We start from the raw sequence: 144179 nt of genomic DNA, 5'->3' as shown, positions 1-144179 counted from the left end.
AATCAACATTACCGACGGATCATCGACGGTCAAAAATTCGTCGGTAAAATGCTTGTCTGTAAAATTTTACCGACGGAAATTATGTTCCGTCGGTAATTACCGACGGAAAAATCCGTCGATAAATCTGTCGGTAATTATCGACGGAAAAATCCGTCGGTAAAATCCGTCGGTAATTACCGACGGAAAATATCCGTCGGTAATTACCGACGAAAAATATCCGTCGGTAATTACCGACCTAGATATCCGTCGGTAATTACCAAAAATCCGTCGGTAAATTAGTTACACTATTCATCTTCTTCCTCCTCCCTCTTTCAATTTTTTTTTTCGTTTTTTTTTCGTGGTCGCCGTCAATGTCGCCGCCGTCGTCGCCGTCGCCGTCGTCGCCGTCGTCGCCGCCGTCGCCGCTACCGCCGCCGTTGTCATCTTCTTCCTCTTTCTTCTTCTTCTTCTCCTTCTTCTCCTTCATCTTCTCCTTCTTCCTCTTCTTCTTCTCCTTCTTCCTCTCTTCTTCTTCTTCTTCTCCTTCTTTTCTTCTCCTTCTTCTTCTCTTTCTCCTTCTTTTTCTTCTTCTTCTCCTTCTTCTCTTCTTCTTCTTCTCTTCTTCTTCTTCTCTTCTTCTTCTTCTCTTCTTCTTCTTCTCCTTCTTCTTCTTATTTTCTTCTTCTCCTCGTCTTCTTATAAGGTGAGATTTGGGTGGGAAAATTCCCGCTTCTTTTACCGACGGATAAATCCGTCGGTAATTCAAATTAGGACAAAAAATTTCTCGCTTTTTTTACCGACGGATTTTTCCGTCGGTAAATCCGTCGGTAATTCAAATTTGGGCAAAAAATTTTCCGCTTCTTTTACCGACGGATTTTTCCGTCGGTAAATCCGTCGGTAATTCAAATTTGGCGGGAAATTTCCCGCTTCTTTTACCGACGAAAAAATCCGTCGGTAAAAAAAATTTGAATTATCGACAGATTTTACCGACAGATTTTTCTGTCGGTAAATGAAATTTTTTTTACCGACGGATTTTTCCGTCGGTAATTAAAATTTGAGAATCCGTCGGTAAAATCCGTCGGTAATTCAAATTTACCGACAGAAATATATCCGTCGGTAAAATTCCGTCGGTAATTTCAATTTTTTTTGTAGTGAAAATTTCAATCACTACTAAAAATTCTCATATTACATGAGAATTTTCTTATAAATTTGTTAAACAAATTTGCAAGAAAATATTTTTTTCCTATTATTTTAATTGACACGTAATTCCTTCGTGAGATTATTTCTTATCAAATTATGAAATTTGCAAGTATTTCTTACAAATTTTTTTACGAAAAGTGTTTTATACAAAATATTTTGCAAAAAAATTAACAACAATTTTCTGCATATTTTTTTTTCATAACAAAATTTATAAGTATTTCCTACGAAAAAAAATTCAAAACAAAATTGATAAGAAATATAATTTTTTTTAGTAATGAATTATTGAAACGTGTAATTATGTATTCATGTACACTACAAATAATATTTGTCAAAGTTTATGCTCTATCAATTTTATAATTTTAATAGAACATGTTTGCTTGATCAAACTAGCATGGATATAGTTTAATAGAACATGTTAATAAAATCAAACAAGTATGGTAATAAATTAAACCTACATACAAATAGTAGTCAAAGAGGGAGAATAACCTTATTGGTATCGATTTCTTTCTTAATTAAATAGTGAGAGTTTACCACCTTTGAACAAGTCATTTAGATTTTTCTTTTACATTTTTTGTGTTTTTACTTATTTTCTAAGTTATAGTATTTTTTTTTTCATAAATTAAAATTAATCTTTTGAAAAGAAAAGCCATGTGGAAAAGTAATGTCATCTAGCTATTTTTCTTTGTCCTCTTTTATTGCTTATTCTTCATTGATCACATATATGTAATGAAAACAGAGATTGCATTTAAAAATAATTTTTTTCATTATTAATTTCAACTAATAATAATGCACTCAAATCACAACCAAATTTGAAATTATCTAGTAAGATTAAAAACAATAATTAATCAGACAATAGTAGTGAAAAGAAAACTTTGATGATTACCAAAATTGCTGAGAGGAAACGAGAATGAGACAAATATTAAAAGATAGAGATGAGGAAAGGAAGAAACCTTCAAGGACAGTGAGAAAATATGGATGGTTCCAAAAATAATAAAAAAAAAAATTGTTTAGAACTTGTAAAAATTACATATTTTTTGGTAAATGAGTTTATGTCTAATTCAGCATTCCAACATTGGTTTATAAGTTGGTGAATGAACATCTTAATTGTGAGACTAAGTATTTGTGGTTGAGCTAACAAGAACTCAAGAGTGGCACAACAACCTCCATAAACTTAATCAAGATGGTTTTTGAATAATTTCTATTATCATTATAGTAGAATTTTTAACTCAATCTTATAAAATCAAATCAACTTGTAAGGTAAATTTTGCATTTTACTGAAATGTTATAATTTAACCATATATTTAATTGATGGGGATTTTCATATATAATTAAAATGAAATAAATTTAATAGTGTATGTATACATGTAATTAGATTTTCATAAAAACTTCTCCCTAAGAATTTCTAGGAAAAAAAAGAAAGAATTTTTTTTTTATTAATTAAAATTAAAGTGCATTTTATCTTATATAGTGAATTTAATTTTTTTAATTTATGGTTAAATTAATTTTAATATATAAAGGAATTTTTTGTTTTATTTTAATTTTTAGTGTTTTTTCTTATTTTATAAAGAAAATGGTCCAAACATATTCTTCTTGATGTATATAGAAAAATCATAAAATATAGTGTTTCAGTCAATTACTCTTGATTATTAATATTTAATATATTCTTCTATAAAAAAATGTTTTTATTATTTTCATAAAATTCTAAAATTATTTTATTCTTTTTTTATTTTTAATATAAGTTAATTCAATTCAACTTTTAACCCCATAGTTACACATTATATTTGTAGATTCTTCTTACTTATATCTTTTTCCATTTATCTATTTTTATTAAATTCAGACTTTTTATTGTAATAACAATTTGTAACAATGATAATATTGTCTATACTTGTGATATATTGGCCATTGTAAAAGTTACTACTTATCGAGTAAGAAATCCAAACCATACCAACAACTACAAATCCTATCTAAAATACAATTTAATTTTCTTATGATATAATTTTATTAAATAAAAATCACTGATTTTATGTGCTATTATCTATATAAAATTTTACACAAATTCCATCATTTTTTTAACTCAAATTCATAGATACGAAATTCAAAATATTAGCTATTTACTTATATAACAAATAATATATCATTGGTTAATATAAAGTGAGGCGACAAAGCAATCATTTAACTTTTAAATTCTTTAATTTTTGATAATTTAATGGCCAAAGTAATATAATTTACTAATTGACACCTAATATCATCGTGAATATATATATATATATATATATATATATATATATATATATATATATATATATATATATATATATATATATATTTGCATGTGGGATAAAGGTTTTCTAGTATCTTTCCTCATTTCACTTTCTTCTATGTTTAAATTTGATTTGTTAAATAGATAAAAAAAAAGTCCACGTTTAGTAGAATAAGAAATTAGTTTTTTTTTTTTTCAGAATTACGAAGTTGGGAAAGTATTAAAAAAATAATATATCCACGAAATCAAATTTTCTGAGAATGATTTTTAACCACATTTTTCTCAAATACATTTTTATAGGAGAGTGAAAATCTAACTTTCTCAAAAACATTTTTATTGAATTATTTATTGTGATAATAAATAAAAAAAATTATTAAATAACATATTTTAGTTATTCCTAAGTCTTAAAAATCATAATTTTTATCTTGGTATGGGTACAAAATAATAACAATCTACTGTGAAAAAAAAAAAACTTTTAAATTGCTTTCGGCCTGAATGATTCTGAACTTATTTTGCATCACGCTCTGTATCTTCTTTATTTGAAGTTCTTATGCTTAGAAAATAAAGTAGAAGAAAAAAAAGAAACATAATATTTTCTTTTGGTTCTCCAAAAGTTAATTGAATTGGAATAGTTGATGTTGTACCAAAAGTTTTGGATTCGTCCATCTACACCATTTTTTTTATCTTTTTGAGTAGTTTCAAAACTGTTATGGGAATATATATTGGTATGGTACAGATTACACAGAATCAGAATATTTGTATCACAATTTTGACCAAGACTCACATATGGATGATATGAAAAGAATAATTTATTCCATATATATAATATTATTTAAGTTTTATATTTCATTACTATTATTAAAATCATAATTTTTTAAATTTGCTCTTACTATTTTAAATAATTTTAATTTAGATTTTCTTTTTAAATAAGTTAATATAATTTATCTCATCAAATATTTGATGTATACTGTTATAGGTGACATTTATTATATGTTTTAAGTTTAACTCATAAAATTTCGGTCTTTATTCATATCATAAATTTGTTAAATTTCAAAATGTTAGCAACTTAACTAAAAAATAGTCATCATAACAATAAATAAAATATTAAAAAATCGCTAATTATCGGAAAACATAATTTATGGATAGTAGAATTTTTTTTAAAGCAATTTAAGTTTACTGATGAATTACAACTAAATATCCATTTGCATAATGTTCATTGTTGCGTTATATTTTTTTTTCATGGGTTATAGTTATAATTATCGAGTAAACCGTAAAACCTAAACCATATATATATATATATATATATATATATATATATATATATATATATATATATATATAAATAAGTATTTGATACCATTTTTAACTCAAAATCTTAAAGTAATGGTATTATGGGTCTTTATTCTTATATAGTATTTAATTTTGTCTATTTTATCTAATGTGAGACTTTTTGATTCACACTTGAACTAATCCCAACATTTATTTATAAATTTTACCAACTATTGTAAAATTTCAATAATTATCGATGATTGTAAATTCATTGATAATTACTTGTAAATTTGCCAGTAAATATTCATAAATAATTATCAATAAATTTTAGTTCTTAAATTTTAATTATTGATAGAATTTGTTAATAAATATTATGATTTAGTTTTTTTTTTCATTACTTTTTTCTTTTCTTCTTCTTTCTCTTCCTCATCTTCTACTCCTCTCCTCCTTTTTTTTTTCACATGGTAGTTGTTGTTACTTCCGACTCTTCCTCTTTCATCCTTTTTCACCTTCTCTTCTTTTCATTTATCTTCATTTACTATATAAAATATCTAAAAAGTCTTGATAGAAAATTTGTTACACATTTTAGTGATAAATTTATAACTAGAAAAAATTATTTATAAAACAAATTTAAATTTATTGACAGATTTTATGAATAAATTCGTATTGACCGATATTTTTATCAGTAAAATTTTTGTTGATAATTACAAAAATTTGTTACGAACTATTAATATTGATAAATATTGACCAATAAATTGGAAGTCAAAATAATATTTCAAATCAAATTTAATAGAGATCATTCTCCATCTACTATGTACGTAGTTTTTATTATTTCAAGTCCTTTACTTTATATGTGATAGAAGGGTGGCCGAAACTATCCCATTCCACATAAACTCCGTTATTGACTATATCCATAATATTAAATATTTTTCTAAGAAAATATTTATTAATCATTTTTAATAGATAAAAATTGTTTTAAACATATTTATTTTCATACTGTAACTTCATTTAAGGAGATTAAATCTGAATAACCACCACGTTGAAAATCTTAAAAAAAAAAGCACATAAAACAAATACAAGTAACATGCACTACCAAAAGAGTGATTGATATTATTATTAATTGGTGATAGTTGAGCGTTACGAACATTGGCAATTTTGATACGTGCCAAACACAGCACTTGCAGATGAGTTGATTGATTAGTTCACTTCATTTCCAAAAATATTCTTCGAATTTTAGGCAAGAAAACTCCATTCCTAGTTCCTCGATGCAAAAGTGCTTGCTTATCCAAAACAAATATAAAAGACAAAAAAAAATGGTACCAAGTTGTGAGTTAAGTAAAACACCAAAAAACTCAAGTCAAGACCATATTTCTTCTCATCAAACTCACTCTTCTTATGCATTATCATCAAAGAGAAAAGTGCACAACTCATTATTAATATTTGTCACTAATTTTAAAAACACAATAATACTGTGAGTTTCACCTTTGTACTTATTTTCTTTATTCTCTAATGTAATTTAGTGGATCATTAATTAATATATCATTATATTTTTCTGTGAAAAAATAATGACTTACTATAAATCATATCATAAAATAAAATATCAGAGTGAAGAAAAAAATAAGAATCATATTAAAAAATTTTCTTTTACAATCTATTGTACGCATACAACACACGATTTTACGTAATCTTTAACAATTAATATTTTAATCAACGGTCATCAAGATTCATGGTACATAATTAATATCATCATTAATGTCAGATTTTTACTTTGTTATTGTTCTGTACATTAAAATGATGCTTCATTTTTTTTCCTTTAAAAGAAAGAATCACTCATAATATCTTTTCTACATAAGCATTTTTTTTTTCAAGATGAAATTAATAGGAATATCTTTGCGTGACATAATATTTAAAAATTACTTAATAATGCTGATTACAATTTTCGTTTGACCACAAGTCTTTGAATAATTATATATCTTTCTCTTTCACCGTCTGTGTAAAGTAAAGGGAATTGACCAAAACACATTGCTTACATGAGTTCCTAAGAGATTAGCTTTGGTTTTTGAATTCAAGTTGAACTGCTTCTGCATAAATTTTAGTCTTTCTTTTCCAAGATCAACTAAATATATATACGCAATTTACGACCAATTTTGAGAGACTATGACCATCGTTTGAAGAAATTGGAATGTACCTTTAGAAATTTCAATACACATTGTCTTACCTGAATATATATATATATATATATATATATATATATATATATATATATATATATATATATATATATATATATATATATATATATAATGAAAAGGAAAAAAAAATCTTGAATAATGTTTTTTCTTTTATTATTTTATGCATAGTAGTTAAAAGATATTTATTGAAATGTGTAAAATGTATTAAAAATTTAATACATCAAATATAAAAAAGAAAGTTAGAAAAACATATTATTGAAAACAACTATTATAAAATAAAAATATATCTTAACTTGTTTATTTACTTACTTTTAATCGATCACTATAGTCATCTGATATTATTATATCAGGTCACTAAAACAATTAAAATAAATAATTAAATAATAATTTAAAATGGATTAAAATATCTTTATTCATAAAACAACTTATATTTTCAGTAATAAAATTCTTTTAATATTATTTCACTCCTAACGAAAAATATAATAATAGATTTGGATGGTGGACAATGTCGTACTTTATAAGGGCAATTACTTGGTGGTTCCATCTAAGCACCAAAAATTTCACTTTATGGTAAATTTTCTAATTTGGTTTAGTAGTTAATGAGTCAGATTTATTTCAAGTGAAAGCTGAGGATTGTGGCCTCTAAAGTCTAAATCATAATAGTGGCATCTAAGATGTACTAATTGACCAAACTCCTCATGAAATACAACCAAATTAAAATGCAACAAATGCATGAAACGGATGATATGTCATTTATTACAAATTTAATGAGTGTGACTGAAAGTTTTCCATAAAGAACCAAAAGGCCTGCCTCAGCTAGATACCTTGAGTCACGCCCAACTAAGCCAAATTAATCTGTCAGCCATGACTAAAATAAGGGATCTGCTTGCTTTTTCTCTTTTCTCAAATCACCTTTACAGATTTCCCAAATATAGCAATCAAAATTTAATGAAAACCAGATTCATTCATTCACTCAATCACCACCACCCTCTTCTTCTAACTTTCTTTCTTATTCACCTACTAATATCATCTTCTTCTTAAGATTTATGTCAAATGCTCAAAACAACATGGAACATCTTAATTGTGTTCATGAGTAAAATAAAGAAAAAGAAAAATGAAGCAAACATATTCCTCTTCCTCAACTGTGCAATGCTGGTGCTCAGAAGTGGAAGTTACTTTTCTATCATTAAAATATGCAGCTTAGCTTCATCAACTCACTGTGTGTGAATCAATGACTTGGTTTTTTTAATATTCACAAGCATTCAAATGAATGCTATATCAGGTTACTTAAGTAGTATTTGTTTGGAAGCTGAAACAGAGCCCACTAAAACACGCATGCTTTCAACTCTTCTGCATAACTCCAGGAAAAAGAAAAAAAGAAAAACTAAAATACCCAACTAAAGTTTGAAGCACAAAAGTTTAAGTGAAGTAGAATAAGCATAAAAAGTTCAGTTCTTTTTCGTTCATAGATGCTCTAACTCTTAACTTGAAAAGTCATATCTTACATAAGGAAGTAAGTAAAGTTGCTCTGAACTGAATTTAAGAAGAATTATGAGATTATTAGATGAATATGAACTACAGGGTAAGTAACCAAGTAAAATTGTAAGCTATAACCCAAATGGCTACACAAATCTAAAATTGCAATTTAATAAGGGAACCAAAATTTTGTACCTTTGGATCAGGGTCTAACTAGTCAAAGGGAAAGAAAATCAGAGAAGTTCAAACTAAGGAAAAAACCTTCTTCACTCTTTGACAAACTCTGCATCAGAAAGAGCAGAGTGATCGAACTGGCTAATGTCTTCTTCATCATCTACCGGAGCAGGGAGATTAAGATCTATCAAACTGTCTCCAACTTTTACAGAAGCAGTTGCAGAAGTTCTTACAGTTGCAGTGGTGTGAGTTGCAGAAGAACCTATAACATGTGTTCTCTTGTGTCCACCAAGTGCTTGACCCGAACCAAAGACTCTAAAGCAAACCGGGCATTCATGGATTTTCTTCTCCGACACAACAACATGCTCTGATTCAAGTTCAGGTTTCTGAAACTCCGTTTCAGAGTTTAACTTCATCTTCTTGTGACTCGCTCTGTGCCCACCAAGTGCTTGGTAAGATCGAAACACCTTGTCACACGTTTCGCATTTGTACCTCCCACGCACCTTGTTACTCCTCTTAACAGATTTCATCTCCTCCAATTCAAAACCATCTTTTTCTTCTTCTTCTTCTTCATCATCCTCTTCTTCATCTTCTTCTTCATCATCATCGTCGTCATCATCATCTTCAACCTCATCATCATACTGCTGTATGTTTTTATGATCATCATATCTCTTCCATCTGTCACGCGACAGCATCATTAGACAAAATGCTACGGCTTCTTCCGCGGTGGTATCGGAAGCAGAACTCGCAGATTCGTTCTTGTTATTGTTCCCACAGAGTTTCATCTTTTTCGGGGGCTCTCCGAGTTGCCACGCCCTCTTGGATCGTTTTCGAGTTGGGTTCTTGGATGACTCCGTCTCGCTCTCTCTATCTTGGAGGATCACGGAACCCGTTTCTGCTGCGAACGAGAATTCAGGATCTGCAAAACGGAAACTTTTCTTGGGATTCTCTCGGAGACCGTAGAAGGAAGAAGAGGACTGAGAAGGAGATGAGTCGGCCTCAAAACTGAGTTGAACCGGGACGAACTCGCTCTCTTTGGGAGGAAGAGGTAGGTTCATCATGTGAGACCGCATGTGACCTCCTAAAGCTCTTCCATTGGCGAAACTCCTCAAGCAAAGCTTGCACCTGTGCTTCTCCATAAAAATAAAAAATAAAAAAAACAGAGCACAAAAACAGAACACACCAAACACACACTTGTGTTGTGTTTAGTTTAACCTCTGTGTGTGTTCTTCTTGCGTTTAAAAGGAGTAGGTGCAGATTACAAAGTGTTGCTCCACCAAGGAAGAGTGTGTTATATGGAGTGGGAATAAATAAATAGATATAATAATAGAAAAAAAAATGTAGATTTTTTTTGTTGATTTATTTTTGTGTACGAATATTTTGATTTTTTGTAAATGAGAGATTTTATTTTATGTTTTCTCCATTTATTTTGATATCTTTATAATGCCCTTGGAGATTGGATGAAAAGAGAAAATATGAGGAAGAATCTGAATTTGGGATTGGATATAAGGAAATTGAATTTAAAACTTTATATCATATTTGGTTAAAGCAATTTCGTTAGGGAAAAAATAGGAAAGGGCAATTGTGGAAATTGGCAGTGGTTCTGGTTGCTTGCTTGTCGAAGTCAAGAAAAGAAAACCGCTGAGGCGTGTTTGTTGTTGTAACGAATAAGGTTTTGTGTGTTATTTTATTTGATTTTTTATACGGTGACAGTAGAAAGAACTGATGGTTAATATCACTTGACTGTGATGTAAAATTCAACAGCGCAGCACAACCATCAAACAATGTGTGACACGTAACTTGCATTACCTACCTGTCTTTTCTATAGGCAACCACTGGGTAATGCCACGATTATTTCAGAAAACGACCCAATAAAAACAAATGCCTGTTAATTTTCCTTTTATGTTTTGATTCTATTCCATAATAATGAATCTGTTACCTCTGGGGCATTGAGGTAAGTTTTGTTATCTGTTATTGTAACAGAAAAATAAGTGAGATTTAATTATATTATTTATTAATTGATATTATAAAGTAGCATTAAAATAAATTATAGAATAGGGAAGTTAAGTAGGGTAGGGTTGAGAATGGAGTATTGTGTGGGATTGAAGAGTAAATGCCGTTTTGTTAGGGTTTGGTAGACCCAGTCCTTGATGCTACTTCTAGTGTTTCCCCACACACATAATCTCTCATTCAGAACACACACATACAAAACAAAAACCTTTGCTTTGTTCCAAAGGACCAATTTCATTTTTTTCCTTCACCCAATTGGGGTTTCTTTTAAAATGCACCTTAATTAGTCATCACTAATGAGTCATCAAGGTAATAAGGGTGCCGTATGTATTGTGTCTAACTTTTTGTCTACTTCAAAGGAAAATACGTAACTCAATAACAATCTTCTTACTAAAATAAACAAACTTCAACTAAAATAAACTAGCTTTAATACTTTCTTTTTTCACAAATTTGTGATATTATTACTGTGTTTTTTTAATATTTTTTCTCTTAATGTATTTTTAATATTTGTTAAAAAGAAGTAAGGTGATCTCTTTCATTACATTAGTGTTTATCTATGCTGAGATAATGTGAAAGTGTAAATGACATGTTATGTAACATTATATGAGTTCGGTCATAGTATCACATTGTTATTTCTATTATTATTTTATCATTTTTTAAATTGTGTCAACACTAATTTAACAAAATCAATTATATAGACAACTTTTGTAACGTTTAATTTAATAGAAAATACTATTATATAAAACATTACATACTTTAATATAAATGAGTAAAACATGAAAAGTATATCAGAAGAACAGTTACACTCATTCCAATAAACAACAAGTTTTTTAGTAGAAATGTTTATATAGATAATTATCTAGAGCATCTACTCTAAGTAGCAGTATCTCTCTCCACCTGATCAGGATCAACAAGAGTTTTTTCATATGCTCACACCAAGTTATGGTTATCATAAAAAAAGAAAAGACAAGCAAGAAACAAAGACACAAAAAGAAGGGTAAGCTAATTAATTTAAAGTGAGCAAATAACAATCAAGTCAAGTCACATGTAGTATTATTAAGTATAAAGAACATTCAAACTCAATTATTCGGATAAATGTAATGAAATCGGATTCACCGAAGGTTTGTACTTGCGGTGGCCTCTACTTCTCTACAGAGTCATTGCTAATGGATTTCGTCCTACCACACACAAGGTCAATCCATGATCGTCTAAGGATATCCTGCCTTACAAGAACCTCCTGCTACTCTCACCACATGAACCATTATACTCTATATAAGTTTGAATGATCATTAGATTGTCAGGATGCAACCTTACTTAAATTCATAAATCAATACATTCATTATATTACAACCAAATATTAGAATACCAACATCATTTATGCATAGCTTCATACATCATAATTTTATAATTAACTTAGTCAATCACAAGTTAAAGTTAAGGAACTAAAACTCTAGAGCATTCTCGCTTGAGCAAGAGATTCTCGTCTGAGCGAGAGATTCTCGCTTGAGCGACAGGGGCTCTCGCTTGAGTGACAAAATTCTCACAATGAGTAAAATTAAATTGAAACAAAAGAGTTTTAGTGGCTTTCTCGCCTGAGCGAGAAGTCTGTCTCTTGAGGATAAGTTCTGTTGCTTGAGCGAGAAGTTTTCGCTTGAGTGACACTTGAAACAGAGAGGAAGGTGGAATTTTGGCTATTTTCACTTGAGCGAATAACATATTTTTACCTATTCTCATCATTCAAAACTAGAAACACAAATCACAACAATTCAAGCAATTTACTCTATCAAAAACATGCAATACAATTTACTTCAATCAAAAGAAATAACTTCCCTCACCTCAAATGTAGAAAAAGATTGAAACAAAAAAACCCCAAGATGGTTTGAGCACCAAAACCCCCCAATTCAACCTAGATAAACCAAAACGAAGGAATCATATAGTAGGATTAGGATTTTGATCATGATCAAATCAGAAATCAACACTCCAAAATGGAAAAAAGGAGACGAAAGTTAGATTTTTAACTTACATTGATGAAGATTTTGTTCGGGTTGATTCGAGGAGAATTCTGCCACGATCTCAAATGTGGCCTTTCATTTAAGAGAAGAAGACGAGAATCAAATGAGAAAGAGGAAAATCAAGGTTGAGTTTAGAGGGATAATGCAATTGAGTTGAGAGAAAGAAAAAGGACATGTGTTTTTAGATATTGAGGTTATGAGATTTATGTTTTAAAGAACAAAGGGTTTTACAATTTTTAACAAAAATAAAGATAACATTAAAAAGGATTAAGATATTATATTGAATAATTTAAAAAAAAAGACTAAAATCCTATTAAACTAATAGTTATTATTTATTAGTGGGAAAGAGAGTGAATTTATTTTCATCATCACAATGTAAGAATAATTGTTGGGAACACTTCCATTTAAGGGCCAAGATTTCATTAGACTATCGACTCATTCAGATAGTTGGTATCTATGAGTATTTGTTACCCGCAAGTAACATGTATTTTAATATCCGTTTATAAACGGGTCGAGTGCGGATCTCATACATCCATCTTGCGAGTATTCATTATCCACAAAAAAATTAAAATTTAATGTATATTTTATTAAGTTAAAATTAATTAAAATTAAAATATAATTTTAATAGGTTAAATTTAATTGAAATTAAAATTTAATTTATATTTTTTTTTTGTAATTTTATTTAAATTATATTTTTTGTGGATTAGATAGCAGGTAGATATTATCCGTGTCTTGGCCGATCCATTGTCATCCCTGACTTGGACCATAAAAAAATTATGTAAAATATAATACAATGTAATTTAATAACTTTTAATGTTATCTTAAAATATTTACTAAATTTAAATTTATATTTATATATGATTTTTTTAATCAACACAATGGTATATCTTTCGTATTGAATAACATAATATATATATATATATATATATATATATATATATATATATATATATATATATATATATATATATATAGAATTATGGAAATTAATAGAAAAAGAGTATTTTCAACACAAGAAGATATAATCATATTTTAAAAACATTTTGACAAGAGTAAGCTGAACATTTATTGTTCTGGTAAAAAAAGGTATATAATAACTTTAGACTAAAGACAAAAAGAAAGAAGAATTTTAACCTTAGGTAATGACTCACTTAGGTTAAAATAATTTTGTCCTTTGACTTTGGAAGCAACATTCTTATTTATAAGCTATTCTAGTACAATTTTTTCATATATACATAATCAAATATCATCAAATAATCACCCTAAAAGATAATCAATAAATAATAACTATAATATCCTCTAAAATAATAATCAAAATATCTTCTAAAATAACAACTAAACTTATCCCCTAACAAAATAATTAATTTCCCATAATCCCACGATTCTCAAACATCCTCTGTCGCATCTCAGCATCATGTAGGGGAGTCGGTCATGGAGCTACATCTTCCTTAAGCGCGTAAGTCTTGAACTATAATGGAGCGACATCTTCCTTAAGTGTGTCAGGTCCTAAGGAGACATCTTTGTAAGTCTTGAACTATCAACCAACTTTCCTTAGGAATGTCGGTCCTAGGGAGACATCCTGATAAGTCTTGAACTATCAACGTCGGTCCTAGGAAGACAAGATATCTTTGTATAATACCTTAACAAACTGTTGACATGCTGGATCTGGAAAGGTAAGTATATATAAAAAGAAGATTCTCTCTTTTATGTTCACAATTATTATTTCTATTTTAACCATTATAATAAATTATTTTTTTAAAAAAATAACAATTATTTTTACATGTTTTCTATAAAACTATTTGTTTCTCTCCATTCATCAACAATTATTTTTTCTTCTATTCTCCATTTCACTTTACTCTCAATAAATATAAACTTATTGCTCTTAATAAATATAAATTTATTTTTTATATTGACTTAATCACATTATGATATTATCATCAACTAATATAATATCATACATATTTATTTTCTATAACTATATATAAAGAGGATTTCCTCTTTTGTATCCACATTTGATAATTTCAATTTTACCTTTTACAATATAATTATTTACTATATTTAAAAAAATTAAGGGTCACATAGTGTTTTTTATAAAACTGTCTATCTTCTCTTTTTCTTTTTTTTTCTATTCATCAGCAGTTATTTTCTCATTTTTTTTATTTATTTCACTCTATTTTAAATATTATGCATATTTAATTTTGCATATATATATATATATATATATATATATATATATATATATATATATATATATATATAAAATTTTAGTATGCACATTTAAAAAATGTGTGTTTACCCTATTTTATATAAAGGATTTAACCTTTTGTGACATGTATGCTTATTATTATTTTTAGTTATAACAATATAAAAAAATATTATTTATTATACACTAATGCATTTTTATTTTTTTATAATAATAAAAAATAATAAAAATAAATTTATATAATTTTTACATTTTAATTTAGATAATTTGTAGGTTTTTTAAATAATTTTTTTATTAAAAATAATTATTTTAGTTTAAGATAATAATTAAATTTGAAAAAAATTAAATTAAAAGTTTTAAAAAATCGTTAGAAAATAAAATTAGTAAAATTATTATTTTAATTTAAAAATACTTAAAAGATAAAATTAAAAATAAAATATGTAAAAAAAGAAGGAAAAATTTCTCTCTATAATAGTATAAATATTTTTATTTAGTTTTAATATTAATTTGAAATGTACAATATAAGATAAACAACAACTTGTTTCTTATATAACTGCCATTTGTTTTGAAAGAATTACGGTCTCTTTTTCACTAATATTTTATACTTTTTTAAATATGATTTCTAATGAGATTATTTTAGGCTTTATTGAAATAAAATAATTTAATTATGCAATAATATTTTTATAAAATGGTTTAAATATCTTTTTGGTCCTCATTTTCGTAGTGTTTGTTGCGGATGGTCCTCATTTTGACAGAATGTTTAAAATGGTCATCATTTTGACCGAATGTTTAAAATGGTCATCATTTTCGCAATTCGTGTTTTATTTGATCCTTTTCTGTAACGCCATTTAAATCATTAACGAAGCATTGTACAGGTGACACGGTTTGTATTAGGGTGTGTTACGTTTACTGTACATGTGTGATAATTAGATATTTGGGGATAAATAAGTGAGCTAGGGTTTTGATAAAGAATGTTTGGACAGTTGGTGAGTTTTGACAATCTTATTCCTCCATTCTCAATTGGTGTTGCTTAAACTATATTTTTTTTATAGAGAGATAACGTCTTTCTAAAAACATTTTTATGTCAAAAAATAAATACAAAATAAACACGTAGTAAATGTAATATATATGGTTAATATGTGATCAGTGTTTTATTAATTGTTTAAAGTCGTAATTAATGTTATTTTAGATTTTTATAGAGAATATATATATATATATATATATATATATATATATATATATATATATATATATATATATATAATCATATATGAAATCACGACACATTTGAACAGTAAGGTATATTATCATATTTTTAAAATATTAAAATAAATCCATTAGTCATGTAAATGAAGTTATTAAGAAAAATCATACTGTATATGCAGTCATTGGATTGAATGTTTGAATTAAGGGATTCATGACTTGTTATATTTAGATTTTAACTGTGTGTATTAATTTGACTTTATTGTTAGTTGTTTGAACTAAATTATTAGTTGGAAGCTCAAAGTGGGGAAAAAATCAATGGCCCACATAAAAATGCACCAGCCCAAGAAAATAGTGTTAATTTCAGAAATCGAAACCCAACAAATTTGGGCATTGCTGATGGACTCATCAATTGCGTTGTGTTGGAGAAGATATATGTCTCATGAATTAAGGTTGGAAATAGTTGTTATTCCCATAATCGTTATTACCATAATCGTTCGGTGGTCTCAAATACTCAATCTCAAGATATCAGACGTAGACAGACTGACCTGAAAAATCAATAATGATGATATATCTATTGTAGATGTAGTTCCTCGTCCCACCAGTGTCAATCCTATGATCTTAATCAACGATTCTGTTATGGATCCAACCTTCTTTATAAAATAGAGGGAGTGTTGGCTAGGTGAAACACGTAGGAAAAATAAGGGGGAGCAATCAAAACGATTAATGAAGGGCGATAAGGCTCAACGGAGAAAAGAAATCAGGTGAGCTATGTACACCTTGAGTAACTCAATTTTTGATTCTGGAATTCTAAAATTGCAATAGGCTTTTTCGGATAAATAATGGCAAATTAGAGACCAATAGATTGTGGAAGATTGCTAAAAGTCTCAGAGTTACGTTTAATGGAAATGAGAATAGTGTATGAGGGATCCTAACAATGTGGCGAAAAAAGTGTTTTAAGTGTCATAGGTTTATTAAAGGCAATGGGTTCCTAGTAGTGTCAGGCACATGGAACAAGGATAATATACCTAGTGTAGTTATGAACATTTACTCACCATGTCTTTTGAGTAAAAAAAAAAGGAAATGTGGAAAGAGATAGATCTTATAAAACAAAAAAATAGTTGCAAGACGTAGTGTTTGTTGGGCGATCTTAACTCTATAAGAAAACTTGAGGAGAGAAAGGTATCAGTATGGGTGTGACCAGTGGGAAAGAGATTCGCGAGTTTAATAATATCATAGATAAGACTAGTGTCAATTACATACCAGTAGTAGGGAGAAAGTACACTTAATACAGACCTAACAGAACTACAAAAAGTCACCTTGATAGAATCTTAGTAACAAATGAGTGGTTAGAACAATGGCCAGGAAATAAACAACACATTTTAGATAGGGTGATATATGACCATTGTGCATTAGTACTTAAACATGAACAAATTGAATGGGGGCCCAAACCTTTTTAGAAGTCTAGACGCGTGGCACAATGTTAGTGACTTTAGAAAGTATGTGGAAACAAAGTGGGGAACCTATAATGTGTATGGTGATGGTTTATCTAAACTAAAAGAGAAATTCAAGAAATTGAAAAGGGATTTCAAGATATGGAATAACGATGTGTTTGGATATGTTAATCTACAAAAGTAAAACATTATCAATAAAATATGAGAGTTGGACAAGTTGGATGATGAGAGCACTTTACAGGATGACCAAAGACTAGAGAGAAGGGAGCTCTTCAGTGAACTCAGTGCAATGAGTCATAGGCAAGAAGCAATCTGGAAACAAGAGTTAAATGGATAGAAAAATACGATACTAATTCTAAGTATTTTCACTCTATAGTGAATTGGAGAAGAAAGAAAAATGAGATCAAAGACGTGGATATCCTAGGGTAATGGTGTGAGAAACCAGACGTGGTGAAAGTGATTGTAAAAGATTACTTTAAACAAAGAGCAGGAAAGCTAACTAGGGTGATTATAGAGGATGAAATTAGAGCAACTATATGGTAATATGATGGCTCTAAGAGTCCTGAACCAGATGGGTTTAATCTTGATTTATTAAAAAGCATTGGAAGTGGGACAATGATAGATAGGAATGTATTTTGTCTTGGATAAAACATTGGTTTGAATGGGAGATACCTCAAATTGAAACATTCTTGGAAGAAATTGATAGAAAAACTCTTGTTACAGGAATAAGTGATATGTGGATGTGGAATAATTGGGAAGATATGATATACACTGTTAAGTCATCATATAAGTTGTTGCAAGGTTCATAACCTTTAGATAAAAAAAAAAGCAATTCTTTAGGGCTTTTGGAGAGTAAAGGTTATACCATCTGCAAAGTTCTTTGTATGGTAGGCTATTCTAAATGGAGTGTCGACAATGATTAACTTAAGACATAGAGGGGTCTTTTTAAACAATGTTAATTGTGTTATGTGCGGTGAACAGGGCGATACCATAAATCATCTTTTGTTTACCTGTAAAGTGGCTACTAAAATATGGAATATGTGTAACAAATGAACTGGTAACTTGGGGGTAAGCTATAACCAAATTCAAGCACATTTTGAGCATTTTCATCTTTTAGAGCTAAACCTCAAAGGTAATATGTTATGGAAGGGGGTGTGGATTGCGATAGTGTGGACTTTATGGAATCATAGGAACAATATTATCTTTAGGAATGGTATACCAGACCCAAAAGAGATTTTTAGTTTGACCCAAGTGAGGGTATGGGAATGGTTGAAAAATAAAATGACAAATATAAATTTTGTAGTAAAAATATGATGAGAACATGAATAGGTAAAGTCCTGGGATGTGTTGAAACATTGCTCTTAAGGATTTATCCGCAATGTATGCACAAACTCTCCATGGTACAACAGGAACATCTCAGATATATCCTAAGGATAATAGAAACTAGCAAGATAAGCTGCTCTTTAAAATATGAATAACCCATGATTAAAGAAGACATTTATGAAGGGAGAAGAGAACAAAAGAAACCAAGAGAGAAAGACAAGTGAATTGAATTGTGTGTTTTTGGAGAGCACCAAACCACCTTTTTATAAGTGTGAAAGAGGGATGGTGATGGGTTAAAATTGTTAAAATTGATGTGTCTAATATAACCCAACCAAGAAGAGGCGCGAATTGGTTATTTAATCTTTCACTAAATTTAAGGGAACCTTGAATACTATCTTTAATCTTTATAACCCCATTAACTAGTTTTCCAATTCTGTATTTAATGGATTAATTCAAACAATTAGGAAAGGCATAAAAGATGAAAGAAGCAAAAGAACACAACAATTTTTATACTAGTTTGATTCAAGATGAATCTACGTCCAGTCTTCTCCTAAGCAACCTGAGCTTAAGAGGATTCCACTAAATCAATAGAGTTACAAGAACTACAAGAACATCTATATAGTTCAAGACCCTAAAGACTAAGGAGCTTGATCTACAAATCAAGAACTCTCCCTATGTCAACACCCAATTTCGTCTGGTTAAATGCATTTGTTTTGTTAAAAAATAATAAAAAATAATAATAAAATAAAATAAAATAAAAAATATGTTTGTATTGATGGTAGGTTTTTCTAACTTTAATTCTTCCATGATAAAAAAAAAGAAACGAAGAAAAAACAAGAGAAGGAAGAATCTAATTTATTTTTAATTATCACACTCTTTTCATGAGTCCAAATGTTTTGTACATATTTTCACCCCATTGTTTGCTATTTACACTCCATACATAACATGTCAGAAAAGGACGTTTTATAATTTCTTTTTTTGGAAAATGGTGTAATATTAGGAGCAATATTTTTTATAATAATTTGAATAAATATCTTGCATTTACACTTATGTGATGTGTCTCTTTGCATTGCCAACCAAGGAAGGTATTATTTTAATTAGAAGCAAATGTGCCCGATAATAATGCTTTTTAGAAAATGGTACGATTTTAATAATTAGAAGAAAATATTCCTGGTAATACTTAGAATCAATTATATGAATAATATGTTATGATTTGATCACGATCTTTATGTGACGGAAAATATGATTCTAGTAATTACATGCAATATTTCGTTAATAATTATAATTAATACTGTGGATATTGTGCAATGATTTAATTGCTATAATATGTTCCATCAGAACCAATTCTTTACTCATATATTTTATTATAATTAAAGACAAGGATTCGATTCAGTGGTACCCCAAGGTTCCTATATAAGCACAAAACTTCTCGAAAAACCCCTATCCTTCTTTATTACCAAAGCATGCGCAAAAGGGGTCACCTTAAGGTAAATTCTCTTTGCTCCTGATGCTATTTATGATTCTCTTATAATATCAAATGTATGATGGTTTGAACTATTGTATGATTAAATGTGTTTGGGGTTCTCATGTTAGATAATTTTGGGTTTGTCATTGATGAGCTTAACCTTTCTCTTTCCCTCTATTCTTATCTTGATAAATAAAAAGGTTTCTTTCGTATGCTTTAATTATCTCTAAAAAAAAGAAATAATAATAAATAAAAAAATATTTTTTTTTCTTTTATATAAGTTTTGAATGTCATGTCAAGTCTCGGACTTGCTGGATAATCAAAACACTCTTTCATAGGCTTTTAATTCTTTTTTTAAAAATTAGTAATAATAAAAAATAAAAATTATAAAATCATCTTAAATATCATGTTAAATCTCAAATTTGCTTGATAATTAAATCTTTATCATGTAGAATCTCGGGTTCTTTTGATATTAATAATATAATATATATATATATATATTAAAATTTAAAATTTAAAATTTAAAGAAATAAAAATAATATAAAAAACAAATATTTTTATAAAGAACTACGATATCCTTGATTTTTCAAATGGAAACGTAGGATCGAGGTACAATCCTCGTCGAGCCAAAAAAAAAAATATTTTTTTTTAATCTTTATTATTTTTGTATGTGTTTTCTATTTTGTTTGATTTTTTGGGGAACAACAAATATTCTAAACATTAAATTTTATCTTGCGCACTTAATTAAAGAAGGAACAGTCTTAAGACGAATGTTGTGGGGTGCTAATACTTTCTCCACACGTAACCGACTCCCGAATCCAAATTTGGTTTCAGAGACCTTTCTTTTTTAAGGTTTTTCTATAGTTTTCCACAATAAACTATGGTGGCGACTCCTCTGTACCTTTTTAAAAAATTTTCGTCGTTCTGTCGCCATCTCGGTTGCGACACCCTAGATGCAATGCCTCCACTCAATTGCACCTAGACCTTGACTCACATAGTGAATCAACAGTGAACAAAAATATAATTCAAAAGAGAACAAGGAACGAATACACCTAATGAATGTGCAGATGTGAAACTCGATCCTAATGCCAAGGTTGACCATCCAAGATTGAATCCATCATCAATCTTCTTGAATATCCAATTGAATGATCTCCCAAGAAAGCAAGAACTCTACGAATCTCAATCTTAGAAAAATCTCTTCTTGATGCAGTGATGCGTGATTTTTAAATTGATTTCAAATCTGTTTTTAAATCAGAGTTTTGCTGCTGAGATTGGTGGATTAGGGAATTTACTTAATCGATTATCGTGGGTGAATTTTCACTACATCAGTGCAGTGTCTTCTGATAATCCATTAGTTAAATATCCAATCCATTAATAAGTTATGCATTTGACATATTCAATAGATTGACAGTTAATCTATACAGTTCAAGCTTGATTTACATGTAATCCTAGATATGCATCACCTATACAAAAGATAAGTTCAAGACTACGTCTAAAACAGTAAAAGAGTGGTACAAGGACTTTGGACATCATCAAAATCAGCTTTGTTGTATTGAGCAGGCTCCCCCTTTCAACAAAAATCCCATGACTTATGATGAATATCTTGTAACAACTCAACAACGATCATGTTTGTTGTAATGACCAAATCAAAATTGTTGTATCAATAATGACCAAAACGAAACTACTCTAGCTATAATGGCCAAATTACAACTGCATATTTTGCAATAAATAGATTTTACATTTTTCATTTTCTGATTGGTGCTTATGTCCCATTTTGTGTTTAAAGTCCATAAAGTTAGAGAAAGTTACGATTTTAATTATTAGAATCAATACCAGAGATATTATGTCAATAATATTATCCCAATATCCCTAATATTATGCCCATGTATTATTTCTCATGTGTGCAACCATCATTATCAATTATTACCTAAATTGTTTATTATATTCAATAATGGCTTTATTATAGAGATTATGATTATACTATATTGTGTTTATATAAACACAATATCTGCAATACAAAAGCACTGCAATATTTCCCCATTTTATCTTTCTTGGTATCAGAGCTCTTAAGCTTGAAAGCTCTTGATCCAATCATGTCTTGTGCAGCCTACACAGATCACAAAAATGACCTACCCACAATTGTTTCTACCAGGTTGGACAAAGATAACTATCTCCTACGGAAGTCACTAGTTCTTCCATTGATAAGTGGTTGCAAACTTTATGGCTACATACTAGGAATAAAAGAATGGCCAGAACCGTTTGTCACTACAGGTGACAAAACTCAGAAAACCAATCCTGACTATGAATAGTGGATAGATATTGGGATAAGAAATTCAATGGCCATTGATATTGCAACACAATTTCTGCACTGTGAAACCTCCATGGAACTTTGGAATGAAGCCCAAAGCCTAGTAGGTGCAAACACAAAATCAAGGACAATCTACCTCAACTCAAAATTTCACAACACTCGCAAAAGAGAAATGAAGATGGATCAATATATTCTCAATATGAAGAACCTTGCTGATAAATTTAAGTTCGCAAAATCACCAATCTTCAACTCAGATTTGAGGATTCAAACACTGAATGGACTGGATGTTGATTACAATCTGGTGGTGGTCAAATTATCTGATTAAATCAACCTTAGTTGGGTTGATCTACAAGCCCAACTATTGGATTTTGAATGTAGAATATAATAGTTGAACATTTTCAATAATTTTTCAATGAATACTTCAACAAACCTTGCAACTAAAATTGATTTCAGAAGCAACAAACCAATGACACAGGGTAATTAGAGGGACTCTAACTTTAGAGGAGGTAGAGGAAGAAGTACATCTAACTTTATCATTATGATAAGTCATACACAGGTTCAAATCATAATGTTGAAAATAGCAAGAGAGAAAATCACAGTGCTTTCATAGCCTCCGCCTACCACAATCAGACCTATGAATGGTACTTTGATAGTGGAGCTAACAATCATGTGACCCATCAAAATGAGAAACTTTAAGATCTCAATGAAAACAATGGTACAACTTCTTCTCTCTTAGTTGGAAATGGTGACAGATTGAAAATATTGGTCTCAGGCACAACCAAATTGAATAACCTCAACTTGCATAATGTTCTATATGTTCCAGAAATAACAAAAAATTTGTTAAGTGTATCTAAGCTAACTGCCGACAATAATGCCCTTGTTGAATTTGATGCAAACTACTGTTATGTGAAGGACAAATTGATAGGGAAAATACTACAAAGAAGGAAACTTAGAGATGGATTATACCAACTTTCAAGTGTCATCTCTCAAGTCAATAAAGATCCATGTGTCTACATGTCGCTAAAGAAGAATTGGCATAGAAAGCTTGGACACCCCAACAATAAAGTCTTAGAAAAGGTGCTGAAGATTTGCAATGTCAAAACATCATCACATGATCAATTTTCATTTTGTGAAACTTGTCAATTTGGAAAACTTCATTTGTTACCATTTAAATCATCTTCCTCTCATGCTAAGGAACCTTTAGAATTGATTCATAGTGATGTATGGGGACCTGCCCCAATTTTATCTCCTCTAATTTTAAGTACTATGTTCTTTTAATTGATGATTACAACAGGTTCACTTGGATTTTTCCTTTGAAACAAAAATAAGAAATAATACATGCTTTCACTCAATTCAAAAGCCTGATTGAAAACCAATTTAATAAGAAGATAAAAGCTCTTCAATGTGAAGGTGGAGGTGAGTTTAAACCTGTCTAAAAAATAGCAATTGAATCGGGAGTTCAATTTCGAATGTCTTGCCTATATACCTCTCAGCAAAATGGTAGAGCTGAAAGGAAACATAGACATATGACTGAACTAAGGCTCACACTTTTGGCACAGGCAAAAATTCCTTTACACTACTGGTGGGAATCTTTCTCTTACTCATTTTATCTCATCAACAGATTGTCTTCATCAGTTAACCCAAATGAAAGTATTTTTTTCATTATTATTTGGAAAGAAACGTGATTATGATGCTCGAAAGTCGTTTGGTTGTGCCTGCTATCCTTGCCTTAAACCATACAATCAACACAAACTTCAATTCCACACTACACAGTGTGTATTCTTGGGATACAACAAATATCACAAGGGTTATAAGTGCCTTAACTCTCATGGCAAAATTTTCATCTTAAGACATGTGGTCTTTAATGAGAATCACTTTCCTTTCCATGATGGCTTTATTGACACAAGAAATTCATTAAAAACACCGATTGAAACAATCCCTATGGTTCTTCCTTCTTGTACTGCAAGTACCACTACAAGCCACACAATTGACTCAACTCACATGGAGGTGAATCATAAAAAAGGTGACTTAGTTTCCAATTAAGAGCAACCAACTCTCGGTGACTTAACTATCAATGATGATCAATCAACGCTCAATGATATCTCTATTCATGTAGATGAGGCAACCTCACATGTAAATGACACAGTAGAAGAAAATAACTAACAGACTCAGCAAGATAACACGCACTAGATGCAAACCAAAAGCAAGACAGGGACCTACAAGCTAAAACTTCCCTATATAGGGCTGTTAGAAATAGACACAAAAGACAAGGAACCAAAAAATGTTAATGAAGCTCTACTCGGTCTAAAATGGAAAGCAGCCATGTGTGCAGAATTTAAAGCTCTAGCATCTAATCATACTTGGACTTTGGTACCATTTCAGGGGCAAAATAACATCATAGACTCCAAGTGGGTCTTTAAAACTAAATACAAGGCAGATGGCTCAATTGAATGAAGGAAAGAAAGATTGGTTGCCAAAGGTTTTCAACAAACTGCGGGTCTCGACTATGATGAAACCTTCAGTCTAGTGGTAGAGTCTAGCACAGTAAGAATTGTCTTATCCATTGCAGTACATTTAAACTGGGATGTTAGGCAATTAGACATAAATAATGCATTATTGAATGGCAATCTCAAAGAAAATGTGTTCATGCATCAACTTGAAGGATATACAGATTCAACCAAGCATGACCACATATGCAAATTAAACAAGGCAATTTATAGACCGAAGCAAGCCCCAAGGGCTTGGTATGACAAGTTGAAAGACACTTTATTAAGATGGAGCTTTCAAAACACCAAAAGTTATTCGTCACTATTTGTTCTTAGAGAAAATGATCATATCATACTCCTTCTCATATATGTTGATGACATAATAATTACAGGGAGCAACAATAAGTCTTTAGAGACTTTCATTAGTCAATTAAACATTGCTTTCTCTCTCAAAGACATTGGCCTTCTACACTACTTCTTGGGAATTGAAGTACATAGAGATGTTGGTGGAATGTACCTTAAACAAACAAAGTACATTAGAGATCTACTCAAGAAGTTTAATATGGAAAAAGCTTCATCTTGCCCTACACCAACGGTAACAGGGAAAACAATTCATTGCTAAAGGAGAATTTATTGTTAACCCTACACTACATAGATAGGCCATAGGTGCATTACAATATCTGGCCAAAACTCGACCAAACATAACATTTTCTATCAACAAACTTAGCCAATATATGAGTTCCCCAACTATAGATCATTGGCAAGGAATAACAAGAATACTAAGATATCTCCATGGCACAACAAATTTTTGTCTTCATATCAAACCCTCAACCGATCTTGATATAGCTAGATTCTCTTATGCAGATTGGGCCACTAGCATAGATGATAGGAAATCCATAATAAGGCAATGTGTTTTCCTTGGAGAGACATTGATCTTGTGGGCCTCAAGAAAACAAAAAAGTGGTGTTACGGTCAAGTACTGAGTCAGAATACATAGCTTTAGCTGACATAGTAGCAAAAGTAACTTGGATCAGATCATTTCTAGATGAGCTGAAATTTCCTATGCCTAGAAAGTTGGTTTTCTGGTGTGATAACTTAAGTGCTAAGGCACTAGCATCCAATCTAGTGATGCATGCTCGGTCTAAACATATTGAGATAGATGTTCATTACATTTGTGATCAAGTGCTTCAGAATCAAATCACAATAGCCTATGTACCCATAACAGATCAAATTGCATATTTTTTAACCAAACCTCTCTCACACACAAGGTTCAACATTTTGAGAGACAAACTTGTGATGACTGAGTCACCTCAGTTTGAGAGAGGGAGTTAGAGAAAGTTATTATTCTAATTATTAGAATCAATACCAGAGATATTATGTCAATAATATTATCCCAATATCCCTTATATTATGCCCGTGTATTATTTCTCATGTGTGCAACCATCATTATCAATTATTACCTATATTGTTTATTATATTCAATGATGGCTATTATAGAGATTATGATTGTAATGTATTGTGTTTATATAAACGCAACATCTACAATACAAAAGCACTACAATATTTCCCCAATTTTATCTTTCTCATAGCTTAGAAACCCTTTATCATTTTTGGTTTACTGTGCTAGGGGCAATAATAGGGTACCTGTATAGGGTTTTCTAACTTATAACCTAGACTTTATTGTATAGAGTGCTTGCTTTTTCCTTGCAGATGTGGTCTTCAGCTCTCTATATATGAATTAATCACTCTATTTTATGTTTTTGATGAGCTCTTTATAGAGTAGGTGTAGAGAGAGGTCTACCTGGGAATTCATTGGAACCACTTTCTTCACTTGCATGTTCAATATGCGAGAGGAGTGGTTGTAACTTGTGACAGGTAGATATTTTATGTTTGAGGGCTGAGTAGAACATAAATGAGTAAAAGAATACCTTTATGTACTCACCTTACCTATATGTATAGGATATATAGTATTCATAACTCTTTGTGAAAATTTACAAGAAGATGAAAATGATCCTTGTAGCTACGACTATATACTTTAGTTGTTGGTTTTATAATTGATAAACTTTTTTTTTTATATAAAAGGGTTAAAGCACTCCAAGTACTTTATTATTAATATATTGTTTATTTGTCTGTAAAAAAAACAATTATAGCTTAAATTTTTATATTGGTGTATTTAGTGATTATTAATTTGATGATTAAAAATTTGTGATATTATTAATTTGATTAATTATACATGCATTGCATTGACTATGAAAAAGAGTTATGAGATTGTTTGGGAAAATACATTGAGATGATGCTTTTGGCGTTCCATGGTTCTTTGTTTTATACATATTTAAATTTCAAATTTTGTTTAAATAAACAGTCAAAAGATTTAAATCCTTTGAACAATGCATAGATATGATACATGTATCAAATACGACACGATATGATATGATACATCAATACGTTTTTTAAAATATTAAGATATGATATGTTATATATACATATTGAAAAATATACAATAATTTTTTAAATCATAATAAAAATATGATTGTTATATATAATTGGTATTGTGTGAATCCAAATTAAAATCATATGTATTAAAATTATTAACTATGTAAACACATACGCTTTCGCACATGTGTGTACGCATCTTTATATATAATCTTTATATATAATAATTAAGTTATAGATGAAATGATTATCTATTTTGTGAATTAAGTATTGAAAAGACAAATCCTTCTACTTTACTCATGATTTAAGTTATATGTACTAAAATATCAATTGGTGAGAATTTTTTATTGTTAAAATAAATTTCTTAATAAAATAATATAGGTTTAATAGTTTTTTTTTCTCAATTTTGTGATATTATTAATGTGTTTTTCTAATTTTTTTATCTTAATTAATGTAACATCCAAAAAAAACTATAATAAAATTCAATACAATAATTTTATTAAAAATGTATTATATTGTAAATATTTTTAAATTATTATTATTAGAAATAATAATGTATTTAATATCATGAATTGTGAATACATAACTCTTATAAATATATATAGAAAATTAAAACTAATTAACTAATAAAAATATAATAATACTACAAATTATATATAGGCTTAACAAAATATATATATATATATATATATATATATATATAAACTGTATAAAATAAAATATATAAAAATATACAAGGAAAACTCTTAAAATAATTGGACTAATATTCCAAAGCAAATGGATAAACATAAAATTAAGTAACAAATATATAACAACGTCAGAAAAATTATTATTATATAAAAAAACAAAAAAAAAACAAGGAAATGAAAAAATAATGTAACATTTAATGGGATTCTATCCTTTCATTGTAAAAAGAAAAATCTATGAACGAGGAATTCTTATCAAACTGAAACAACAAAACTAAAGGAAATTGAATTCAATTTAAACTATGTAATGATTACATTTACAAATGAGTAGGATGAAGTAAATGAAATGGGAAGGAGACGGTGGGAACAAACAAAAAGAAGCAGAAGAGAGTAGTGTGAGTGTGAGAAGTAAGAAATAGGAAAAAAAATTATATATCATTAAAGTTTTAATACAATCTTGGTATAATTTCCACAACAACTAAAGTAGGAGAAGGATACATCTATCATTTTATTTTTTCACTTTTATTACCTTTTATTTCTTCATAATAATTACTTTTATTTCTATTTACCTTAAGTGAGGTGTCCCTAACCTCAGTTTAATTCATATTTAGTATCCGCTCTTATTTGTTTATTTTTATTTATATTTATCTCCAATTGAGCATTGGTCCTATTTATTTAATTTATTTTTACTCTAATTTATTTATTTATAGTTATCTCAAGTCATGTATTGGTCCTGTTTATTTATTATATTTATTTTCGTTATGTATTGATCCTATTTATTTATTTATACAATTATATGATTTAATATCAAAATAAAACTTATGATAAATAAAGATTTGATTTTTTGGTTGGAGGTAAAACCTTGAGGATTTAAATGAGTAGTTAGTACACAATATGAGATGTTTCCGAGTTACTTTGTTGGCCTTGATGAGACTCATATCCTGACTAGTTACTACAAAATTAGTCAAAATCTTTATTAATGAAATAAAGATCCAAGTTTTATGGATTTAAATGAGTTTCATTTCATTTTATTTTATTTTATAAAGACATGTTATATTTTCATTAATATTTGTCTCATTTCCCTATTCTATGATTGTGTATAAAAAAAATTATAATCTTATCATAGATGGTTGTTCCTAACATGTCCAACCTATTCTTTGCCGATATAGTAGCAGTATTTCTGGGAAACGCACAACAAACTAGTGCGGTAATAATTAGGTATAGTTTCAAGAAACTGAAAATTCTACTATTACATTTCTAAATGCTCCAAATGCACCGATTATCTTGGAAGGACATATTGGAATCACTTTTTATTTATCCCCGATAGTCCAAATGAATCATATTCATAACATTTTTCCTCCACATGTTTAAAGGTTAACCTACGAAAGAGAAACTATAAATAAATAATACTCCATCCTCTTCTAGTATAGAAAATATAATATGTATCAAATGATGTAAATTTAAGATAACTGTAAGATATATAAATATATGTAATATTTTAATTATGTTATACGTTATTGTAAAATTTTGTGTTAATTTTTTTTTAAGTATAATCTAGAAAATAATAATTAATTTAAAAATAAATAAATAAATTTGTTCCTCACAATTAACATTATATAAGTCCAGAGCCACCACCATGTAGCAGATCGTCATTTATACTATTATGTTTTAAATGTATCAACACTAACACAAGAAAATAAATTATGATAACTTTTTTAACAAAATTAAGAATAATATTGAAAAATAAAAAGAATTTAGAGACCAATTAAATGATTTCGACAAAAATTAAGATCAAATTACTATTAAATTAATAGTCTACATTTATTCGTGGTGAAGAGAGTGAATTAATAATTATTATTGGAAACATCTCCATGTTATTTAAAACTTCTAATGGATAATTTTATCTTAACATATTTACAAAATTAAATTTTATCTAACTATTTTTACTTTTAATCAACAAAATGAGATATCTTCCTTATTGATAATACGAATAATATATATATATATATATATATATATATATATATATATATATATATATATATAATTATCAAAAGGATTAATAGAATCTCGTTTCTCCTCACATAGTTAAAAAAGAAAAACAGGAGCATCACACAACTTATATTCAGATTATAGGAACATCTTGATTGATAAGAGTAGGTTGTTTATTTATATCTTTATATAAAGGATTTAACTTTCTATGACGTGTAAAATTATTATTTTTAATTATTTTGTATACTAATAAAACACATGTGTGTATAATATATTAATAATTTTATAATAATAAAAAATAAAAAATAAAAAATAATTCTTATAATTATAAATTTAAATTTAAATCATTTTTAGTAGATAATTTTTGGTCTTCTTAATGATCTTTTTAGTATAAATGTTTATTTTAGTTTAAAATAATACATAATAAAATTAGATTTAAAATGCGTAAAAAAAGGAAATAGTCTTTTTTTACACAATATAGATTTATTTTTAATTACATTTTGAAATGTATACTATAACTTATTTGTTTGTTTGAAATTGTGAAATAATATTTTTATAAAATATATTATTTCGGTAAAAATCAGGACATTTATCGGACAAGCTGCACGTGTTTATACTACTCTTGATATTATTGTTTTAACATGAAAAAATTGGGCATAAGTATAATTTATAAAATTTATAACCATTAATTTATTCATAATAATTAATAACATGATAGAAATTTTTAACTACTCTCTGTATCTTTATATTCATGAACAAATATTTAGTTTTTATTATCCAAAATGTTATGCATTAAAATTAAATTTAAAATTAAAATTATTATTTTTTTTTACATTTTTTTTTTCTATTTTATCCTTTATATAATAGTTTTCTAAATTAAATTAATTATTTTATTATTTGACCCTTTACCGTGTACTTTTCCAAAATTGAACTATTTTTTTTTTCTGACTTAGACCTACATTTATATAAGTGTAGCATTATCATAAAAGTAAAAGAATTTTCTCTTAAAAACTGCATCTCAATATCTGATTTTTCGAAAATTTCTCACAAACAAATAAATCTTCACTCAAGCTAAAACAAATATTTTTCTTTTTATCTTTTCATATCTTCGTATCTTCAGTAAATTACATATGGATGTTTATTATAAACATAGAATGAATAATTGAAGTCATCAATATGCAAGGATAACAACTCAATATAGAATGATACGAGAACCATTATTTATTTTATGAATTAAGTATTGACCCTTTTGTAAGACATATATTCTCTTGCTTTAGAGTATAGGGTGATAATTTGAGAAAGAGTTATATAAATGTAAATAAATTTATTATTTATAAATTTGCATGTTTACTTGTAAATTGAAGTATTGTGTATCATGTTAACATCATATACATAACCCGAAGTCCCATAAATGTTAGTTTCAATTTCATTTATTTGATTTATAATAATTAATTTTTAATTATCAAATAAAAATTATAATGTTTGAAGAGTACTCTTGTGTATTGCAAAGTTAATAGTCCATGGGGTATATACTATTAGAAAGGATTCAATCCCATATTTGTTGGATCATCCTTGTGTGTAAAGTGAAGAGGGATTCGATCCCATTTTTATGCAGATTCGATCCTCATTGTTTTAAAACATTATTAAAATATATTATGAAAAAAATATTATTTTATTAATTTTTATAATTAATTTTTTCAATTTTAATAGTAAAAGAAATAACAAAATAATTATAAACTATACAAATATCAATTTATATTACTTATTATATAAAGGACAATATAGTAATTTATCTATTAAAATATTCTTTTTAATTTATCACATCAATCAAATCACTCACAAACAAACTTTAAGAAACTTTACTTCAAAATCTAGTCACTATCACCTCTAAATACCTTAAAAAAACAACCCAAAATTCAATCTCAAATATATTCAAATCCATTCACTCCTTCTCCCTCAAATCCATCTATTTAAGTGAACACAAGTGTTATTAGAATCATCACTTAATATATTTGCAAGAATATATATATATATATATATATATATATATATATATATATTAATTTCATTAATCAAACCCATACATGTTAAACCATTCCATTTAATACTTTAATTTAATAGATAAATTCTATCTTTTGTTTTTGAAAGGCTGCAAAAACTGCTATCATCAACTTATTTTCTTGCAAAGAATAATTTTATATACACCAAATATAAAAACCTAATATGCCAATTTTGATTTAGTTTCTATACATAATAATTTAGTATTAGATTGCTTCCCAGAAGATATAATCTAGTATTAATTTGGTATTTAAACATACAACTTAATAAAATAGTTTCACTTTTATATATTCAATAATTAAATAATAATTTTCGTCATCTTAAACTTAAATTGACACCAATTTATATTTAAGTAACTAAAATGACACCATTCTTCACAATATTTTGGTGATATTAATTTTACTAACTAATTAAGTTATTGAATTCATAATTAATGATATGATGGCATGTTATTAAGTAATACAGTACAACATATTTCCATGTTAATATACATTATTTATATGAATACCATGCTTTGGAACAGAAGTGGACGAATTAATATTACTTTAAGAATTGATTATAATATTAATATTATTAATAGTAAGTATAATTAATGAATAAATTATTCAAAATTTCAAAATACTAAATTAAAATCTCAAATTGAAAATCCAGAAACCCAAATCAAATACCCTTAGTCATATAATTAAAGAATATTTTAAATAATTAAATTTAGTTACGTAAATAATTCAATTTATTTATTTTATTTTATTTATAAATATGTTTTAATATCTTTTTGGATATTTTGATATCTTTTAACATTTTTTATTATTATTATCTTTTATATCTTATATTTTAAAGCCGATAAATATGAAGTTCTACGACACTAAGATTCTACTAAAAGGACCCGAATTACAAACACGTATCTCCATTCTCGCGTTTCTTCTTCTTTACACCTATCCGTGATTTTCTCCGTCGTCGCGTTCTCGCGGTGCCTAGGCGGCCGCCACCGTGCCTCACCTAGCCCTTCCATCTCTGTGCTTCGCCATCGCCCTTGGGTAGCGTTCCATCACCTGGTCTTCCTTCCATTTTTCTTTCGTTTTCAGTAAGATGGGAGAGAGAAAGGTTTTGAACAAATATTACCCACCGGACTTTGATCCCTCCAAGCTTCCTAGAGCAAGAAGGCCTAAGAACCAACAAATCAAGGTTCGCATGATGCTTCCCATGAGTATTCGATGTAATACTTGTGGCAATTACATCTATAAAGGCACCAAGTTCAATTCCAGGAAGGAAGATGTCATTGCCGAGGTTTGATATTTTAAATACAAGTTCCCTAATGTTTTCATTCTTTAGTTTTTTTTTTTTTTGGTACAATTATATGTACATTCAAAAGGAGATTCCGGTGATGTTTATCCTTTTGGATTTTTTATTGGATTCCTTTGATTGTGTGTTGCTGTTTAATAATTTAGTAGGAATCAAAGAGGTTCATATCTGCTTCTTGCCTCATGTGTGATTTAAGCTCAATATGAGGACATTGACATTGGATTTTTTGTGCAGACGTATCTTGGAATTCAAATATTCAGGTTTTATTTTAAATGCACCAAATGCTCAGCTGAAGTTACCATGAAGACGGATCCACAAAATTCAGATTATATTGTTGAATCTGGTGCAACCAGAAATTTTGAACCTTGGCGTGCAGAAGATGAAGAAGCTGATAAAATGAAGCAGAAGAGGGATGCTGAAGAGATGGGAGATGCTATGAAATCATTGGAAAATAGAACCTTAGATTCTAAAAGGGAGATGGACATCCTAGCTGCATTGGATGAGATGAAGTCAATGAAGGTAATCATTGTTGTGACTGAATATATAATGATGAATTAAATTTGAAGCCTCTTCATAAATGATTCAATAGGGATGCATGCATTACAATTGTGGAATGTGCTTCATTTTGCTGTAAAAGAATGACATTTCACACCATTTTTTAATTAATAATTACATTTGTGGTAAGTAATTGCTAACATGACTCTTTCATTCCAGTCTAGGCATGCAACTGTTTCTGTTGATGACATGCTGGAGGCTCTGCAGCGCACAACAGCTGATAAGGTATGAGAAAACTTGTCATTTAATTATTTGCTCTGTAGTTTGTACAAGAAATTTCCTGTTTTTGAAGCAAGAGTTGATTATCATTGTTCACGAAAGGAATATACACAATTTGAAAATTTTAAGCATGGTTTGAAATGTAATTTATTGGTAGCCATCCCTTGATATAATAAAGTATTTGTAAAGGTAGAAAATTTAGGCAGTAAGCTGATTATAAAATGATCACTCTCACCGTAGTCCTCTCCATAGTCCATTTTTTTATTTGTCAGTTATGGTTCTTGAAATGCATAATCATCAAGACAGTCATAAATATCCTTGACTATATGAAATAATAACTGTATATTACTAAATTTCCCTCCATTGAAATACTCAGTATTTTAGTATCCTATTATTTTCTCTTTCACTTGTTAATAACATGTGTAAAATTAAAAAACAAAAATATTATTGCCTCACTATTTTTCTAAAGTGAGATAAAAAATGGAACAAAAATAGTTATGTAAAGTGACAAAAAGAATGAAAGTATATTTGGAGTCTGTCATGAGTTGTGTCATCTTTCTGATTTGATGCTCGCAAAACCAATTTTTTTATTTGCTGTTCGGTATATTCTTGCAATGTTATCACTGCTTTTGGAACCTAAATCCTAGTTCTCTTGCGACAACATTTGTTGCAACGCCAATGGATCCCCTTTAATTGCTTACCTTGAACTTATACTATTGCAAGATAACCCGTCTAAACATTGATTGTCTATTATTTCTAATTCTAATATTTGGCTATGACATAAACATGATACGTAATTTTGAAGCATTCTTTAATTATCACCTTCCTCAATAATTCAAGTTCATTTATAATGATTTCAGGAGAAGAGGCTAGAAGAAGAAGATGAAACAATGATAAAATCAGTTGTCTTCCATGTAAGTATTATATAGAATTGTATATGTTCCGAATGTATTGTGTGTCTAATGCAGACCACATAATATATATTTATACTATTGAATAGAATCAATCATCCTAATTTATGAGATTATATAAAGGTTGATTTCCTAGAAATCTGTAACAAGTGATTATATTCTAACATATTACTATCCTGCAATTCTAGTTCTCCTCCTTCTAGTTACTTTTATTTTCTATTTTTATTAATCCTATATGGTTTTTGCTGTATACTATATTTACCAGAATTCAGGAGGTTATGTCAAAAGAATTCGTGATGAAGATATTGAAGCTGAAGAGCAAATAGATCAGCTTTCACATGGACATGGTGAAACAAGTTATAATATGAAGGTATGTGTGTGCTTGCAGTATTGTATTTTTTTTTGTCTTGTTTTCCGTAGATATTATCATCATCATCATACACCAACTCAATTATGTTTTCATCACACTCTGTTCTTAACTATTGAAATTCAAGACTTAACCTTCAACCTCATATTGCTCTTGAACTATGATTTCTCTCATTTTCAGTAATCACTGTTCTTTCTGAGTCATTTCTCAGTTCACTTTCTCTAGACCAGCTGTCTCTCAGTTTTATTTTACTATTCATTCATAATTTTGTATGACGGGCATTTGTATGACGGGCAGTATCAAATGAAATTTTCTTTTTATGTAAAGCTTTCGATTTTAATAGCAGGGCCGCAAATGACCTGGAGAATGGTAAATGTTGTTGGAAAAAAGAAGCCCTTTTTCTTTATAAGGAAAGAAACAAAAAAATTGTAGCAGTGTCTACAGGATCATAATGGCTGCTTGAATACATTTACTTCTTGGTGTTTTTTAGGCAGTCAGAAAATGAAGTTGCAGTTAAAATACTAGTGAAACACTCCCTTGTGTCTATGTGGGAAAAAAAATGATAATCTAGAATTTGGAATTACATATTTCTAGCTTCTTTGTGGTGTTCTGCTGTTGGTCTTTTTTATCTGAAGGTCATGGGGGTTTCTTAGATTTACAGATAGATATTGGCAGACTTTGTTGCATGTTTCTTGATCTTTGTATTTTTTTTCCTTTTACCATTTAATATTTGTCTCTCTTAAAATAAATTATTGCTCAGAAAAATCAAATTCAAAGGAAGTTTTTTATTTTTATTTTCTTTGAGTGTGGACTTTTTAGACTTGAAATATGGAAGAAATATATTATACGTGTGAAGTTCATAAAATTTTCTGAGAAATTTATAGGTGAAGTTTTTCTAAATTTACAAATTTTATCATCTTTTCCGTATGTGATTTTTTATTCATCAAGCATCAAATCTTGTACAAAACAACTGTTTGAATGTGTGTTCGTGTTGTATGTATATGTGTGCAGAAGCAAAAGATGTCTGAAGATCATCCAAGCAAACTAACTGACTCTCTGACAAAAGCTACTTTGGATGAGTATGGCGAACAAGGTATGTGCTTTTAACGTGTTTATCGACTAGATAGATGCATCGAAATTCACCAATGCAACACTGTTAACCATATGTTGGTTATTTGTAGAAAAATACAATGGTGGGAAACTTAATTCTTTGGTAAGAATTTCTGTCATTCACATCAAGAAATCAGATTTTAAAAGCCATGTAGAACAAAAGGAAGAGAAAGACAATAGAACAAATACTAGTGGACTACAATCTTTGCTTCAAAACTATGGAAGCGACGAAGATTAGACAAACGAAGATTAGGTAATAGAATGACTATCGTGTCACCCAGTTAAATATGGTTAGGATAGGTTAACATAATTTTTATCTTTCTTTCGAAAGCTAAAATGTCATCTTGGTTTAGTCTTTCCATACTCATAGGTTAGGTTTGTATTCTTGATGTACTGACTCTTTAGATGAAGTAACACTTTTACATTAGTAATGCACTGAAATTTTAAAAATAAATAAAATATATTTTTTATACGAATTTATATTTACGAAAATATAATTAAAATTCAATATAGGTATTTTATATTTGTCAAATTGAATAAACAATAGTTTATTACCTTTTAATGAAATGCATTTTCTTTTATAATTGTATCAAACGATATCTAATAACTAAGTCAATCAAAATAAAGAATTAAAATTTAAATGAAGTAACAAATAATAATTTTATATTTTTTTGGACATTTAATTAAATATTCTATTTCGGTAAACAAAAACAAAATAAGTTTTACACAAAAATAATAATAATAAATTAAAAAATCTACATATATATATATATATATATATATATATATATATATATATATATATATATATATATATATAGACACGAGTGTGTTCACGGATGTTGTTTTCGATAGTTATTATATTTTATTTATAAATAAATAAATCTAATAGTCGAATGACTTTAATTATGATTATTTTTAATTTATTAATAAAAAAGAAAATATCAATTCAAATTATAATTGAATGAATTATATAAATATTTTGAAGTTGTTATCGGTATTTACAATTTAAAATGCTCTTCTGCAAGCTTAAATATGAATTTATTGTTAATTACAACTAATCCATAATTATATTTATTATTATATATTTATAATTATATATAAGAGTATTTTTTTATATAATTACTTATTCTTAATTTATCCTTTAAAATTTATTTATATTTTAACTTTTAATTTTTAATTTGTTTAATACATATTTTAGAAATAAAACAAAACATTAATATATATATATATATTTAATTTTTTTTCATATAATATATTAAAAACTAATTAATATTTTAAAATAAATTAAATTAAAAAAATAATTATTTAAATATATATATATATATATATATATATATATATATATATATTCTAGATGTTGAAATTCGATTATGTTATTTTATTTATCTGGTTTCGATATTCGGAACTAAGGATGTCAACGGGGCGGGTAGGGTATAGGTAGTAGTACCCTACATGCTAGATAAATATTCGTCTCGTATCCATATCCATTGGGTATCCGTTATGCGGGTATCTGTCTATTTTTTTCATATCCGCGGGTATCCGCGAATATTTAAAAAAATAAATATTTAATTATAAGTAGTGTTTGGATCAACAAGCTCACTTCCTCTGATTGATTCATGAAAAACAAACAAATAAAAAATCACTAACAATTTATATTGTAGTTTAGTTTTGAATGAAATATTAAAGAAATTACTAACTTCATCAATGTCCACATCTTGCAACATTGTATAAAGTTACATGTTGTCCAATTTTAATCTAAAAGAGTATGAAAACATAATAAGTTCATTAAAAATTTCTAACAATCACTTAGTTAAAATATCTAAGTAAAACTGTTAATTTCATTACCTTCTATATTGGTCCATAACCAGTCTTGGAGACACATCAATGCCTCCATAGTATCTGGAAATAATCTACTCCGATGTGGAGTAAGAATCTGTATACCATTACTTAATGAAGACTCATAATGTTTTTTACTACTATATATATATATACATATATATATATATATATATATATATATATATATATATATATATATGAGATTATTGTGAATTAAAGTTTAGTGGGTACGGATACTATGATACTCGTACATGTCCCGTTAACATGTAGGTATCAAAAATATCCGTATCCACAGATAGCAGATATCTACTTTTAATATTCGTTTCCTAATTATTACGGGTTTTATCCGCGGATACCCGTGAGTTTACATTTTTTTGACATCCTTATTCGAAATCTTCATTTTTAGGGATTCGGGTTAATGAGCGGGTCATAGTGAAAATGGTGTTTTGAAAATTTTTTTAAAATTTGGGGGTGTCGAAAGATTGTTGGAAGTGCATGGAGAAACAGCCTGAAATCAAGTCCAAACCCTTTATTTTTCTCCCATGTTCTGGTTTCTTTTTTTTCAGTTTTTTTTTATCTTCAATATATAATTCTGTTAGTTTATAGTTTAATTCTATTAGTATCTTAACCTTGGTAGGCATCTCAAACGTTGAAAATATGTGCGCTTGTTTGGTTTGTTTTATTTTTATAATTATGGGGTGAAATTTTAATAATAATAATTATATAAGTTTCCTTTTATAATTATATTAAAATCACTTTATACATTTTATGTTAGTTATTTTAAAGACATTTTAATCACTTTAGATGCATTTCTAATTTGTTTATTTTTACTTTTAGATCATTTTAGATGTACTTCTAATTTAGTAATCTTAAATTATTTAAAATTGTTTTATCGGTACTTTTGATAGTGTTATTTTTACTTTTCGACCAATTAGATACATTTCTAATTTGGTTATTTTTATTTTAGACCACTTTATATGCATTTCTAATTTGGTTATTCCTATTTTAATATTCGAGATCACTTTAGATGCACTTCTAGTTTGATTTCCTTAAAATTATTTAAAATTATTTTATTTACACTCTTAAGAAATATTTCATTTATCACTAATATTTTTACCACTTTGGATGCACTTCTAATTCGATTATTTTTATTTTACAACCACTGTGATGCACTTTTAATTTGGTTATTTAAAAATTACGGGAAACCTTTTTTAATTTTTGTGTTACAAAATAAAATATTAAAATTAAAATTTATTATTATTTCTACTCACAAATATTTTCAACAAAAACTATGTAAATTTGATTCTCCATTGTACTCAGAGATACCTAGAAGCGGGGTACCATCCCTGTTGTTAGAGGTATCATATATCTCTTGATTTTAATTCTATTGATGAATATTTTAATTCTATTGATGGAGATATAATATACTTTATTTTATTCTCTTATATTATTATCAAATATTCATGTATTACGATGATGTATTAGGTTTTATTTTTTTCTCTTATATTATGGGATATTATACTCTATATATTGAACAAAAGTTTCCAATAAATCAATATAAAAGCTATATTTTAGTTGTTTTTCATCAAACACATCTTGTGTATATTTTTCCTTCTCATGGCTTATATATATCTAACATGGTATCAAAGCCATTACCTTCTCTTCTCTGATATCTAACATGGTATCAGAGCCATTACTTTCTCTTATCTAATATCTAACATAGTATCAGATGAAAAACGCCTTCTGCCATTACCTTTTATTTGTCATTTCCTTCATGGCGATTTTTACTTCTCCTGACCCTTTATTTCTTCATCTTGGAGAAAACAATCCACTTGTTCTTCTTGTATATCTCTTTCTTGTTGATAACAATTATCAACAATGAAAAAAACAAAATTCTCAAAGTTCTCGGTTTTTTTCTCCAACTTCTTGGCTTTCTCAAGTTCTTAGTTCTCAAGTTCTCAAGTTTTCTCAAGTTCTCGCTTTTCTCAAGTTCTTGCTTTTCTCAAGTTCTGTCTTTTCTTAAGTTATAAGCCATTTCAAGTTCTCGGCTTTCTCAATCTCTTCGCCTTCTCAAGTTCTCAACCTTCTCAAGTTCTTATTGTTCTCAAACCAATCTCTCAAGGTTCTCAGATTCTTCAAGGTTCTCGCGTTCTCAAGGTTCTTGCATTCTCAAGATTCTCTTCATCCGATTGCTTTTCAAAAATTGCTACTTTCAAGTTGGGCCTTCATAAGCTTTATGCCCATCTTGAGAGGAGGTGTTAAAAATATCATATATCTCATGATTTTAATTCTATTGATGGAGATATAATATATTTTATTTTATTCTCTTGTATTATTATCAAAATTTTCATGTATTATGATGATATATTAGGTTTTAATTTTTTCCTTATATTGAACAAAAGTTTCTAATAAATCAATATGAAAGCTATATTTTAGTTGTTTTTCATCAAACACCTGTTATGCATATTTTTTCTTCTCATTACTTATACATATCTAACACCTGTCGAGCTAAATAAATATAAAAATATTTTTATTTTGTCACAATAATAATAGTTTTTTTAAGTAAGATTTTCTTTGAGGGGTGAAATAAAGTTTCTAAGTTAACTAATTTCTTCATTTAGTTAGAGGTAGTCGTTAAAAGGCACTAAATCTTACTGTTATCAAGGACATTATACTTCTATGAAAAAGGTGGCAAGCCTCTTGAGGGTTCGAGAGAGAGAGAGGGTTAGAAGAGACAAAGTTGTGTAGAACTGGTGCAGATAGGTTTCCACAAATGTATATGGTAGAAAAGATGAAGACTTTGTCTGAAGAGAATGATTAGGCCAGTTTTACAAAGATTTTGACATTCATTATCTATGGAATTTGTTCTCTTTCCAAAACTTGATGATTACATAGATTTTGACGCCATTGATGTGTTTTTAACTCTTCGAGTTCAAGGAGAGAATCCTGTGACAATCGTCTTAGCATCTATATATTGTACTCTTAACCATTGTTATGGAAAAGACAAAAAGAAGTTAACATACTTAAACAAATGTAATTCACCTTCTCCCATTACAGATGCTAGATGTAAGACTCGTGAGAATTAATTAATTAAATAATTAATTAATTAATAAAGGCAGGTAGTAGGAGCCTTTATGAGATTAAATATTGTTTGATGTGACGTGGAAAAGTACTAACTTAAATGGTTGAGAGTATTTGGTTGAGTTGAGAGGACTTGGGTTTGAGTCCTATGTATGCATTTTTGTGTTGTTTGATTTTTATTAATTTTTAATAATATGTGTGATCATGTTAAGTGATAACTTAGTTATACAATTATGTGAATTGTCTCATTAAACCATATTCTCGTTTTTTTTTACATTAACCAAGTACTAAGGCCTTTAAAAGGAAAATTTTGAGAGAAGAGGACGGTTTTGAGAGGTTGTTTTCAGAGAGCTTGGTGAGGTACACGAATTCAAGAAAAAATAGAGGGTGAGAGTGAATTACAAGAGGCTAATTGAAGGGGTGATAAGGCAAGCTTTAGTGATCAAAGGAACCTTCCAATTTCAAGGTTTAGCAAGGGGAAATTCTAGGTTAGGGGAGCTGAACCCGAAATTGTATGCTTTTGGTCATATTGCATGAGTGTAATTATTTTTTGTTGGGAATTTCGTGTTGGATATGTGATGAATTTGGGTGGTTTGGTACTATTTCATTGAGGCTCTTACCTAATTGCATGAACATGAATGGTTTCTGCGCTGAGTATGCTACTACTGTGTAAATTTGGGGTTTGGAGGACTATATTGCGTCTAAATCATGCTTGTAATGTTGGAACAATGATGTCTAAATGAATTGGTAAGAATTGGGGTGTCTTTTTGGGTGCGATTGTTGTTGTTGCGTGCGTAAAATAGTGCCAAAGCCTGCAATTCTCCCTCAAGCGAGCCAGACTCGCCTAGGCGAGAGTTGTAAAGATCAATTTCAAGTTCTGCTCAAGCTCCTCGCTCAGGCGGGAGGATCCTAAGCTTGGGTGACAGGTCATCTCGTCTAGGCGAGAGCGCCTCGCCTAAGCGAGAAATCATGAGGGTTTGTGTGGTTCTGCGTTAGTCTCTCGCTCAAGCAGAGAGTTTGGTTTTGAGCGACGAAGTCTCTCGCTCAGGCGAGCCTCACTCGCCTAAGCGAGACATCGTGGTGTGTAGTATGCTTGAATGGATCGTCACTTAGGCATGGTGCGTGGTTTTGGGCGAGGGATGGTCTCGCCCAAGCGAGAAAGAGCTCACTTAGGCGAGACTTCGTGGGCTGCAGCTGTACTAGGGGCTCACTCAGGCTAGTGGTCCTAGCTTAAGCGAGATAGGCTGGACTATTCTAGACAAAGGCTTTTATCCAATGCAACATAGGGTGTTGTAGTGAGTTCAAGGCAAGTGTTACTGCTGTGTTGAATGGGATGAGATGGAATTGTAATATGTGGTCTACTAGGCTTCTAAGATAACTCAACGGTGGGCTTGCTGGTGTTCCTTGGGTTGTGGCCTGAAATGTATCCTTGAGTTGTGGCTTAGGATAGGGGTTAAGCACGTGGCATTCTATGGGTTGTGGCCCAGAATGACTTCCCTTGAGTTGTGGCTCAGGATAGCGGATGAACACGAGGAACTCTTAAGTTGTGGCTCGGGTTGGCGAGTGTTGCCGGTGTGAGTGTGCTGGTTGTGGCCAGTACGGATGGGTCCAGATAGATTACCCTCCTTAGTAGTTGACTAACGAGTTTGGTAGTCTTGGGATGTTACGGACTATGTTCGTATTTGGGAACTCCTCCTGGCATTACGATGTGTGATCCGTAGCATGGTTTCCCGCACATGCTCTATCGGTTGTGACCGATAGGTGTGGCAACAAGACATCTTGAGGTACTCGTTAGAGGATGTAGAACACAGTTAACATGGTTGTGGCCATGTGGAAGGAAATAAATGAGTTTCCTTGGATGTAAATTGACATTACATGGTTGTGGCCATGTGGAAGGAAATTATAAGTCTTCCTTTATGCAAGTTGATCTCAACATGGTTGTGGCCATGGGAAATGAATGGAGGAAATTTCTCGTTGTGTTTATTATATATATATATATATATATATATATATATATATATATATATATATATATATATATATATGATTGATACATATTTATGTGTCATCTTTTTAGCTCGCCCTATCTGCTTGTGTTTGGCGATGATCGTGTACGCGATACACGTGAGCAGAGGATATTGCAGATGGAGCTGGTGAGACTTAGGCTCTGATCGTGGGCTAGCTTGGGAGTTTTTATGATTTGTGTTTTGAAAAGTAAATTGTAAACACTATGGATATTTATTTTGTTTTGCGTTTTATAAATTATGAAATTTTAGACTATTCATAGATTTAATAAAGTTTTAAATTTCCCACATTTTTTGGGAAATGATATTTCATTAAATGCAGTTTAATTATATTTCTTTATTTTATTATTTAAAATCCGTAATATCCTGACGGGATGTTATACTAGATGCTGTTAATTGCCTTTTAGTCGCGTTAAGACAAACAAAATAAAAATCCCCCTAATGAAGTATAGGGAAACCCTAAGTATCAAATCCAAGAAAATGGTGTGTATCAAGCTTAGCTTGCATAATTAAATCTTACGAAAATAAAAGTAAAAGTGCAAATAGAGAAAATAAAAATTAAAAATAAAGAAAAGTGCATAATTAATTAAATTGAAACTAATCTATATGCTTGAATGAAACTAATTAAGAGGTGCAAGTCTAATGCAAAATGCATGATTTGGAACCTAATGGTAATGGTGAAATGACCTTTGAAATAGAATGAGGAACAAAATCTAAGTGCAATAGGAATTCTGATGCATGCACTATGCAAATATGCACAAGTGAGGAATGATTATGGATCATGAATCATGCTAAAACTAAATGCAAAATGAGCTTAACACAAGAACAAGTTGATATGCTTGAATAAGTGGATTCTAGGCTGTCATAGGTGCAAACTGATCACTGAAAGTGGTAAATGGCAGTAGAGTTTTGGAACAACATTCTTAACTATATGAAGAATCAATGCATATTTCACACTAGAAAAATGTTGACACACATGGAAGCATACATGAAACTATATGACTGCAGAACTTTTATACCATGTTTGTAAGTATTTGGCATGATTTATGGACATAGATATGTTTTATACCATGTCTGTAAATATTTGGCATGATTTAAATATATGTATGGATTTTCTTTTGTACACTAGCATACCTTGTGGTGTGTTTTGTGTCTTCTTGTTTGGTTGTCTATTTCTTTTGTAATGATCACTTTTTTTTGTGGAAGTAGATGAAATTGCAAGTTTAGAGCACCTCTGGAGGTTGAGGAGCTATCAGGTAAGGTAGGTAAATGTCTCAAGGAACTTTATTAGTGGTTTATGTATAGGGCTTGTTAGTTTTAGTTGAAGTGTATAAATGATATATTTTTATAATCCCATCTTTTGTAAGACTGTATGAATATATTTTCTACTTTGAATTATCTGTTTTGAACATGATAAAACATCCTATTTTATGAGTTTTAAGATATTATAATTGGGATGTTTAAAAAAAGGTTATCTAATTACTTATCTCATTCAATAAAAATTGTATTTAGTAAATAATATAATTATCTAATTAAAATATAGTATTAAATTATCTAATTAAAATATAGTACTAACAAAAATTATAACGAGGTCTACTTTGTTATATAATAGTGTTTCCAATTGTAATAAATGGATCTTTCTTTCGTACTTATAGTTTTAATCTAAGTTTTTTATCTTTTTAATAAAATAAAAATATCTATAATATATTGAGCATATTATTTTAAGAGATGTAATTCTTAAAAATATAAAATAATGTTGGGACAGGGCATTTGCAGCTAAATCTTTCATTTTCAAATTTCAGATATAAGTTTTAAGACGAGATATTATGGTAAAATTCAAGATGAAATCACTAGTGCAGAATTCCCTTTTTACCTCGTCTTATATGTCTCGGTTGGCCAAGAATCGAAGCATATGATGGCGCGGTGGCATTTTTGCAATTAGAGCCAAGTTTTAGGTCTCGGTTCTCCTAATACCCGAAACCAAAGAGGGCTATAGGCCTCAGTTCGCTCAAAACTGGTGCCAAAGAGTGGTATAGGCCTTGGTCCAGCAAGACCCGAAGCCAAAAAGTGGCTACATTTTTGAAAAAGCCAACAAGCCGTTAGCTGTTTGGCCTCGGTCCAACAAGACCCAGTGCCAAAAGGGGGTCTATGGCTTCGGTTTCCTTAACAACCGAAGCCATAGGGTTTATTTAGGGTTCCAATTTCGCGAACCCTTCTTCTTCCTCGCGCCTCTACAACTCTTTCCCCACTCTCTCTCTTTGCTGCACCCACTGCCACCACACCCTCCAGCCATTGCAACCACCATGCGAACGAGCCCCTTGTGCTGCACCTCCATTTCGTGTCTCTCTCTCTCGCTCTCTCTCTCTCTCTCTCTCTCTCTCTCTCGCTCTCTCGCTCTCGCTCTCTCTCTCTCTCTCGTCCCTCTCCCGTCTCTCCCTTCCTCAACTTCCTCCTTCGGCCACTGTCGCGGCATCGCCTCCGCTGGTGCACTTCCTTCTCAGTTTTTTCCGGCAATTGTAGTACCGCCATTCCTCCAAGGTAAGTTTCTAACTCGTTTTTGTTTCATTTTCCATTTTGTATATATTATTTTTGAATTTCGATTATTGCAAGTATTGATTTTCATTGGAATTGAAATTGTTTGGATTGTTTGTATATACTATGGGTTAGCCTTAGTTTCCCGTTTGAGATTCAATACGAAAATTATGTATTATCCCCAAATTTTCATTTTGACGAAACTACTTATTTTTTAATTAGATAAAAGGGGATACAATACTAATAATTTAAATGTATTGAATCTTGAATTGTCTAATTGGACAGTTTAAGAAGATAAATCATTTTTTAGTAGTTTATTAGTGCATATATATTTTAAAATACATATCTTAAAATTCATGAATATTTGTCAATTGTGGTTTGTATTGATCTTCAGGTGCATATTTGATTGTGGTTTATAATCACTTTCATTTCGTGTATCCTAAAGGCCAATGCGAAATGCTGGCAAAATTTCATGAAATTTAATATATGTATTTTAAAAGTAATATGTATCAATAAAATAAAGAAAGTGAATCTTCTTAAATGAGATAGGGTCACACCTTGATTACGACGTGAGCATTGATTCAAAGATTACTGAAATTGTTCACGCGATTTCAGTATGGATCGAGATTGGATTAATTTACCATGTATCAACGCTGAGTATGAGAATGGAGTAGACGAATTTATAAAATTTGCGCAACGTTATGAGGGGAGAAGTGATGATGAGGTGAAGTTCAGATGTCCTTGTGTCAACTGTTTGAATGGAAGAAAATTGAATGCTACTCAAGTTAGGGAACATCTTATTTGTGATGGTTTCCTTAGAAGTTATACAATATGGACATGGCATGACGAATTAATACACATTCCAACTGTTTCTCGAACTGAATATCTTGCCAATTCCTCCATGAAAGAGCGACGGGAAGAGCGATGTGAAGAGCGAGTAGAAGAAGACAATATGGAGGACATGATATGGGATGTTGGCGTAGAAGCTTTTGCACAAACGCATGTCTATGAGACGATGTTTGCTGATGTGGAAACTCCGTTGTATGTTGGTTCAACTAAGTTCACGCGATTATCAGCGGTTTTAAGACTTATGAATTTGAAAGCGACCAATGGTTGAACAGATAAAAGCTTCACAGAATTGCTCGTGCTCTTGAATGAAATGCTTCCCGAAGGAAATACTCTACCCACTCGAAACTATGACGCCAAGAAAATTCTTTGTCCGATGGGTATGGAGTATAAAAGGATACACGCATGTCCTAATGATTGCATATTATACAGAAAAGAATTTGAAGATTTGAAAAAATGTCCAAAGTGTGGGTCATCACGGTACAAGCAGAAAAGAAACAGTAAAGATAATGGTCAATTAAAGAAGGAAGGATCTGCTTTGAAAGTAGTCTGGTACCTTCCAATCGTGCCCAGACTTAAGCATTTGTTTGCAAATCCTAAAGACGCTAAAAACCTTAGATGGCATGCAACTGAGAGAAGATGTGACAGACTCCTTCGTCATCCAGCTGATTCAATGCAATGGAAAAATATTGATCAGGAATTTCCCAAGTTCGGTGAAGAATGTAGAAATATTCGTTTTGGCTTAGCTACCGATGGAATGAATCCATTTGGTAATTTAAGTACAAACCACAGTTGTTGGCTTGTTATATTATTCATTTACAACTTATCTCATGGACTCTGCATGAAGAGAAAATACATGATGTTGTCTGTGATGATATCTGGTCCAAAGTAGCCTGGAAATGACATAGATGTATATCTCAATCCTCTAGTTGAAGACTTTGCGTTGTTATGGGTTGATGGTGTTGAAGTATTTGATGTTGTTGCTTCTGAAACTTTCATGATGCATGCAATGTTATTTTGCACCATTAATGACTTTCCAGCTTATGGTAATTTGTCAGGGTACAATGTCAAAGGTCATAAAGCATGTCCTATATGTGAAGAAAACATTGCATCTCATCAATTGAAAAACGGAAGGAAAACCGTGTATCTGCGCCATCGAAGGTTTTTACAAGCTAATCATCCTTATCGAAGGTTAAAGAAAGCATTCAATGGACATCAAGAGAATGACAAAGCACCAACTCCACTAACTGGCATTCAAATTCATAAAAAAGTTAATAAAGTACATCATGTATTTGGTAAAACGTCCAAGAAGTCATCTGCATCGAGCCCTTGGAAGAAAAAATCAATATTCTTTGACCTTCCATATTGGTCGAAGTTAGAAGTTAGACATTGCATACATGTCATGCATGTAGAGAAGAATGTGTGTGATAGCTTGATTGGTACACTACTCAACATTCAGGGAAAGACAAAAGATGGAGTAAATGCTCGTTTGGATTTGGTTGAAATGAAGATCCGAGAAGACTTGGCACCAAGGGAGGTTGGTAGGCGCACTTATTTGCCCCCTGCATGTTACACTATGTTCAGACAAGAGAAGATAAGTTTTTGCTTATGTTTAAAGAGTGTCAAGGTACCTCAAGGATACTCTTCAAATATTCAGAGTTTAGTGTCCATGCAAGACTTGAAGCTTGTTGGCCTAAAGTCTCACGATTGTCACATCTTAATGCAACAATTGTTACCTGTAGCTATTCGTGGAATTTTACCCAAAAATGTTAGACAAGCTATAACGCGTTTGTGTGCATTCTTCTCTTCAATTTGTAGCAAAGTCATTGATCCTTTAAAGTTAGATGAACTTCAAGCCGAAATTGTTATCATCTTGTGTCAGCTAGAGATGTTTTTCCCTCCATCATTTTTTGACATCATGGTACATTTACTTGTTCATGTGGTGAGAGAAATCAAGTTTTGTGGACCAATATACTTAAGAAGGATGTATCCCATTGAACGTTACATGAAGATTTTGAAAGGGTATGTGAAAAATCAATATCATCTAGAAGCCTCAATGATCGAAAGATATATTGCTGAAGAAAGTGTCGAGTTTTGTTCAGATTACATGGCAAAAGCAAAACCTATAGGAGTTTCTCACAGATCATGGTTGAACAGGTGTTCTATAAGTAACAACATTCAAGGTGTGAGTGTGGTTACCAAAGATCGCGAAGAGTTGATGCAAGCACACCTATACATATTGAACAACACAAATGAGCTAATGCCTTACTTATCTGCACACAAAGTCATTGTGAAAGAGAACAATCTAAGACAATCAGAGAAATGACATTTGATGGAGCATAATAGAACATTCATGCCTTGGTTTAAATCTGAGGTTTTGAAAGATTCGCAATGCTCTGAGACTTTGATGTGGTTAGCAAATGGGTTGAAATTTGATGTCATCTGTTGTACAAGTTATGAAATCAATAATTGCACATTCTATACAAAGTCTCTTGATGATAAAAGCACAGTACAAAATAGTGGAGCCAGTCTTGAAGTTGAGTCGCTACAATTTTCTACATCTAAAGATCAAAATCCTGTAGTAGGATCAATGACATACTATGGTGTAATACTATTCCACTGTTCAAATGTAAGTGGATTGACAATAAGAGTGGTGTCAAAATAGATGAATCAGGAATGACTCTAGTGGATTTTCGAAAGGTGGGTTATCGAGACGAGCCATTTATCATGGCACAACAAGCATCTCAGGTTTTCTATGTTAAAGATCCTGCAACTGAACATTGGTTTGTCGCTCTTCATGGAAAAAAACAGATTGATCCTAATGAAGAGAATATGAGTGATCTTAATATTGTTGTCGCCCACCCATTTAGAAGAACGACAACCGTTGATGAAATCCATCTAGTTGATGATGTACATGCAATTCGAGAAGATCATGATGAAGAAATATACATATGACCAATCAATAACTTTATGTACGAATTTCATGTTCTTGTTAAAATTTAGGTGTTTTGTTAAATAATGTTTTATATATTATTTTATATGTTGCTTATTAATGTTTTTTTATGTTTTCATTTTACAGATACATGGTTGAACATTATACTTCATCAAAGGATGAAGCACCTGCTAAGAGACCCACCAGAGGAGCCACTAGGTTGAGAGAGCTCTTAATTAGAAGAGCTAAAGGTCAGAAAAGACATGTTGATATTAACGTCGACACTGGTGAGCCTAGTGGTCGTTCTGGGGACGTCTTCAAAAGTTATTTAGGAATGTTGGCACGAGAGAGAATATCAATCCTTACGCCATCTTTTGATCATGTCATTGAAGTTGATCGGGAAATGATATGGCAAGATATATTGGTAACTAATATTAATGTTATTAACGTTATACTTTGATTTTGTTGATAATATGATAAATATTGTTGATGACATTTTTTATATTGCAGCTAACATTTGATATTCCAAATGTGGCGACGCTTAAACAAAAATGTTTATCATCGGTGGCTGAGAAATTTTGTGGTTTTAAGACCAAGTTGACGTCTAGGTATGTCTTTGGACATAAAAAGAATGAAAATCCATTGTTGAAATACACTTGGATTGATGAAGACACATGACGTCAATTTCTTGAGCTTCGGACATCTGAGGGGTGGCAGGTATGTTTATTTGAAATCATCAATAGCACAATTGATAATTATGCAAAATTTTAACTAATTCATAAAGTGAGTTTTATATGTTACAGGTAAAGAGAAAAAAGGCTCAAAGCATAAGTGCTCAAAATAAAAACCTGCACATATTATCCCGTGGTGGGTAAAGAAAACTTGAAGAGAAGATATTGACAGAAAAGAAAAAATCTAGGCCCCCACCTTCTGAGGGTGAAGATACTGAGCCTCCTTCACCACCATCATGTCATCAAAAGTGGAAGTTAGCCCGTTTACGCTCATCGGGCAACTACACTTCTGAATCTGCACGAGAAATCTCTGAGAAAATTGTAAGATACAATTCTTATCTAAATAGCTCGTTCATGTTTTATATTGTATTTTTTTTATAAATTTTTTTGTTACATTGTAGGATTCGTTGGTTGAGCAGACCTCCCAAGGAGGATTCATTCCAGAAGGTCGTCATGACATACTTGCTGCTGCAATTGGACGACCTGAGCACCCTGGACGAGTGCGTGGTGCTGGATCAGGAGTCGGCATACGCCAATTTTTTAGTTCCTCCTCTCGTCAGTCTTCATGCAGTCATGGTGCTGATTATGAACAAAGAATGAAGGAAATGATCACGACGCAGGTGAGAGAAGAACTTATGTGCCAATTTGAGCATTATGGCATTCGTTCGCCAGTGGATCCTCCGCCAGAACTACACCCATTTGTGCCTCCCACGGGTAAATTTGTTTTCTATAAGTTATGAATTGAATAAATGATATTTAATAAAGTAATTGAATAACATTAATAAATCGTTGAATCTAACAGGTAGAAGCGAAAAGGGGAGTTGTTTAGCTCCACCCGGGGATGACATGGATGACACTCATCCATGTCAGCTATATATTTAGGATGGTACAGAGAAGACACTAGTGGCTCGTGAAAAAGTATTTGAGGCAATCACAGTTCTTCATGGCATGGAGTTATCAGAGGATGAGGTTAAGGTCACGGTAGAGGAGGTTCTCATGCCGTTTGTTTTAGTTCCTGTGCCAACAGATGAGGTGTATACTGTGGCACAGGCATTCCAATGTTTCCTCGCCTGGTACAGACTCTTAAACCCACAAATATACTACATTTTTAAGTTTACATGTTTATTATATTCACACTTAAATTATATTCCATTTTAACTGAAATTGCATCAATATAGGTAAAACCTCAATCAAAGAAGGTTATTCTCTCTTTGGACGATCCTCTTGGTGCATTGCTCCAACTTGCAGAAATCATAATTGATAACCCAATGCAGGTTCCTTGGGATGCTAACATTTTTGGGAGAGATCTTGACATCCCACTTTACTTGCATTCCCAAGATGTCTTGGAGCTTGCACGGGGACAAGAGGAACTAAATATTACCATTATTCAGTTATGGATGATGTAAGTCTTTCAATCATTATATATAGTTATATGATATATTTATCTATTTACTTATATCAAATCAACTTTATGTTTAGGTATTTGTCTGGTGTCACTGAAACTATGAGACTGAATGATGTATATGGGTTTGTAGACCTCCAACTCACTCATGAAGGCAACAAGTTTGATGATATCCAATCATATGTGACTGGATGCTTTCAACGCAGAAAAGAAATTTATTTTGTCCCTTATATTGTTGGGTAAGTAATTTTTGTTAACTTATGAATATAATCTATCATTTTAATGCATAACAATAAATTTATTTTCTTCTCAGACATCATTGGCAATTACTTGTGGTTTCCTTAAGGGAGAACCTTGCTGTGTGGTTTTGCTCTTTGCATCGCCCTCCCCCCAACCATCTTAGACAAGTGATAGATTGGTAAGAAACCTAATCTCAATCTTATGAAAATGACATGTTATATAAAAGTATCCTAACTTATTCCCTTTATCATAGTTCAATTATTGGACATAACATGTTATCAGGGAGATCAACGGCTAAGGCAAAATGTCTTGCATGATGTTCCCTTCAGGTTTGATATTTCTATCCATATATTTATAATTGTTTGATTTGATTTTCTTCATTAATTGATTTTAATGTTGTTGATATAATGTAGTGTAATAGACAAACCGGCTCATATGAGTGTGATTACTATATAATGCAATGGATGACAACAATTGTGCGTGCTCGTATTACAACTAATTGGGAAACGATAATATATTTTTGAATTAAAACAATTACTTTGCAATATTCTAAAGTTTGGTATACTAAAGTTGTCTTTCTATATACTAACTTAATGTCTTATTTTGCAGACATTCAAAAGTCCTTTGCCAATTCCCACGAAGTCCATAAAGTTTGTTAGGATAGCATGTGCAAAATTCATAATTCAAATGTACAATAGTATTGATTAGGATATATGTATTTGGATTGTGTATATTTCAATTATCTTTTAAATGTTTTTGGATTGTGGATGTTTGAGAAAATATTCTGTTATGGTTGTGCTGCTGTGTGAAAAAAATATGCAGGTTTAAATGTGGGAATCAATATAAAACAGAAAATTTATTTTAAAAAAAGCAGTGGAATATGCCTTGGTTGCTACTAAGACCGAGGCAAAAAGATACCCCTTTTGGCCTCGGTTATCACCCGAAGCCATATACCCCCTTTTCTGCCTCGGTTGTTTAAAAATCGGTGCCATATACCCCATTTTCTGCCTCGGGTCAGATAGGACCGAAGCCATACCTTTTGACCTCGTCTCAATATGTCTTGGTTCCAGACCTGAGACAAAATGCGGAAAATAATCGGGACAGAAAACCCTTACTGCACTGGTGAATAGTTTTTATCCATTTTTTAAAATACTTATATATTTATTTAATGAACCTATAAAATTTTCTTTATAACAAAATATAAAATATGATTTTATATCTGATTAAAAAACATAGTATATCAGATAGATGGATAATAATCTAAATATAAATTGAAAATCTTACATTAAGTATATATAAATATATAAAATTTTACAAACAGTGAGTTTTATGAGATGATTAGTGATATAACTATAAGCTTTGTTTTCGGCTCGTGTAACTACAATCTCAATTCCACAAATAAATACTAGAATTTCATCTTACTCGTGCGTTCTTGTTCTATATCAATAATGATCATGTCATACATTTGTAAGACATATAAATACAGTGAGATTTCCAGAGCCATGAGAAATTTGGTAACTTATGAGGATAAAAACAAACTGACATCGTCATCAAAGACTAGACGGTTACAATCCTCATAAAAAAAGGAAAAAAGTTGCAAAATAGAGATTAATTTTGTTCATTAAAACAAGATAGTCAAAATAGAAAATATTACATGTCATCCATTATTAATGTGTTACATGTCATCCATTATTAATGTGTTCACACACCTTCTATATGCATTATGCATCGTACATCACATGCACATCTCATATGTACATCATACATTGCTTGTTTAAATTAACTTTATAATCAACAATCTCTCATCTCACTCCTCCAATACAAAAATTCATTTTTCATTTTTTTAGTCTATTGTATTCTTTTATTTTGTTTCTTAATTTTCACAAATTTTGATTTACATCATCAAAACGTATTTATCGGGCTTATCCTAATAAAATTAAGTAAAAAAGAGTAATTGTTCCCTTCCCATCAAAAGGAAAAGATTATACTTTGCACAATTATCCGTGTGCAATATTTCTATAGTCATGTTCGCAACATTAGCATGATATGAGAAAGGTGGATAAGGGAGGAAGATAGGAGGAAGATAGCTCTGCACCTACATTGTTTTGTTTTCATTTATGTTTCAGTTCTTCTAGAAAACTTCTCTTCATGTTTAGGGAAAGGAAAGATAATGGAATGAAAAATCCATTGGACTGTGTTTATTTTATTTTTGTGTAAAACATAACTCTTGAATGTCCTGCTATTTGTTTTATCCGCAATTCCTGTTCTGCATAATTCCGAGTTAAATATTATTAGAATAGGTTAACTTATTTTCTATGGAAAGCTAACATGTTGTTTGTATTGGTTTAGTGTTTTCATCATTCTGTTTGTATCCTTAATGCAATGACTCTTGAAATGAACTCAAACTTTTATCACAGTAATGCACTGAAATTTTAAAAATAAATCAAATATCTTTAATATATGAATTTAAATTTACGAAAATATAATTAAAATTCAATATAGGTATTTTACTTTTGTAAAATTGAATAATAATACTTTATTACTTCTTAATGAAATGCATTTTGTTATATAATTGTATCAAACAATATGTAATAACTAAGTCGATCAAAATAAAGAATTAAAATTTAAATGAAGTAAAAAATAACAATTTTATAATTTTTTGGAACATTTAATTAAATATTCTATTTTGGTAAAAACAGAATAAATTTTACATCAAAAAATAGTATATATATATATATATATATATATATATATATATATATATATATATATATATATATATATATATATATATATATCCGACAAGTGTTGTTTTCAATAGTTGTTATTTTTTATTTATAAATAAATGTAATAATTGGACGACTTTAATTATTATCTTTTTAATTATTTTTTAGTATAAAAAGAAAAATTAACTTAAATTATAGTTGAATGAACTATACACATATATTTTGAAATTATTATTGGTATTTATAATTTAAAATACTATTTTTTAACTTAAATATGATTTCACTATTAATTAGAACTAGTTGAAATAATAGAAATACGTTTTTTTATCAAAGATTTTGAAAGAACAACAAAATAATATGGGTTGATACGTACACGAAATAATTTATATATAACAAAAATTTGTTCTTTTTTGTTTTCATTCTAGAAATAACCATGGTTTTCATCATGAGAGTGTATATTAGATGTTAAATATAAAGTCCAATCTTAGAAAGTGAGTAATCTATCATTGCAAAACATAAATATAGGGAGAGTTTGAGATTTGATCAAGATATCAAGAACTAGACGTGATATTTATTAATAGATTAAAATGTTATTATACTTTATTAAAAAAACATCTAACAAGTAAAACATAATTTATTAAAAAAAAAACTTGTAATATTTTCTTTTATATTGTGTCTATCAAGTTAAAACTACATTACATCATATTTTATCTAATGCTATTTTTTCAAAAAGCCTTGAAAATTTCTTAATACATACTTTAATCATATTTTTTTATGTATTTTTGTCAACGTCATTTGCTAAATCATAGTTTAACCACGTTTTATGCATCAAGTAAGCAAAATTTTTTATTACAAGATACTATGCGTAGATAATGTTTCATACATATATTTGTTTAGTTTGTAACTTCATATAATAATATATTATTTTTTAAGTGGACTATTTAGACGAACTATGACTCACTTCTCATTTTTTTTTTCACTTTAAAAAGTGAAATTTAATTTGTAAATTGATAAACTTTTAAAATCAAGAGCAATGCTAATTTTTAATTAACAAATCGGCAGATTTTACAATTCAAAAGATGAACAATTTTAAATTTAAAAAATGAAACAATAAGTAAATTTTAAAATATAAATATTGTACAATGTTAACCTTTATTTAATTTTAAGGCCTTCCAAGCTCATAAATGTTTTTCTTTTATTTAATTTTTAAGGGTTCATCCACCGTATGAACTCAATAACCCTTTCTCTCTTAGTTACATTCACAATCACAAGCGAAACTCTCTGTTCTTCTTACCCTTCAATCCTTCTCTGTTTCGCATATACCCAATTCTACTTTCACTCTTTCATTTTTCGCAAACTGACTCTGTTTTTAATGAATCCTCGTTCATGCACCTTATGAAATCAATGTTGTGATTTCACCAATTTTGTGGTGTGTTAAGCAGAGCAAATTCAGAAGACATGGAAAATTCCCAAGATCAACCACTTCCTCCAGGTGTTCCTTCGTGGCCAAACTATGCCCATGCCGCTCCTTCACCTCAATACCCTTTTCCTCCCAACGCCCCCAACAACCTTCAACAAGAAATTAACCCTTCCAATTCTAATCTTATTGTGAACACTAGAGTGGATGATGCCACAGTAACAGTTTCCAATAACATCGCTTCGAACTACTATGGAGCACAGTTCAACGGGTCGCGCGACATTGATATTGCTGCTCAGGATGCAGTGCTGCGAGAACAAGTTTGTTGCTATCCCTTGTGCAAGTTTTTTTACAGTGCTGTTTTGGGTTCTTTGTGATTTTTTGAGACTGTGGAGAAATGTGGGTGCAATTTTAGTTTTATTGATCTTGTGGACTGTGTTTTAAGTTCTTGCTCTGGTGTTTTTTTTTTTTTTTTATTTGGTTAGTTGTTATTTGACTGTTCTGGTTGTTTTGGATTTGTTTTTGTTGATAGGAAATTGCGATGCAAAATGTCATAAGGAGTCAAAGGTGTGTGTTGATTTTTGTTTTCCTTTGTTCAATTATGTGGAATGCTTTCTTTGTTCAATTAGTGGGATTGTTGAGTTAGATGTTTGTGTTGTGCCATTCCAGAGAGGGAAGAACTGCTGTTGCACCTAATGAGGATAATTTGGATGTATTCTCAGAGCGGCGCGACCCCAACGCTTTGAAGGTGTGTGGCAAAAACGTGATTGGGATTAATTTTATTTCTTTGGAGAGTAGGAGAGTTAGACTGAGCTTGTCTATTTTTTGTTTTTATTTTTTAAAAAAACAGGAGCATTTGTTGAAAATGGCCACAGAGCATAGGGCCGAAATGGCTGTTAAACGTGGGAAAGCTGCACGTGTGGAAGAAGGTCTGTAGTTTACTTAACCGAGTATTCTTATTTCTGTACCATTTTGCTTCCTTTTTCTCCAGTTCAATGATTAAGGGGCATTGGTGACTTGATGTTATTGGTGGACTGATATTACTTTATACTTTTACCTTCATTTATGACTTCATTTTCTTTGTACATTGCACAATCTTCTTCTTCCATTTGGACTTCGGGACGCTCAACTCTTATGGACCTTTCTTTCTCATAATATTTCTTTTCCCATTTTGTTGGCTCTTACATTTAATCGACATCTAACATCTTTATAGAAATGCAGAATAAATCATGCGTCCATCCCCTTCATACAAACATGAGAACCCTTGGTTGTAAAGGATTTTGACAAGAGAAGTAAATAACTGTCTTATTTATGTATAATATTGTGTGTATATATATTAGAGTAGCATTCATACATCTGTAAAGGTATTCCTCAATGGATCTTTAAATAAGGGAGAGCATCAGGTAGTAGAGGATGGGCGGTAAACAAATGGGTAGCATCTGTCAACTGGAAAGAGTATAAATTAATGTTAGAATAATTACATCTATGTATTATCATTAAGTCTAAGTAGGGAATAGTGTGTTGGGAACTCTATCAGCTGTAGCTACTGTGGTCCCTAATTCTGTATCTAGGTGTGCAGTCCCTTAATCTTCCATTCTTGTATCAGTTTTTTCATTATAAATAGAAGATTATAAGACGGGCCCTTCCTCGAAAAATATAATTTCTCTCTATTTTAATCTTAAGTATTATGAAATGCTAAATACAGATCTAAAATTTTGGTTTTAATAATAAAGGACATATTGTAAGGTTGATCATACCACTATATCATGTTGGATTTATAAGGTTTTAAGAAAGGAAAACGGAAAGGCAAGAACGACAGTTAATATGAGCATCCTTGTGGAATTTGGGCTGGCCTTGTTCCTTAACGCAGTAATTCCCCCAAAGGAACAGCTAGAGCACTTTGAATGGATTAACCATAGGAAATATTCAGGCAAACTCTGGGGGTTCTTTGAATGGAATTAGATATTACTTTACAAGTTTACCCTAATGTAGGGTCTGTTAGGGACGGTAAGCAGCTTATTTAAGTGCTTACCGAATAATTGCTTATGATGTATACACTTATTTATAAGTTGTTTCAATAATTGAAGATGAGGCAGGGCTAAATTGTTTCCGTACAAGTTGTTAATTTTTTCATAAGCTATAGTAGAGAGTTTATTGAGAGAAGCTAAGATAGCTTGTAAATATATCATAGCAATTATTTTTTAGCTCTTCCAAATACTTACAGAAGCACTTATGTCATAAGATAAGCCTAAATAAACTAAGAATCAGCTCTTTGAAACACATCACTAATAGTAATAATTTCATCTATACAATGCTGTCAAACTTGAGGATCATAAGTTGACTCGTGAGTGTTATGAGTATACGAAAAGTTATATTCATAGACCTGTGCATGCATTAAAAATAATGCAGCGATAAAAATAACTCATGATAAGTCTTAAGTAGTTTGATCCAATGAATAACACAGCTAAAAATAGGTTCACAATTCATAAAATTACTCATAAAATAACTAAGGAACTCATGGATGCTTAATACAAACAAAATCCAAGGACACCATTCATATTAAAAGCAGCATAAGCATCCTTCTCCACTTCTTCGTTTTCATTAATGTCATCTCTTCCATGACCATCATTATCAGCAATTGGAGGAACCTCCAAATTATCCATTGCTGCAGCAACACCAGCACTAACATCTTCTCCAACGTTAACTTATATGCTTTCATCCGAAGCATCCAAAGTTGAGAACTCTTCACTTGTTGCTACATTAAATGGTATAGCATTGTTGTAGAAAAAGAAAGCAATTCTTGATATGCATCCTCCCTCTCACTTTTTTTTGAAAATGACATTTATAGTAGTTTGGCTGCCTACTCCGCTTTTCTTGAAAATCCTTGATGAGTCATAACTCTCTTCTTGCCTTAGTCCTTTTCTAGTATCTTCTGAATTACTGACACTACTCCCCTTTCAAATTCTTTGAATTTTGTTTTTTTAATCAAATTTTGCACACCTGATAAACAGCATCCAAAATTAATTTTTTAACATCTTTAGGAACTGCTTTACATGTCCAATATCATTTGAAAATCCTGCTAGATGATGCTTCAATCAATAGATTCCTTCTGTTAATACTTTTTCACAATATTTACTTCACAGTTCTTGCTTTCCCACCAATTAAAACACACTGACTCCAAGCAGGATCAGTCCTTGCTCCTATGCCACTTCCTCTTCTAGCAGTGTGACCAACCACCCCTAGCTGATGCCGTTCTTTTTTTCTTCAAATTCTAAACAGAACAGAGAACACTCTCCCACAAGAACAAAATAAGTAAAGACACAATAGAACATAGCAAGTGTTGACGACTGTGAAGGCATCCTTGGCAACAATATTCTATGATGCTGACAAAGGAGAAGCTACTGTCGTCAGTAGTGACATTAGTGTTTTGATGGCTGTCAATGATGACAGTTATGGTTGTTTGACTGCAGTGTCAGCGTCAACATTAGGGGTGCGCACGGCATCATGAGTAATCTCCTCCGTTTCTGATTTGCAAATGGGTGGGAGGAACCCTATCAGAACAAAAGGGCCATATGAGTTGGGCTTTTCTTTTAGGGTGGGGTTGAGTCTTGTCTTTTAGCCAACAAATGGGCTGTTGAACCCTAGTTGCAAAAAGTGGAAAGGATTGATGTGGTGCATAATTCTGGGATTTGACAAACGCGATCCTGCAGTGATCTGCGCCTCTCCAGATCTTCCATCTGTGTCAGCTTTTAGGTCCCCTGTACTTGTGGGATCAGATGAGTATGCGAGTTTACTCGCGATTTTTACAATATTGCGTGTGATTGTTTTTTTAGTGGTAATAGCTTGTCTGATTACTTTGGTATCATATGCATTTTGTATCAGGTAACACAGAAATAGGCAATGGATATGGTGTGCCTGGTGGAGGTGCCTATTATGATGGTCCAAAACTTAATACTACTGCAGGTAAATATGATTACAAAGATTTTGTACTCATGCTGTAGACTCTTGTACCTTAAGTTTTGTGGCTTCTGGAACTGTGAAGTAGGTAACAATGCCATCAGTCAGTCTGATCCTATACTTGATAGATGCCCAGAACAAAAACCTGCAGCTAAAGAATTGCCTGAGTACCTCAAGCAGAGGTTGAGAGCTAGGGGTATTCTTGGAGACAATTCATGTACGGAAGATATTGTAAGTATATTATCTTAGATTATATTTGCTATCATACTCACTTTCCCCTCCTTCCCCTGTTTATGTTTTCTTTTCTGTTATTTTCCTACTTGGAAGTGCGAATGACAATCAATTTCTGAGGTCTCGTTCCACAACTTTGTGCGACAAAATTTCATTTGTGGTTTGAAATACAAGATATTCTAGCATTTTAAACTATTGTGCTGCGACTTTAACTTCTATTTTCTCATTCTCGTAAGTGTTTTACTGTAATTACTTTCAATCTGTTCAACTACCTTACATATTACCTGTTTCTGAGTTTCAGAAAGCCACTGCAGCTGAACATACGGAAAATCAAAAGTTGCCACCAGGATGGGTATGTTTCACTATCACATGTTATACAGTTTGCCTTAGAATTTCGGTGGGATATTTCTGGGCATATGCCTTTAGCTATTTAAACCTCTTAATCAGTCCTGGACCGTCTTAAATCAAATTGTATTTTCTACAGAAAAAAAGATAGAATTAAGATTTTGGTGTCACAGCTGCTAAATATTTAATCATCACCACAATCCTGGGTATATCTTTTTGCAAAACCAAAAGGGAAGGTAAATAAAATCTCGTTGACTGAAAGTTTTGGCATGTGAATTATGGAAGAATGAAACCTTAGGCTTGACAAACAAGAAATTAGATGCTGGGCTTTACTCTGTACCCAGTTAATGAAATAATTTTTTTCCAAAGTAGAAGTTCATGAGTAGGCTTGAAGGTACATAATGATATCTTATTGCGCATTATAAGTTTGGACATTGAACATATCTTAATTTTATCAATACTTTACTACTTCTAGCTTATGAATCTCTAATTTTCCATGTAGGTTGAGGCAAAAGATCCTGAAAGTGGGGCATGTTATTATTATAATGAAAGTACAGGGAAGAGTCAATGGGAAAAACCTCAAGAATCATACTTAACTGAGCAATCACCATCATCTTCACATCTTCCAGAAAATTGGGTGGAGTCATTGGATGAAACAACAGGTTCAGCTATAATTATCATGTGGTTGCATCTGGTCTCTATGAGTTTTATTGATTATATTCTAAGGAGACTCCAATGAGTTCATGATTCTTAGATGTGAAAAGTTTCTCTTATATCAAATGCCCTGCTAGTCTTATAACTGTTAATTTTCTTTTGAAATCTATCTAGCCATCACTAACTAACGATGACCTCCTCCGATAATAGAAATGAGTTTAACCCAGTATATTTACGAAACAATAACCCCCTAAAGGAACATATCTTATGTAATCAAGTATATCTAAATTATACATGTATTGTTAGGAACATTTTATTTATTCCTTGTTGAGAATAAAGAAAATAGGATTTGAGATTAATTTTCCTTGTGTAGAAAATACACATAGGGGTTGTATTTATAATAAAGAAAATATGCGCAAAGCCCAAAATACATATGAAAACTAATAACAAAAATAAGATATTAATGATATCTTAACATTCCTTTATTGTATTTTTATTATCAGAGGATATCAAATCTCCTTTACTTATTACATTAATTTCATTTTCTCTATATAAATATGCATCCGTGTTATCTCAAACACATGATTTCAGTTTAATGTCTCTCTTTCTTATAGTTTAACAATTTTAACATTTGACCATTTATTTATTTATTCTTCCCTTTTGCATGTTTTTGTTTTGTCAACTAGTAAACGTATTTGTTTCTTTATTCATTGTTGTTTGATATAAACATGACAAATTTTCATTGACCAAGTATATATGCTACCAGGTTCAATATACACTTTAGTTTCTTGGTAGAGAAATAAAACGTTTTAACACTTGCGAAGTGATTTTTATTAGAGTGGCTTGTGTTGTTGAGCCAGTTTATCCATATACTTGATTGTACTTGTACGATTAATTTTTCTTCTATTTTGCCATTGTTTTTAGAATTTTGTAATTTATTGTATCAATTATTTCTTTGTATTTCAGGTCATAAATATTATTACAATACAAAAACTCATGTATCACAATGGGAGAGGCCTAATTTAGCTCGCAAAGTTTCTGTTGGTGATGGACATGACCAATCATCTAATTTACCACGGTGCATGGGATGTGGTGGTTGGGGTGTTGGCCTTGTTCAAGCATGGGCTTACTGCAATCACTGTACAAGGTGGAGAGTTGTTACTGTTAATGATTACTGAGGTCTTTGTTTATGTTTTGTTCATCTTATTTAGGAAGAAATAATTGCTTATTTCTGGAGAATGGTTACCCTTGAGCGATTGTTTCTTTAGAAATAATCCCAACCAAACATGCTAATGTTGGAGAATTCTTATTGCTATAATTACATAAACAAGGCACAAATCTTTTAGAATGAAGAATATCTGGATTTATGTGTTTTATTAGGCATGTTTTTATTTATCACCATATCGTATCTTAATCATTACCGAACATGATGGCTCTTCTATTTATTGTATTGATTTTATTTTCTCAATATAAATACAAGCATTCATGTTGTCTTAGTAACACACGGTTTTAGTTCAGTGTTTCTATATTTCTTATACTTTAACATGGTATCTAGGGCTTCTTGAAAACCATGTTATAGTTTAACCTAGTATCTAGGGCCTCATGAAAACCATGTTGGCCTGGTGGACCCATTGTATTCGGTGAAGAGCAACATGTTTTCGTCTCTCAAGCCAAATGTACTTGCATTTGACGAGACTTGATACTTACGAAATTATATTTTATACTTTGTTGTTTAAGCACATAATCAAAACCAAAGTAAAGGGTCTGTTGAACTTTCACCTAACTAGTGATCTTGACGAGGAAATCTATGTGGAGCAACCTCCTAGTGATGTCATCTTCATAGATCCTATATGGTCTCAAGCAATTCTCAGTTTGAAATGATAGAAAGTGATGTTGATAATTCTGTCTTATTGTCATTCTTTCCAAGAATGTATCTACCTCAATTTGTATCTTGACTACATTGTTATCACAGGAGAAAATGAGGATGTATCTGCATTATTTTCAGCTTATTGATGATTATAGTCCTGTAATGACAGGGTATAATTCATTTTGACACACCACATCAAAGGGAATTGAGAGAAAAATTAAAGTTTCCTGAAAACCAAAATTAGTTAACCAGATTTGGTGGGTGACATGCTTTAGGCTTTTGTATACTAATTCCATGCAATGGGGTTACACATACCCAAGCCTTGTTTCACTGCTATAGATGAAATTGTTCAAAGGCTTAACCAATTACTGGCCTTGTCATTTTAAGGAAAACCATTATTCCCTTCTGATCTTTCCTCACAACACCATTTGTGACAGAGAGATGCTTGTCTTGCTCACTTGTAATGTGTTAGTTCATCTGGATCATACGTTGAATTGTAGTAGGAGGTCATTGGAAATATGCTTTAATTGTAAATAAATAAACCTACAAAAATACAACCAGAACAACATATCCCACTCACTGCGGTGAAAATGAAATCCACAAAATTAATGTTGATTTTTTTTCTCTTCATGTATTACGTCATCTGCTTACATTTTTTTTTTTTTTCTAAATTAGCAACAAAATTAGTAGCATAGGTTTATCTCTAATATTTCTTTTGTTTTTATTGTCAAAAAATTAACAAATGCAGGGCTCTGAATCTTCCTCAATGTCAGTACTTGTCCTTAAGTTTGAACAATCAGCAAAGCAGTGCTGCACATCCCTCTCAAATTTCAGATAATAAGTCTAACAAAGAGAGGTTAGTTGCATGAAGATCTACAGTGCTATTAAATTTTTAACTAAAGCTCATTTCTGTTCAGTTAATCTATCTAAGCCAATTTTGTTACTGTGCACCCTTGAGGCAGACCTCTATAATAATATATAATTAAATTTCATCTTTCGCTGTCCATCTTTTAGATTTTCTCTTTTCTACACTATGCTTTCATGAAAAATCTACAGTATGCTTAAATTAAAAGCTTGTATAGCAAATACACTTTCTTTTAGGTTCTCTTCCATATTGCGATAAATACTTCCTAGAGTTCAATAGTGGTAGGTGCATTCTGAAGAAATGATTGATGAAAATTAAGGGGAAGTGAACTTTTGAAAAGAAACTGATAGGAACCAGTATTAATAAATAAAAGCAATATAACTGCAGAGGTAGAGCTCTCATTACAACGGACACAAGAATGTAAATGCAGAATGATAGAAAATGAAATCTATCAAGCGTGAAGAGCCTACTCTGTCCCGTGACCTCTGCCACCATAGATATTTCCCAAAATGCTCAATAATCATACAGTCCATTTAGTTGTTTGTTGGGTCGGGAGTTGTGGGCTCGGTTGTATCATCTCATATTGAGTTATCTCACGGGTTTGTTTTTACTGGTGTCATAAAGGATTGTAATGATTAGAATTTCTTTCTCCAGGACCAGTTCGAAACCTCCATTTCACAAGGGTAGAAAAGGGGGAAAGAAACGTGCTCATGCTGAGGATGATGAGTTGGATCCCATGGACCCTAGCTCCTATTCTGATGCTCCTCGTGGTGGCTGGTATGTGTATTGTGTGTGCTACACACACATAATAGAAAAACTCGATTAAATGATTAGTAATTGTAAATGTATGATTACTTTCAGGGTCGTGGGACTGAAAGGTGTGCAGCCACGAGCAGCTGACACAACAGCAACAGTATGTACATTATTTCTTTTTAATTTTAATTTTAATTTTCAGAAATTCTTTTGTTCCTATCTTTTCCTTAGTTGCTTTCCTTATTGATAATTTTGATGTCTATTTTTTTCAATGTAATTTTAACCAAACAAACGCTTTAACCTCGTATACGTGGATGCCTTAATTCTGAGATGAATTTTGTAACTGAATGAAGTTATCCGCCAAAATGTCGTGTGTAAACAATAAAAAAGTTGTTGAAATTGTGTAATGAAAGATTACAGGTAGAGTTGGTGGATATTGAGCTGCTATTTGATGCCAAACTAGCCTCTAGAGTTGCTAGTATAAAGTGCCAGTGGGTAGCAGTGATGCTTGTTATGCAGAAACAGAGAAAAGTCGAATGTCTGCCATAATATTTTTGGTTTTGTTTTCTTGACATTCTTCAACTGAACATGATCTATAAGTATTTTCTCGATCAATTTCAGGGTCCTCTCTTTCAACAACGACCATATCCATCACCTGGAGCTGTTTTGCGGAAGAATGCTGAAATTGCTTCTCAGAAGAAGAAACCAAATTCACATTTTACTCCCATTTCCAAAAGGGGTGATGGAAGTGATGGGCTTGGTGATGCAGATTAGAACCATCTTATCAGAACAATGAGCTCATTTGTCTTATTCTTTTTGCCAAGTGGATGAAATTTATCAGATACATTTTACTCTAATATCCAGGAGTTAGATAAGGATGTCACTGCATTGGCAAAACCATCTGTGCTCTGTTGTGCAGTAATACTATGACTTACTGCAAATACTGGAAAATTTGCATCACTTCAATGTTATAACCAAATGACTGAACGGAAGCCATACTTGGAGCATTCTCACGGGTGATTATGAAAATGGCACTCGGCTTGGTAGGCATTCATGAGCAGAAACGTCATAACCATATGATTTTTCACGATTGGAAAGTTCCAGAACCTCAAGGTTGTGAGAAAGGAAATTCTGAACCTTCCACCATGGTCTGTGCTCATTCATTCTGTTCATCATATAGCCAGTCATGTCACGCTAGACATATAATTTTCTCTTTTCATTATAGATGAGATTTTATGATGGTTGATGGAGACATAATTTTTTTTCTTCAATGCGTTCTTCCCCTCCTTTCTCCTTTCTCTGCAGAGCTGTAGTAATGATGACAGTGGAAGTGTGATACAATAAGAGAGTTAATATCAGAGTTAGAAATGGTAAAGGTTCAGGATGGAAAAAGTCTAGGAATTGAACTTAATACCAACTGAGTTATTTAATTTGTTTGATATTTTAATCATTCTAAAAATTATAACTTAAACATAACTCATTATTTTCATTATTCTGCTAAATTAAAATTTTACAAGTACAAGCACAAAATCTCGTCCAAGATAAAAATATTGATGTCTTAGGAATCAAGTTTGATTTCAATGCTTTTATTAGTAATTGTTATTGATGTTTATCAAAGAAAAATTAACATTAATATGTAATTAACCTTTCATAACATGTATTCATTAAAAGAAAAACTAACAATATTAACCTTTCATATTAATGTTGATTGTAAATTTAAAGTATTAATTATTAACGTTATTTTTTTAATAAACATTTAACAATTACTAAATACTAAATACATGTTAATTGTTAACAAAATTCAATTAAAGTTCTTATATTAAAATTGTAATTTTGCTTTCTTATTATACTAAAACCAAAATATATTAACATTTTCATAATCAATGAGGAGAAAAGTGTGGGGATTAAATTAAATAAAATAAGTGGAGAAAATAAAGAGATTCTGTATTGTGTTTGAAGACTAGATGGAGTCTACTCATTACACAAATACATAAAGACTAGATGAAGTTTAAATTAAGTTCAAATGCCTGATGTAAGAAGACTCTAAAAAAAAAAAGCCTGATGCAAAGGAACAGAAAGTTAACACGCGCAAATCATAAGATACACATTTAAATGTGAGAACTCTACCTTCTAAAAAATGATTCTGACATTACCACACAAACCATTTTAGTTTGATGTTCAATGTGATGTTATCAAGAACACAGAAGAAGCAAACAATGGACATTGAGTCTAATAGTGAAAATTGTCAGTGAAAAGTCAAATATGTTAGAAAAACAGCTGCATCATAAAGTACAAGAAAAAAACACCGAAGCTCCAATGATAATTTTTACCACATTTATAAATATATGGGAAGCCATACATAAGAATAAAATGAAATGAAATATATATGTGAACTACGTGTGAAATACATCCAATATTGGATTTAAAAGCCATGAGAACCAAAAAGGAAATTGTTACATTTTTTTTCCTTTCATTTTCTTTTTGCATCTACTGTTACAGAACAACAGGGATGCACGTAATCAAGGCCTGCCACTTTAAGACTTTGACCTGAAAACGCATCCACTGTCTAGATTTTTTTCCCCTCTTTGAAGGGCACATTTGTTCTTGGATTTTTTAATCAACTATTTACACTCTTAATAACACCTTGTATTCACTCAGATGTGAGATAGCCTTTGCTTAGGTCACTCACTCTTAATAACTCTCTGGTTTATCTGGCTGAATGATATAGTTCAGAACTTGCTTATACAAGTAATAAAATTACTGAAAACATTAATGGTATCCAATTAACAGTCCCGGCACAACCTGCAGAATCTGCAAAGGAAAATGTCAGTACAAAGGAATACTTCATGGTCTCCTACAATGTTTTAGGGTTCAATGATCTGGCCAAATAAAATCAGAGGAACAGAAATAATAATGCATATATTTATAACATTTTGTAAAGTATTAAAGGATAAACTAACACAAAATAACAGAAATAAAGTCAAATAAGAATTTAAATCCATCAAAGGATTTAATATATGGTTCCATAAAAGATATAAAAGCCTTGTGTATGATGGACCTTTGTAACTAGCATAGGTTCTTTATTTGGTTAGAAGAATTTCTTTGATTGAATGAAAATATTTCAAGATTGCAAATAAAAAACGAAAGAAAACAATTAGTTCTCTATGTTTATAGGATATGGACTAATTCCAGTCAGTTTAGACTCATGAACTACACCTGAGCAGTCCACTGGATTTTTAATGGAAGCAACTATTCTGGTCCATTTTCATAACCATGGTAATTTATAATTAATGAGTTACCACATACTCTTAAGAACTCAAATAATCATTATGTTCATTTGCATTGCATGTATAGACAATACCCATATACAATGAAACCCAAAAGTTTGGAAAAGCTCAGGATCATGAAGGGAATAGTCAACCTAAGGGCGGGTAAGTCAGCTAGAGCTTAGTAACACACTTTTTCCAACTCTCTCTTAATAAGATGAATTTCATGTATGATCTCATTAAAACAACCTGATTATGTGCTCTTTTCAGTGGAACCCTCATAAAACTTACGGAAACAAAGAATTTCATGTTAGCATTGCTCATGATTATAATCTAATGTTGGAAGGTTAAATTTAATACTGATGAACTAGAAACCTCCATTAAAAAAAGAAGGGGACAACAAAAACATAAACAAAAACAAAGCATGAAAGTGTATTTCAATGCAGAACAGTGAAAGAACTTCTTCAGGACATGCAGAGTAGGAGTTAGTTTAAACCCATACACAATCTGTAGTTTACTCCTTTCCTACTTCCCTTCAAAGCTCAACTTCATTAAGCTAATAATTTCTAATTCCTTTATAACCTTAGTAAACTCGATAAATTTAATAACAACATATGACAAATACATTAAAACATGCGCAGACAAAAATCATGTAAAACAAGTTGCCTCTAATTTAGAGTTCTTATGTTAGCTCATGCAAATAACCATTAACAACACTCACATAAAGATGGTGAGGGGCCATGAACGTGTGTGCTGGGACGTTCAGCAGATGGTTCATTCTTAGGAGGGGGCCCGACATGCGCAAATGCTATGTTTGGTAAAGGACTTAAGGCAGGAACTGAGAAATGAAAACCATGTGCTGAGGGTCGATCCTGTGGTGACGGAACAGGATAGTGTGGGGCATTAGTAGGAGCAACTGCAGGTGTTAGACCAAACTGTTTTCGAGTATTTTGGCTAGATCTCTTTCTATACCCGGATTGGCATTTCGGAGGTTGAACATAAGAACTTCTCCCTGGGCCAGGCAGACTTCTTGCAGGGGCTGGAGAACCAAATTCAGGTGAAGCAGCACCTTCCCAAGTTGTAGGTGCAGGTGAAGGTGAAGTTTCAGGAAAAACATGTGTATTATGGTGGTGACTATGGTGGTGATGGTGATGGTGGTGATGGTGGTGGTGGTGGTGGTGGTGGGGAGGATGAGGTAGAGGGGCAGGGGAAGGTGACCATGCAGAGCCACCACTGCCGGTGCCATGAAGGGAGTGTTGCAAGATGTATGATAGCCGAACCTGCTTAACCCTACCAAACTGAGTGTTATTCAACCCAAGGTTCCATGAATGATGTCCCATTATGGTTTGTGCCAGTTGCTTTAGCCTCTCCTTTGATGGTGTAATCCCAACTGCAAGTAGGACAGACGTTTGAACTGTGGTAGGAGCAGCTACTGTAGAACCTTCAGAATTTGAAAAGATGACATACAAGTTCTGCATACCAACAAGGAAACCAATCAGAATCAGGTTGGTGAGATCAGTATATTCGAAATACTCCCAGTATTAAGAATAGGTAAATGTATATTGTGTAAGGATAAGGAATTCCTAGATTTAAAGATTATATGCAAGACATCTAGCTTATTTTTCATGCTATATGTTAGTCCTTTGGCTTATAGAGTTCACTTGTAATTGATAGATATCCCAAAACAGAATCCATAATGCCCATATAGAGGTAATCACACAGAAATTAGAAGGGAGGGTAAGAGAGGTTGTGAGTTCAACTGCCTCACTAATACATACTAACAACTAACATTGCCGATCCAAAAAAAGAACACAGAATCCATAATTGACAGATTTCACATGACATCAGAACTGAAGAAAGCATATAAAATATTAAAATCAAGAGCCATACAGCAAAAACAGTAAGGACAGAACTAACAAAGACAAACCTCATAAGGAGCCAAATGTAGCCCATTCTTTAGCTGACTAGTCAGCTCACCAAAATTTGTTTGTATTTCGTAAATGGAGAAATTCAAAGTAAAGTTGAATAGTGTTTGCACTGTTTGCAGAGGAAACACACTTTGTTGTGGAATGATAGTGATCCCTCCCTTAAATTTCAGCACCTCAAAATCCGAGGGTACACCAAATAAGGATGAAGTGAGCAGGAGATATGATTGGCGCATAACCAAGTCTTTAAATGATGCTCCTATCAAACTAATGGCAGCTGCAGACATTTCTGAATATTTACCATCAGGATCAACTGCAAACACGACTTTTGTCATGTTTGATCGTGGTAAGAGATCCACATACAAGATGACCACCTGGTTTTAAAATATAAGAATGACGTCTATATCAAATAATATTAACATTAATAAAGTTCATTTAGCAAAAAAAAAATGTAAATAAAGTTCACAAAGGAAACAAGTGAAGGTGTTACTTTGGTTGAGGGAACCCCTATCTCTTCAAAAATGTCATCAGAAAGCTGCAAAATATTGTCTTTTACCACAGAAACTGGCTTCTGCAGATAAAAGCTTGCAACGATATCATGATCTGAAAAGTTAAAACAATGTCATTGAATAAAAAGATTATATAATCGTGCTTATATGAATTACATTACATTCTTTATCAAATAAATTATATAATAATATAACGTACGAGTTAGAAGCTTACAAATATATAATTATAAGGACATTTTCATATATCACAAAATTGAAGATAACATTCAATGGTTCATCATAAAATGTTGCATCACGTAGACATTTTGAATAGCCAACACATGACTCTCAGTCAAACTGATTAGTGTATTCAGCACCATGTCAGAAGGCACAGGAAAATAATGCACCCTATAAGACCAATAAAAAACTAGAAGAGATAAATTGTCAAATTTTTAGAGGTGAATTGTTTTAGTACATCCAAAAGTTCCACATTATTAAGAGTTGAGAGTAACAAGTGCAGCTGAGACCGGTAACAACAAAATGCATAATAGAGGGGCAGAAGAGTCAATTACTGATGCAATTCAGCAAGGACACCTGGCAGATCATTAAGGCAGGAAAAGCACGAGAATTAAAATATCTAACTCTAGGTTGAGGGATTTTGATTGGTCAAAAGTTTAGTATATATTCTGTTTGTTGTGGTGAGAGAAAGGGGGGATGGTTTTTGCTATGAACTTATCTCTCTAGACCTATTTCTCATATTACGTTTTCTTTCATACTGTTTTGGTCATTCTCTGTAATACTCATTATTTGTTGAGTACTTTCTGAAATTCAATAATACTGCTACATAGAGTTGAATTTGTTCCTGGAATACCTTGTTCTCTGTTTCATTGAGACTAAGGGTTTATTTATATATACCTTCTTCCCTTACCACCCATTGAAGTGTCTTTTTAATGACAAAACCACAGGAGAGGTGCTGAATATAAACTCAAAACAAATAATACAAATTATTGAGAATTAATATCTATAATTATCAGTGAAAACATCTTTAAACAAAACATACAAGTTAACACCAGCAAATGTGAAATACAAGTTTTTTTTATATTGGAATTATCTCTCATCATCATCTAAATCAAAGTTTCTTTATCATTTTCACCATTATGCCATCTTCAGATTTCAATTTTGGAATGAAAATCCAAGACAAATGATGTTGCTACTGGGGAAAATTTATTTTTCAAACATAATTAATTAAAACCAAAGTGTGAGACGCACAAATCAATATCACAAATAAAAGAAATAACCAAATGCATGAATTTATGGGGTTCAACACCTTTCACCTATGTTCTCTACAATATTTCATCATATAATATAACACATTACAAGTTTCCAAAAAAACTTGTAAAAACTCCCCCATTCCAAGACCATCCTTTCTCTTAAAGTGGTGACCCCTCTCTCAAGTTTGGGCATGTCATATTTCTTCACCTCATTCCTGTATTTATATAGTAAAGATTCATGACTTCCTTCATAAATAGAACTAGCTGTACACTGATTCTCTCACCTATCCAAACATTCATTAAGGTAGTGGATACTCCAAGAGTAAAAAAACATGCAAACCCTTAGTTTTCCATGACAGCTATTCAACCCGCTACATTAAACTTCTCTGCTATAGCAAACACTGTAACAGATAAGGGCGCTTAGCACTACTTAAAATCATGCTTAAACCTCGATAAAAAGTTAAAACTTTTGTTCTGAGCCACTTATAATGATCACAAAATTGATTTGCCAGTACCACATCCAGAACATAAACAAAATATTTCATTTCTCAAACAAGACAGAACATGTGGCGACACATTTCCAGCACCTGACTTGTTCCTTCCTATTTTTTTGGAAACAGATTTTCCAAAATAATAAAATAGAGTCAAATGACATGTATATATCCTTTTTTTCATACAGTTATCTTTCTTTAAAAACAACTTTTTTAGATACATTCAAACGCTAAATGAGAATACTTTTCTAATAGGGACTCAAACTTTGTTTCACCGCGTTGAGGAAGACTAACCCTTTTATTATATTTGATCCCGTGGATGTTACATGCGTTTCTCTAATCATATTGGTAGGAATTACAAATCAAAATGATATACACTATTAACAGTTATTTCTCATGGAGTCATTATTACTAGTAACGGTTTTATTTAAATAGAATTCTAACATTTAACCACTCCATATTTAGTTTGCATTAATTCCTGCACACGTGACGACAAAAATATAGAAAGAGACGGTTAATTTCATGCTTTTATGTACAAAGCAACTTATTTACTCTAAATATTCCAACAATTAAATCATTATGAACAATAAAATATATTTATTGTAGCAGATATGAGAATACTGTGTCGGAAATTGTGGACATTTCATGCAAAAGTACGAGGCTAAAATATGTTATTAAAGGAAGTATATTGGAACTACATATATTCCAATGCTAACTGCCATTACTGCATCATCCAACAAAATTGCTATTTTCCTCTAGTTAGTTTAATTTTCTTTGTCCCTGCCTCCTTCATTACTTTTTATCTGCTGAAGTATTTAACCACCCAGGGTCTTGTGTTTCTTTTTTATTCTTAAAACAACTTTGTAAATCTACTTTTTAGATAGTAAAGAGCATGTGGGAAGAAGATAGGATAATGCAAGAAAGAGTATGAATAAATATAAGTTTGAAAGCATAAAGTACTAAAAAACCTTAATATGTTAAGATTTTCTTTTAATTTTAAAAATGAGGAGGTACCACTTTTGAAAATAACTTTTAAAACTAGTTTTTTCTTCTTTTTTTCTGAAACAAAAAACAATTTTAAAGAATAGAACACAAACAAACCGTCATATTGTCAATTTCTCATATCCATCCTAACCTCCTATGGTTCTTCAAGTCATCACTCACAACACCTCATTCTTCCTCTAAAAGGTAAAGTGCTATGCAAACCCAGTATTCTCTTTGCGAATGCTAACATAAGCATTAAATCTATCAACTAATGAATATTGACATATAGAGCTCAACCAAAATTCACAACAGCATATATGATAGTGTCAGATCCTAAAACTCGGAACCTTTTTGTTTTCACGTGCAACATCAAGATAATTTCAATATCCGTATCATTAAAATTAAAATTGTAATCAATTATAATTGTTTAACAATAATTTTCAAAGTAAAGAAAACATCAAACCACAATGCAATAAACAAATCTCCCCTTTTGTTAAAAAAATATAATAAATAGCAAAAATTGAAAACCGCCCCACACACGGAAATATTAATTCGCTAACAATTTTCTTAACAAGCCTAAAATTAAAATTAAAAACCCATCAAAGTTAAAATCTACATTTTCGCTCACATTGTTATCTCTTTCACTAAAAAACCCACCAATTATACAAACAAATCCACTAATTATCAGCACAGGGATTTCTATTCTTAATTTAAAATTTTCCTAAAATTAAAATAAAAATACTAAATAAAGAAAGATACTTGAGTGAGAGAGTTCCAAAAATTTGTTTGAAAAAAATTAGAAACTCACCTTTGTACTTAGAATTTAAATGAAGATCTTTGGGATCTGCAAAGTGAACGAATGGTGGTAACCAGAAGAGTGCTGAGAGAAAAACTGCAACTGAGAAAAGCAAGACAATAACGCATTTGATTCCAACGACGGAAAAGACGCAGCCCGCCGCCACTGCATTCCGCCATGGATCCTCGGCGGCGACGGTGGATGGTAGAGGGTGGTCTTCTTCTCCGGACTTTCCCATTGCCGGCGAAGTGGGTCAGGGCCCATCCTCAGTTTGGGTCGGGTTTGGTGTACTCATTTAACAGTAAGTGGAAGAGAAGTGTGGGAAAATAAGTTTGAGTTGAGGATGGGTCTGATACCTTTCTTATTATTTAAAATAATAATAATAGTTAATAACCATGTACTTATAATTATATATATATATATATATATATATATATATATATATATATAACTGGATAACTATATATATCTATAAGGTGGATCGGTTAGCATTCTTTTATCTATAATTATAACTATTAAAATGATAATTTTTTTTTTAATTTTATTTCTAGATTCTAAATTTAAATAATTATTTATAATAAAAAGATACATTTTTTTTTTAATTTAATAGTTATTTTTTATAATTCAAATAACTACTTATAATATTATTTAAATTATTTATAATATTTTTAACATAATATTACTTAAAATATTTTTTATTTTGATAACTAAAATTTACTATATATATAAATGTTTTTGTTTTTTTAATTATTATTTTGAAAATTAAAAATAATAATAATAATAATCGATATTTATTTATACGGGAGATTTTTCTTTTTAATAACCACTATTTTATTTCATTTTTATCTTTTCAGTTATTATTTTATTATTATTTAACTGATTTTTAAATTTAAAATGTTTTTTTAATTTAACTATTATTTAAATTAAATAAATACAAATTATTTAAAAAATAAATAAAAGTTATTTATGATCAAATTTAAAAGTTATTAACATTTATTTTTGTAATTATAGTTTCATTATTTTGTATTATAAAAAAATAACAGATCCGCGTAATATAATTGTTTTCATTAGTAATAATAATAATAATAATTGGTTGATGGGGAAAAGAAAAAATGAATAAGAGTTTGAAGTTTATAAAGAAGAAGGAAGGAGGGAATAGAATGAAAAAGGAGGATTTTTTCAGAGTTTATCTGTATTTTTTTTTTTTAATTTAAAAAATTATAATTGTTTTCAATTCTGAAAGAGAAGTGGGTAGCAGTATTGGCAATAAATTGCATTAGGACCCAGCTTTAAGCATTTGTTCCATATCTATGTGAAAATAGAAGTGAAATAAATTATGAATATATATATATATATATATATATATATATATATAATTATAAATACTACTGTAAGTTTCACTGTGTTTTAAGTTTCTTTTTATTAACTAATTAAGCAAAATTAACCCCTACCTGTTTTTTTTTTTCTCTAATAAACGAACCGAAGATTTAGAGTATTGTAAGGGAGGAAGAATGCTTTAAGATAAATAAAGCTGTTAATACTATGATTTTAGTTGAGAATGATTGTTATAGAAATGTTTTAAACATTTGTGTATTGGTTACTTTTATATTAAAATATCTTTAACTACAATAAGTGTGAGGTTTTATTGAGAAACAATTAAGAAAGAACAAGTGATAATAAAGTTTTCTTAAAAATATTAAAATTAATAATTTAACTACCAAATTGGATAGCATAAAAGACTGCTGTGACGAATCCAACATCCTTCCTTACCTTTTTTTTATATATTTATATGCAAGTATGATGATATATTTCTATTAGATTTTGTAAATAAATATTAAATACTATAAATAAATGGATGTACTATTATCATTAAAATATTTATAATTATAATATTGCACGTTTGCACAGATTAACTATTAAGTTAGTGATATAAATTTACAAAAGTAAATGAAAAGATATTATATAAAGAAATAAATAGAATATATATATATATATATATATATATATATATATATATATTACATTATTTCATAAAACATGATTAAATTATATCATACTATTATTTTGGAGCATTTTAGATTTTACAAAAGATGATTATATTGAATAGATTTCTAAATTGTATAATTTCAAACAAAGATCTTATAAAAAATTTAGATTGTTCTAAAGTCAAACATACTTTTAAATTAGCTAATTTAAAATTATATTTGATTTTAAGATTATGTAATTAAAAAATGATTTTCTAATTTTTAAATTATATGTTTCACAAAGTAGTAATTTTGTTATGATAAGAATGATACTCAAATCTTTTTTTGACATGGTAGCATATTGGTTTCCATTAAGTATTTTGAGGTGATAAGAATGTTTTTATTTTGAGGTTTGTTGTTTCAAGTCATTACCGATTCTTGACATGTGATTTGTGGTTTTTGTTTATTCTATTGTTTTGTCAAAGTTCCTGTTATTATTTATGAATTGTGATTTCTATTTGTGTTGTAATTTTTATTTGTACTCGTGATCTTTGTTCTTAACCAATATTTGTGATTCATGTTTGTGTTACAGTTTTTGTTTATGCTCATGGTTCCTATTTTTTTATTGTGATTTATCGTTTCTGTTTAAATTGTAGTTTCATGGTTGTACTTGTGATTTATTTTCTTAATTGTGGTTCATGCTTTTGATTGTGATTTGTGATTTTTGTTCGTGCTCACTATTCTTACTCGTCTTTGTGATTTCGCTCATGCTTGAAGTTTTATTCATGCATATGATTTTTGTTCTCACTTACATTTTTTCAGTCTAGTTTGTTTCATTTTCGCATTACTTTTTTATAATTCTCTTTGCTTTGCTTCATTAGGAATGTTTTGGTATCGTGCCATGTTTATCCAAAATTAATTGGCTTTGTGGTCTTTTGGATGAACTTGTATTTCCTTAAACAAATTCAATGTCCCTATATGATGACAAGATAAGTGATATTCAGATTGTTGCAAATTCAATGTTATGTTAATGAACCAAACATATTGAAGCTAAGACATAAGATATTTCTTAGCAAAACATTAAATGGCAAAATAATACATTTTTAGCAAAGCTTTATCACAACGAATTCATAGATAGGTGTTGGTATGACTTATTATTTGTGAATGATTTTATATGAAACATTTGAAAGTTAGTTTTTTTGTAAGACATTTAGGACGTCTTCTAGTTATATCACCAACAACTTGAGGCTAAAGAAGACATCCATTATGCATTAATTCACATTTAATGCATTTTGATCAATAAACTTTATTGATAGATAACATATACTTTATTTAGTTGTAGTTGATAGTGTCCATTTTTTATGTTTAAAATATATCTTTTGATGGTCTTTAGTCCAACATTTTGTCCTAACTTTCCTAAGCAAACTTTTTCTTCATAAATGTCGTAAAGACACACCTTTGAAGAATGATATTAAAAGCATTTATATTTATAAATACACCTAACTCTACATAAATCATGTTTCTTTTAAGTGTAGATGTTGTTTCATCTATTCCAAACATTAGACAATGTGTTGTCTAAATGTGGACAATATATCTTAACACAATGAGTAACCTAACGTTAAGTCTTTAAACAATATTTCGTATTACACCTTAGAACATTTTTATTTATATGTTATTATTTAAAATAAGAACATTTACCATTTTTTTATTCTAACAAAACCTCCTTAGATTGAAACTAAAGTAGATGTGGCTCAAGTTAGTGAGCTAAGATAAAATAAGTTGTTCCTTGTTCACATACTTCTATTAACATGTTTCGAAAATCTTTAGATGAAATTTCGTATTTGTTGTGACATTATAATATTATTAAAAAGATTCAAAATCACCTTTAGGTTTTCATTTCTACATTAGCACAAATATATAAACCTTTTTTAGTGAGCTTATTGTCATTAATTGGCATATTGACAAATCTCTAGTGATAAGCTTTTGGTAAAGTAAAGGTGTGATATTGAGTAGAGAGGAAAAATGAAGGATGATGTATAAACAAACTACCCATGTTCAAAGGTATCATGTACGATTAATAGAAACAAATGATAGTATTTTTTAACTCTTGCCATATTAATATGATGAATTTTGTAAAGAATGAGAATCACATATCTTTATACGAAAACAACAATGAACACATAAGAAAAGACCGAAATGAAAAGTAGGATTTTTTTTTTAATGTTAGAGCAAGAAACTTCATCATGTGCTTACTATATAAAATAATACAAGAAGGTACATAACTTAAGATAAAAAGATGTGAAATACTTACATTGTAATGTATAAAGGTTCCATTAAGGTAAAATGCAACAATCTCAATTTTTCAATCTCTAATACATTTTTTTTATTTGGAAGAAAATGAGGACATACAAAGTATGTTTGGTTATTTCATATATTAATAAATGAGCTCATATCTTTAAGAACTAAATATAATTTTGATCATTTTGACAAAATCTAAAAAATTGAAGACCATAGGTAACAACTTTTAGGACTGTAAAGAACCTAAAATTATACTTGTGTGCTTTACATAAAGAAGAAGACCATAATCATGTCTATTTTGTGGTGTTGGGTTTTTTTTTTTTTTTCTGATGGAAGATACACTAAGAAGATTCAACACTAATGAGTTTTGAGTAAACTCATAACCAGTATATCACCTTCATCCCACTATTTTAAGATATTATAGGTCTTTCTTCTCATATATTATTATTCTTACCCCTTTTTATCTAATGTGTGACTTTTAATTCTTATATAACTCAAATATGTAAGCACTCATCTAAAGAATTGTAAAAAGACAAATGATTTGAGTAGATAAATTTTGTATTAATCATACCTTATTATATTAAGATTTGATTTTTAATATGATCAAACATACGTCTAACTATTCATGTATGAAAAGTTCATGTCCTTTTAAAATATAAAATCTTAAAATATAGAATATTTCGTATAAACTTTATGTGACTATGTTAAGTTCAAATATTTTACTGATATTTTTTTTCTTACAAACATTAAATAGACCAAATCTATTTACTAAATCCCCTTACTTTAAAGTTATGTATTTAAAGGAATGAGTTAATTATTTTGATTAAATATTTCAATTTTAGACTTTTTATCAGTTAAGGTAGGGTTAAATATATTTTAGTCCCTAAATTTATCATGAAACTAAAATTTATTTCTGTCTCAAACTTTGATATACATCAAATGTCAACTTAAAATGTGTTTGACAAGTAAAAACATTTAATATAATTGAGTTAAAAGAACTATATCCATTCATTTTTAAAATTTGGAGACTAAAATGTATCAAATTTTAGAATAACAAATTTCAGATTTAAGTATAAGTTTAGTAATTAAAAACATATTTAACCGTATTAACATATTTAACTATAACACATTTTTTTGATCTTTAAACAATCAAGAGTGATTAATGCATTAAGTGCATTTTTATGAGTAAAACTAAATTATATAGTTTATTTCTCTCAAAAACAACAATTGAAAAGAAACTTTTAATACATTTATTGATTATTCTGATAAAAATGAGAGATAGAAAAAGAGAGTCAAAGTTTGAATTATATCATACACACACAAATATATGATGTTTATATTTCATTAAAATGGTAAAATTGAGGGTATTGACCATTATTAAAATAATTCAACAATTACGGGTTACTAATAAATTCTAAATAAAATATTAAGTATATTTTTAATTATAATTTGGAAAAAAAATGATTGAGTTATACACTACAGATTATATGTTGTGAATGATACGAGATTCTTCAAATAAATTCATACTTCTTGGTAAAATAAGTTAACTAATAAATTCTATATGAAACATTACCTTTTTTTTATCATTAGTCGGAGTAAATTACTGAATGATACACCAAAAATCATATGAGATTCAATTTCTTTTGCAAATAAGGTTTCAACGTCAAGCATCATGAATTGAATATAAGCACTAATATGATCTATAAGTAGTTAGGATTATATACAACTATTTTAACGATATCTATAACTTTGCACTTGAAAGACAATACGGATATAAAATCAATTATAAAGCAACATAAGCAATAAAAAACTAATAAAATATTGGGTGCCTTATATTTTGTAAAAAATAAAGAAATAACAGATTTTACAATCTTTACAAATTATGCCTTTTTTTTTTTTCATTTTCTTACCTTAAACACTTTCATGTTTGTTTAAGTTTATTTACAAACTTTTAATATAGGTTCATCTTTTATGGTATGATTTTACTTTAGTTCCTATCATTTAGGTAACATATGGTGTGATTTTAAACTTTTGTTAACCATACCATCATTAATTAGGTAGTCTTTTGGTATAAAAAGGGATAGAAATTAATAAACACACAACGAGTCAACATAAATTTATTGTACCAAAATGGAAAATCAAATTTTATATGGACAAAGAAATATCAACATTTTATCTATTGTATGTTACAATAATGTTAAGCCATTCATCCTAAAATTTGACATTTCATTCCTTTAATTTAAACATTTTATATTATAATTAAATTTTTTTACCATACAAGGATATGGTGAAGTGTTTATTCCAAATATTTTCTTTAATGGGAGATGAAATTCTCATTTCTCTCTTAATAAATACTCCTTTATTGAAATCATATAACACACAAAATTCTTACAAAATATAAATCTTGTTTGAAAGGTTATACAATAATGTCAGAAGAATTCTTTGTTGATACTGTTGGAAGTAGAAAACTAAAGCGTAAGATTGAGAATTTATCATCCACCGATGATGATGTTGATTCAGAGTTCTCATTATCTCTGAGTTTAGGTAATAAACGAATGGTGGGTGAATCATCATCTGATTTCTTTTGTAAATCATTGACAAACCCTAAAACTACATTCAGTGTTCCAAAACCTTTGGAAGACTCTAATCATCAAGTGATTATGTCTAAGCAATACCAATTCTCTTGTATGTTTTGCAATAAGAAGTTTTCAAGCCCTCAAGCTCTTGGAGGACACCAAAATGCTCACAAGCCACAAAGAGTGCTCTTAAGGATGAACAAAGATATGAGAACATTTGGATATGGCACTCACATGTTCCCACATTCATCCATTCCTCATTATCCTTTTCATGGCTCAATACCCCTTTATTATAGGCATAACATGCACCCCATGACCCATTTGTCAACCATGCCATGGCCTCATTTTTTACCTACCTTTGGCAACCAAGAGTTTCATGAGTCATGCATCCGAAGGCAACAATTTGGGATGACCAACCCTTGGGGAATAGTATCCGAAACTCCAAAAAAAATTATATAGTAGGGATGTGGAATTTGGTTTTAAGCATAATTAAGTTTCCTCACTTTGTTTAACTCATGGTGCAATAATTTTCATCTTTGATGTTAAATTTATCACTCAAGCTTTAATATTAGTTTGACAAATGGAATATGCAATTGTAGTTGTGGTACAATACTATGATCTCTTTATATTTATGTAACAATAATGGTTGTGATCACATGTTATTTAGACAATATTAAGGTAGCCACATTTTTAAATAATGATTTAAAATAATTTTTTCTATTATTTGTTGTTATTGGGCTTTTTTTTTACATTGCTTATGTTTTAATGTTTAGACAATTTTTTAGATTGTGATTTTTTTTTTTTTGCAATGAAAGTTTAGTGAAAAAATACATTTTTTTTATCATTAGAATTAAAAAAATTGGTAAAAATATATCTTTTTTCTTGAATAAGAACTTTTAGTTTGAACTTACTCCCCCAAGTTTAAATGGTTTCGTTTTTGTTCCATAAAGCGTCTCTTTTAGACTAAAGTGAGTATATCATTTTTTACTCCAATCATGTGAAAAATAAGAGTTTCTCAGCGTGTGTGACACTTAACCAAGTTAATCAGATTAGTGACAAATTAACAAAAGGCCTAGTTTTATATACCAAAGATCCTCCAAGGTACTAAAATGAAAATTTTAAATTTAAAGTATCAAATTGAAACGAAAACTTTAGATGTACTAAGATAATATTGTATTGGGTTAAATATATTTTTAATTATTAGTTAGAAAAAATATTCTAGTACACTACAAAGAGTATATATATATATATATATATATATATATATATATATATATATATATATATATATTGTAAGTTATAAAGTAACAAACAATTATATTTTGTAACAAATAAAGAACTAACTAATCTATACTATCAAAAATGCTTTCTCAATCTTTACAAATTATAGATTTGTTTTCATATTGGCACCCTAAACACTTTCATATTTGTTTGAGCTTATTTTTAAACTTTTAATATAGGATTATCTTACAAAGGGAGATTTTTATTTTAGTTCCTATCACATAGGTGACATATGGTGTGTTTTTCAACCTTTGTTAGCCATATCATCATTTACGTAGCCCTTAGGGATAAAAAATAAATGAAATTAATAAAGATAAAACTAATCAAAAGAAATTTATTGGACCAGAATAGAAAATGAAATTTTATGTGGACAAAAAGGTATAAAAATGTTATGTAAAACATGCTACAATAATTTTAAATCATTCATCCTAAAGTTTGACATTCCAAGTCATATAATAATTAACTTTTTACTATACAACAATATATGATGCATCTACCGCAAATACTATCCGGAAGATGAAATTTTCATTCCTCTCTTAATAAATATATCATTATTAAAATCACATAACACAAAAATTCTTAAAGAAAATATAAATCTTTTTTGGAGGGTAGTTGTGCAATAATGTGAGATGAAACTCTGTTGATGGTGTTGAGAGTAGAGAACTAAAGCGTAAGGAACTATAATCCATTGATGATGTTGATTTAGAGTTCTCATTATCTGAGTCTTGACAATAAAATAATGGTGAGTGAATCATCATTTGTTTTATTTATTTTTTATTTTTTTGTAAATCATTGACAAACCATAAGAAGACACCCAATTTTGCTTCAAAACCATTGGAAAACACTAATGACTAAGTGATTGTGCCTAAGCAATACCAATTCTCTTGCAATTTTTGCAATAAGAAATTTGAAAGTCCTTAAGCTCTTGAAGGACACAAAAATGTTCATTGGTCGGAAAGAGTGCTCCTAAGAATGGAGAAAGATATGATAACTATTGGATATGACACTCACATGTTCCCACACTCATCCATTCCACATCATTATCCTTTTCCATGGCTCAATACCTCTTTATTATAGGCATAACATGCACACCATGACTCATTTGTACCTACTACCTTTGACAACAAATTTCAGGGATGGGACCACAGATGAAACAATTAAATATCATTTCGAGGTTGAGTCCCAAAACTATATTACAAAACTTTTCAAAAGTAGTTTGATAGTCTAAGATGATGTCATGTCTAGGTTTGAACAGCTTGACTAGATGATCACTGAGTTCTAAACATAACCATACTTATAAAGGCAAGATAGTTCTAAATCATCATCCAAAATGGAGGAGGTGAAGGAAGAACACATACACGTATTTATTAGTTCAATGAATGAATACACAAGCACATACCATTTGTGACAAGTCTCAGAGCATTCAAAATGAAGGTATTGCTAATAAATTCTCTCTGCTGTGGACACAGGACGTAAGAAAACAACGATAACTGTTATGTTATCTTTGCTGCCACGTTCCACTGCTTCAGTAGCCAACCTCTTAGAACACATTCCAGCCTCTTTAACAGTATCTTTTATGATATTTATGACCTCTGTACTGCTTATCACATCCCACAGGCCATCACTAGCCATGACCTAAATCAACAAATTATTAGTTTAATCGTGAATGAAAAAATTGTTTCAAAGAGTATCATAAACGCCAGGGTAATATAATATGAGAGTGATACAAGTAACATATGCATAGAAAGCTTTCAAGACTTCCCCTTAAGTCAGATTTAACTAAAATAATCGTTACTTAACAATGCCCTTCAACCTTTGGCCGTAAGTGCATCTTCTTTTTCAAGATACTTCAAACCCTTTTGATAAATATAGTTGACAAGATTACCAATGCAATTATCATTTGTTAATTATATACCAACTTATTTTTTGAGATACTTCAAATTCAACATATCTAAGGATTCCATGCACATCATGGACTTCATGCAAATAACATATGTAGCGTACAGCTCTTTACCAGAAACTCATCATCTGGGCACAAGGTATTTTCAGTTATCTCAGGTTCTGCAGTGACAGCAGGCTTCAGATCATCATCGCCAATAGAACGTGTAACCTGTGTGAAAAACAAGTCGATTTTCCTTGTATCAACATATAGCAAAACCTCAAGTTGCCATTAATATCTTTGTTGGTTATTTTGTTAACACAAGATCAGTTATGTGGCAGAAGTTAAAACAGGGAAATGAGAAAGCAAAAAGGAGAGACATCATTGAACTAATTGGTGTCATTATGCACCAATCAGGCCAGCAACGGCATATATAAATGATATGCACCATAGTAGTCAATTTAAACAAACCTGAAGTGCAGGAAGACCAACCCTCCAAGTGTCAACTTGCCAATGTACATGCCCCCCTTGACGAATAACACGTTCTCTCTCTTGAGGACAGCTTGCAACGTGATCCTATTAAATGTTAAGTTCTGATCAATCTAAATGGAAATACACAAAGGAATAAATTAAAGAAACTTTTATAGAAAGAAGGCTGGGTTTATTCATTAAGCTTTTATCCAACATGAGTGCTTAAGCTATAAATTTGATCATGAAACTTATTGAAATGAGCATAAAAGATACGCTTTACCAAGAAACTTAATGAGATGTGTTCAAAAGAGATTATAGGAGCATAAGTACGATTCCATATGCTCATCAAACACCCTCTAAGCACCAGCTATAACAACAGTAATTTTCAGCTCACCTTACTTAAGGAAATTGGATTACCAGCACGACATATGATTGCCCTGCAATCACCAACGTTAGCAACAAATAGCTTGTTTCTGACTATAAGAGCAGCAATGGCTGTACACCCAGGATGCCAGTCCTTCTGGATACATCTGTTGGATTTGCGATAAGAATCAAGCTCTTTTCTGAAGGCAGCATCTGTCCTAATGAATGCTTCCACTAGTGCATTAGCAGGACTGTGTTGACATATTAAAAGAATTAAAGTGTCATAACAATAAGACAAATGGGCATGGGAAACGGGTCATCTAGAATGAAATATACCTGCCCATAAAACCTGAAGTCTGCAAAACAGCTGGTACAGCTCTAGAAGAAAACTCAGCAGCAGCTGCACCTGCATAAATAACAATCATGCTTCTTAATATTACCATGAATGGTCATTAATATGATCGTTGAGTTCAACATAGCATAAGGAATATCTCATCATTAATGGGATAAATAATAAATTATTTTCAAGCTCTAGTAGTAATTATAATTTACTTTCTCTTAAATTAGCATCAAACAAAATGTAGATATTTGATAAATCACTAATACAATATGCATACCCCTATGGCCATCAAAGATGCCAAAAGCATAGACATCCTTCTCATCACAAATACGGGGCAGAATGAAATGTGTATCCTCCATAGTCTCCCTTCTCCCACAGGTAGCATAAGATCCCCAAGACAGTATTGGGTGGTATACAGAAGCCTTGTCATAAAACTCACACCTAGTTATCAAACCAGAATTATTTGCACTAGAGGCAGTCAAAAGTTCACCACGAGTGGACCAACTAAAACTCTCTTGATAAGCCTGAAGGTGTTCAGTCTTGTCCACAGGTTGATCAACATGCAAGTTAACAGGTCTGACATAAATATCTTCTGCCTTCTTTAATTTGCAGTGCTCCATAATCAAATCAAGTTCCTTGACTATTTCATCAAAAGTGGGTCTGTTATTAGGATTTCCTTCCCAGCAGTTGTTAATCATTGATAATAATCTGGACGGTATACCCAAGTCCTCAGTAGCAAGTACGGGCCGTAATCCATAAGAAACAACAGCTGCTGTTAGTTGCTGCTCTGTATAGTTCATCTCAAGCACTGTGTGAGCCTGTCATCAGTAAACATTAATTAATTTTATTTTCGTGCATTTGAGAAGAAAAGTTAATGTTATCCAAGTAGTTTTTCCCAAAGGTTCAAAACCTGCAAAGCTCCAACAAAATAATTACTAAGACTAGAAGTCCATTTTAACAGTTACTTTGTCACAAAGATAACTCTCTTGACAACTATATGATATTGATCATTTTTGACGTGACATAATTGTCAATTATTTTAGAAAGTAAACTTTAAGCCTACCTCAATATCATAAAACTGGCTTGGTAAGATATGATTTACATCCACTTATCTAGTCGATATAGGATTTCTAACATACACCCTCCCAGGACATTGAACATTGGACTAGAGGGAGGCATGATAACAAGTGGTACGATAGACCCAACAAACCTTTCTAGGGTAAACTTTGATATCGTCTTAGAAAGTAGTTTTTAAGCCTAACTAATCACATAAAACTGACATAGTAAAGTGAGGATTGTACCTACTTATATGTTATAATGTAGACATGTCTCTAATCGATGTGGGATCTCCAACAAGTTACTTATCCCAAACTTGACAGTTTAAAAGTTACCTAACTGTAAGTACATTTATATGACATGTCTTAATTTTGCTTTCCCACTTGTTAGATAATAGCTATTAAGTTATATATCTGCTTATTAGGTTATTTTATATTATTGGTTTGGTTCCATCTTTCTTCTACTGATCGTTTACTTTTAGTACAATAGACAGTGGATGATTAAAAACATTGAGATAGTCATTACTCATTCCTATTTTGCAGCATTCATTTTAATCTGAATGATCCAGGCAATGATTCAGTATAGAGGAGGTAGCTTGGTGCATATGATCATGCTATTTCACGATCTGAATCATGACTTTAACAAGCATTTGGAGCAAAGAGTTGTTGATAGGGCCAAGGCCAAATCAGAATATTGTGTCATGGTGCGAGGTAGATGTAAAATGGTGTGAATACATACATCTTCTAAGTGAGGTTGGTTTCATAATTGTGGTGTGACAGTCAGGCTGCCATTCAAATTGCTTATAATCCTATTTTTTCAACGTAGAACAAAGTTCATAGAGGCCAATTTTCACTACGTGCATTAAAAATTTGACAGTGGCTTGCTGCCATTGGTAATGTGTAGACTAGAGAATAACTAGACGTTGTCTTCACAAAAGCACAACAACCACATAGTAGATTTTGTAACAAGCAGAGCTATGATTAACATCAATGCTCTAGCTTGACAGGGAGTCTAAGGCTATTTCCTTTCATTGAGCTGAGCCACTTTTTCTTGTCCTAACCTTTACTTTTCAGAATATAGAATCAAAGAGACTAACAATATTGTCATTGAATTTAGTCATTCCTATTTTTTCTAAAAGTCTAATTATTCTCAGCAAAAGCCCTAAACTCATTATTTTGGCACTTATCCATTTTTATATACTTCTCTGAAAACGAAAGTTCCAAACCTGTCCTTGACTCTTTTGCTAGGTTTGGCACTTCACACTTCTCCGCACCTTAGCTTAGTGTTTTCTGCTTTTGGATTTGATACTTGGTTTCTTTGCTTGTGAGACTCTTGCTTTGGTTTGGTTGTTGCACTGTTTGGGACATTTGGTTCAATTTTCAAATCTCTCCTGAATTTCACTTCTTCCTGTTTAGCTGCTCAATGTCTTTAAGTGGTAAAGGAGCAGCTAGGGAGGCTAATGGAGCTAATGGAGGCTCAGGTTCTACAAGTGTTGGAAGGAGCTCTAATGGTGCCTTTGGTTCAGGTTCTACATTTGCAATTGTTGACTTAGTTTGTGGCTGTTAGTAATTTAAGGTTATTTTTCTGATTTGTTGATATAATTTTGCACTTAAGGTAGGATCACGATTACAATATTCCGGTGCTGCTCTAACCCTTCCAATCCTATCGGTAGGATATCAATTTTGACTGCGTTAAGAAAGATTAAAATTCTTGCTAATTATATTATATACTCCTCGTTGATGAACGATAGTTCCATTGATAATGGTCACTGAGATTAAACAACATTCAAAACAGTAAAGGAAACAAAAAATCATGTCTAGAAACAAATATAGCGTCCATACTTCACCTCATTATAGAACTTGTAATACTCTAAAGACAAGCAAAAAGTTCAAACTACACATAAGATAGATAGACTTACTTGAGCTTCTGTACGAAGATCTGTATACGGCACAACACCAGTAAGGAGTTCGCTGCAGCAAGTCAAATAAAAGTTTTAAAATCAAAAGGAAAAAATTTGATTAAAGTTTTATTTATGCTAGCTTTGTTAAAACCCATGAGAACAAATCAAGAGTGAAGAAATACAAAGAATGGTTATGTGTATGGTACGTATTAGTTGCAACAAAGAGTTGATAGATCAAGCTGCCTAGCATATCTAAGGTTGACAGGCAATCATAATTTCCAAACGAAGATATGTCTTGTAAATGTTACTGTTTACATGAATATCTCTATAGGACAAAGTAAGAAATAAAAAGAGATGGATGATACATCCACAATTTGCTTGACTGTCCACTTCTTCACAACAAAAGACAGAGAAAAGATATGTTGTTAGATTGCAAGTGCAACTTTGCATGTTCAAAGTTTAAACTTGAAACCAGTCTACCTAAAGCGAACAACAAATAGTTGCAACTGGTTCCTCGTATGGTATAGAACTAGAACCATAACAAAAGTGAAAGAAAGAGAACAAATCCTATCCTCTTACTTGATTGATATCCCGAAACTGTATACATCAGATTTTTCTGTATGTAACTCCTTTCTTAATATTTCAGGTGCCATGTAAATGAGTGTTCCAACCATATTCTTTTTGTGGAAACCACCAGTAGGCTTTCCAGAAGACTTCCAATTCTGAACAGAAACTCCCTTAAGATCATTCTTGTATTCTGCCAAACCAAAATCTGTGAGGTGTGGACAAAGACTTTTGTCAAGCTGCATCGCGGATTCACAAGATTAGTCTGGTGATACATATAGGAAGTACAATATATCAAATACTAGAGACAGTTCCAAACAATCAAAAGATTTGGGAGACATTTACGAGAATATTTGCCGGTTTCACATCTCTATGCACAATCCCGAGGTTATGCAGATATTGCAAAGCCTTGGCTGGAAAAAGGAAGTTGAAGGAATTAAAGGGGGAACATTTGTCACACATTTATTTTCTTTTTATTTTGGACAAAACTGTCAATCACTTTATATACTTAATTTCCAAATTTACCTACATTATTGAAGTGGGTAAAGTGAATGGTTACAAAATTGAAGGAAAAGAATCCATATTGATTTTTGGAAAACTTGATAATCTCCACTTGAAATAGTCCTTAATAAGTAGAAAACCAAACAAAACTGCTGAAATGACATTGAAAAATATTTTACATATGTAATAATAATCTTACTTTGCATGTCTCATAGCCAGTCCCAACCCCGGCTGATAAAGGAGAAATTTGTGTTAAGCCCTCAATTACTAAAGTAAAACTTGTTGAAACCCCACATAACACAATCAACTATTATATCCGAGTATAATATTATGTGCAGTAGTTTAAGATGGTTGAAAAATCAAGAGGTACACAAATGAATAGGATAGTTTGTGAAAATGTTAAAGTCCTTCTATATGTAAATGTGGTTTGGTTTATAGTCCAAGAAAGCCAATTTCTAGTTCTATGAAAAAACATGTACCCATTTAAGCAGATCACAATGTTTATACTCTGCAATTCTGTCATACATCCCAAATTACACACACCTCAGTTTGACTAAACAAGTGAAACAACAGATATGATAGGAAAAGTATACCCAGGCCAAGTAAATCTCACCCAATATCCATACCAACTCTACACAAGACAAAATCACAACTATACCTAATTGCATTGCCATCATAAGTGCATCATTGAGAGTAGGTATCCACTCTTCTACATGCAACTTCTGTGCAAGATTCCGAGATTCATATAACTTGAAGAAAAACATGTAATTGGGCGGTTTTGCATGCGCCGCAATCAATGTCGCTATTCCCGGGTGATCTAACTTGCTACATAATTTAAAAAGAAAACAGTGAATCATGAACTCAAAAGACTTACATAAATTACCCTTCAGCGTATCAAAACGTTAAAGAAAACAGTAAATCTCATTAGAAAATGTGAAAATAAAGATTTATACAACATTAAAGGAGAGAAAATTGAGGTGATAAAGAGATGGAGACCACAGCAATTGCAATTCTTTATGAAACTTATTAATGTCTTCTGAAGTTGACAAGATGGGTTTCTTCACAGCAACCCTCATGCCATCCAAAGTCCCTTCATAAACAATACTCTCAGCCCCTACAGTTACCATCACCAACCAAAGTTACAATATGAGTAATCCTCTACCACGAGACATAACCTCAAATTACAAGTACCGAGAAAGATAGTTGAATAAATATTAAAAATTGGGAAGCCAAAAACAAATGAAAAGGTTGAAAATTGGAGAAGGGTTTAGGTTGGTTTACCTCGAGCAATAGGAGAGAGGAGAGTATAAGAAGCTGGAGGGAGATGAAGGGGAATAGAGGGGCTGGTGCAGCAACCCCTGATGCATGTGTTAGGCTCCACAATCTCTATTCCCATTGCTCTTGTGTGGCTGTTGAAGAGGAAGAAGAAGATGATGATGAAAATAAAGATAGACGCAGCAAGGGAATTTGAATGCACAAGAGCATGGTAAGGTATATCATGTGTTAATGTTTCAGCTATGGAAATTTCGTGGTATTGGATACAATGTTGTCACTCGTGTTTTGGCCGTTTCATCGAAAACGTTTCTGGCAGCTACCACTAGTGTAAAATAGGCTTTTTATACCGGTTAAAAAAGGCTTTTTATACCGGTTCTAGCATCGGTATAGATGCAGGCGGTATAGAAGGTTTGATCTTTCTACATCGGTTCCATGACAGGTATAAAAAAATTATTTTTTATACCATTTCTAAAACCGGTATAGAAAGTGCTCTTGAAAATGAAAAGTTATGTAAGAAAAAATGACTTACTATACCGATTATAGTTCCAACCGGTATAAAAAATTACACATTTTACACCAAGTATGACCTCAACTGGTATAAAAAGTGATTTATTATTTTTTTTATGAAAAATTCGTTTATGCTTCTTACCACATACCAAACCTGTATATAATTACCCAAAACATCAAAAAAACAAATCTCATTCAATCTAATATTTACATGAAATTGAATGTAATGTTTATATGAAATATAATACTACTCCAAAACTAATTACTACATAAGTCATAAAACACCTAACATCATCTTATATATTGTATATAATTACCCAAAACTTCTAGAAAACAAATCTCATTCAATCTAATATTTACATGAAATAGAATCTAATGTTTATATGAAATATAATACTACTCCAAAACGAATTACTATAAGTCATAAAACACCTAACATAATCTTATATACTGTATATAATTACCCAAAACATCCAGAAAACAAGTCTCATTCAATCTAATATTTACATGAAATAGAATCTAATGTTTATATGAAATATAATACTACTCCAAAACGAATTACTATATAAGTCATAAAACACCTAACATCATCTTATATACTGTATATAATTATCCAAAACATCCAGAAAACAAGTCTCATTCAATGTAATATTTACATGAAATAGAATCTAATGTTTATATGAAATATAATACTACTCCAAAACGAATTACTATATAAGTCATAAAACACCTAACATCATCTTATTTAAACACCTAACAACAGTTTTTATTGAACAGAAGAAAAGAAAGTGGCGAAAGAGAAGTGACATATGAGATAAAGAAGGACAAAATTCACAAGTTAAATTACTAAACAATGAGAAAAGCCAAATTCTTCTACTCGTCAATTTCTTAAAATAAATAGGAATCCTTATGAATCAACTGAAAGAAGATAATAAACGAACCATGGAGATTCAAAATAGATGGGTGAGAGAAAATTATTACCTTAAAAGTGAGTTTTGTGAAATGAAATTAAACAATAAACCAAAGTCTAAAACATGAATGATGTGTAGAAAATAAAAAACATGTATGATTTAGTTTGAGTACATCAGTATATGAATAAACCACTGCTAAAGAAGAAAGAAATAATCAGATCCATACCAGAAAACTAAATCAGAAGTTAATTCATTACAAGTATAGTAACCACCGAACTGACCTTGGAAGGATGCACAGAAGATGGATATTACCTATCCAAAAGTCTTTCCAAGAATGAAAACCTCTGCAAAACAAAAACTAAAACCTCTTCAAAACAAAAATGCTTCTACTTTTACATCCAAATACGAATTACATTCCCGATTAAATCAAATAATTTTTTCAAATACTTTTAGAATGAGATTCGTTGGATGCAATGTCATTCGCTGGAAATGAGGTTTAGCACGATTTTTCTTTCTTTCTTAAATTAGGCTTTGATAACTTCAAAAGTTACCTTATACTGATAAAAGAAATTTCCCAAAAATATGTACATAATAATTGAATAACACGACACGAATGAATAAAGTTACTCTCAAATCAAATCTCAATAAATAATAAAAACCTTACAAATCCATCACGTGATGTGTCTAAGCTCCTCCAACATGCTTTTTTTTTCTCGGAATCTTGACTTGGTAGTGAGTAATACTAGAGTCTTGAATTTAACTAAAGTTTAAACATGCCTTAAAAGTAAGCTGGTTTAATTTTGAAAGAACATATATAAAATATTTCAAAAAAAAAAAATCTTCGTGCCTTCGAAAACTAAGAATAATTATAAATATGTAAAACGTATAAACATTATAATTTCTTAGAACTAAACAAATTATCGTAACTTAAAAACGAAATGATCGTAATTTTCAAAAGAAAATAGACATAAATGAACATAACTTCAAAAGAGGAGAGTGAAGCATTATACAATAGTCAATGTTGCTTCTTACCAAAAGGATCTTCCCTTCTTGTGCTGTCTCTGCAGAAAAAGAAAACAGAAAAAAAGAGAGAGAAAATAAACAAGTGAAGAACAAAGACAAACAGAAATAAAGTTGAAGTTCCTTAAAGAGATCATGAAAGTTTGCACACTGACATAAAAGGTGACGTGTGTCATCAAAGATATTAACCTCATTTATTAGACATTCGATTTTATTTTATTTTAGTCAGCAAACCAAAACAAAACATTGCCTCACTTTCTCACTGCTCTGTGTTTTACCTTCTACTTACGTCTATCAGAAAATATAACAACTCGATTTCCCCATCCCCAATCTTCCAATCTGAGAAACTAAATAAGTCGACATAAAGTAATTCAATAGAGGTGACACTTCAACACACATCATGTAGAGAAACTTTTAAGCTTAAGCAATTAGGAGAAAACAGAGATACGTTTGTCTGACACATAGGAAAGAAAAGAAAAATAACATTAAAACAAGTAGGTAGAGTACAAAAGCAAAAGCAAATAACTAAATTTGACAGATAAAATAATTAGAGTAATTATATACAAACTTATCGTTTCACTAATACTTACAATTGTTTGTACTGTCTCTCTTTTCTTATAGCAACGTATGTGAAGATTGGTATGAAGGTTTTAATTAAAAGATGGTTGAAATTCAAAAAGAGGCTGTCCAATTTAATGGTGGGAACAAGAAAGGAGACTCAGAACTCTGTCCAATTTAATGTTCAGCTGTTAAGAGAGCCAACACATCGTTTCGCTTATAGATTTGTTTCTTCTGTCTCTCTCCTTCAGCGCTTTCTAATTTATGTTCTTCACTCTTTCATGCCCTCACATCATACTACTACTTCTACTCTTGCATTTATGCATGCATTATCAATTATTAACATTCATCATCAACTCCACTTTCCTCTCATCATCAACGTTATTTCAACAATTATGAGTCATTGATTGGAAGAAAAGACTTAGATAGGAAAACCTGCCACTACTTTAACACTAAAAAAGAAACCTAGTGCAATGGCCACACTTTTTGTTTAGGGCAATGCATTTCAATTATCAGTTCTAAAGATTTTATCACACTGGCCTGGCAAGAAGCAAATTAAAAAGAAAAAGGTTTATGGTGTGCGGTGAAAGGAAAGTAAAGGGAATCTTTCTAAGATATAAAAATAGCTTATATCTTACGTGAAAATAGTTCAAACTGATTTATTCAATTATAAAAAAAAATTAAAATCCAGGTGCTTATTATAACCAACTCATATTTGGGTGGTACGTTCATGAAGGGAACACACTCTACACACCAACTCATACATTTTGACATATACAATAAAGTAGTATCATAATTTTCTTGTTAGTGTGTCTCCTTTTGGTGAATTTTCGTAATTAATTAATTTCAAAGCTACTACTCCTAAAATGTTTCTGCCACTGCACCTATTAATCTAGGAGGGAATTCTGTGACTCTGAATGACTAATTTATTCCATGCCTCGTTTAAGAAATTTCATTTCAAGTTTGAAAGAGACTACAGAAATCACGTGAATTTGAAAGTGATCTCCATGATGTACATTGAGTCCATTATCTTCTTTGGGCCTTTGGTCCTTAACTCATTTAAGTTTGATACTGATATTCTAACAGTTCTTGTTTTGTTCACAAGAAAAAAAAAAGCAGTACTGGTAAGCCAATTGAAGAAATGGTGCTTTAATAATGCGCAACTAAATAATGTTGCTTCCTAAGTTCGATTAAAATTAGAAGTTTCTATGGAATTATTTTTTGTATTGACATTCTATTTGAAATTTGAAAACAGTCACTACATATAATTGTCTGATAATCTCGAGAATCACACCTTTAGAGATGAACACAAAAGGCTAAAACATATCTTATGGAGAGCAACTCAGAAGTTAGTCATAAAAATCTATTGGTCTATTTGGAAAAGAAAAAAAAAAACAGGAAAAACAACACAAATAATGATTCCTCTTTATTTGATGAAAAATAAAAATTGACTTTATAAACAAAATATTCTTCTCTTTTCCATTTTGTTTCCTATTTGACAACCAAAGGAAATGTTATGACTCCCACCCAGTACATGAGATCAGTGTGTTTTCTCTTCATTTCTGCTAATAAAAAGGAAATGAGAGCACACAGAGGAAGAATATTCACTAAATACAATCCAAAAGAAGAAATAATTAAGTAAAATATATTTAAATATACAAAATAAGGCAGATGAAAAAAATCTAGAGAAGCTCTACTCCTGAGAGAGAAGACTTTTGATAGTCTTTATCCAAGTAAGCCTTTAGTAACAGACATAACTAATGGATTTCATATAGTACAACCTATGATCAGAAAACAATAATCAAGGAAAAAAAGAAAAATGATTGATCACAACTATTAAATTTCTATTAGAGATAGTACATATTTGCAATTAAGAGTGTTCTTTACAACTATATTCCCTTCATGCTTAAATATAGCAACAAACATCATGCCACCTAACCCATTGCACGCATAATTTGGCCACAAAGTTTACGATTATTATGTAATCCTTGCATGTCTCTGCTTTCATTTTATGCTGCAAGAGTCACACTCTGCTACTCTCAAAACTTCAGTGTGTAGTTCTTATAATTTACAAGGAGCACTTTCATTTAGCATGCCACTCTTTTCTTTCACATAGTAGGACTAAAAGGAGTGAACTGCACCAGCAAAGAGATTTTGTTTAAATATGTTTTAGCAACTGAGTTCAATCCATTTAGTCCACCCTCTCCTCTGATATTTTGGTTTTTAAATTAATGGCTGCAACTGCAACACTAATACTCCATGGATTAGAATGATGTTTGAATAATAGTTGTTTGGCTAAAATAGAATATCTTTTGAAGACACTGATTTACTGAGTTTGAGAAGTTATTGCAGCTCCATTTTATATTTTTTTTACACCTTTTTTTGTTGACAATGGCCAATGGTAACCAGTCTACAGCTACTACTAGCAGCTTTGAAGTAAGTCGTTCTTCAATTTGGAGAGATGGGAGTGGTGTTTTTGCAAGGAATTCATTTGAAGAAGATGATGAAGAAGCTCTGAAGTGGGCTGCACTTGAAAAGCTCCCTACTTACAATCGTTTAAAGAAAGGCTTGTTAATCACATCCAATGGTGAGGTGAAGGAAATTGATGCCACCTTTCTAAAAGAGAAGTTTGTTTGGGCTGCCCAACCGGTTTATAAACACGAGGAAGTGTTAGAAGAACAATGGAAAGGTACCATTCAACTTTATTACTATTGATAAGTTGAATTTCTTGAAACTTTTCGACTGGTTCTTCTATTTATATAATACTTAGTTTTATACGTCGGTATTAGTATTATCGTTATCTGACATGATGTACCCACTAAATTGTTTGCAATCTCACAGATGTTAAATCTTACTACTCGTCTATGCTGGAAGTTTTTGAAAAAAGATGGGTATGTTGCAATGTGGCAGAAACATTCTAACAATAGCTGCTATCTCAATCGTGAAGCAGGGACTCAACCTATACTGTGTGACCAAAGTGATGACCCAGACAGTGTTTGGTATTGTGTTCTTGCCTTCCTGATACCTTTTTTTATCTTCAATTATGTGATCAATGCCAAATTTACTATCATCTTCTGTTAGAGAGCTTCCCAACTAATAACTACTATCTTTTTTTTGGGTTATGTGGTAATAAGATAAAAAGTTTAGTTATGCACTAGCTTCCATGATGAATAATTCACTGAAGCCAGAAATGAGCTTTTTAAGGCTGAATCAAACTACTGGGGTGAGATTATAGCAAGCTATGTACGTGTCTTACATTGGAAGAAGATGAAATTAAGAAATGTTATGGACATGAAGGTTGGTTAGGGTCTTGGTTTGTGATAAGTGTCTTCGCGGATAATGAAAACTCTCACTCTTTTACATCAAGCACTGATTGTCAGTGAAGCCATTGGTTCCAAAATGACTTCTTAAAGGACAAACTAGGGAAGCCATTGTCAGTGAACAACCCACCTGGAGTTGTTTCCCTGCTTTTATTATGTCACCTTAAGTGATTCAACTTCCCCTCCCCTACATTTCACCCTCTATACTCCTACATCCAGTATCTTTTTTTGTTCCAGCTGATTACATTGTAGCTTCATATGTTTTATGTCATACCAACCCCAGGTTGCATGGCATCTTAGTTATGAAATCCCTTTTTTTTCATTCTCTATTTCCGCAGAACTCCAGTAGGTGTAGTTTGCTTCTCTCTCCAATACTTACCACCACTGCATCACCTCTAACCTCACAACAAAAGTTCATAAGCAAAGCCCCAAAAACAAGGCCACAAGTGTTCTGTTATAGCTATCCCAACACCAAATTATGTTATTGACATGCATATAAGTACAACCATATTATATTTGTCCTTACGAATATCTAATTTATAAAACTAGTTGTTCATCACATCAAAGGAATGTGAGGCATGTACTGTTTTAATGTAAGTTTGTTGCCAACTGAAAGTGGATTAAGCTAAAATACAGTGATAATTATAATCTGAAGCACAGAGTCAATTTTAAGGTGTTCATTACATATAGATACACCAAAGGAAAATTGAATAGCTTTAATGGAAACATTGTGTGAAAAACCAAGTAATGTAAATTGACTAAGTTTAATGACTTGAATCAACTGTAAGCACAAATAACAAATGAATACTCAAGTTTAAATAGGAGCAAGAAAGTACAGAGACAAAATTCGTGAAGGGATTAAATGAACTAAACAATGGATGGAAAAAACAGTTACAAAGGCTTGTCATGAACTGAAACAAGAGAGAAATGTAAACCTGGTCCGGAGCGAACAAGGGTCAAATTTGACACAAATGGAAATTGACTGAGATAGAAGATTTTGCTCTGCTTGGAAATTGAATGGTGGAACACGTGCAACATCAATCGCACTTAACTCCTGTAAAGGAACAAATCTATCAATTTCACTCATTCAACAAAACAAGAGTAATGTGTGGTTAGGGTTCAAATGCTGACCTTCAAATGGAGAAAGCATATAAGAGATGGACTGTTTCGACAACGAAGGTACCACAATGAGACCTAGCAAACGAAGAGCACAGAAACAACACGCGACCTTGACGAGGCGACTTCGCACGGTTATGGCGACGACAGCTTCGCATGGTGATGGGACAGCAACTTCGCACGGTGACGACGACGGCGACGTCGCACGGTGACGACGACGGCGACGTCGCAGGGTGACGGCGACGTCGCAGGGTGACGACGACGGGACTTCGCACTGTGACGGCGACGGAGACTTTGCACGGTGACAGTGACTGTTGGGAAGCTGGGAAGCGGGAGCGACAAAGAAATGAATGAACTATGTTTTGGAAACGAAAAACAGTGTTAAGGAAAGGGAATGAACGAAAGAAATGGGAAATGGAGACATACTATGCCGGTTACGAGGTCTACCAACTATAATATCTCTTTTAAAAATTAATATATATATATATATATATATATATATATATATATATATATACGAAATTTATACCAATTCTAAATATAACTGGTATAAAAAGTCGTTTTTAATATTACAAAAATGTCACCGTATTAATTTTTATACCGGTTGAAAGTATAATAGACATAAAAGATCTCACATTATTTACAAAATTGTCGTCTGCCTTACCTGGTGAATTTGAACAGGAATAATAATGTAGGTATAAAAAGCTTATTTTACACTAGTGTACATTGCATAAAAATGAACCCGCGCCTCAATTGGTCCCACCCCAGAACATTGTATAAATTTTGATATAATTTTCTACTCAAATTTTAGAAATAAATGAAGGAATACAACTTTTTTTTAACTCAAATGTTAATTATTTTTTATGTGTAAAGTATTTTTATTGTTTAACATATTTTAGTTCAAATATTAATCTATAGTATTGTTTAACATCTAGAAAAATTAATAATGTTGATTTAAAAATATTATATTTATTTAATTTTAAAATTTGAAGTAAGAAATATATCAAAATTTTAAACGGTAACGAATTTTAATTTTACATTAAACTTAAGAAATAAAAATATATTTAATTTTTTATTTTTTAGAACAACATTAATCGGGTCTTAAAAGTCGAAGGAACATTATTTTTCTTTTATTTCGTAGGTAATAGTAGTGTGGCACATTAGAAATATCGTGTAAGTTTAGTTTAGAAAAATAAAATGGGTGAATTAAAAGTAGGTAAAAAATAAAAATAAAATATTTAGTTGAAAAGAAAATTATAAAGAAATATGTAGTGATGATGTGAGCATAAGCAACGAATGCTAAGATCACATGCAGTTGCCAAGTAGTCAAAGTTTTATCATAAGACATGGTTAAGCTACTTGGTACAAGGTTTGACTTTGTTACAACCATGAAGGATAAATTCATAAAGCTATGGAAGTTAGTAGTAGGATTTTAGTCATGGTCAATTATATGTTGTAGCTTCTAAAGTTAAAAGCAACCCATGATTAAAGATTTTAATCCATGACATTGTAAACAATCCTTTGACTGCTACCACAAATGTAGTTTTCAAAGAAGTTTTTAACAATGTGTAAGTGCAATGTATGTTAACATACCTGTGCATGTGTTTTGGGAAAAATGTATGTCTGAGAGTACTTACAAAAATATGAATGCTTAATTGGTGTGCATTCCTATGCTGTTATGGTGTCATGTATTCAGTTTTTGTAAGAATGCATTGCGGTAAAAGATGGAGATCCAAGTAAATGGTTGGCTACTTTGATCATATGCGTTGCTTTATCATGTCTTGAACTGACCATTACATTGTTGTAAGAAATCCTTATTTGCCATAATGCATTAAAAATCCAAACTACCATACACCAACAACACAATAACAATTAATTATATGCAAAGATTCAACCAACTGCTTTTAGTAGTTATTATTGACACCACCATCTACTGTTACAGAACAACAGGAATGCACGTAATCAAGGCCTGCCACTTTAAGACTTTGACCTGAAAACGCATCCACTGTCTAGATTTTTTTCCCCTCTTTGAAGGGCACATTTGTTCTTGGATTTTTTAATCAACTATTTACACTCTTAATAACACCTCGTATTCACTCAGATGTGAGATAGCCTTTGCTTAGCTCACTCATTCTTAATAACTCTCTGGTTTATCTGGCTGAATGATATAGTTCAGAACTTGCTTATACAAGTAATAAAATTACGGAAAACATTAATGGTATCCAATTAACAGTCCCGGCACAACCTGCAGAATCTGCAAAGGAAAATGTCAGTACAAAGGAATACTTATTGGTCTCCTACAATGTTTTAGGGTTCAATGATCTGGCCAAATAAAATCAGAGGAACAGAAATAATTATGCATATATTTATAACATTTTGTAAAGTATTAAAGGATAAACTAACACAAAATAACAGAAATAAAGTCAAATAAGAATTTAAATCCATCAAAGGATTTAATATATGGTTCCATAAAAGATATAAAAGCCTTGTGTATGATGGACCTTTGTAACTAGCATAGGTTCTTTATTTGGTTAGAAGAATTTCTTTGATTGAATGAAAATATTTCAAGATTGCAAATAAAAAACCAAAGAAATCAATTAGTTCTCTATGGTTATAGGATATGGACTAATTCCAGTCAGTTTAGACTCATGAACTACACCTGAGCAGTCCACTGGATTTTTAATGGAAGCAACTATTCTGGTCCATTTTCATAACCATGGTAATTTATAATTAATGAATTACTACATACTCTCAAGAACTCAAATAATCGTTATGTTCATTTGCATTTCATATATAGACAATACCCATATACAATGAAACCCAAAAGTTTAGAAAAGCTCAGGATCATGAAGGGAATAGTCAACCTAAGGGCGTGTAAGTCACCTAGAGCTTAGTAACACAGTTTTTCCACTCTCTCTTAATAAGATGAATTTCATATATGATCTCACTAAAACAACCTGATTATGTGCTCTTTTCGGTGGAACCCTCATAAAACTTACGGTATCAAACAATTTCATGTTAGCATTGCTCATGATTATAATCTAATGTTGGAAGGTTAAATTTAATACTGATGAACTAGAAACCCCCATTAAAAAAAGAAGGGGACAACAAAAACATAAACAAAAACAAAGCATGAAAGTGTATTTCAATGCAAAACAGTGAAAGAACTTCTTCGGGACACGCAGAGTAGGAGTTAGTTTGAACCCATACACAATCTGTAGTTTCCTCCTTTCCTACTTCCCTTCAAAGCTCAACTTTATTAAGCTAATAATTTCTAATGCCTTTATAACCTTAGTAAACTCGATAAATTTAATAACAAGATATGACAAATACATTAAAACATGCGCAGACAAAAAATCATGTAAAACGAGTTGCCTCTAATTTAGAGTTCTTATGTTAGCTCATGCAAATAACCATTAACAACACTCACATAAAGATGGTGAGGGGCCATGAACGTGTGTGCTGGGACGTTCAGCAGATGGTTCATTCTTAGGAGGGGGCCCGACATGCGCAAATGCTATGTTTGGTAAAGGACTTAAGGCAGGAACTGAGAAATGAAAACCATGTGCTGAGGGTCGATCCTGTGGTGACGGAACAGGATAGTGTGGGGCATTAGTAGGAGCAACTGCAGGTGTTAGACCAAACTGTTTTCGAGTATTTTGGCTAGATCTCTTTCTATACCCGGATTGGCATTTCGGAGGTTGAGCATAAGAACTTCTCCCTGGGCCAGGCAGACTTCTTGCAGGGGCCAGAGAACCAAATTCAGGTGAAGCAGCACCTTCCCCAGTTGTAGGTGCAGGTGAAGGTGAAGTTTCAGGAAAAACATGTGTATTATGGTGGTGACTATGGTGGTGATGGTGATGGTGGTGATGGTGGTGGTGGTGGTGGTGGTGGTGGTGAGGATGAGGTACAGGGGCAGGGGAAGGTGACCATGCAGAGCCACCACTGCCGGTGCCATGAAGGGAGTGTTGCAAGATGTATGATAGCCGAACCTGCTTAACCCTACCAAACTGAGTGTTATTCAACCCAAGGTTCCATGAATGATGTCCCATTATGGTTTGTGCCAGTTGCTTTAGCCTCTCCTTTGATGGTGTAATCCCAACTGCAAGTAGGACAGACGTTTGAACTGTGGTAGGAGCAGCTACTGTAGAACCTTCAGAATTTGAAAAGATGACATACAAGTTCTGCATACCAACAAGGAAACCAATCAGAATCAGGTTGGTGAGATCAGTATATTCGAAATCCTCCCAGTATTAAGAATAAGTAAATGTATATTGTGTAAGGATAAGGAATTCCTAGATTTAAAGATTATATGCAAGACATCTAGCTTATTTTTCATGCTATATGTTAGTCCTTTGGCTTATAGAGTTCACTTGTAATTGATAGATATCCCAAAACAGAATCCATAATGCCCATATAGAGGTAATCACACAGAAATTAGAAGGAAGGACAAGAGAGGTTGTGAGTTCAACTGCCTCACTAATACATACTAACAACTAACATTGCCGATCCAAAAAAAGAACACAGAATCCATAATTGACAGATTTCACATGACATCAGAACTGAAGAAAGCATATAAAATATTAAAATCAAGAGCCATACAGCAAAAACAGTAAGGACAGAACTAACAAAGACAAACCTCATAAGGAGCCAAATGTAGCCCATTCTTTAGTTGACTAGTCAGCTCACCAAAATTTGTTTGTATTTCGTAAATGGAGAAATTCAAAGTAAAGTTGAATAGTGTTTGCACTGTTTGCAGAGGAAACACACTTTGTTGTGGAATGATAGTGATCCCTCCCTTAAATTTCAGCACCTCAAAATCGGAGGGTACCCCAAATAAGGATGAAGTGAGCAGGAGATATGATTGGCGCATAACCAAGTCTTTAAATGATGCTCCTATCAAACTAATGGCAGCTGCAGACATTTCTGAATATTTACCATCAGGATCAACTGCAAACACGACTTTTGTCATGTTTGATCGTGGTAAGAGATCCAATCCACATACAAGATGACCACCTGGTTTTAAAATATAAGAATGACGTCTATATCAAATAATATTAACATTAATAAAGTTCATTTAGCAAAAAAAAAAAATGTAAATAAAGTTCACAAAGGAAACAAGTGAAGATGTTACTTTGGTTGAGGGAACCCCTATCTCTTCAAAAATGTCATCAGAAAGCTGCAAAATATTGTCTTTTACCACAGAAACTGGCTTCTGCATATAAAAGCTTGCAACGATATCATGATCTGAAAAGTTAAAACAATGTCATTGAATAAAAAGATTATATAATCGTGCTTATATGAATTACATTACATTCTTTATCAAATAAATTATATAATAATATATGGTAACGTATGAGTTAGAAGCTTACAAATATATAATTATAAGGACATTTTCATATATCACAAAATTGAAGATAACATTCAATGGTTCATCATAAAATGTTGCATCACGTAGACATTTTGAATAGCCAACACATGACTCTCAGTCAAACTGATTAGTGTATTCAGCACCATGTCAGAAGGCACAGGAAAATAATGCACCCTATAAGACCAATAAAAAACTAGAAGAGATAAATTGTCAAATTTTTAGAGGTGAATTGTTTTAGTACATCCAAAAGTTCCACATTATTAAGAGTTGAGTGTAACAAGTGCAGCTGAGACCGGTAACAACAAAATGCATAATAGAGGGGCAGAAGAGTCAATTAATGATGCAATTCAGCAAGGACACCTTACAGATCATGGAGGCAGGAAAACCACGAGAATTAAAATATCTAACTCTAGGTTGAGGGATTTTGATTGGTCAAAAGTTTAGTATATATTCTGTTTGTTGTGGTGAGAGAAAGGGGGATGGTTTTTGCTATGAACTTCTCTCTCTAGACCTATTTCTCATATTAAGTTTTCTTTCATACTGTTTTGGTCATTCTCTGTAATACTCATTATTCGGTGAGTACTTTCTGAAATTCAATAATACTGCTAAAGAAAGTTGAATTTGTTCCTGGAATACCTTGTTCTCTGTTTCATTGAGACTAAGGGTTTATTTATATATACCTTCTTCCCTTACCACCCATTGAAGTGTCTTTTTAATGACAAAACCATAGGAGAGGTGCTGAATATAAACTCAAAACAAATAATACAAATTATTGAGAATTAATATCTATAATTATCAGTGAAAACATCTTTAAACAAAACATACAAGTTAACACCAACAAATGTGAAATACAAGTTTTTTTATATTGGAATTATCTCTCATCATCATCTAAATCAAAGTTTCTTTATCATTTTCACTATTATGCCATCTTTAGATTTCAATTTTGGAATGAGAATCCCAAAATAGTCTCCTAAAAAACTCTATTTTATGTGATCTAAGACATATTTCGGAATCAAGACACATGATGTTGCTACTGGGGAAAATTTATTTTTCAAACATAATTAATTAAAACCAAAGTGTGAGACGCACAAATCAATATCACAAATAAAAGAAATAACCAAATGCACGAATTTACGGGGTTCAACACCTTTTACCTATGTTCTCAACAATATTTCATCATATAATATATCACATTACAAGTTTCCAAACAAACTTGTAAAAACTCCCCCATTCCAAGACCATCCTTTCTCTTAAAGTGGTGACCCCTCTCTCAAGTTTGGGTATGTCATATTTCTTCACCTCATTCCTGTATTTATATAGTAAAGATTCATGACTTCCTTCATAAATAGAACTAGCTGTACACTGATTCTCTCACCTATCCAAACATTCATTATGGTAGTGGATACTCCAAGAGTAAAAAAACATGCAAACCCTTAGTTTTCCATGACAGCTATTCAACCCGCTACATTAAACTTCTCTGCTATAGCAAACACTGTAACAGATAAGGGCGCTTAGCACTACTTAAAATCATGCTTAAACCTCGATAAAAAGTTAAAACTTTTGTTCTGAGCCACTTATAATGATCACAAAATTGATTTGCCAGTACCACATCCAGAACATAAACAAAATATTTCATTTCTCAAACCAGACAGAACATGTGGCGACACAATTCCAGCACCTGACTTGTTCCTTCCTATTTTTTTGGAAACAGATTTTCCAAAAGAATAAAATAGAGTCAAATGACATGTATATATCCTTTTTTTCATACAGTTATCTTTCTTTAAAAACAATTTTTTTAGATACATTCAGACGCTAAATGAGAATACTTTTCTAATAGGGACTCAAACTTTGTTTTACCACGTTGAGGAAGACTAACCCTTTCATTATATTTGATCCCGTTGATGTTACATGCGTTTCTCTAATCATATTGGTAGGAATTACAAATCAAAATGATATACTCTATTAACAGTTATTTCTCATTGAGTCATTATTACTAGTAACGGTTTTATTTAAATAGAATTCTAACATTTAACCACTCCATATTATTTCCTGCACACGTGACGACAAAAATATAGAAAGAGACGGTTAATTTCATGCTTTTATGTACAAAGCAACTTATTTACTCTAAATATTCCAACAATTAAACTCATTATGAACAATAAAATATATTTATTGTAGCAGATATGAGAATACTGTGTCGGAAATTGTGGACATTTCATGCAAAAGTACGAGGCTAAAATATGTTATTAAAGGAAGTATATTGGAACTACATATATTCCAATGCTAACTGCCATTACTGCATCATCCAAGAAAATTGTTAGTTTAATTTTCTTTGTCCCTGCCTCCTCCATTACTTTTTATCTGCTGAAGTATTTAACCACCTAGGGTCTTGTGTTTCTTTTTTTATTTTTAAAACAACTTTGTAAATCTACTTTTTAGATAGTAAAGAGCATGTGGGAAGAAGATAGGATAATGCAAGAAAGAGTATGAATAAATATAAGTTTGAAAGCATAAAGTACTAAAAAACCTTAATATGTTAAGATTTTCTTTTAATTTTAAAAATGAGGAGGTACCACTTCTGAAAATAACTTTTAAAACTAGTTTTTTCTTCTTTTTTTCTGAAACAAAAAACAATTTTAAAGAATAGAACACAAACAAACCCTCATATTGTCAATTTCTCATATCCATCTTAACTTCCTATGGTTCTTCAAGTCATCACTCACAACACCTCATTCTTCCTCTAAAAGGTAAAGTGCTATGCAAACCCAGTATTCTCTTTGCGAATGCTAACATAAGCATTGAACCTATCAACGAATGAATATTGACATATAGAGTGACAAAGAAACCTCTCCATAACCAGCATAAAAGCTTCATGATTCTTATAGCTAGAATTTCCCAGAACAAAATTCTCATTACAATATTCCAGCTCAACCAAAATTCACAACAGCATATATGATAGTGTCAGATCCTAAGACTCGGAACCTTTTTGTTTTCACGTGCAACATCAAGATAATTTCAATATCCGTATCATTAAAATTAAAATTGTAATCAATTATAATTGTTTCGAACAATAATTTTCAAAGTAAAGAAAACATCAAACCACGATGCAACAAACAAATCTCCCCTTTTGTTCACAAAATATAATAAATAGCAAAAATTGAAAACCGCCTCACACACGGAAATATTAATTCGCTAACAATTTTCTTAACAAGCCTAAAATTAAAATTAAAAACCCATCAAAGTTAAAATCTACATTTTCGTTCACATTGTTATCTTTTTCACTAAAAAATCCACCAATTATAAAAACAAATCCACTAATTATCAGCACAGGGATTTCTATTCTTAATTTAAAATTTTCCTAAAATTAAAATAAAAATACTAAATAAAGAAAGATACTTGAGTGAGAGAGTACCAAAAATTTGTTTGAAAAAAATTAAAAACTCACCTTTGTACTTAGAATTGAAATGAAGATCTTTGGGATCTGCAAAGTGAACGAATGGTGGTAACCAGAAGAGTGCTGAGAGAAAAACTGCAACTGAGAAAAGCAAGACAATAACGCATTTGATTCCAACAACAGAAAAGATGCAGCCGGACCCCACTGCATTCCGCCATGGATCCTCGGCGGCAACTGTGGATGGTAGAGAGTGGTCTTCTTCTCCTGACTTTCCCATTGCCGGCGAAGTGGGTCAGGGCCCATCGTCAGTTTGGGTCGGGTTTGGTGTACTCATTTAACAGTAAGTGGGAGAGAAGTGTGGGAAAATAAGTTTGAGTTGAGGATGGGTCTGATGCCTTTCTTATTGTTTAAAATAATAATAGTAATTAATAACCATGTACCTATAATTATATATATATATATATATATATATATATATATATATATATATATATATATATATATAACTGGATAACTATATATCTATAAGGTGGATCAGTTAGCATTCTTTTATCAGTAATTATAACTAGGGGTGTCAAAACGGGCCAGTCCGGCCCGTTTTGGTCCGGCCCGTTTTTTGGCCCGTTTTAAATGGGCCAGGCCGGACTGGCCCGACAAGGCAAAATGGGTTGTTTTTTTGGCCCGGCCCGTGGGGTGGCGGGCCGGCGGGCCGACCCGCCATCCTTTTCCTGATATGTTCATTTTGTGGCCCAAAATCAAATTTTAAATCTTTTCATTTCAAATTTAGTTGACTACATGCAAATATGCTTACATTAACATACTGCATATGCATTAATACAACAATAGTCCATCATCACAAAGTCCAAACAAATTGAAATGATTAAAACAAAATGTAAATGACGTGTGTGTGTGTGGCGCAGAGGTGAGAAGAAGAGTCGCGTTGTGGTTTGGTGGTGGGTTGGGGGGTGCGCGCAGTAGGAATGGGTGGCAAAGGAATAGGAATAACAAAAATGGGTTTGATTTGATGTTTGCACGGGGAATAACAAAAAGGGTGGCAAAGGAATAGGAAAAAATTAAGAAAAGAAGAAAAACGAATTGTGGGTATGTGTGTTCGTAATTTCCATGAATGTGTGCAGTGTCCTCCACCTGTTTTTGTCTTACGGGCCGGGCTGGCCCGTTTTGGCCCACGGGCTGGCCCGACGGGCCAGCGGACTTGACGGGCCAGGCTGTCATGGGCTGACGGGCTGAAATTCATGGCCTGGCCCATACCTTTTCAGCCGGGCTGGCGGGCCGGCCCATCGGGCCGGGTCCATTTTGCCATCCCTAATTATAACTATTAAAATGATATATATTTTTTATTTATTTTTTAATTTTACTTCTAGATTCTAAATTTAAATAATTATTTATAATAAAAAGATATATTTTAATTTTTTTAATTTAATAATTATTTTTTATAATTCAAATAACTGATTATAATATTATTTAAATTATTTATAATATCTTTTACATAATATTACTTAAAATATTTTTTATTTTGATAACTACAATTTATTATATATGTACATGTTTTTTTTTTCAATTTATTTTAATTATTATTTTTAAAATTTAAATAATTTATAAATATTTAAAAAATACATACATACATTGTGTTGACTATAATAATAATAATAATTTAATAATCACTATTTTATTTCATTTTTATCTTTTCAGTTATTATTTCATTTAAATTTAACTGATTTTTAAATTTAATCATTTTTTAATTTAACTATTATTTAAATTAAATAACTTATTTACAAAATAAATAAAATTTATTTATAATCAAATTTAAAAGTTATTAAAATTTATTTTTATAATTATAGTTTCATTATTTTGTATTATAAAAAAATAACATATCCTCATAATATAATTGTTTTCATTAGTAATAATAATAATAATAATAATAATAATAATAATAATAATAATAATAATAATAATAATTGGTTGATAGTGAAAAGAAAAATGAATAAGGGTTTGAAGTTTATAAAGAAGAAGGAAGGAGGGAATAGAATGAAAAAGGAGGATATTTTCAGAGTTTATCTGTATTTTTTTAATTTTAAAAATTATAATTGTTTTCAATTCTGAAAGAGAAGTGGGTAGCAGTATTGGCAATAAATTGCTTTAGGACCCAGCTTTAAGCATTTGTTCCATATCTATGTGAAAATAGAAGTGAAATAAATTATATATATATATATATATATATATATATAAAGTTAAATTAAATATTTTGTTGTTTCTTAAAGTAGAAATAGATAAAAAAAATAAAGAAAAAGTATTTTAAATATGGTATAATTTGATTAAATAAATAATATATATATATATATATATATATATAATTAGAAAACCAAACAAAACTGCTGAAATGACATTGAAAAATATTTTACATATGTAATAATAATCTTACTTTGCATGTCTCATAGCCAGTCCCAACCCCGGCTGATAAAGGAGAAATTTGTGTTAAGCCCTCAATTACTAAAGTAAAACTTGTTGAAACTCCACATAACACAATCAACTATTATATCCGAGTATAATATTATGTGCAGTAGTTTAAGATGGTTGAAAAATCAAGAGGTACACAAATGAATAGGATAGTTTGTGAAAATGTTAAAGTCCTTCTATATGTAAATGTGGTTTGGTTTATAGTCCAAGAAAGCCAATTTCTAGTTCTATGAAAAAACATGTACCCATTTAAGCAGATCACAATGTCTATACTCTGCAATTCTGTCATACATCCCAAATTACACACACCTCAGTTTGACTAAACAAGTGAAACAACAAATATGATAGGAAAAGTAAACCCAGGCCAAGTACATCTCACCCAATATCCATACCAACTCTACACAAGACAAAATCACAACTATACCTAATTGTATTGCCATCATAAGTGCATCATTGAGAGTTGGTATCCACTCTTCTACATGCAACTTCTGTGCAAGATTCCGAGATTCATATAACTTGAAGAAAAACATGTAATTGGGCGGTTTTGCATGCGCCGCAATCAATGTCGCTATTCCCGGGTGATCTAACTTGCTACATAATTTAAAAAGAAAACAGTGAATCATGAACTCACAAGACTTACATAAATTACCCTTCAGCGTATCAAAACGTTAAAGAAAACAGTAAATCTCATTAGAAAATGTGAAAATAAAGATTTATACAACATTAAAGGAGAGAAAATTGAGGTGATAAAGAGATGGAGACCACAGCAATTGCAATTCTTTATGAAACTTATTAATGTCTTCTGAAGTTGACAAGATGGGTTTCTTCACAGCAACCCTCGTGCCATCCAAAGTCCCTTCATAAACAACACTCTCAGCCCCTACAGTTACCATCACCAACCAAAGTTACAATATGAGTAATCCTCTACCACGAGACATAACCTCAAATTACAAGTACCGAGAAAGATAGTTGAATAAATATTAAAAATTGGGAAGCCAAAAACAAATGAAAAGGTTAAAAATTGGAGAAGGGTTCAGGTTGGTTTACCTCGAGCAATAGGAGAGAGGAGAGTATAAGAAGCTGGAGGGAGATGAAGGGGAATAGAGGGGCTGGTGCAGCAACCCCTGATGCATGTGTTAGGCTCCACAATCTCTATTCCCATTGCTCTTGTGTGGCTGCTGAAGAAGAAGAAGAAGAAGATGATGAAAATAAAGATAGACGCAGCAAGGGAATTTGAATGCACAAGAGCATGGTAAGGTATATCATGTGTTCATGTTTCAGCTATGGAAATTTCGTGGTATTGGATACAATGTTGTCACTCGAGTTTAGGCCGTTTCATCGAAAACGTTTCTGGCAGCTGCATTGCATAAAAATGAACCCGCGCCTCAATTGGTCCCACCCCCAGAACATTGTATAAATTTTGATATAATTTTCTACTCAAATTTTAGAAATAAATGAAGGAATACAACTTTTTTTTAACTCAAATGTTAATTATTTTTTATGTGTAAAGTATTTTTATTGTTTAACATATTTTAGTTCAAATATTAATCTATAGTATTGTTTAACATCTAGAAAAATTAATAATGTTGATTTAAAAATATTATATTTATTTAATTTTAAAATTTGAATTAAGAAATATATCAAAATTTTAAACGGTAACGAATTTTAATTTAACATTAAATTTAAGAAATAAAAATATATTTAATTTTTTATTTTTTAGAACAACATTAATCGGGTCTTAAAAGTCGAAGGAATATTATTTTTCTTTTATTTCGTAGGTAATAGTAGTGTGGCACATTAGAAATATCGTGTAAGTTTAGTTCAGAAAAATAAAATGGGTGAATTAAAAGTAGGTAAAAAATAAAAATAAAATATTTAGTTGAAAAGAAAATTATAAAGAAATATGTAGTGATGATGTGAGCATAAGCAACGAATGCTAAGATCACATGGAGTTGCCAAGTAGTCAAAGTTTTATCATAAGACAATGTCGTTGATTATGGTTAAGCTACTTGGTACAAGGTTTGGCTTTGTTACAACCATGAAGGATAAATTCATAAAGCTATGGAAGTTAGTAGTAGGATTTTAGTCATGGTCAATTATATGTTGTAGCTTCTAAAGTTAAAAGCAACCCATGATTAAAGATTTTAATCCATGACATTGTAAACAATCCTTTGACTGCTACCACAAATGTAGTTTTCAAAGAAGTTTTTAACAATGTGTAAGTGCAATGTATGTTAACATACCTGTGCCTGTGTTTTGGGAAAAATGTATGTCTGAGAGTACTTACAAAAATATGAATGCTTAATTGGTGTGCATTCCTATGCTGTTATGGTGTCATGTATTCAGTTTTTGTAAGAATGCATTGCGGCAAAAGATGGAGATCCAAGTAAATGGTTGGCTACTTTGATCATATGCGTTGCTTTATCATGTCTTGAACTGACCATTACATTGTTGTAAGAAATCCTTATTTGCCATAATGCATTAAAAATCCAAACTACCATACACCAACAACACAATAACAATTAATTATATGCAGAGATTCAACCAACTGCTTTTAGTAGTTATTATTGACACCACCATAATTCTTTGGTACACCTAGCACAATAAGTTCAAATAAGTCCTAATGTAAGTTCATATAGTTCATATAGTAATTACTTATGAAAAGTATGACTTTCCAAACCTATATTTAGCCCAATTGATACTGAATCTTTTTACTAAAGACACCACTGTAATTATGTAGTGGACCTGCCACAATTGTCAGGTTATTAATGTTGTGAGGTCAAACAAGACTTTCCAAATCTATAACTAGCTCAATTCATACTAAACATTTAACTAAAGAAACCACCATAATTATGTAACGCACCTCCCACATCTTTGACGTTATTAATGTTATAAGCTCACACAAATGGTGATCCATGTTCATATATTGACAAAATATCGTAATTACGACTATCCAAACCTATATTAAGTGCATCAAATTACGACATTTCCAATTATTTGTCGAATTGAGTTTTCTATAATAATTATAAGTAATATTATTATTTGGAACTTATTATGATTTTTATATTAATATAATATTATAGTAAGTCTAAACGTACACAATGAATTGTTCATTTTTTATAACTAACATTAATAAATTAATTGAATTTTTTTAGTTAATAATATTTCAGAACTGGAATACTTATACTATCTGTAATTTGGATCCATTTTTATAGAATCATAATTATATAAATTAACAATATTATTTATGAATTGGTATTAAGAATAAGTTTACTAATGTTTAATTATAATTGCACTAGGTATCATATAATTAGAAATTTGGTAATATATAATTTTTATTTATTCAAAGTTGTGGTTATTGAAATAATCTACTTAATGAAAATATAAATTTGGTAATATACAATTTTTATTTATTCAAAGTTTTAGGTTATTGAAATAATCTACTTAATGAAAATTTAAATTTGGTAATATATATTTTTAATTTATTCAAAGTTTTTGGTTATTGAAATAATCTACTTAATGAAAATATAAACTACTGGAAGAAAATAATTTAACAATCACGAGAGACAATTAGTAGAGATAATTAGTAGACATACTCAATGTAATATTAAATAACCAGGTGTTCATAAACATACATGCCAACATACCAAAATATATTAATGTTGACATACAAAATATTGGAAATGTGCAAATCATGAAAACGAAAGATAAAAAAATTGTTCATAGGTCTCATATATTTGTTTCAGACACAAAATATTAACAAACACTAAAATATGTTAAATCTTCAAAATATGGATCACGTTCTTTTCGTCATTCTCCACCATAAATTTTATACGATCACCAGCAGCCAACCCTTTTTTTTTTACAGAATTTCTTCCAATTGCATATGAGATAACACTCAAATGCACTTCTGCCTATCCAACAAATTTTGCAGTTCTAGTATTGAGATTGCCCATTTGTCAGCACGTAGGTTTTTCGCCCCTTCACCAAACATTCTTTTACAAACTTGGCATCCAAATACTACATTCAAACAAAATGTGTTAAAATAACATAAATATAAATGAAAATTATAAACACATAACTATAAATATAAACCATACCAAAGAAGATGCTTGAACATCATAACTACTTAATATTTTCTCACAATTAGCAAAACCAACTTGAACTTGGGTGTTAGAAGCACTAGCCAAATGCCTCTTATAATCTATTTCAATTCCTTAGCCCGAGAAGATCCTGTGAAGAAATATATTGTTTCCTACATAATTTAAATGTAGGAAACAAGGAGAACTCAACCCATAAAATGAAACGTACCGACAAAAACCAAACAATACCATCCTCCCAACCTCATCTATGTCCACATATATTTCAAACTTTTCTGACAAAGGATCATACAATTTGACTGGATCATTAAAAGACACTTTATGCTCACAGAATATTTGGAAGTGATCGGCCAAAGTTAACAACAACTATGAAAAGAATCATCAAAAAGCCAATATTAGCAACAATATCTATAGATCTACACTACAAATTATAATAAAAATTGACTAAAGTTGCATACCGTGTTTGGGATAAATTGCACCTTAAATGCTTGGAAAAAACTTATTGAGGACAGAGGGTTACATGCAAGAGCATTTTTTCTTCTACTAGGATACTCAACCTCCTTTCAGTCTAAATTGAACACCCTTATGCGAAAGTATCGATCTCCACAATAAAAGAGTACACACGTAATAATCATCGTTAAGATCATAAAACCGCATTATCTCCTGAACCGCACGAATATGTCTTTGAGCAAGAAGAGTTTCTTCAAACTCTATGTTGATCACGTTTCCTTTTGGATCACTGAAAAAGTTCATCCCCGTGAGTAGTAATTTCCCCATTGTTCATAAAAACCTTCTTCAAACTCTAGATAGTCTTGTGATATAGAAAACCACAACGATCCATAAAAATAAAAACTTTGTACAAAAAATAAAAGAGATGCTTGAAGCAGACGATCACAAAAAAATATAAACTTTGGTCCAAAAAGTAGGTCTACACATGAAACACAACAAACTTAAAGAAAATGAAAGATGCAAAGGGACCAACCTCTGAGGGTTCCATGACCATGACAAAGTTATGGTAGAAATTGGTAAAGCTAAGAGGCCTGGTCTTAGCATCGGTAGCTTGTGAGATTCAATGGTTACAATACATAACTGATGATTTAGGCTTAAGAATTCCAAATCCTTTTGTTGTTTTCTGTGATAATCTTTTTGCCATTCAACTTGCCAAAAATCCATCCTTTCACGAAAGAAGTAAACACATTGAAGTGGACTGCCATTTTATAACAACCAAAGTTCTTAAAGGACTTATTGTTTTATCTCATGTTTCTTATAAACACTAAGTCGTTGACATGCTCACCAAGTCATTATATCTCACTATGTTTTAGAAGAATTTATCCAAGATGGGCCTGCTCAATATCCATGCTCCATCTTGAGAGGTGATATTAATGATACTCAGATCATTCTCTGGCCCATTGGCCCCACAATTCTGTTGCCATTACTAAATTCTGTTACGTTAACTTTTTCTCTGCTTTTCTCTCTCCTTTTTGTTTCTATCACATACTTTGTATATATACCCTTATTATGAATAATACGTTGAGTTGATCTTTTTCCTCAAGGATGATTTTCTTTTATGTTCCATTATATTCCTAATAGTACTTCAAGTAATTGATGAAGAAGAAAGGTAATGTGTGTGTATGAGGAATAGTGAAATGAGCATTACCAACATGATTAATTTTCAAACCTTTACCATTTCCTATTTGAACAACGTCAGCCCCATGATATGAAATAACTCGAGTCATGAGTAATGTGATGTGAAGCTCCAAAATTTGGATACCATAAAGGATCATGAAAAGTAGATAGGGTACCCAAGATGAAAGTTTTTGTGTTATCAGACATAATGGAGGGAGCACTTGTGAAATTTGCAGCAATGGTGGACAGGGAAGGTTCATATCGATGCTAACATGTTGCAACTGAATGACCATGTTTGGAACATATTTGACATTGTGCACGTTGATTGATATTGGAAAATGATGAATTATGGAAAGATGATCGATTTTGAGACCTATTGACGAAGATTCATTTGAGTAGTGACCACCACAGTTAGTGCGAGATTGACCATGAGTGTAAGACCAAGATGATGACGTTGTGTTTGCTTGCAGAAGAAAAGATTTAGCTGAGTGATGCTTCTCAAAGCATTCTTCTTGTGCAAGAAGAAAAAATTTGACCTCCACAATAGTTTAATGATCAGTTCTTAATATGACATATGTAATGAAACCATCATATTCTTTAGGAAGTCCATCAAAAATTGTGTCTATATGATCTTCAGTGGAAATCGGTGAGCCTACAACAGCTAATGTGGCAATGATTTTCTTATGTCCATAAGATAAGTAAAAACAAAACGATCTTTCTTGGGATTTCATAATTGAACCTTGAATTTCTTTATTTTTGCATCAGTGTGGGACGCAAAATGAATTGAGAGCTTGTTCCAAATTTCACAAGAAGAAGTCAAACCTACCATGTGTGTGAGAGTAGGAGGTGTCATTGAAGCAAGCAATAATGCCATGATTAGTTGATCTTGTTGATAGTAATTGTAGAAGATTGGGTTGATAACTCCATCCAATTCATCAATAGTTGTGAGAAACTGAGAAGGAACTGATGAGGTTTCAAGAAAAATGTTGTAGTTTCATTCCATGTAAAGTCGCCAAACTTGTTGGTGCCAAAAAAAAAAGATATGAATCTTCATCAAGTTTTATAAAATTTGGTGTTTGAAATGAATGGGGAACAAAAACAAGATTGGGTGGGAAAGAAAGAATTGAATCTGTAGAAACGGAAGATGATAATGCCATATCGGCTCTATACCATCTAAGATGAAGAGAAGAGAGAGAAGATTACTATTATTTCATATTATGCATAGACATAAGTATATGTTATATACACGTAAGAAAAAGGAAAAATTGGTATAACAAAAGACATTATATAACTAATAGAAACGAGAAACTATGTAAAGTTATATGTGTAAATCATGTAACAAAGAGCAAATAAGAAACTTCTAAAAAACTCATATTAAGTATGTTTTACGAGAAACTAATATTCAACTCAAAATGTCATACCACTTCATAAAAAATCAAGATAATTTTCATTGCAACCCATGTTCATACACCTTATTATAAGTTTTTTATTGCACATAAAATATTAATTTACTTTTATAAGATGCGACTTTTTTAAGTCGTCAATGCAAAACATAAAAATTGGTTCTTTGCACCAACAAATCCATTTATGTACTTATTTATTTAACTCCTTAAGTCAGGTATAAAAAATATATTTTTTACATTGTGTTTTTTATCTTAATGGATGAAAATATAACTTTTTATCTCATATGATTAACCAACATAAAAGAGATATTATTTTATGTCATTTGTATTTGTATTTATGTCAATCCTTAAAATAACGTAATTTGTCCCTAAATAACTTACATGAAAGGTCCTTCTCACTCCAATGACTTCTTAACAATGTTCTAGTGTGCAAGAACTCATCCTCAATTTCTTGATCCTATAACATGCTTAAAATACTTGTCATAATATAATAGGTCATTATTTGAATGATATGATCTTTGGAGATGGAAAGACTATGAAACAATGCTAGGAATAAAAGCTTATGTTCTGTCCATGGATGAAAACAACTTCCAAGGGTTAAAATATATATATTAGGGAGTGGTATTTACCACAAAAATCAACTATAAATGTAGGGAAATACTAATAAGACCTTCTTAAACTTGAGAGCAATGATACTCATATGATCAAAGGCTTGTTTTCAACCTAACGATTTTTTCTGCAACCTGTTAAATCTTTTTGTGCAAGAGTTTTCTATATATGGATTTATTGTTGGGTTTAATTATAATATCTTTGTTAAGAATAATAACTTTGTACAAGGGTTCAGCTGCCCTTAGTGTCTCTTGTGTGTGTACACACACATACACACACATTGCTGATAAGGAAATCCTCACTTTCTTAGCATATGATGTTTTAAATTTACATATTTAGATCATTATAGTGAGACAAAAAAACATATGTTGTATGAATCTTTACTTAGTATATATGATCACAAAATAGTTAACATACAATCTCAAATATATAACTTCTTAAAACATATCATAATACATAATGATAAACAAATACAATAGAAGAACATTGAATCATCATATCATTTTCAATATAATCTTTCTATTTTTTTATAATCTCAATATTTAATGGAACACATAATTCATACAACCTCGTTTTTATTCTTAATAATTCAACCATTTATAAGAATAAAACATTCAAAAGTTATATATTTATGAATTATGATTATTGAACCTCGAAAAACTTTAAACTAAGTAAAAAAAAAAAAAAACATGTTTGAAAGACTAAGAAAATGTGGCTTGAGGAAGATCACTTTGCTTAAACAATATTTTTCAGTAAAATAGAAATCGTTCTTGGTCATTCCCTTGCTTGAGTTATGGTTCGTGACTTAAGCTATATTGTGCTAGTTGCTTGAATTGTAGTTCTTTGCTTAGGCTACATGTTCCTGCAGCTTTTGATTCATATATCGCTTGATTGAGAATTTCTTGCTTAAGTAAGAATTGAAAAGGTCAAAAAACATAACAAATTCAAAATTGATGTTTTAGCAACTTTTTATCATTTCTAATACTTCTAATATATTTTAAACGCAACAAGAAATTCATGTGCACCCATGCTAATAATTATATCCATTCAAACTAGTTATCTCCTAAACTAAAATAATAAAAATTACATCACCAACAAAAAATATATTCTCCATTCATAAAAACACCAATTCATATTCAATTTTAACCAATTCAACCATCCTAACAAATATGAATGACATATTTAAAATTAACAAAACACGATTTCTCAAAATAGCTAATAATACTCATGTTGACTCTTCTAACATTGTTAAGTTCAAAAAACATGAAATCAGCAACTATTCAACAACAATAGTTGCTCTTGTTCATTCAATGAATCCAATCCTCATCCTCTACAATCTTATCCAACCAAAACTTATAAACAATAATAACTTTAGCAGCTAATTAAGACAAAGTGTCAGACAGAAGTACGGCTATTAGTTTCAGTAGCTATTGTTTTATGCAGTTTCAGAATCCTTAGAAACCAGTACAGTATTCAGATTCTTAACGTTATGTAACTTACTAGAAGTGTTTGAAGCTTCAAAAGTTATCAATTTCCAACTTCTTAGCAACAAATCCAATGAATATTGTTGAGTTGAGGTAGGAATATCCTTATCTTTCCCATAACATAACTGGAGAAATTATTTCAAAATGTGCACCTCATTGATACAGTTAATTTTTCCAGTTATAATACACACTATCAATACTATCATCTGAATCATGATTTAGAATCCCCTTCTGCAGTCTCCTTAGATATAGATTTCAAATTCTAGCATGTCTTCCAAATCTTATCAAGATTTTCAAACATATTCTTTTTAGCAGCTCAAATAAGAGGAAAATTAACTTCAATATGACTAATATTTTGTTAGTGTCCTGAGTTCTTTCATCCCCTTCTTGGGAAAATATACCTGCTTTGGGAACCTCAGTTTCAAGCCTTATACAATTATGAATTGAATGACATATCATCTTTCAACAAGAACAAAAGGTTGGAAGCTTTTCATACTCCATGTTAACCACAAAACTTCTCATAATCAGTTCTTTCCATCAAACTCTGATTTGATAGTTCCAAGAGAATACCGGTACTGATACCTTTTCGAAAAAAGAAAAGATAGCTTGCAGTAACAAATACTCCAAAGAAGGTCATAAATCCAAACACAACATTGAACTTTAACATCATAGCCGGAACATAATCTTTGGTTCAAGCAAAACCTTGACAATACCAAAAGTTATTCCAAGGTCTTATCGTTAACCGAGTCTTCAATGTGAAGGCAACTTTATATAACCCCTTACCAAGGGGGATAACAGTCCAAACACCCAAAGATTTCCGAGCTGTTTCAAGTTTTTTACAAAGATCAAGATATGTGAGAGGTTTATCCCTTTCGTAAATGATCTTCCTCGGAGACAATTTTTACAATTTTCCAGTCCAGCAATCTGAATAGAGATTGTGTCTCCTTTAATACAAGAAAATGGCATCTGGGAGAGAGGTATGCTACATCCATTATGGAGCATTTAAGCAAAGGTTCTTTCTTGAACCGTGGCAGTAACCAACTGAGGAGGTTTAATAGGGACCAACGAAACATATTGTTGAACACAGCCCCAAGGAATCTCAAAACCAACAGAGGCTGGACCCATAAAAGAAAAAAACCTGCAAGAAGCCAAAGAAACAAAACAACAAACAGGTAGCATGCACACCTGCTGGCTGGACGGAGCAGGAACTTTCGGGAACAAAACAAAACAAAAAGCAAGACCCAAACCAGCAACAACTATATGCAATGCAAAAACTCAAAAAGCAAACAAGAAAATCTCAAACAGACAAAACTAAGTTATACGCACACAACTCCCAAACCACGAAAAGCCTAGGAACCGCAAATCGAAGGACCCTGGAACTGTCACCAAAGAGATATAATTTTTTTTTTTAAAAAAGTTGTAAAATTAATGTTATATATCGTCTTATTTAGTTAGAATTTGTTTAACATTACTAAGTTTTTCACACATATTTTTCATAATTTTTTTAAGAATTACACGTAACATGCTTAACATTTTCTTCTATAAATTATCTTCATTTAGTTTTTTATAAATTTTATTTAATGAAACTGTGACTATTAGTATTTTTTTTTTTTCAGTTTCATCATACATAGGAAACTCGTACCTTTAACTATAAAAAATATTATACTCAGATGATAACACTAAATATAAATAAAGTTTAAAACTAAAATAATAGTATAATTAGTTATATAGTTATATGAATAAAATAGTCCTTTAAAAAATTGTATCACAGAAAACGCAGGACAAAACATACCTCAAGGATGAGACAACTCTGGAAAGGAAAAAACATAACGACTGGTAATACAAAATCACTTTATTTCTTTACTCTATTTAATGCTAATAAAATAAAATATTTATATTAGAATATAAAATAATTTAAGATAACTGCAAGAGCTGAAATGAAAACCAGAAAATAATGCAATTGAAAATGAGATGGAAAAAAATACATTAAAATAATTTCTGTTGGGCAAATAATTTAATAAGTACGAGACTGAGTATTTTCTCATGAATCTAATAATTAAAGCCCAGGTGAACCAGTAAAAAAAATTCTTTGAGAAACAGGCAAACATAAAATGAACAAGATGCTTTGTAAATATGAATCTTTTAGTTAACTTTATTCAGAATAATTACTTGATATGCAAAATAAACTTTACAAAAAAGATATAAAAAATGGCGAGTTATATGTATGTATATGTATATATAAGTATGATAAACTAACAATTTTTCTTTTTGTAAGTGTGACAGTCATGGTTAAATTACTTACATTTTGGGTGTTTATGAAATAAAGATGAAAAGATAACTTTAAAGTGTGTTTGAACTGCAGTTAAAAAATGAAGTTGAGTTAAACTCAATTGAAAACAAAAATATAGGTATAAACATGTTGTTGTGATAAGGTTTAATAAAATTGGAAAAATAGTTAAAATTTTTTAACTTAAATCCAAACACACTTTAATTAGTTATATTATCAAAATGGTTTTGTGATAAGTATTATATATATGTATCAGGTGTTATCATTTGTGACGTCAGTAGCAGCTGAACCGATTCCCACCTGCAACCATGGTGAAGAACTGCCTCCAATGTTCATGTCTTTTAGCTCACTTAGTTTGGCCAACTTGATCTTATTATCAGTCTCGTTATCCACATTTTGCATTGGGTTATTTGTGTTTTTCTCGTCCTCGTTGTTGTTGGTGTTGTTGTCAATATCAACATTAACAACGTTGTTATTGTGATGGAGACTTTGACACTGGCTATTGTTATCATCTTTAACATCCTTCGATGTAACCCAAGGCTGCAAGTAAATTTCTGTAGAAACGTTCCTTCTTGCAAGGTCATTGGAAGGTGCAGGAAGGTTAAGGTCTAACTTGAGATCAAGAGGCTCAGAAGAGGTGTCGAACTTGGGTATTTGATCCAAGTGGTCGTGAAATTGTTGAAATCTCGTTAACGTGGATGTGTCGGGTGCGTTCGATGTGATCCAATGACACCTTTTGTGTCCCCCAAGAGCTTGTCCTGAAGAGAAACTCCTATGGCAAATTGAACATTCATGAACTTTGGATTTTCTCTTGGAGGAAGAGGGCAACGTGGGGTTGGACCCATGCTCGAATTGGAGGGTGGAGTTTGATTTTGTTGGGAACAGTTCTTCGTGTGTGATTACATCATCCTCGGTCATGAGGTTGTCGTCAAGGTTGTCTAGTCTCGCAGCAAAACAACCCTTAACCTTTTTGTGGCTTGCTCTATGGCCACCCAATGCTTGATGTGAATTGAAAACCTTCTTGCATGCTTTGCATTCGAACAAACCCTTGGCAATCCCTTTCGCCTTGTTGTCAACCAGGTTGTTCATGTTGTGAATATTATTATTATTATTGTTGTTAACTTTGTACGACAATGGTGCAATGAAATTCATGGGATTTCTCCGTTGTTCTTCCTCCTTGCTAGCGGATGCACACGATTCTTCGGGCTCGGCCGCAAGAGGATCTACAGTGCCATTCGACAACATTATTAAACAATTCGCTAGGTCTTCTTCCTCGCTTGATGGGCAATTGTAATTGAAGCTACCAACCTTAGTTCTCAAGGACCGTTTTCTCTTCGACCACCCGCATCCTCTCCGATCACCGCCGCCGATGCCACCGTCATCGGCGTCGGAGCCCGGAGAAGACACAAAGGAGTCGGCATCCTCGGAGGTGCATTTTCCGTGTTCAAGGAAAGATTTCCACGACAAAAACTCCTTGCCACAATTCTCGCATACCCTACAACTCTTTAGCCTATTAGGGTTTGTTCTCAAAGCATACATGCGTTTGTTGCTCGGTGGCACATTCCCTCCCAACCTATCTTCCCAATCACTAGCCTGATCATCGTCATCCATTTGACCACCTTCATCTCCTATGCCATGAGCCCTCATGTGTCCTCCCAAAGCTCTTCCACAGCCAAAACCTTTCTTGCAAATCTTACAAAAGTGCTTGAAGTTTGATTGTTGATCCAATATCAAAGCCATACATAAAATTCAAATTCCAAGAGTGGTTGGGTTGAAACTTGAAAATGTCAAAAAAAAAAAAGAAAAAAAAAGAAGGAAGAGAAAAGAGACAGATAGATAGATAGATCAGAGGAGAGGAGGAAGTGAGTTAATATATAAACAAGGGTGGAGTTTGTTGTTGTAGTGATAATTAAGGGCTAGTAGCCCTAGTTTTTAGTTGGAGTATTTGTGGATGAGAGAGAGAAATGCATGAGTTCTTTTACAGCAAGAGAGTGTGGTGACAAGTGGAAGAAGGTAAGAGGGAGGTCCGTGTAGTGTGAGAGATAGAGAGAAAAAACAGTGTATGTGAGCTTCTTTCCCATTTTTTTTCTTCTTTTTCTTATTAATTATGCCAATGTAAATAAGTGAGTGGAAGAAACATAGTGCTTTAAACTACCATACCTATTCTTTTACTTTTATTTCCTAACCTAGGAAACTAATCTATGTTTCTCCTTTGTTTTCGCTTGCTTTATCTTTTTTCTTTTTATTTTCTAACCTAGGAAACTGCCATACCATTTTTCATTTGTTTAATAGTAATCACAATTTATTTGTGATCAACCTAGTTTTGGTCATCCCTTTTGACTGGATTGTTTAAAATTGAGCATTACTTTCTTTATTTTATGGATTATATATGTGCTACTTCGAATGTATTATTGTCGATAAATGTATTTTGTTAGTGTTTCTCATGTGTGTGCATGAGTCAACCTAAAAACATGTTTAACTTCAACACGACAAAAGGAAAGAAAAATGCCGAAACATCTGGATCAGACCCATGAAAAAATATCTGGTTTTAAATTCATTTACTTCCTAAATCAGCTCCAACTTGATTATTGTATTATTGTAAATTCCACGCATTTATTTTAACTAAAATTTTAATTTTTTTAATTTTATTTTATTATTCCTCTTTGTATGAATAAAGATATAATTTTTATTTTATTTTGAATAAATGTAATGTGTTAGTGTTGGTCGTGTGCATGAGTCAACCTAAAAATATGTTTATCTTCAACCAGACAAAGGAAAAAAATGTCGAAACATCTAGATCTGAGTTGTGAAAAATTATCCTATTTTAAACTTATTTATATCCTAAATCAACTCCGATGTTGATCATGATATTATTATAAATTTCATGCATTCCTTTTAGCTAGAATTTTAATTTTTAATTTTATTATTTTTGTTGTTGTAAGTAAATGTATACAAATGTATTGTGAATAAATGTATAATTTTTATTTTAGTGAAAAAATCTGTTTGGTTAGTGTTTGCCATGTGAGTACATGAGTCAACTTAAAAATATGTTTATCTTCAACACGATAAAGAAAAAAAAAATGCCGAAACATCTGGATAGCCATCAAATTGAAATTTATCTGAATTTAAATTCATTTCTTTCCTAAATCTACTCCAATGTTGATTATTGTATTATTGTGAATTTCACACATTTCTTTTAGCTAGAATTTTAAATATTTTTTTTTCTTGTTATTAATAAATGTATAAATCTTAAATCCCATGCCTCATCATGAAAGCAAAAGAAACTTAGACGTAGAAGCAGGTTTATACAGACAGAGAAGGAGAAGGTTTGCAAAATGCAAAGAAAAGGGAAGAGAGAAAACTGAAACTGATTTTATTACTATGGAAAGCTTGTTTACAGAATAACACTGAAAGGAGTTATATAGTAGAAAAAGAAACTAACTATTGAGTCTGTTATAAACAGAATAACATTTAATCATGAATTTCCTGGTGCCGAGCAGTAAAATTTGGTGTTGGGCACGAGTTTTTTTGTATTATGAGATCCCCCTCAAGCGGGCAGTAGATGTTGTGACTGCCAAACTTGGAATTAAGCTTAGAAAATAACCCAGGTGGTGGAGCTTTGGTCAGGATATCAACTAACTGTTGGTTGGTGCGAACAGGAAGTAATTTGAGTAATCCTTGTTGTATCTTTTCTCTGATAGTGTGGCAGTCAATTTTCACATGTTTGGTACGTTCGTGGAAGACTGGGTTTGTGGAAATTTTAATTGTTGAGGCATTGTCGCAATAGATAGTAGCCGGTGAAGTGTAGGTGATATGAAGGGCTTGTAAGAGGTGAGTTAACCACTAAATTTCACAGGATGTCTGAACAAGAGCACAATATTCTGATTTTGAGGAGCTTCTGGAGATGGTTGCTTACTTTTTGGATTTCCAACTAATTGGTGATTCTCCAAGGTAAACAATGAAACCAATGACAGGTCGTCTTGTATTTACACAATTCGCCCAATCAGAGTCGTTGTAGCCTCAGAGGTGAATGTCACTATGGGCAGGGAGAAAGATGCCTTGACCAATGGTCTGTTTCAGATATCTTAACACATGAAAGGCAGCTTGTAAATGATCCTTTGTGTGGGCAACAACATATTGACTAAGGTGAAAAACAACATACGTTATGTTTGGCCTTGTGTTGGTCAAATAGACTAACTTTCCTATTAATCTTTTGTAAGTGGTAACAGGAGAGCAATTGATCATACCAGTCATAGTTAAAATATCAAGGGTATACTTTCTCTAGGAGAAATTGATACCATGCTTATTTTTAGCAATTTCAAAACCAAGAAAATAAGTAATGGTCCCTAGGATTTTGATTTTAAAGTTCTTATCAAGCTGTGAAGTAATATGATCTATGAAGGATTGATCATTACCTGTAAGGATGATATCATCCACATAAACAAGCAAAATGGTGATGCAATTATCAACAAATTTAACAAAGAGAGAATGATCAACAACAATTTGGATAAAATTATGAGTGTATAGAAAAGATGAAAGATTCGCATACCACTGTCTACTGGCCTGCTTTAATCCATACAAGGATTTCTACAAAAGACAAATTTGTCCATTTTCAATGGTAAGACCAAGAGATAGGTCCATGTAGATAGTCTCCTCAAGATCCCTGTGGAGAAATGCGTTGTTCACGTCAAGCTGGGATAACTTCCATTCTTTAGAGGTTACAATAGCTAGAATGAGACGAACCATGAAGAGCTTGGCAATAGGAGCATACGTGTCATGGAAGTCCATATCCTCAAGTTAGGTATATCCCTTAGCAACTAAACGAGCTTTGTGTCGCTCAATAGATCCATCTACTTTGTGCTTCACTTTATAGACCCATTTACAGCCTACTGTGCTAGTGCCAGACGGAAGATTAGTCAGAGTCCGTGTGTGGTTTTGTTCCAAAGCTAAAAGTTCATATTTCATAGCTTTTTGGCAGCTAGATTCTTTTGCAACTTCATTGTAATTTTTGGGTTCAATGCCACCATCAATGTTCATAATTGTATGCTGAAAAGAGGAAGACAATCGAGACAAAGAAAGAAAAGATTGCATAGGATATTTACCTTTCCTATTAGTATCAGTGTTATTTACATAATAATTTTGGAGATGTGTAGGCATCTTTGTGGTTCTCGTACTTCTTCTCACATTATAATTATTAATGGCATTATCTTGCGTATCTACATCATTATTGCATGGAATATTGTTGTTATCAAGCGTTTCATCATGTGTTACATTATCATTATAATCAAATTGAATGTTGCAGATATGAGGTGGGTAAGCAAACTTGTTCAGTGGATTCATGATCTATGTTATGACAAATAGGAAAAATATCTTCATGAAAAACAACATTTCGTGAAATGATGATGTCGTGTCGCTTGAGATCAAATATAACGTACCCTTTGGTGTGAGAGCTTAGGCCAAGAAAGATGCCAACACGTGCCTGAGGATCAAACTTGGACCTTCTTGCAAACAAAGTTTGAGCAAAGCATAAACAACCAAATACTTTAAGAGAGCCAATATCATACATCTTATTATGTAGTTTTTCATAAGGGGTGGAATTCTTTAAAAGAGGTGTAGAAATATTATTGATTAAAAATGTTGCATGAATCAAAGCATAAGACCAAAATTGTTTTGATAATTTGGTTTGAAAAAGCAAGGATCTAGTGACATTCAAAAGATGTTGGTGTTTCCTTTCAACTATCCCATTTTGTTCAGGAGTTTCTACACATGTTGTTTGATGTATATTACCTTCATAATTAAAGAAACTTGGCATATTAAACTTAAATCCATTATCGCTTCGTATGACTTTGATCTTAGCATCAAATTGGGTTTCAACATAAGAAATAAAGGTTTTAAGATGCTCTCTAGTTTCAGATTTTGTTTTCATAAGAAAAACCCACATGAATCTACTATGATCATCAATTATGGTCAAGAAATATTTGTGCCTATGTAGAGAGATAATAAGGGAAGGCCCCCAAATGTCAACATGCACGAGATCAAACAAGTTAGCAGCATATGAATCACTATTTGGAAAAGACAATTTTCTTTGCTTAGCCATGTGCCAAATATCACAGTACATGTCTTTAGGACTAATGAAATCAAATCTTTGCCTCAAAATTTCTAATCTCTTATCAGAAAGATGCCCAAGTATCCTATACCAAAGATTGCTAATATACATGTTATTAACATTGTGTTTAGAAGAAGTAAACACATACAATCCTGCTTGATGTTTAGCAGAACCAATCGTCCTTTTAGTCATCTGATCCAATATGAAACAACCACATTCAGAGAAAACAACTTGCAATTGTGACTTTTCAATTAATTTGGATACAAATATCAAATTATGTTTAAAATCTGGGATAAACAAAACATTTTTTAAAATAATGTCATCATGGAGTTGAACAATGCCTTTATACGTGGGTATCACAAATAAGCCATTTGGCAAATTAACATTGAGATCTTTAATTCTTTTATGTGAAGAAAACATGGATAGATTTATACAGACATGATCAATTGCTCCTGAATCTAAAATCCAATTATGAAAATGAGAGTTGTGAAGATTAAGAAAAATATTACCTTGTCCCATGGAATTTGTAGAGAAATTATTGACTTGACTATTCTTGTTGGTTTCATTTGAATCATTCCTTGGTTTTATGAATGCCATAAGAGCTTGGTATTGTTTGCTTGTCAATCTAACCTCTTCATTATCCCTGTCGTCCTTGACATCTACGTTCTTTGGCTTGTTGTTGAAAGACTTATAACCTGGTGGGAAACCATGTTTCCTGTAGCAAGTATCAACAAGATGATCAGATTTTCCTCAATAACTGCACGTGCGTTTGCTGGTTTTGCTGGATAGGAAGTCGTTCTTTCGGTAGCATACTGCCTCAGTGTGTCCTGGCTTTCCATAGAAAGTGCAAGTAATGGTGCTAGAAGCAGTAACCAAATTCTTGGTCTCCAAATTCACAAAGACATTGTTGGTCATTATTTGTATTTCTTACTGAACTACATAAGAAAAAATCTTTGAAATAGGAGGTAAGGGATCTAACAACAAGACATGCGATTTCACATTACTGTAAGAATCATTCAATCCTTGTAAAAACTGCATCGCGTGATCTTTTGCTCTTCTTTGCATATAGATTTCAGAAGCCTGCATGAACACCTAGGTTTGCATGTGCACCCCATATCTAGTCTGAAGTACTCAAGCTCGTCCTAGATTACACGGAGTTTCGTAAAATATTCACTTATGCTCAAGTTGCTTTGCTTTAATTAGCCAGCCTCTGTTTGAAGATCTGATATGCGCAAAAAATCTCCCTGAAAGAATCTTGCCTTCAAATCATTCTAGATATCTTTTCCATTCTCCATCCAAAGGATGCTTTGCCTAATGTTAGAAGACACTGAATGAACGATCCACGACAACCATATCATTGCATCATTGTCGTGCGTTGAACAAAGAATTTTCCATCTCTGAGCAAATTGGGATTTGTTCTTCGCACTCAAGGCTATGAGCATTGATTTGCTCCAAGAGTGAAATTCGCAGAGTCAAGAATGGGAAAAACAAGAGCCACAACTGGTTAAGGTTGATGCTTCTTCTTTAGCCATGTTGAAAAAAAAAAACACGAAGATGAAAAACAAGAAACGGTGAAAGAAAAAAAGTTACAAGTGATAACAATTAGAGTAAAGAAAAATGTAGTAGAGCTCTTCATTTGAAGAGCTTTGATACCATCTTAAACCCCGTGCATTATCATGAAGACAAAAGAAACTTAGACGTAGAAGCAGGTTTATGGAGACAGAGAAGGAGAAGGTTTGCAAAATGCAAAGGAAAGAGAAGAGAGAAAATTGAAACTGAATTTTATTACTATGGAAAGCTTGTTTACAGAATAACATTGAAAGGAGTTATATAGCAAAAAAAGAAACTAACTATTGAGTCTGTTATAAATAGAATAATATTTAATCATGAATTTCCTAGTGTCGGGCAATAGGATTTGGAGTTAGGCACGGGTTTTGTTGTATTCTGATATAAATGAATTGTAAATAAATGTATTTTTGATGTGTGTGCATGAGTCAACGTAAACGAAGGCTAGTTTGATAATATGAGGAAATAATTTGAATGAAAACATCACATGTGTAAATATTTATGTAAGAGCTATACATAAATGTGATTAAAAAGGAAATGGAGGACAAATGTGTATTTAAATAGAATGATAACAACTAGAGAAAACTTTGAACAAGGGAAAATAATCATGTTAAATACACAGTATGAAATGTGTGAGATGGAAGATGAATTCACAATATATTTATTCTTTTAACTACAAGTTAACTCACAAGATTTAGAAGATGTCAATCACAATTAACTTATAAAGTTATTTTCAACTATTTTTAATATAATATAAACAAACATGATAATTGTGTTCTACAAATGAAATTTGATTAAATTTTGTTTACCTGTTTAAACCATTATGTAGAGTTTTTCGGACAGAGATGTAATATAAATTTTTGAGAATGTGTATTAACTCTTAATATATCGTATATAGTTTGTAACATCCAAAATACTTTACTTAATTAAAATTCTTTGTCAATAAAAAGAAAAACAAACAAATGTGTCAAATTGATAATTTGTTGATGTATGTAGATCGTTGTTCTAACAGATATAGAATAATATGGAATTATCTTTAAGAATGCAAAACCACTATGAGTTTTGAGTGTTGTTTATGTCCACTAGTATAAAACCTTTATGCATTTTGCATAGTAAAAATTGAAGCAAAATAGCTATCAAACGATTCTTTTAGTTTAGGTTAAAATACCTTTTTGGTCCCAATTTTCGTCAAATTTTTTCAAACAAGTCCTAATTTTGGTTTTGTGTTCAAATAGGTCCCAATTTTCGTCAATTTTGTTCAATTGAGTCCTTTTTTGCTAACACCGTTTAAATCATTAACGACCATGAACAGTGACTGCCACGTGTCACTTCGTGGTTTTTTTGAATTTTTTTATTTTTATTTTTATTTTTTTTATTTTTTTTATAAATTTTGTTAATTTTTTTTAAAATATACACGTGTCAACCTAAGAGTGTGCCACGTGCCACTTCGTGGTTTTTTTGAATTTTTTTAAAAAAAATTTAAAATTTTTAAATTTTTTTTTTTAAATGTCCACGTGTCAACCCAGTAGCGTGCCACGTGTCAACCCAGTAGTGTGCCACGTGTCAAAGTCAATGTTCTAAATTCAATTTGGTCCCTATATTTGTTATTTTTGTTCAATTAGGTCCTAATTTTTGTTAACATTAACCAATTTGGTCCCTCTCAAAATTAAAACCAAATTTAATTTTTATATTAAAATTCATATTTTTTATTAAATATCTTTATTTAATATATTAAAATTCACATCATTATAACTTTGATATAAAAATTAAATTTGGTCACATCTTCTATAGGGACCAAATTGGTTAATCTTAACAAAAATTAGGACCTAATTGAACAAAAATAACAAATATAGGGACCAAATTGAATATAGAATATTGACTTTGACACGTGACACACTATTAGATTGACACGAGGACATTTAAAAAATAATTCAAAAAAAATTAAAAAAAATTAAAAAAAATTAAAAATAAAAAATAAAAAAAAATTCAAAAAAACCACGAAATGACACGTGGCAGTCACTGTTCATGGCCGTTAATGATTTAAACGGTGTTAACAAAAAAGGACCCAATTGAACATAATTGACGAAAATTGGGACCTATTTGAACACAAAACCAAAATTAGGACTTATTTGAAAAAACTTGACGAAAATTGGGATCAAAAAGGTATTTTAACCTTTAGTTTACTAGAGACATGACATTTTTTTAGCTCGACGGAAATTTTCTTCTTTTCCTAAAATTTTCTGAAATAAAAATAGAAAACGAAGTAACTAGAAAAAAAACATAGATTGTTAGAATATTACTCTTCTAGAGGGATCATCTAAAAAGTAAGATATTTAAAATATATTCATACAAAAAGACTGACATAGATGTTATGAGTCAATTCTGTAGCTCTAATATTTGGAAAGGAGATGGTAAAGACTATGCTTAAACATAGTTATTTTAATACAAAATTATTTTAACTGATCAAAGAATCCTGACAAGAATCATGGATTTTCACATCTTTTAGTAGAAAATTCTAATATTAATTTCTTTTTACAAATTATTAAATTATTAAATTCTGATTTTACAAAATTAAAAAATTATGAAATTACAAAACTAAAAAATATGAAATAATAAAATTATAAAATTATAAAATTTTACTCACATACTAATCTTGTTCCATTAAAACCATTATTTGTCTAAAATTTTCACTCTCTAATTTGAAAAACATTTTAATAAAATCAATTTTATAAAATATTTTATAAATTTAATTTATTAAGTACTTCATATATTTATATTTTTAAATTGAGTCTCGTTGTTAAATTTTTTCTATTAACCGGGGATGATATGATGATTAAGGGATGGACGTAGTTGTTATTTTGCCTTATTTTATTATTCTATAATGGGTTAAATTAGTTGTGTGGGTCCAATTTTAGTTAAAATAGTTTAAGTAGGTCTTTTTCTTATTTTCAATTAAGTTCATTTAAAAAAAAATATTAATACAATTATGTCATTTATTTTTATTTATTTATTTATTTCATTTTTTCCTCATATGTTAGGTACATGGTTTGCCACATGTGACACGGTTAATGTATGATGACAATAGAAAGTATCATATGTAAATATCAATGTTGAGTATCATTATTTTATATTCAATTTAATTTTAATTTTTTTTAATAAAATAACTAAATATATATTTTCAAAATTTTGAAGAAGAATTTGAACAATTTAAGTTCAAGAACTAAACATTAAAGAAAAAAATAACCACTATACAACTTTCAATTTATTGGAGGAGAACGGGAAATTTGAAAACCTAGAATGAGCATCGGAATTCAAGAACACGAATGACACGTTAAAAAACATGAATGACATGTTTTCAAATTCAATGTTTTACTTACAATGATTTAAATTTTATCTTAAGATGCATAGCTAGAAGATAGAGAAATATTGAAATGAGAGTTAACAATTGAAGTTTGTTGTATTTTAAAATTCAAATTAAATATTTTACTTATAATTATTTAAATTTCATCTGTAAGATGGATAATCAGAAGGTAGAAGGTGGTTACGATAAAAAGAAAAGAGATTGAACAATTGCAATTTGTTGTACTTTAAAATTCAAATTCAAAATTTTACTTAAAATTATTTGAATTTTATTTGACAATACTACCCTAACTCACACATTTTCACCTTTATACTATAATTATTTTTACTAAATAGAACTTTCGCTTACTTATTCATATATAAATTACATAACTTTTTTAGTACTTTAAAATTCAAGAAATTATAGATGATGTGTTGTATATAAAATTGAGAAGATTCATGAAAGCTAAGTTACGTATTTTTTGAATAAAAATTAATATATCCTATATTATTGTTATTGTTTAATACATAAACTCATTATAAAAAGTTATTAATATTCTTATGTATCAGAGGGAAGGGTAGCGCAAACAAAAAATCATTATAAAGAATCAACATCAAGAAAGGTAGTGTTGTCGTGCTTGTGTATACGTATTTTTAAATATGTGTGATATTATATTAATAGGTGATAAATTGTAACGTCCCATTTAAGTAATAACATAATTAAATGAAACATTACGATGAATAATAAAAGGGCAAAGTCATAGAGTATAATGTTACTCCTTATATTTATCCAAGAACACTTAGAAGGAAAACTAAGGCACACAACGATGCCAATAAAAACACAGAGAAAGAAGTTTAACAATATTAAAATAAGTGCTCCAAGAGCAAGGAAATACATGGGATACGGTCCTAAAAGTGAACTCAGAAGAAAACAGGGTCTGATCGAAGATAAGCTATGTAGCGGAATTTCCATCACCTTGATGACCACGAGGAGTTCTCACATCTGCTCCCATCAATAAATTGATGATCATCACAAAAAGAGAAAACCACACACAGAACATACAAACAACCAGAAAACGTAAGCTAGAGTAGAAAAATGATTTATCATACAATTGCATACAATTTTATAGCCAAAGATACATACATCAACCAAGCATGCAATGACCAACACTCAAGACACTAAGACTCAAGACACGAATATCCATATACATATAATTAGTCGAATTCACCGGATGCTTGCACTTGTGGTGGCCTCTACTGCTCTGCAAAGCCAATTGCCAATGGGTTTCACCCTATCACTCACAAGGTTAGCCTTCAAACATCTAAAGTCATTATCCTGCCAAAGACTAGGGTCTCCTGCTACTCTCACCATTTGAGTCAGTACGCTCTACGTGAGACTAACCGACTCTTTAGAGTGTCAGAATGCAATCCTTACTTGAATCCTTACTAAATTATATAATGAGGCACCACCACGATCTTCGTGAAATTACATCCTAAGCATGAGGCACCACCATGAGCTCTCACTAACAGGGGTCATGGAATTACGTCTTGACCATGAGGCACCACCACGCAACCATCGTGGAATTTCGTCCTGACCAATGAGGCACCACCATGAGATCTTACCTAGAGATTCATGGAATTACGTCCTAAACTACACCAAAAGCATGTTTCATCCACCAAGCATAAAATTATCATGCATACCAACTCCATGCCAACATTCATAACCAACCATCCATTATGTTTCATGGCAAGATCATACCAAACTTATCAATTCCAGCCCATAAACCATTCAATACATGCAAAGTCATTCATTTCATGCTTCAACATAGTAATCCACCCAAACATGTGACAATCATCCAAGAACAGAGGAGAAATTAGGACTTCAGCACATTCTCGCCCAGTTCTCGCTCAGGCTGAAAGGCCTCGCTCAGGCGAGAGGGTTCTCTCGCTTAGGCGAGCACCTTTCGCCTAGGTGAGAGCTCGAAAAGTGGAACAGTGGATCTGTCGTGTTCTCTCGCTTCGGCGAGACCTCCTCGCTTGAGCGAGATGACTTCTCACTCAAAATTGGAGCTCGTCGCCTGAGCGACAGCTTGCGCAACACCTGGGAGGGTTTTTGATGCTCTCGCTTAGGCGAGACCCACTCACTTGGGCGAGATTATCATATCTCCTCCACTGTTCTCGCAGGCCAACACATAGATTCATCCCGAGCAAATCAAAGTACATATTCATATCACGCTAAACATCATATAATCACCAAAAACACGGAACAAATTCGAAAAACAGACAATATACAAAAAAGTGTGAAACCCTAGCTTCTCTTACTTGAAAAGGATAGTAAACGACTCGTACACCCAAACAGTCGAGCACAGTAGCTCTAGGAACAAATTAATGAATTGGAAAATAATGAAATAGAAGAGGAACAAGGTTATCCAAAATGAACCTCTATTGGAATCACGAAACTCACGTTGGAAAAGAAAGAAAACGAGTTGAAAGACAACTTACGTGGAATGGGAGATGAAGCTGAGCTAACTCGAAGAAAGAGGCTCAAACCCTAGCAGAGCATTGAAAACAATTCAGAGGTGAGGGGAGAGCTGGTTTGTTTCTTGAAAACAAGAGAATGAGGGTGTTAGGTCTGCTTTAGAGGGTTTTGGTTATCCCATGGGCCAACCTTAGGCCTAGTAGATTGGGGCAGCCCTTAAACATTGGGTAGAATAATAAGTGGGTCTTACAATAATATAATGTTATTAAGTTAATATATAAAATAAAATTATATTTATTAAAAATAAAGTGAAATATATAAGAAAAGATGAGAGAATAATTGTTGATAAATATAGAAAAAAGTTTGTAAAAATAACGGTCAATTTTCAAAAATTTAAAAAATAATTATATTTTAAAGGGTAAAATTGGTATTTTGAAATGTGGACACAAAAGAAGAAATCCTCTTTATATATTGTTATAGATTAATTGATGTAGAACTATAATTATAAGTATGTAATTTGATGATATTATCACTAGGAATATTAAAGGAACGGGTAGACATGGGTAGTATTTCTTTCCTTCCCTACCCGTTGGATAAATCTTTGCTCTATATCTGTATTCATATATGTGCGGGTATTTGTTATGCGAATATCCGCATATTTTGTTAAAATCCACGGATATACACGAGTACCCGCAAATATTTACAAAAGATAAATTAATACAATGCATAACATTCATAAATTTCAAACAAAATACAAATAATTCATTTAAATATGATTGAATGACAATTTACAAAGAAATAAAGATTTTTTAAAACCAATTAATAAAAAATAACTCACTCAACATCGATGTATTAATGTTTTAATCATGTTTTTTTTTGTAATTTAGATTAAAGTATAACAAGTACGAGTATTCGCTGGTATGGATACTATGATACCCGTACTTGCCTCGTTAACATCTGAATATAGAAAATACTCATATTACAATATCCTTTTTTTACCTGTTATGAATTTTATCTACGGATACCCATAGGTACGAATTTTTTTGACATCTCTAATAATCACCTATTAATCTTACACAAAATCACTGCGTCGTGGATCTTCCTTCATCATGACACAATCAACACAGTGAATCACCATCGCCAATTTCACTCCCCTGCAACCAAAAACACAGTACTCACGCCACTCCCCATCCCCTATATATTTTGTTTCTGTTTGTGAGGCATGTTCTGCACACACCACACATTGAATTATTCACTGCCCTGGACATTTACTATCTTGCACCCCCTGTATGCTTTATTTGCTTTCGGCTTTCTGTACTTGCTGCACCCTCACTATTTATCAGTTGTACTCACACACTTTATATTCCATTTTTGCCTCTTTTCTAGTTATGCCCTATATTTTACACACTTATCTCCATGTTTTTATTTTCTCATTTTTAAGGTTCTGAATTCTTTTTACAATACTGATTTTAATATTCATAAAAATAAAAACGTTTTAAATGATAATAAAAATAACCTCTTTTTTAAAATAAATAAAACAAAACTACAAAATTAAAATTTTTAAAAAAATATAATCTTTTCACTTCTTTCTTTTGGATTTATGTATGACCGTTCGTGTCATGTGATATCCCAAAATAAAAATATAAGTGTGAAGATATAGGGACTTAGACTCACACTTGGGTTTCCAATAATCTTCTCCTCAAGTGTGAGGATAAACCACTATTGGGTCTTTCGAGAAAGAATCATTAGAGAAATACAACACTAATGAGACATGAGTTACACCCACACATAAGGAATTGACACCACCTCTAACCTAAAACCTTAAGGCAATGAATTTATGGGTATTCATCCTTATATGGTGCTCAACTTTCTCATTTTTACTCAATGTGTGACTTAGATTCACACTTGGATTCCCAATACATTTAATATTATCTGATGCACTTGACTGATGTAGGGTTAGAGTGTCTTTTGTAGGCACAACCCTCATTCGACTTGAAGAGGACGAGTATCTGGACACCCCATCTTGAGAGTGTGAAAAATGTGAAGTTGGAGCTAGGAGTGCTTGAAATTGAAGTCTTTGCGGAGTATATTTGGCTCTGTAAGAACAATATCATTTAGACATATCAAAATAGGTCAGAACCCGTGAGCCAACCTGGTTCACCACGGGTTTGAGCTAGGCCGAGTTGAGAAATTGATTTTCTTTATTATGAAAAAAAAAAGGATTGGGCTCACTTAATCCATGAATTATACAGGTTCGAGTCAGGTTGAACTTACTTAACCCGCAACTCACTTATTTTTTTTAAAACCTATTTTTTATCTTTGAACCAAAAAAGAAATCTTGATTTCATTGTATATATATGCATTTCTAGATATCCTTGAGATTCAGCAAAATTCAATATCCCCAAAAAGGATAAAATTGTTTCCATCCTACAAATTTGAATATTTAGTATTTTTTATTTTTATATGAGTTAATGAGTAAACCCACCAACCTGTGGTGAGTTGAGTCAAGTTGTAAAATTTTTTCCTCACCAGAAAGTGAAACAAATTCGACTCAATCATTTTTAACCTAATCCGTGATAAGACAACCCATGTAAGTCAAATTAACTCACTTTAACACATAATTTATATCTTTAAATCACATTTCGTCTCGATATTAATATTAATCTTCACATAACTTACAATTTATATATATATATATATATATATATATATATATATAGTGGTGGATCTTGATAAAAATTGTTGAAGGGGCCAAAATAATATACTTAAATTTTATATATTTTATTATTTTCACCAATATAACTAAAGTATGTATAATTTAGTATTGAAATCTCCTTATATGTTTTTCCATAGAAAAATGATAGTTTTGAAGTTGTGTTTGAGATGAAACCCATTATAAATAAGTTTTTATAATTTCATTTTTTTCACTCCATTTTGAGAACAAGTTTCAAAGAATTAATATGAAATTTTCCACTTATAATTCCAAAGAATTAATATGAAAATTCCCACCTATAATTGCTTGAATCTTAAGAGAGAGTTCCTCAATTTAATAATTGAATCCTTAATATCATCTATGAAAATAGGTGAAGGAGTAAATTTGTATTGTTTTAATCTTCATGGGTATCTTTCTTTTTATTGCTTAAAAAAATGAATCTATTATTTTATTCTTCATGAATTTACCTATTTAAAAAAATTAAGATTAAAAAATAATTTTTCAATATCCAATAAAAAATTGAGAGACATAATTACTAAAAAAAATTATGTTAATCAATTCTGTAACACCCCATTTAATTAATAACACTAATTAAAGGAAATGTTACACATGATAATATCGAAAACAAAGGTCTGGAGTATAGACACTACTCCTAACATTTAACCAAGAGAAACCTGAATAGAAATTTAAGCATACCAAGATGCCAGTGACCAAAGTGGAGTAAGAGTCTATAGTATTCAAAATAATTGCCCAAGGGCCAAACAAGTACATGGGCTACAGCCCTAAAAGAAACTTGGACAGTAGAATCCAACCCAAAGCTAAGCAGCGGAGTCTCCATTATCCTGTTGACCACGAGGAGTTCTCGCATCTACTCACATCAATAAATTGATGATCATCGTAAAAAGAGAACACCACACACACAAAACATACAACAAGCAGAAAGGGTAAGCTAGAGTAGAAAACGATTTTTATCATACCAATGCATACAAATTTTTATAGCCAAAGATACAAATATCAACCAATCATGTTGTGACATGCAACCAATACACTAAGACTCAAGACACGACTCATCCGGATTCATATAATTAGTCGGATTCAGCGAATGCTTGCACTTGTGGTGAACTTCCCTGCTCTACCGAGCTGCTCTCCCAAGCTAAGTGTTACAATGTTTCATCCCCCACACACAAGGTTATCCCTTAATGAGTTCCAGGCCTCCTACTACTCTCACCACTAGAGTCAATACGCTCTATGTGAGACTAACTGGCTCTTTAGAGTGTCACGATGCAAACTTACCTTGAATCCTTACTAAATTATATAGATGGGGCACCACCATGAACTCCTACTAACAGGGGTCATGGAATTACGTTCCGACCAACTAAGACACCACCATGAAGTCTCACCTAGAGGCTCATGGAATTACGTCCTAACCAAATGAGGCACCACCATGAAACTATCATGGAATTACGTCCTAACTAACCCAATCATCATGCTTCCAACAATCAATATTGAATCATTTATCATGCCAAAACCATGCCACTTTGATAACCAACCATCCCATATAAGTCACATGCCAAGGTCATGTTAAACTTATCAATCGCAGACCATAAACCATTCTACTCATACCCATTCGCCCAATTCATGCTTTTAAAAGTAATTGAATCAATCCACAAGTTCAAGTTAAAGTAAGGAATTAAATTCTGCAGCAATTCTCGCTTAAGCTAAACTGATCTCGCTTAAGCTAGACTGGTCTCGCTTAAGCTAGACTGGTCTCGCTTAAGCTAAAATCTCTCGCTTAAGCTAGACTGATCTCGCTTAAGCTAAAATCTCTCGTTTAAGCTAAACTGACAAATTTTCACTGGTTTCAACATGTAAAAACACGAAATCCCAAACAACAAAAATTTAAGAAAACACAAGCACGCTGTATAAAACGTTGGCATCATATTTCATGCTTTAAAAGTGTAAACAAATCAATCATGGGAGCATACAAGCATTTAAACAACTCTGTTGTCAATCTCACTCAAGCTCAGGAGTTCTCGCTCAAGCTAGCCCATCTCGCTCAAGTAAGAGGCCTTCGCTCACGCAAGCACTCGAAACCAAAGGGGGTGAGTTACTGCCATTCTCGCTTAGGCGAGAGCTCCTTGCTTAGGCAAGAGCTTCCCGTTTGGGCGTCAAACAGCTCGCTTAGGCTAGCATAGTAGATCTCACCTGCTCTCACGCATGCAAAGCTAAAAATCCATCCAGAAATAGTACACAGATTATTTTCACACCATTAAAAGCACATCAAATCATCAAGAGCACCCAATAGAACCAAAACAGGCACATTATTTATAAAAGCATGAAAAATCCTAGCTTCCCTCACCTGGACAGATGCTAGTGGAAAGCACAGGCACCTATGGCAACGAACCCAAAACTCTAGAAGCATACTCAAGAGCTGAGAACAGTGGTACAGAATGAAAACGGGATTACTACGGTGAACCCTAATAGGAACCACGAAAACAAGCTAGAGAAGAAAGAGCATGAGCGGAAGAACAACTTACATGGAGTAGAGAATGAGGTTGAGCTTACTTGAATTTGAATGAGCTTCGAACCCTAGCAGAGCACTGTTTGAGGGAAAAAGAGAAGAGGAGTAAGGTGGCTAATTTTGCAGAGTGGGCAGAACATGAGAGGGTTAGGCTGGTTTAGGGGTTTTGGGATGCCCTATGGGCCAGCCTTAGGCCCAACTGACTAAGAGAGGCCCTTAAATTTTTGGACAGAATTAAAGTGGGTCTTACAAATTCACATTTAAAAATTGGTTATGAAAGAACATATACTACATAACTTTTCTTTCTTCATTAAAAAATAAATATACAAAAAACTCATAAGATGAAAAAAGTATTAAATATCAAACTAATATTTCACTATCAATAAGCAAAAGAAGTTACATTTTTTATGTTAGAGAATGAAAAAGAACTGGTGATAAATGAGAGCGAGGAGAATGAATTTGTGTATAACTTTCTATTTATTTTTTAAAACAAAAAAAACAAAAGAAAATATACAAGAGTAGTAAATGAATACAATATGTTAAAAATTTAAAATAAAAGAGAACAAGAAAAATAACTCAATAAATTTTATTATTTTTTATCATATTTAATTTTTTATTTTTTATTTATTAACGTTAAATATTATATTTTATAAAAAAAATAAAAATTAACCTAAAATATTTTAAAAATTTTAAAAATTATTTTGAAAATATTTTTAAAAAATTTTAAAAAGACATGACCCCTTCTAAGATCTGTCGTTATATAGAGGTGTCAATTTGGCCCCTAGTCCATGGGTCAGTCCTGCCCCACTCTTCATAAAGCCACCTTTTAGGGGGGCCCCAAATGAGGGGGCCAAAAAAAAAAGTCCCAGCCCCCAAAGCCCCCTCCCTAGTGGGTTAGGGCTAGGGCTAAGGTGGGTTAGCCCCCTAAATAATACTACATTAAACAAGAGTCAAAGATCAAGTTGAATGATCCAAACGGGCCCGACGAGCAGGAAAGACCTGACGACTCAGACGGGCCTGACTACCAGAACGGGCCCGACGACCTGGATCGCCCAACGACAAGAACAGGCCTGATGACACAGAAGGGCCCTAAGACCGGGACGGGCTCGATGATCGGGACGAGCACAAAGATCCAAAAGGTCTCGAAGACCCAGACGAGCTCGACTGTGTCGTATGACCCAACTATGTCGTAGGGCCTATTCAAATCGTCGGGCTTGTCCCGGTCATCGGGCCCTCCCAATCTTTGGGCTCGTCTGTGTCGTTGGGTCCATTTGTATCGATGGGCCTATCCGGGTTGTCGAGCCTGTTCTCATCGTCGGGCCCGTCCGGGTCGTTAGGCCCGTTCTGCTCATCAGGCCCGTTCTGCTCGTCAGGTCCGTTTGGGTCGTCAAGCCCTTTCGGGTAGTTAGACTCGTCGGAGTCGTCGGGCTCGTCCGTGTTGTGGCGCTCGTCCAGGTCGTTGGGCCCGTCCGGGTCGTTGAGCCTGTCAAGGTCGTCAGGCTCGTTTGGGTCATCGGGCCTGTCTAGTTCGTCGGACACGTCTGGGTCGTCGGGCCCACCCAGGTCATCCGGCCCATCCAGTTCATTGAGCCTGTCTAGGTCGTCGGTTCCTTTTCGGTCGTCTAAGTCATCAGGCCTGTCTAGGTCGTCTGCCCCGTCCAGGTCGTCGGGCCCGTCCGGGTCGTTGAGCTCATCCTAGTCGCCGGGTCCATATGGGTCGTCGGGCCCGTCCTGGTCCTTGGGTCCGTCCGGGTCGTCTTTCCCTTCCCAATCGTCGGGCCCGTTCGTATCGTCGGGTTTGTCCAGGTCGTCGGGCCCGTCCGGGTCGTCGGGCCCATTCAGATCGTCTTTCCCATCCCGGTCGTCGAACTCGTTAGGATCACCTGGCCCATCCGGGTTGTCGGGCCCGTCTTGGTTGTTGGGTCCGTTCGGGTTGTCAGGCCCGTCCTGGTCGTCGGGCCAATTCGGCTCGTCTTTCCTCTCCTTTTTGTCGAACCTGTTAGGGTCGTCGGGCCCGTCTGGCTCATCGGGCCTGTATGTATCATTGAGCTTGTCTGTGTGGTTGGGCCCGTCCTAGTCGTCAGTCCGTCCGTGTTGTCGGGCCCGTCCGGGTTGTCGAGCTCGTTCAGGTTATTGGGCATGTTGAGGTCGTCGGGCAGGTCCGGGTCATTCAACCTATTCGGGTCGTCGTACTTGTCCGGTTCGTTGGGCCTGTCCCTTAGATAATAATATATTTTAAAAAATAATATATTTTTCATGTGGAAGATGAAAGCCCATGGGTTGGCCCTGGCCCACAGGGCTTTTGTAAGGTTTTTGGCCTTGTGGGCTTCTTTGATGGGAGCTTTTTTTCAATATGGGTTTTTTTGGCCCTAGCCCACATGGGCCAGGACCAAACCCTGTGGGCTGGACCAAATTGACACCTCTATCATTATATATATATATATATATATATATATATATATATATATATATATATGAAATAAATCTTAAAAAATATATCATGTATATATATTTATTAAGTAATTCTCGATCCTATATAAAATCTACTCTGTAAAATAAAATTTATATGTAATAAATTTTTCTTATTTAACATCATCACATTTTTTTTTCAATACTTTTACATAGAATTTATGTTGGGAGGAAATCACTTTGAGTTAGCATAATGTTTCGAATAATATATTCATATATCTAAAACAATATATAAAGAGATTTCCTCTTCTGTGTCTATAATTCAAAATACTAATTTTATCCTTTAAAATATAATTATTTATAATTTTTTTAAAAATTAATCGTTACTTTTACAAACTTTTTTATAAAATCGTCTATTTATGCTCTTCTCTTTCTCTCTATTTATCAACAGTTATTCTCTCATCTTTTCTGATATATTTCACTTTATTTTTACTAATATTACATTATTATCACCTATTAATATACTATCACGTATATTTACAAAATACTGCCTACAGATAGGCGTGACAATGTCTATGTGTACGCTAGTTCATTATAGTGCTGCATCAGATCAATCTAAAAATAAAATATCATTTGTTTCGAATTTGAAGGGTTTATTATTAAATTTTTCTCATTTCATTTATTTAATTCTTATTTTTCATGGAAATAGTACGTCTTTGTTAAAAGTATGTAACCATTATTGTTAATTTGATTTGTTACGTTATTTTATTAAAGTATAATGATATTTATATTTATTCTTTATATTCTATCTTTAATTTACTATTTCGATCATTCTTATATTATGACATCATATCATTATTAAATGAATTAAAATATCATTATTTTTTATTAAATATCTAATTCTTCTTTCATAATTTTTATCATATTCGTTAAATATTAGATCATTGTTATCATTTTCTTTTCTATTAATAATAGCAACGTGTATATATATATATAATTTTATCATTTGACTCTTTTGCAATACCCTTAGTTTATTAATTTTATATATTTTTATTTATTATTTTATACTCCACATAATTGCGGTAATATAATACAAAACTAGACAAAAGTATTAATATTTTCTAAAATAGAGAAAATTGAAGAATGAATTCATTTGCCATTGATTGAATGAATTCATTTGCCATTGATTGAATGAGTTCTCTCCATCATACCTATTAAAAGTAAAGTGTTTTTATTATAGGGTGTAAATAATTTTATACATTAAAAGCTACAACAACAATATACAAAAAATTAATATCACATTAAATCTCTTCATATTTTTTATCAAGATCCCTAATTAATCGGACATGGCATGACAAAATCTACAAATATAAGTGTTTATTCATAATTTTTTTTATTTTGATCCAGAATTATTAGCTGTTAATTTTTGTTGACAGATGAATCGAACCCACGATTTTTTTCCTCCTTTCTCTTCTTTTTAGGTACTAAATCACCTCTTTATTCATGATAACATTCATCGAATTCTTAAACAACAATTTTGAATTTATGTATTATGTATAGAAAAAGACAATATAAAATTTAGGGTTCAATACGTTTTTGGTCCCTCAAGTTTCAGCAAAATTTAGAATTAGTTCTTCATCAAAACTTTTGACCAATTTAGTCCTTTATCTTTCAAAATGTGTGAATTTAGTCCTTTTAACCAAATTTTGTTAAGTTTATTTGAAGTTTCAAGCGCATTTCATGATAGTATTTAAGTTAACATTGAAGCAAAAATGTGTCAAACAATATAAATAATTTAAATACTATCATGAAATGCGCTTAAAACGTCAGATAAACTTAACAAAATTTGGTTAAAAGGATTAAATTCACGCATTTTGGAGAATGAAGGACTAAATTGGTCAAAAATTTTGATGAGAGACTAAACCCAAATTTCGCTCAAACTTGAGGGACCAAAAACATATTTAACCCTAAAATTTATTATAGAAATGAATGAAGACTAAAATTGCGAACACTTGACAGCATTTAGATAATATAAAAGATTACAGAGCTAAATTTAGTGATACATAGTTGTGGTTTGATTGATATGT

At 31.4% G+C, this 144179-nt stretch overlaps 9 protein-coding genes across 22 annotated transcripts in view; 3 read left to right on the top strand and 6 right to left on the bottom strand.

Moving 5' to 3' along the window:
* Positions 1–8434: 8434 nt before the first annotated feature.
* On the bottom strand, positions 8435–9838 carry LOC114166274 (zinc finger protein ZAT9-like). The gene has a single exon (XM_028050991.2). It carries the CDS (start codon positions 9687–9689, stop codon positions 8643–8645), a length of 1047 nt encoding a protein of 348 aa, XP_027906792.2. The 5' UTR covers positions 9690–9838; the 3' UTR covers positions 8435–8642.
* Positions 9839–33048: 23210 nt separating this feature from the next.
* Positions 33049–45034, top strand: LOC114166459 (uncharacterized). 2 transcript variants are annotated; one of them, XM_085668286.1, is made up of 7 exons: positions 33049–33467; positions 33717–34001; positions 34197–34262; positions 35117–35170; positions 35433–35537; positions 36546–36627; positions 44801–45034. In XM_085668286.1, exons 1-7 carry the CDS (start codon positions 33270–33272, stop codon positions 44854–44856), a joined length of 846 nt encoding a protein of 281 aa, XP_085524412.1. In that variant the 5' UTR covers positions 33049–33269; the 3' UTR covers positions 44857–45034. The 2 variants fall into 2 exon arrangements, with proteins under 2 accessions (XP_085524412.1, XP_085524411.1); XM_085668285.1 differs by lacking the exon at positions 44801–45034 and adding an exon at positions 36716–37120.
* Positions 45035–46139: 1105 nt separating this feature from the next.
* Positions 46140–53103, top strand: LOC146883234 (uncharacterized). Of its 5 annotated transcripts, none has more exons than XR_014985445.1 (12): positions 46140–49941; positions 50049–50325; positions 50412–50618; positions 50705–50953; positions 51034–51346; positions 51435–51705; positions 51811–51831; positions 51907–52034; positions 52112–52273; positions 52348–52452; positions 52528–52603; positions 52884–53103. XR_014985445.1 is itself a non-coding variant. In XM_085668284.1 (12 exons), the coding sequence occupies exons 6-11, from the start codon at positions 51691–51693 to the stop codon at positions 52589–52591; spliced, it is 495 nt and encodes a 164-aa protein (XP_085524410.1). In that variant the 5' UTR covers positions 46161–49941; positions 50049–50325; positions 50412–50618; positions 50705–50953; positions 51034–51346; positions 51435–51690; the 3' UTR covers positions 52592–52603; positions 52884–53103. The 5 variants fall into 5 exon arrangements, 2 of the variants coding, with proteins under 2 accessions (XP_085524410.1, XP_085524409.1); XM_085668284.1 differs by having other exon boundaries at positions 46161–49941; XR_014985444.1 differs by having other exon boundaries at positions 51811–52034.
* A 3092-nt stretch (positions 53104–56195) lies between these two features.
* LOC114167130 (WW domain-containing protein) lies at positions 56196–66360 on the top strand. Of its 3 annotated transcripts, XM_085668273.1 has the most exons (14): positions 56196–56737; positions 56950–56984; positions 57087–57165; positions 57268–57346; positions 59053–59184; positions 60300–60380; positions 60460–60605; positions 60907–60957; positions 61453–61612; positions 62571–62751; positions 64220–64327; positions 64991–65113; positions 65198–65249; positions 65711–66360. In XM_085668273.1, the coding sequence occupies exons 1-14, from the start codon at positions 56459–56461 to the stop codon at positions 65861–65863; spliced, it is 1659 nt and encodes a 552-aa protein (XP_085524399.1). In that variant the 5' UTR covers positions 56196–56458; the 3' UTR covers positions 65864–66360. The 3 variants fall into 3 exon arrangements, with proteins under 3 accessions (XP_085524399.1, XP_027907895.2, XP_027907896.2); XM_028052094.2 differs by lacking the exon at positions 59053–59184 and having other exon boundaries at positions 56199–56737; XM_028052095.2 differs by lacking the exon at positions 59053–59184 and having other exon boundaries at positions 56200–56737; positions 60463–60605.
* Positions 66361–67449: 1089 nt separating this feature from the next.
* On the bottom strand, positions 67450–74652 carry LOC114166069 (uncharacterized). Its single transcript, XM_028050722.2, has 5 exons — positions 74323–74652; positions 70771–70883; positions 70283–70654; positions 69077–69827; positions 67450–67900 (listed from the first exon to the last, which is right to left on the bottom strand). The coding sequence occupies exons 1-5, from the start codon at positions 74546–74548 to the stop codon at positions 67830–67832; spliced, it is 1533 nt and encodes a 510-aa protein (XP_027906523.2). The 5' UTR covers positions 74549–74652; the 3' UTR covers positions 67450–67829.
* An 8926-nt stretch (positions 74653–83578) lies between these two features.
* On the bottom strand, positions 83579–110786 carry LOC114166829 (protein kinase family protein / protein phosphatase 2C (PP2C) family protein). 7 transcript variants are annotated; one of them, XM_085668318.1, is made up of 16 exons: positions 98226–98595; positions 98030–98148; positions 93229–93257; positions 92478–92554; positions 90785–90915; positions 90500–90617; positions 90162–90328; positions 89348–89415; positions 89018–89241; positions 88457–88508; positions 85760–86300; positions 85479–85548; positions 85174–85393; positions 84780–84884; positions 84444–84539; positions 83579–84064 (listed from the first exon to the last, which is right to left on the bottom strand). In XM_085668318.1, exons 2-16 carry the CDS (start codon positions 98130–98132, stop codon positions 83870–83872), a joined length of 2196 nt encoding a protein of 731 aa, XP_085524444.1. In that variant the 5' UTR covers positions 98133–98148; positions 98226–98595; the 3' UTR covers positions 83579–83869. The 7 variants fall into 7 exon arrangements, with proteins under 7 accessions (XP_085524444.1, XP_085524445.1, XP_027907486.2 ...); XM_085668319.1 differs by having other exon boundaries at positions 90785–90912; XM_028051685.2 differs by having other exon boundaries at positions 92478–92540.
* LOC114166031 (uncharacterized) lies at positions 100137–107374 on the bottom strand. The gene is made up of 5 exons (XM_085667548.1): positions 107027–107374; positions 103341–103457; positions 102850–103217; positions 101641–102394; positions 100137–100464 (listed from the first exon to the last, which is right to left on the bottom strand). The coding sequence occupies exons 1-5, from the start codon at positions 107250–107252 to the stop codon at positions 100394–100396; spliced, it is 1536 nt and encodes a 511-aa protein (XP_085523674.1). The 5' UTR covers positions 107253–107374; the 3' UTR covers positions 100137–100393.
* A 10144-nt stretch (positions 110787–120930) lies between the features above and the next one.
* Positions 120931–122977, bottom strand: LOC114165502 (zinc finger protein ZAT9-like). The gene has a single exon (XM_028050109.2). The coding sequence runs from the start codon at positions 122697–122699 to the stop codon at positions 121212–121214; it is 1488 nt and encodes a 495-aa protein (XP_027905910.1). The 5' UTR covers positions 122700–122977; the 3' UTR covers positions 120931–121211.
* A 21117-nt stretch (positions 122978–144094) lies between these two features.
* The window catches only part of LOC114165902 (putative expansin-B2), a 1980-nt gene continuing 1895 nt past the window's right edge, over positions 144095–144179 (bottom strand). Inside the window, exon 4 of the mRNA XM_028050531.2 lies at positions 144095–144179. This exon is cut by the window's right edge and continues 357 nt beyond it. The gene's annotated coding sequence lies outside the window, so the exon portion shown is untranslated.

This window comes from Vigna unguiculata, chromosome 10 (assembly GCF_037176805.1).
Source record: "Vigna unguiculata cultivar grain cowpea cultivar isolate G323 ecotype 2 chromosome 10, ASM3717680v1, whole genome shotgun sequence".
In the NCBI taxonomy this organism is placed as follows: Eukaryota; Viridiplantae; Streptophyta; class Magnoliopsida; order Fabales; family Fabaceae; genus Vigna; species Vigna unguiculata.
Note: the sequence above shows the minus strand (reverse complement) of the source record. Positions and strands in the feature narration are given on the sequence as shown.

What these genes read in the sequence shown, in the direction of transcription:
- LOC114166459 (XM_085668285.1), top strand. Translation starts at nt 33,270, where the DNA reads ATGGGAGAGAGAAAGGTTTTGAACAAATATTACCCACCGGACTTTGAT. An exon ending in ATGAGATGAAGTCAATGAAG is followed by an intron (nt 34,002 to 34,196) that starts GTAATCATTGTT and finishes CTTTCATTCCAG; the next exon opens with TCTAGGCATGCAACTGTTTC. An exon ending in AAACAAGTTATAATATGAAG is followed by an intron (nt 35,538 to 36,545) that starts GTATGTGTGTGC and finishes ATATGTGTGCAG; the next exon opens with AAGCAAAAGATGTCTGAAGA.
- LOC114166031 (XM_085667548.1), bottom strand. Translation starts at nt 107,252, where the DNA reads ATGGGAAAGTCAGGAGAAGAAGACCACTCTCTACCATCCACAGTTGCC. An exon ending in TTTCAATTCTAAGTACAAAG is followed by an intron (nt 103,458 to 107,026) that starts GTGAGTTTTTAA and finishes TTAACTTTTCAG; the next exon opens with ATCATGATATCGTTGCAAGC. An exon ending in GGTTCCCTCAACCAAAGTAA is followed by an intron (nt 103,218 to 103,340) that starts CATCTTCACTTG and finishes CAGGTGGTCATC; the next exon opens with TTGTATGTGGATTGGATCTC.
- LOC114167130 (XM_085668273.1), top strand. Translation starts at nt 56,459, where the DNA reads ATGGAAAATTCCCAAGATCAACCACTTCCTCCAGGTGTTCCTTCGTGG. An exon ending in ATGCAGTGCTGCGAGAACAA is followed by an intron (nt 56,738 to 56,949) that starts GTTTGTTGCTAT and finishes TTTTGTTGATAG; the next exon opens with GAAATTGCGATGCAAAATGT. An exon ending in AGCTGCACGTGTGGAAGAAG is followed by an intron (nt 57,347 to 59,052) that starts GTCTGTAGTTTA and finishes CATCATTATCAG; the next exon opens with CAATTGGAGGAACCTCCAAA.
- LOC146883234 (XM_085668283.1), top strand. An exon ending in ATTATTCAGTTATGGATGAT is followed by an intron (nt 52,035 to 52,111) that starts GTAAGTCTTTCA and finishes CTTTATGTTTAG; the next exon opens with GTATTTGTCTGGTGTCACTG. An exon ending in TTTGTCCCTTATATTGTTGG is followed by an intron (nt 52,274 to 52,347) that starts GTAAGTAATTTT and finishes TTTTCTTCTCAG; the next exon opens with ACATCATTGGCAATTACTTG.
- LOC114166069 (XM_028050722.2), bottom strand. Translation starts at nt 74,548, where the DNA reads ATGGGAAAGTCCGGAGAAGAAGACCACCCTCTACCATCCACCGTCGCC. An exon ending in TAGGGGTTCCCTCAACCAAA is followed by an intron (nt 70,655 to 70,770) that starts GTAACACCTTCA and finishes TTTTAAAACCAG; the next exon opens with GTGGTCATCTTGTATGTGGA. An exon ending in TGGCCCCTCACCATCTTTAT is followed by an intron (nt 67,901 to 69,076) that starts GTGAGTGTTGTT and finishes TTTCCTTTGCAG; the next exon opens with ATTCTGCAGGTTGTGCCGGG.
- LOC114166274 (XM_028050991.2), bottom strand. Translation starts at nt 9,689, where the DNA reads ATGGAGAAGCACAGGTGCAAGCTTTGCTTGAGGAGTTTCGCCAATGGA.
- LOC114166829 (XM_085668318.1), bottom strand. Translation starts at nt 98,132, where the DNA reads ATGTTGCACGTGTTCCACCATTCAATTTCCAAGCAGAGCAAAATCTTC. An exon ending in CCTTGTTCGCTCCGGACCAG is followed by an intron (nt 93,258 to 98,029) that starts GTTTACATTTCT and finishes CTTTTTCTGCAG; the next exon opens with AGACAGCACAAGAAGGGAAG. An exon ending in ATCTTCGTACAGAAGCTCAA is followed by an intron (nt 86,301 to 88,456) that starts GTAAGTCTATCT and finishes TACTGATGACAG; the next exon opens with GCTCACACAGTGCTTGAGAT.
- LOC114165502 (XM_028050109.2), bottom strand. Translation starts at nt 122,699, where the DNA reads ATGGCTTTGATATTGGATCAACAATCAAACTTCAAGCACTTTTGTAAG.